This window comes from Populus trichocarpa, chromosome 11, assembly GCF_000002775.5.
Source record: "Populus trichocarpa isolate Nisqually-1 chromosome 11, P.trichocarpa_v4.1, whole genome shotgun sequence".
Taxonomy (NCBI): Eukaryota; Viridiplantae; Streptophyta; class Magnoliopsida; order Malpighiales; family Salicaceae; genus Populus; species Populus trichocarpa.
In genome coordinates, this window is record NC_037295.2 from 1,427,823 (window position 1) to 1,572,001 (window position 144,179).

The 144,179-nt window shown below is 35.1% G+C and overlaps 12 protein-coding genes across 15 annotated transcripts in view; all 12 read right to left on the minus strand.

The window, feature by feature from the left end:
- Positions 1-1,822: 1,822 nt before the first annotated feature.
- On the minus strand, positions 1,823-6,618 carry LOC7485396 (pyrophosphate--fructose 6-phosphate 1-phosphotransferase subunit beta; the record flags this gene model as incomplete). Its single annotated transcript, XM_024580995.2, has 12 exons — positions 1,823-2,326; positions 2,463-2,531; positions 2,758-2,802; positions 3,055-3,139; positions 3,287-3,398; positions 3,575-3,690; positions 3,779-3,949; positions 4,185-4,316; positions 4,714-4,802; positions 5,204-5,267; positions 6,105-6,200; positions 6,430-6,618. Coding segments are annotated over 12 exons (1,245 nt in total), but the record flags the coding sequence as incomplete, so codon positions are not given.
- Positions 1,823-47,151, minus strand: LOC127904057 (pyrophosphate--fructose 6-phosphate 1-phosphotransferase subunit beta). Its single transcript, XM_052445696.1, has 17 exons — positions 46,877-47,151; positions 46,598-46,759; positions 46,386-46,507; positions 46,021-46,074; positions 45,795-45,901; positions 45,552-45,657; positions 44,647-44,710; positions 44,157-44,245; positions 43,628-43,759; positions 43,222-43,392; positions 43,018-43,133; positions 42,730-42,841; positions 42,499-42,583; positions 42,203-42,247; positions 41,886-41,954; positions 41,661-41,749; positions 1,823-2,237 (listed from the first exon to the last, which is right to left on the minus strand). Exons 1-16 carry the CDS (start codon positions 47,070-47,072, stop codon positions 41,673-41,675), a joined length of 1,707 nt encoding a protein of 568 aa, XP_052301656.1. The 5' UTR covers positions 47,073-47,151; the 3' UTR covers positions 1,823-2,237; positions 41,661-41,672.
- Positions 10,200-17,408, minus strand: LOC18102894 (ankyrin repeat-containing protein At5g02620). Its single transcript, XM_024581721.2, has 5 exons — positions 16,877-17,408; positions 12,412-12,591; positions 12,150-12,287; positions 11,345-11,898; positions 10,200-11,050 (listed from the first exon to the last, which is right to left on the minus strand). The coding sequence occupies exons 1-5, from the start codon at positions 17,238-17,240 to the stop codon at positions 10,382-10,384; spliced, it is 1,905 nt and encodes a 634-aa protein (XP_024437489.2). The 5' UTR covers positions 17,241-17,408; the 3' UTR covers positions 10,200-10,381.
- LOC7485385 (ankyrin repeat-containing protein ITN1) lies at positions 14,475-16,879 on the minus strand. The gene is made up of 4 exons (XM_002317130.4): positions 16,697-16,879; positions 16,402-16,539; positions 15,521-16,065; positions 14,475-15,285 (listed from the first exon to the last, which is right to left on the minus strand). Exons 3-4 carry the CDS (start codon positions 15,878-15,880, stop codon positions 14,602-14,604), a joined length of 1,044 nt encoding a protein of 347 aa, XP_002317166.4. The 5' UTR covers positions 15,881-16,065; positions 16,402-16,539; positions 16,697-16,879; the 3' UTR covers positions 14,475-14,601.
- Positions 47,152-50,104: 2,953 nt separating the features above from the next.
- On the minus strand, positions 50,105-52,428 carry LOC127904058 (ankyrin repeat-containing protein ITN1-like). Its single transcript, XM_052445697.1, has 2 exons — positions 51,316-52,428; positions 50,105-50,984 (listed from the first exon to the last, which is right to left on the minus strand). The coding sequence occupies exons 1-2, from the start codon at positions 51,793-51,795 to the stop codon at positions 50,334-50,336; spliced, it is 1,131 nt and encodes a 376-aa protein (XP_052301657.1). The 5' UTR covers positions 51,796-52,428; the 3' UTR covers positions 50,105-50,333.
- A 6,628-nt stretch (positions 52,429-59,056) lies between these two features.
- LOC18102832 (ankyrin repeat-containing protein At5g02620) lies at positions 59,057-62,142 on the minus strand. Its single transcript, XM_052445695.1, has 4 exons — positions 61,363-62,142; positions 61,101-61,238; positions 60,295-60,848; positions 59,057-59,985 (listed from the first exon to the last, which is right to left on the minus strand). Exons 1-4 carry the CDS (start codon positions 61,898-61,900, stop codon positions 59,317-59,319), a joined length of 1,899 nt encoding a protein of 632 aa, XP_052301655.1. The 5' UTR covers positions 61,901-62,142; the 3' UTR covers positions 59,057-59,316.
- Positions 62,143-63,280: 1,138 nt separating this feature from the next.
- LOC127904056 (ankyrin repeat-containing protein At5g02620-like) lies at positions 63,281-66,097 on the minus strand. The gene is made up of 4 exons (XM_052445694.1): positions 65,492-66,097; positions 65,197-65,334; positions 64,317-64,861; positions 63,281-64,086 (listed from the first exon to the last, which is right to left on the minus strand). The coding sequence occupies exons 1-4, from the start codon at positions 66,033-66,035 to the stop codon at positions 63,403-63,405; spliced, it is 1,911 nt and encodes a 636-aa protein (XP_052301654.1). The 5' UTR covers positions 66,036-66,097; the 3' UTR covers positions 63,281-63,402.
- Positions 66,098-68,653: 2,556 nt separating this feature from the next.
- LOC18102831 (uncharacterized) lies at positions 68,654-73,823 on the minus strand. Its single transcript, XM_052445272.1, has 6 exons — positions 73,265-73,823; positions 71,559-72,087; positions 71,314-71,463; positions 71,000-71,185; positions 69,891-70,513; positions 68,654-69,623 (listed from the first exon to the last, which is right to left on the minus strand). Exons 1-6 carry the CDS (start codon positions 73,595-73,597, stop codon positions 68,952-68,954), a joined length of 2,493 nt encoding a protein of 830 aa, XP_052301232.1. The 5' UTR covers positions 73,598-73,823; the 3' UTR covers positions 68,654-68,951.
- Positions 73,824-101,352: 27,529 nt separating this feature from the next.
- On the minus strand, positions 101,353-102,222 carry LOC112323423 (uncharacterized). Its single transcript, XM_024581623.2, has one exon. It carries the CDS (start codon positions 102,196-102,198, stop codon positions 101,353-101,355), a length of 846 nt encoding a protein of 281 aa, XP_024437391.2. The 5' UTR covers positions 102,199-102,222.
- A 10,596-nt stretch (positions 102,223-112,818) lies between these two features.
- The window catches only part of LOC18110678 (uncharacterized), a 38,199-nt gene continuing 6,838 nt past the window's right edge, over positions 112,819-144,179 (minus strand). Inside the window, exons 8-9 of one of the 4 annotated variants that reach the window (XM_052445274.1) lie at positions 135,912-136,098; positions 112,819-113,360 (exon numbers count right to left, since the gene is read on the minus strand). In XM_052445274.1, coding sequence (XP_052301234.1) covers positions 113,096-113,360; positions 135,912-136,098 — 452 coding nt within the window. In that variant the 3' untranslated portion in view covers positions 112,819-113,095. Of the gene's footprint in view, positions 113,738-135,369; positions 136,301-144,179 lie in introns of those variants that run through there. The other 3 variants (XM_052445277.1, XM_052445275.1, XM_052445276.1) reach the window with 3 other exon arrangements.
- Positions 129,069-132,437, minus strand: LOC7485399 (uncharacterized). Its single transcript, XM_052445278.1, has 6 exons — positions 132,294-132,437; positions 131,622-132,163; positions 131,378-131,527; positions 130,981-131,154; positions 130,170-130,765; positions 129,069-129,946 (listed from the first exon to the last, which is right to left on the minus strand). The coding sequence occupies exons 2-6, from the start codon at positions 132,148-132,150 to the stop codon at positions 129,293-129,295; spliced, it is 2,103 nt and encodes a 700-aa protein (XP_052301238.1). The 5' UTR covers positions 132,151-132,163; positions 132,294-132,437; the 3' UTR covers positions 129,069-129,292.
- On the minus strand, positions 139,374-141,017 carry LOC7485405 (uncharacterized). The gene is made up of 4 exons (XM_024581619.2): positions 140,834-141,017; positions 140,075-140,660; positions 139,831-139,980; positions 139,374-139,682 (listed from the first exon to the last, which is right to left on the minus strand). Exons 2-4 carry the CDS (start codon positions 140,649-140,651, stop codon positions 139,498-139,500), a joined length of 912 nt encoding a protein of 303 aa, XP_024437387.2. The 5' UTR covers positions 140,652-140,660; positions 140,834-141,017; the 3' UTR covers positions 139,374-139,497.

Sequence of the window (144,179 nt, forward strand, 5' to 3'; positions counted from 1 at the left end):
TTTTTATCTTTTCTATATTTCTTTTTTTTATTTGAGGACATTAACAACATGCATCCTTAAAATTCACTTAATTTTTTTTATTAATCTCTAATTTTAGTGAATAAATCATTTACAAAATTACACAAATTAAAATAGTTAAAAGGACAGTAAGTCTTTTACATATACAATATCTGCTTTTCCTACAACATAATGTATCAATTTAAAAGTTCAAAAGTTTTCTCTTATGATCATATATTTCAAATTCTCATATATACTAATAGTTATAATGTAGAATAAACTTTCCTTGCAACAAACATTGACAATTAATTAGATCATGCAACATCTCAAATTTAAAAAAATATAAACCCTTTAATAAACTGTCCAAACTTGGATGGAAATAAAAAACTAATATTTTCATCCACAATGCATACAAAAAAAAATAATTTATTTTTGAAGACTTAAAATAAATCACTTAGAACTCAATAATTTTTTTTTCATTCTTTCTTCTTTGAAAATAACAAATTTATAAAATAAGTTGCACAAACAAAAAAAAAATTTGCAGTTAAGTTCTGTATATGAATGAAAAATCTTGCTTTAATGAAGTAGTGTTTGTTTTTACAGTTCAATCATGTTGTTGAAAAATTGTAATTTTTTTGACTCAGGCACTTGAATCTGACATCCATGTCAGACCCAAACCTGGGTCTAGCATCAATCATGGTTGCCAGACCGAAGCAAACAACAAACAAAAAGAAGATAATTCTGCTCTTTAGTTGTCATGTGAGAGAAAAGAAAAAAAACACAAACAATCGATTACCGACGATAATTCATCCATGATTTATCTACATGTGTTGCTCCATGTTGAAGAGAGCACGATTGCACATTTAATTATACAACGAATGATCAGATTTAGACACTGGAAAGCTTCTCACGCACCTCCTTAATGACACGGGCACCGCCCACTTATTGGGGGCGTGTGAAACAAGCGCCAACAACTTTTTAATTAAAAAATAAAAAATATAAAGTGAAAATACTACAACGCCCCCATGGTCCTTTTAATTACACAAAATATCCATGAAAAAAATATACCAAAATACCACCAAAGTCAAAGAAACGTTCATCCACGCACAAAAAAATAAAAAATTGAAAATAAAACTCCTATTACAAGACGTTGAAACTGAATTAGAAAATACCAAATTGCGCATCATGTCATACAAAAATGAAGCCATAAAAAAGAGAGTTGATTTCTATAGAAGAATAAATAAAAAGGATAAAGAAGCAGGTCAAGATCCATAAAGGTGAGACATGTGCATGAGATTTTCCAGTAACGTGTAAAAAGGAATTGAAAAGCCAAACAAACAAAGCAACAATACATGGAACTTTTAGACAAGAAATCATAAAAATAGTATATAATAATAATAATAATAATAATAATTTAAAAAAGGCAAAGAAAATTTTCTGTTTGAAAGGAAAAGTTTCAAATCCTTTTTGGGATCCTTTCTTTTTATTTGATAGATGAAAAAAAAGAGTGCTTAAAATCCCTTTTGGCTTGTATGAAAAAGATTCGCTTCCTATCTTTAAAGAACATATTTTTAAAATCATCCACAATACTTATATGAATTGACTCCAACAGTAACCCTAACCATCTAATACAAAAAGAAAAAAAGAAAAGTAAAAACCCTTTCTATGGACTCAAATTCATTACTATTGAAAAGAAAGTAACCAGCAGTTGGATACAAGTAGGACTTGATCCTTTCTATGGACTCAAATTCTATGGACTCAAATTCTATCATCTAAATAGAATTGCATTTCCCGTCAATTTCAGTTGATAAAGTACATGGAGTCGTGGATGAAGATGAACATAACATTTGCATAAAATCAATCCTGCCATGATAAATGTTCTTGGAACATATGTTCATGTCAGCTTATCTTTTGCCACAATTGCAAGGACTTGATCTTAAATGCATGTGTTTCTTCAATGACAACCATGATCGTGAAGATGGGGGCCAAAAGATTCACTACTATTTTGGCGAAGCCAAAAAATTATTCACATTTATGAAAGGAACCAGAAGGTTCAAACGTACAAGTTCAATTGATGGATGTAGAACTGAGTTTCCCAGGATTATCATCCAATAAAAACACAAAAGCCAGAACTCTCAACTCAGATAGCAGCAATGAAAACCAAAAAAAAAGAAAAAGAAAAAGAGATCTCATGCCTGTCCCAAGAACTTTGCAGCTCTCTGAAGAGCATAAATTTGCACCTATCAATACACCTAAGCATCAGCTCCCAATTCTAATAGTAAAGTGTGGCTAATGGCATCTGATCCTGGGCCCATGAATTGGATGGGACCTGAGATTGAATCAATAGAGTTAAAACACAATAGATAATCTTGGAGCGCATGCTTTACAAAGAACTTGGTGTAATAGAACTGGTATCATAAAAGCAAGCCAATTAAAGGCTACTGCTTGATAAATTTATGACTTACCAGGACTGATGTACCGATTCTTAAGTGCCCACTCATCCCTCAGGGATGCAAATTTTTTGAAAGGTGCACCTGAAATTTCATCGAGATCGTCAAATTTGCTGAACATATTTCTAGGTTATATCCAAATTAGTGATCAGTGCAAGCAACACATGCTATTAATTATTATACTCTTCAGAACAAAGCAGAAGCTCTTTATAATGAATGAAACAGAGGCCAAAGTTACTATCATTATTGAGATGGAATTACACATTAAATAAAAAAGAGCAAAAGAGGATGCTTAAGAAAGAATTTATACCTTCAAGCTCTACCATCGCCTTCTTGATCACAGGCTTGAATTTACCTGGAAAAGAATAAAATACATTTGAATTTAAAAAACCGTTTTTGTTGTGAGAGACAGAGAACTCAGGAAATGTCCCTAGACTAGTCCACAAAAAGTTCTCAGAACCTTTTGAAGCTTAAATTAGATCCATAATACATCATCCTAATGCAGCATGCTCTAACCCACAACATATTTTGTATCTTCAAACCAGGAAGTGAATGTGTCTTGTCATCAATAAGGCTGTGCAAAACATGCTAAAGAAAGAGAGAATACCATGTCTCCTTTCCACATCCATCAAAGAAGTCAATGCCGTCCCTCCAACTGTCCATTCTGCAACAGGAGCACCCAAATTCCCAACCTGGAGACATAACATTATCAAATTAAGATACTTAATCAGTAGTGCCAAAACTTTGATGTTACAAGAAGTCAAGAATAGCACAACCTTTTAGTAGTCTTATACCACTCAGAAAAAGGCAAATACAGCCAGAAGGATAGAATCACTCACTGATGATATCAACCCAGTTTTTCCAATGTGAAGGAGAGCTCCTGCACCATAGCCCAAAGCATAGCAGTATGTAGAATCAAAGTTTGTAGGCAAACCACATCTTCCTTCATACCTGGGCAGGGCAAACCATGTATCAGAAAACCTATAACAAATCACGCACTAATCTTTCCATTACACTCCAGGATAGGAACAATGTCAAATGTCTTTTCAAACAGATCATGTAATATTGGACAGAGGAAATAGTGCCTCATAATAGAGATGTGATTTTTAGTTAATAGTTATAATTACCCGAAGAAGTGGGACTGTCCTTTGAAATGGCCTTTGTATGAACCTTCTTGCTTCCTCTTCTCCAACTCAGTCTCAACCATTTGAATAAGCATTTTCTCGGTCTCAATTTTGGCAACCTGAAGGTAAAAGCAGAGTTATGAATAATGATGCCACCTTAATTACAATGGTTGAAATCAGACATAAAATGGTATACATAATAAATACCTGGACATTTCCATGTGGATCTCTTTCAAGCATCAATTGTTCTTGAATTGCTGGTGGTAAAAATTCGAAAAGCTGCAGAGATTGATTTGTGAGTTTCTTTTTCCATTGCCCACCTTCATCTACGACATCATGGGCCAAAACCTCATTCAGTTCTGCTATAAGGTGCTGAACCTGAAAAGAAACATCCAATAAACATGATAAATTGAATGGGGATAGCTGTAGAATCAAAATGAACATTGCGTTCAAATAAAGAGAAAAATTGACATTGCCACTATAGTTAGAAAAAGGTAAACATCCAATAAACATGATTAATTGAACGGGGATTGCTGTAGAATCACAATGAACATTGCGTTCAAATAAAGGAAAAAATTGACATTGCCACTAAAGTTACAGAAACGTAACTTACCTCAGGAATGAAATCAATTAAACCTTCAGGAATAAGAATCACACCATAATTATATCCAAGACCAGAACGTTTACAGATTACATTTACGATGTAATCTGTAACATTTTTCAGCGTCAGTTTCTTAGCAGCAACCTGCAACAAGATGAAAGAGGGTAAGAGAACGTATATGGGAAGCTTTTCTACAATGAACATAACTGAACAGTAGAAATTACAAAAATGATATGGCCCAAGAGCTTTCCTACACACAATGTCAACTTTCCCAGATCAGCTTGAGCATTAATTACAAAAGAGTTAAGCCAGGGAATTACTTTGGAAGAGTCAACTAACAAAAAATGGGGATCATAATTAGATGCAACAAAGGAGGAAAACAAGGTACTTCAAACTTGACAAAGTCCAAAGCAGTCACCAACAATGGAACCAAGTTTTTTTTCCACAGAGATGCACAACACATGATATACTGATAAATTACCAGTTAACAAACTCAACTGGTCAAATATTCAAAACTAAAGAAGCATATTAAAAGAAGCACCTCTTCTCCAATGATGGCGATGTTTGGATGAGTTTGCAAGGCACACTCCAATGTAATGTGAGAAGCTGCACGTCCCATAAGCCGGACAACTGCAGGAAACACAGATTATGAGCAAGCATTACTTGTATAATCAGTAATGTGTATAACATGCTTGAGCACATTTGAGCAAGTATGGAAAAAGCAAATTCCTGATAGCCTATTGCAATTAAGACAGGATCAGTTCTCAGTGGTGTAGTTGCAAAGAAAATAAAGATATCTGGATAACAATTATAATGGAACTACAGGGAAAATAGAGAAGTTAGTGGCAGTTCATGTTCTAGTGCTTGTTGAGGGAAAATGATAGCATGATTTAAATAGCCATCTGCACAATTCTATATCTGAGGACACTCATCAAATGCAATTAGCTAATATTAGTATTTATCTTCACTATGGATTCATTAAACAGATAATAGGAATTTATTTGAAAAAGAAAATCAATGTACAAACTTACAGTGATAATATTTTCCAGTTGATCGAGCATCAACCATGACATTTCCAATCATTTCTGCATATATCTGCATGAACCACATATATTATTAACATTCTATTGTGTGAAGCTGGTAACAAAAAGGATATCAAACTATTAATGGAATTAGGATTAGTTGCAACCTCATCCCATTATAACAATATTGATAACACAGGCAAGATAAGGTGACAATACATGCTATAGAATCGTAAATGTCCAAAAATTGTTAAACAGAAATGCAAATTGCATACAAGCAATAATATGGCAACCAATTCAGTAGGGTCCAGCATAATACTGTCAGTAGTATTGCCTTTCACAATTAAATGTGCGGAAAAGATGTCAATGAAATGGGGCAACTCAAGCATGGTGGGCAAGGCAGGTGTCAATGGAAAGTGCAAAGACTATCCCTGCACACACACACACAGGCACATATTTGTGTGTAAATATATATTGCACAAAAATGTGTGCATACTGTATGGTTACATACAATTTAAGACCATGAGTAGCAAAATTGAGATTCTACAAAATCCAGAATTAAAGGGTCAAGCTTTGGGAAATTTGCATTAGTGTAATGAAAGTTGTGATATATTAACATTTTTAGGAGAGTTAATTAAATGAAATATCTAAGGTTAAAAGTAACAAGTTTTCATGAAACGTTGAACTAGTGTTGCTCAATCATATTCGTAATCTGTAAGGTTTTATATACAGAGATAAGATGCCATGCTTCGAACAAGGAATTTCCATCCAACCACATACAATTTTCAAGCAAATTTTAATGAAAGACTACAATCAAGTAATTCCAACAACTAGATTCATAATGCACAACATAAGGAAAATGTGATATCTCAGCATTTTGATTCAAATAGGAAAGAATATTTATACTCACCTTGCAAGCAGTATCAAATCCAAAACTGGTAGGAACCTCCTTGCATTTCAAATCACCATCAAAAGAAGTAACAACCAAATCAGAAATCACGTTCCGCTTAAGAAACATATGCACATTCAATAACTAAAGAAAACAATGTTTAAGACAACTTTCACATAGTACACACCCTTCAAATTGCATTGATCATTTAATCTACCAAACATTACAACCTATTTAATAATTCAACATCTAAACCAACTACTCCTCTTCATATAACAATTATCCATGCACACACCCAAAGAAATTCGACCACAAAAATCAACAACCTTACTTACTAACTCAAAACAATCCCACGTTCAAATAAAAACATAAAAAACCACAACTTTACCTGGTTTCTGTAAGGATAGATATAATCAGCATTCAATTCAACATATTTGCACTTCATGATCCCAGCCGGACCTCCCCTAAATCCATACAACACACTTCCTTTCGCCCGATCCTCCAAATAATCTACACCGCCACCACAACCAACCAATCACAAACCACAAACCATACACAACAATATCAACTCATAAAAACAACAATCAGAACCATCTAGGTGGTGACTCAGTGGTAAGAGCTTGGGACCAAGAGGTTTGCTCTCTCTGTGGTCTCAGGTTCGAGTCTTGTGGTTGCTCATATGATGGTCACTGGAGGTTTACATGATCGTTAACTTCAGGGCCCGTGGGATTAGTCGAGGTACGCGCAAGCTGGCCTGGACACCCAAGTTAAACTAAAAAAAAAACAATCAGACCCATTAACATGGCTTACCGTAGATTCCAGAAATAACATTATAGCCACCAGGTGTAGTATATATATTAGATAGATGACCCTTGCTATATCGTGGATGGTCTATTTTTTTAGAAAAGCGAAAAAAAAACCTTCATGCTAAACTTAGAATTTAAAAAAATTTAGAAAATTTGGTTATTCAGTCAACCGAGTTTAATAACTTCAACTAATCTAATAATGCTTTTAAAAAAATAACAATAAATAAACTAAATTAATAAAAAATTAACATACAGGATATAAAAAAAGTGATAATAGAAAAAGATTCGAATCAACTCAGGTTAACCTATCGAATCTGTAACTCTGGACATAAAATTGAGATAATCTCAAAGAAAGAAAAGTAAAAAAAATAATAGAGACTAATTCATAACCAACCAAATGTTAGAAAACAAAATTTTAAAAAAATACTCTAAAAAAATAAAAGTTCACTAAAGCTAACTTTCTAAATTCATAACCCCGGTTATGAGACTGATAACACATTATAGAAGACAAATCTATAATTAATTTGGAATCTGATGCAATAAGGATTCAACCCATTGATCAAAACACGTTTCCTAATAATTAATTTGGGAGCTAAATTTGATAATTTAGGCTATTTGGTTTTGGACTGTATTTTTAGGTTTGGTTTATATATATATATATATATATATAAACAATAACTAGGTTTATCAACATTTAAATTAATCTAAAAACTAAAATGCATTGGTGAATATTGTGCAGCTGAAACTATTTACCCCTAATAAAAAACTGTGAATAACCCTGTTTATTTTTTTTAAAATTCATTTTGGTCCTTAAAAATTTATTTTGGGAGATTTGATCTTGATTGAAGGCCAATTAATTTAGATTTCTTAGAAAATATTGGAATTGAAAGAATAGAAACCAAAATTAAAAACACACCAAACATGAATAGTGTGCCAGAAGTTTCACGACAGATATACTTTGGTTATCTAACTTTAAAAATAACATAAATTATATGATTTCGGTGTCTCAGTTTTTTTCAAATTCAATTTTGATATAAAAAATTTATTTTTATTATTTCTTAGTTCTTGGTTGAGAAAGGAGAGAGAAAAGTCATTATATTCCAGCAATAGTGAGAGAAAAATATCATTGACACAGATTTAGACCACTAAAATAATCGATGTTTGTGTCAAATGGTTTCATTTGATGAGAGAAGTTTATATTAGGTTTTTTTACCCTTAAAGTTCATGAAAAAAAAACATCTAAGATTGGTTTGATTTTTGGTTTTGGGTTGATTTTGGTTTTTAGGATAAGTTTTTGGTTTTTTGAGGCCATAGATAAGTTTATCACGATTTCTAAGGTGTTTTGGGTTGAAAAACGAGTTTTGGGTCAAAAATATTTAAGCCTTGATTCTTTGGCCACTACAGTGTCTGGAATCTAGGAAAATTAGACGATGCATTGTTTGATTATTTTTCAAAAAAATTTGATGTTTTTTGCCTGGTTGCGCGGGCCCTGACGAAATGGGCCAGGCCCAACAATGCCTAACCTTTGTTTTTTTTTTTTCTAATTTTTTTTAAATTAATGCTTTTTTATATGTTTTTTTTTCTCTATTTTTTATTTATATTTAGATTAATACCCATTCTCTCATTCATTTTGTTTAAAGAGCCTCTTTTAAATAATAATTATTTTTTTGTTATGCATTTAAATTTTAAAGAGTTTTTCTGATTCATATATAATTTTTAATCTATTGTATAGACAACAATTATTTTTGAAGATGAAAAAATTTATTTTGAGATAATATTTATAATATGTGCAACATTGCATAGTGTTTTTGTTTTCTATTTTATTTTATTCAATCAATTTAATTTGTGTCTCTATTTCTATTATCGTTTGCATGAATAAAAAATTATTTTAATAAATAAATTTAGCATACACAACTAGATAAATGTCTTGGCTTGCGAGATTAAATATTTTGATCCATATCTGTCTCTTAATTTTTCTATTTCTATTTTTAGTTATTGTTTTTTTTTTCAATTATTAACACACATAGTTCTTGATATATTTAATTACATGTATGCATAAACTTTTTGATTTTCACTTAATTGTTTATAACTACAAAAATATGTTAAAAAAGGTTGTGTATATATTTTTTTTATTTGAAAAATAAATATCTAATCCATGACGAAGCATGAGTCAAATATCTAGTTATATGTAAAAACTTAAAAATAAGGATTTTGAACTTGATTTAAAAAAAATATCTATACGTTAAAACCTATTCATCTAAATTTGGTTAGTGGTGGGTGTTTATCGGGTTCAAGTTGTAAGACCCAAACTTTTAGCTCAAACCTAAGCCCAAGTCAGCCCAAACCCAACCTAAGTTAACCTAGGTATTTAAGGAAGAGTTGCAAGAGAATTACTTTTCTCTCTTCTAATTTTTGTAACCGCCGTGACCCTCCCCTTCTCAAACCTAAGATTTTAGTTTTTGATCTTGAGTTTTCGGTTCATGAAAGGTGGAAGTAGCAAGTAAGTGGTTCTCTTTCATATTACTTTCGATTATAGTTTGTTTATGGAATGATTAAAGAAGAGATTAGGGTGTTCTGAGACTTAGCGTAGGTAGGGTGTCCTTTCGACACCACTCCTGTGTTGCCGGTCATGGACCCGGGATTCGGGTCGTGACACAAGTCAAGTCATCATCCTTGCTAGTATATAATTTAATTTATTTAGGTGGAATGATGAATTTTAGCTTTAGTTTTTTGATATTTATTTTTCACATAACATATCAAAATAATAAAAAAACACTAAAAAAATTTAATTCATAGCTAAAATTTCAAAATTGGAGGTTCAGTCTTGCAAAGTAAGAGAATAGTGGTATGTTCATATTTATTGTAATGCTACAACCAACATTACTATCAAAATCTCAGTCAGAATAGTTAAAAAATAATTCAACATTGGAGGTTGAATTATTCAGTGCTAGGTGGTTTTTACAGATCCCACTCATGGAGTTGATGCTTGAACTATCATTACTATATATTTGAATAGAACTTGTAAACAAACTATTCACTTGGAAATGACTCTTGAAGTTTCAATGCACCAATGTTGTAGATGTTTAGGGTTCAGAATTGCTAGCCAAGTTTAGATAACTAGATTCATCATTTTGCATATTGAACTGACCAAGTTTCAAGAAAAATGTTCTGTCCCTCTTGAATAAGAGAAGAGGGGACCAGTGTCAAGAACTCTGTGGTTAGATTAACACCCATTTTACAAGAATTGCTGGCTTTCTTTGTTACTTAATGCACATATCAGAACATTGCATTATTTGGAATTCTTACAATGTACAAACCAAGAACTCATCACATCATTCTTATAGACATCATACTTATAATCATCCATGGTGGTAGTTGCTTACAGATTGGACCAAATGACCAATACTTGTGCCAACCTTTACGTACACAGCCAGGCATCAGATTTCAGAAAATGGAAAGGATTTAGTGTAGGATAATTACGTGTCGGATATGTCATGGAAAGTGGGTATCAGTGGTTTCGACTCGACAACATTTGAAAGAGATCCAAGGTATAGCTGGAATATGTTTAATGAAGGGAATTTTCAGGAGCAAGTTGTAAGTTTTTGATAGTGATGGATAAAGAGGGAAATAAGATAGTGCAAAGATGCCAACTGGGATAAAGGAGACTGCATATAGAGTAATTTTTGTCCAGCTTTCCTTGCTGTAAATCATCAGAATGATTGTTGCTCCAAACGCTACCATCATCATTGCCACAGAGAGAAACAGAAATGTGAAGCCTACCATCAACTTATTAGGAAGTGTATGCTTGAAATCTTTAAATCGAAACGGGGATGTTAGGATAGAGAGGAAAGTAACAACTGATGTCAAAGCGAACGTAAGGGAGAGTACATCAGTCACGGTGAAAACCACAAAGAATGGTTTGTTGACGAGAACAGGAACACCAGTGCTCTGATTCGGACCTCCTGGAACCGTGTAGGCTGCAGCAAAGGCAACGGTGGCAATGAGAACTGCTACCACAGAACATCCTTCTGCTGTTGTCTTTAGCCATTCTTTGGCTAAATTGCGGAGTTCAGAATTTGCAGTAATGAAATACCCTTCTGCAGTGAGCTTCATATTGTTCTGGTGATTCAGGAAATGGGATGGAGTGACTTCTTTGACGCGCTGCGTTCTCACATGGATAACAAAGAGAACATGTCTATCAAGTTTTCTAAAAAGAAAAGAATTATAGAATTAGACCATTAATTTTTTTTATTTATTTCTTCTTATAAATCATACATAAATTACTTTTTAAGATGAATTATTATGTAAACTCACCCTACCATATTGCTGTAATACGTCTACTCCAACCGCTTCAGGATTCAAGATTAGTATGACAATAAAAAAATATTGTGCTTCCCGTGAATTATGTGTATGATAGATATGCATAGCAGGAAGGTAAAAGTCTAAAAAGTGCACCTCAAACCAGAGTAATTCTTCCTGTAAGAGGAATGCAGGGCCTTCCATCTTCTCATCAGATAAAAAATCCTTTCGTTTCCTTCCGACGGTGTGTAGAATGGAATTCCCATCACCATCAATCTTCCTTGTCAGCCTCTTCATAGGCACGTCCATTCCTTTCACAAGCTCGAAAATCTTCTTTTGGCGGTATTTGATTGCTACATGCAATACATTGCGCCCTTCGTCATCAATGTGTTCGACTGCCTGGGGATATAGCTTGAGTATTTCTTCAACAATCTCCACACAGCCTGACTTTGTAGCCAAAATCAAAGGAGTTTCTCCAAGACTCTCCTCTTTGTCTAGAATTTTATTAAACAAATGTACTTCTTGCCGTTCTTGGCCTCCCTTTTCTCCGTACTTATGGATTTTAGGCTTGCTCTGGTCGATGCTAGAATACGTAAGCTCCCAGGAGGTATCTTTTCTGACTAAAAACTTGGCAAGCTCCACAGCTGATCTATGCAGTTGTTTTTGCTTTTGAACCTTTTCCCTCCATACTGAACTTCCATATGATTTTGCTTTCAAGGAAATAAGTTAGTCGCAAATGGTTAGTTGCATATAAATTCTGTGATGTAATGTAAGAATGAGTTTATTATGCAGAAACAAGGCAAGTTACATCATGGTTGTTAAAAGGATTGACAGAAAAAGGAGGGAAACTATAATAAAAATATCTAAGAATGTTACATTTTTTTTATATGAGAAGTGCCATAATCACATTGGTTTCACTGATTCAGTGAAAACTGGAAGGGTAGTGATCATACTTCCATACCTAAATTAATGAATCCTTCTTCAGGCTCTAGTTTAAAAGCTGATGGGTTGCATGATAAAAGCTGAAGACCAGTCATACCATCGGCATCTTTTTGGCCAATTAAATGCGTGTAGTCCAACGCAATTCGGTATGCCAAATCTGTGGCCCAACGTAATTTGTATGAAAGAAAACATTTCAGCATCAGAATATCAACTTCATATGTTGAAACAAAATTGACTTGCAGATGGGGGGAAGAAATGAATTTATAATTGACAATGCTTACCAAAATGCAGAGAAAGAATGGCCATGTGAAGGATAGTGGTTTTATCACTTCTCTGTACATAGAATTGCAAACCAGATTCATCATATCCAGAGACTTTAGCAGCTAGAAAGTTGAACATATCAGTTTTTCCATACCGGGCCGCACGAAAGAGAGCCGTCTCCCCATTGTGGTTGCGCATGCCTAAAAATCCAGGGGCTCTCTTCAGAAGTTTATCTGCAATAGCAACAGTGGAAGATTGCTTGTGGCAGTCTCATGGAGGATTGTGTTTCCTACACCATTTTGGCGAGTCAACTTGTCGAGATGATGGCTAGGCAACGCATCTAGTAAATTTTCTACCAGGGATGCTTCTTTGGCATATGTAGCCATGTGAAGTACTGTATCGTCGTTTACTGTTATTACGTGCAATGCATGATCCTGAATTTTTTGGCAGAGTTCTGCAACTCTCTTCTTGTTTCCTTTCATGAGAGCATAGTACAAGTTTCCGTTTGTTTTCTGTTTACGATCAATTTCATTGGTACCAGGAGACATCAAGGGTTCCATGTAGAAGGGTAATTTTTTCCTTGAAAAAAAATAAAATAAAAATCGCTATGCCAATCCTCAATAATAACCTTCTCCTTTATATCAGAATTCTACTATCATTCAACAGGATCCTGTTAATCTTGACGAGTACACTTACAAAGTATAATATTCTAGCTACCTCTCCTATTCTAAAGCTGTATCCAGAGCTTTTGACTTCATGACTGCATTTGGATTATCAATCATCTTTACTTGTGCTAATTGGCACTTTATTGAATCTTGAACTTTTCCTTGATTATTATTGCACAGTTATGATCACTAACTAGCTATATAGTTTTGCTTCATGTGCTAATTGGCACTTTATTGAAAATGAACCTTGCTTTATATATGCCTTTAGCTGGTGCTTCTCCATGTTTAGTGGAATGTGGATTGTGGAATAACCTTTTTGTTGATTCATGGAATTAAATTCCTACTTTGTCACTAATTCTGTTTCATTAGTGCAGTGTCATAAACATTCCCATGTTATGCACGCCAGGCTTACAACTCATAGTTAATTGGGAATAATATTAGCTTTGCCTATAGTAGTATATTAGCATCTAATCCGAGGGACGAAGTCGAACTTTCTTCCCTCAGTGAAATGCTATCCCCAAGGCCCACATCCTGCAGTTTGACTGAATTGAGTGTAGATTTAAAGGAAACTTATTGGAGAATTTGTTTTTTTTAATCGTTATATCAATTATTTCATTGCTATTTTGATTACTAGAATCAAATAAATATTTCATAATATGAATATTTTTGTAAATTTTGTAAGTTAATTTAAAGAATTTAAAAAGAAAAAAAATTATTTTTTAAAATAAAACATCCTTTTAATATAAGTTATATCCCCCCCCCTCTCTCTCTCTCTCTCTCTCTCTCTATATATATATATATATATATATATATATATATATATATATATATATATAAAATGATTGTTTCTTTTAGTAACTCCTCTGAATATTTAGATTAGACCCATCTTTTATGAGTGGACCAAATCTAACCCAATAATCAACATTAAGTATAATCTAATTAAACACATGTAGTCATGACACAAATTCAGTAGCAAGAGAGCCAAATGGTGCAGCAGATTGGCAACAGCTATAGCTGACTAAACATGATGATCAGGCATAAGTTGCTCACTGGAAATCAAAATTTTAGGCATAAGTCATCCTGTTTTAGTTTGCAAAAATAGAAAGAAGAACCAGATGCAGCACCAGGCCAGGATCAATTCAACTTAAAGGAGCGGCATTGATCAACAATATCACTCTGTTGGTTATTTAAATATTGGTGTTGATTTTTTTATATAATAATCGATTGATTTATTAATGAAACAACCATTCAGATAATAACAGAGAGAAACACAATGAATTTTAAGAAAACTAAAAAAAAAAAAAAGATTGGAAACAAATCCAATTACAATATATTAGTAATAAATCTAAGCTTCATTCTTTGCAAGCGTGTTGCTTCCATCTACGTTTACCTGGATCACCAACAAGGACAGTCTTCACTCATCATAAATTGGTTTAAATATGATTATTGAAATCCTTACAATTATCAACAACTCAATAACGTAGATGGAAGGTTTGGACTTGACAATATTAACAATAATACATATTATCATCCATGTATGGTATTTCATGGAATGTGGGACTCTGAGGTTTGGACTTGACAACATTTTAAACATTTGGACATCATCGTACAAGGTTTGGATAGAACAAGTTTAGTTAGAGGAAAGTTTTCGAGCAAATATTTGTAAGTTTTTGATAGTGAGGAATATAGAGGAAAATAAGATAGGGCGAAGATGCAAACTGGGATAAAAGAGACTGTGTATAGAGTAACTTTAGCCCAATTTTCCTTATTGTATATCGTCAGAAAGATTGTTGATCCAAATGCTACCATCATCATAGCCACGGAAAGGAACAGAAATGTGAAGCCTGCCATCAACTTATTGGGAAGGGTATGCTTGAAATCTTTAAATCGAAATGGCGATGAGAGGATGGAGAGAAATGTCACAACTGATGTCAAAGCAAAGGTAAGAGATAGTACGTCCGAGACAGTGAAAACCACAAAGAACGGTTTATTAACGAGGACAGGAACACCGGTGCTCTGATTTGGACCTCCTGGAACTGTGTAGGCTGCTGCAAAGGCGACTGTAGCAATCAGAACAGCCACGACCGAAGATCCTTCTGCAGTGCTCTTCATCCATTCTTTCGCTGAGCTGCGAAGTTCAGAGTTTGCAGTAATAAACAAACACTCTGCAGAGAGGTTCTGACTGTTATGGTGGCTTATGAAATGAGGTGGAGTGACTTTTTCGACTCGCTGTATTCTCGCACACAAAAAAAAACAGACATGTCAATCACTGAATTTTTCCAAAGAAAATAAGCATTAGACCATTAATATTTTTAGTTCTTTCTTCTTTTCTACAGCATGTGGAAATGCAATGCAAATTCCTCAAGTTTGTTTCAATTGCTTAAAGATTCAAGATTAGTGCAGCATTCTAAAAAATATGCCTGCGTGTGAATCATATGTTGATGCTAAAAGTCTAAAAATGCACCTCAAACCATAGCAACTCTTCTTGTAATAGGAATGCAGGGCCTTCCATCTTCTCAGATACAAAATCCTTTCTCTTTACACCAACAGTGTGCAGAATAGAATTCCCCTCGTTATCAATCTTTCTTACCAGTCTCTTCATGGGCACTTCCATTTTCGTCACAAGCTCGAAAATCTTTAACTCTCTGTATTTGATTGCCACATGCAACACATTGCGACCTTCGTCGTCAACATGTTCAACTGCTTGAGGGTAAAGCCTGAGTATTTCTTCCACTATCTCCACAATGCCTGACTTCGTAGCCAAAATCAAAGGAGTTTCACCAACATCATCCATTCTCTCAGGAATTCTAGCAGCCAAAGACATCCCTTCTTGCCCACCTATCTCTCCATATCTGTGTATTTTGGGCTTGCTCTGGTCAATGCTAGAATAAGTAACTTCCCATGAGGTATCATTTCTAGATAAAAGCTTGGCAAGCTCTACAGCTGATTTATATTTATCCTTTTGATTTTGAACCTTCTCCTGCCAAGCTGTACTGCAACAGGATTTAGCTATCCAAGGAATAAGGCAAGTCAGCAACATACATACCTAACTTAGGCTCTTGAACACGACATAAATAAAAATTATCTATAAGGATGAATTATTTTGCAGAAAGATGGAAAATACGTGACTGTAAGAAGATTAACCTATGTACAACTGTACGAGAATCTTATTATTTCAAGTACGAAAAATTCAGAGAAAAAGAAGGAAATTTGCAGCACATTATTCCTATATGAAGATAAAGGAAGGATTGTTCAAGTGTCATAATCTTGACAAGAAAGAAGTGCACTATAGTATTAGCTGTTCTGAATGTGATTAGCAAAATGGAAGTGAGCTTGTATACATACCTAATTTAATGAATCCATCTTCAGGCTCTTGTTTAAAAGCTTACTGGTTGCACGAAAGAAGTTGAAGACTTGTCATCCCATCACCGTCTTTTTCGCTGATTAAATGTCTGTAGTCCAATGCAATTTGGTATGCCAAATCTGTTTTTTTCATTAAAAATGTACCAGAGAGAAGTTTTTGTTTTAGAGCAGCAAAATAAAAACTTCAGCATGCTTCAGAATTGAGATTTTATTTAATTCCACCAAACATAACATACAGAAGTGCCCAAGAAATGAACTTGTGATTTATAATGCTTACCGAAGTGTTCAGAAAGAATTGCAATGTGGAGGATAGTGGTTTTATCACTTCTCTGAACATAAAATTGCAGACCTGCTTCGTCATATCCAGAGACTTTAGCAGCTAGAAAGTTGAACATATCAGTTTTTCCGTACCGAGCTGCACGAAACAGAGCCGTCTCCCCATTGTGGTTGCGCATACCTAACAGTCCGGGGGCTCTCTTTAGCAGTTTATCTGCAACAGCAATCGCATGGTTGCTAGTGGCAGTCTCATGGAGAATTGTGTTTCCCACTCGATTTTGTCGGGTCAACTTGTCGACATGATGATCAGGCAACTCATCTAGTAATCTTTCCACCAAGGCTGCTTCTTTAGCATACGTAGCCATGTGGAGAACAGTATCATCATTCACTGTTATTACGTGCAATGCATGATCTGAAATTCTTTGGCAGAGATCTACAACATCCTTCTTGTTGCATGTCACTAGAGCCTTGTACAGACGTCCATTGATTTTCTGTTTGGTATCAAGAACATCAGCATTGCAGGAACCCATCAGTGGCTGAAACATCCTGAATAGGGAGGTGGCTTCTCTCTTTTTCTGTCCTTATTATCCTTTGATTCTTTTGATTTTGAAGACAAAGTAATATTGTTGTTCTAGCCCTCAATAATGAATTGCTCTGCCCATTTTATGTCAAAATCCCGCTTTTTCTACACCTAATCTTGTCCATATCGGCCAATACACAAAGTACCTAGCTTTTTATTACAATAAATGTAAATGCTGGGTCATACTTTTCAAAGAGTAATTGTCTTTGTGAAACATCACTTTGATGATAAAAATCTGCTTTATCCCTTAATCGAATACTTTTCTTTTCTTTTCTTTTTATATGGAAGTCTTTGATAGAATTTTAGCACTGTCTTTGTCTATCCTTTTTTTTCATTAGTGCAATCCCATCCAAAAGCAGCACGTTTTGCACGTCATGCTTTACAGCTAATTAGGAATAATCTTTGCTTACATAGTACAAATTCTTTCTTTAATTTCATTACTGCAATGGCACGTGTTGGGGATTCTGGCTCCTCATGCGCGGACCGGTGGTGTTCTGATATTTGCCCATAGGAGGCTTAAGCACACTGGGACACAATATTTAACGTGGTTCGGCAAATCGCCTACATCCACGGGAGAAGTCAATATTATCAGAGACATATAGAGAAAGGGTTACAACACACATGGAGGAGGAGGATCACTTCACTCAAACTCTACTCTCATTGCTCTCACACTGCTGCACCCTGCCCTTGGCAGCCCCTCACTTTCTCTCTTGTTCTCTCACGTTCTCTTCTCTACACTCTCTCATTTTGCTATCTCACGTATGCCTATTTATAGGCAAGTATGGTGGCTGCATTAATGGTGCCAGCACATGGGTTGCACCATTTTGTCAATGGTTGGTGCAACTACCATTGACAATGGCAACCCTCTCTTCTTAGGGTAGGCTGCACATGTTGTTGCCCAATAAATGGTAATATCCCAACAATCACCCTCTTTGACATTTATGTGGGGCAACTGTCCGCTTGCTTCTTCAGCATAAGCTTGCAACTCGCAGCTCTTCCAAGCTTACCATTCTGAGAGCGTCTTTGACCAAGTTTATAGGTACTCGCCAAACCTTTCAATCACCAGAGTCACCAAAGCACATCTTTTCTCACATAAAAGGATCACTACAACTAGATGGTCTGCCACTTCACATCAGAAGAGTGTTAACGCTTGTCTCTGGGACACACTGCATTCCCCTTCGAGCGTATTAACCATGCTCGGTCCGGAATGATTCATCAAGCCTCACACCAAGGCTTACAACACCCCCTCAAACGGAAATTTCTATTTCCAAGTACGACATTCATTATCTTAGTATCTCAATATGATCACGAGCTCACCACTCTTCCAAGAGTCTACTCATCCAGGAGTTGCGCCTGCCCTCTGTTCCACCCTAGGAACCACGCCTTACTTCTCCGTGAGTCTCTCGCTCTTAGTCTCAAGAGTCCAGGTAGCTCTCCATCTTTAACCATGGGGGCAGCCCATTAAAGGTTGATCCATATATGTCTTGATACTCTGAGTATTACAATGCCTTCACCGAGCTCACCACCTTGACAAGAGTCAACTTGTTCCCGGAACCTGCGCATGCCCTCTGCTCCTTCATAGCAGCCGCATCTTAATGCTCCACAAGTCACCCACTTATTGTCCAAGGAAAATGTCTTCTAGCTCATTAATCTTTAGCATGGGGGCAATATCCATGAAAGTCAATCCTGCATTTGTCTCCATACTCATCATAGCCACTTCGTTGGCTATACACCTGTCCACTCATATCTAGCCATCACATTGGCTTTGGGGCGTTCTGAACTGGGCTCATATCATGACCCACACACCTTCTCCTGAGGTGTCTCCGCTCGTCGTCATGCGGCGGTCTGAAATGGGGCTCCTCTAATGGCCCTCACACCTTCTCTAAGGTGTCTTCGCCCGTTGTCATGGGCGGTCTGAACTGGGGCTCCTATCACGACCCTCACACACCTTCCATCTAAGATGTCTTCACTTTTCATAGGTGGTCACAACCTCCTTCAGTTGAGATGTTTCAAAGTGGCTCCAAAATTCTCTACCACCATGTGGACTATGGGAGATCACTGCCACTGATTACATAGAAAGAGAAAGTTGCGGTATACTCCTCGCAATCCTCCACCTTGATTTCTATGTTTAGAACTTCTGCGCCTTTCTGCTTGACAGCTCCACCTACACCAACTCTCTTTAGTGTCTTCGCCTTTCATTATAGGCGGTTGCCTTGTATCACAGGCATTTGCACCCCCTCAATTAGGTGCTTCTACAACAGCTCTCTTTCCATCCTTACATGCATTGGAAAGGTCTTCGCCTGTTGTCTTCATCAAGAGCACAAAAGACTTTCTGTTGTACAACTTCTACATAGTCTCTGCTCTGAGCTTCATTTGGGAACTCTTCTTCTCCTTGTACCTGTTGTCTCATTACAGTACCTCCTACGGGTACTCCTGCACAATCTCCGTGTGCCCTCGTGCAATTTCTGTTCTCCAGATTTTTCCTTATTCCTTGCTTATGTTTGACAGCAGCTCATCCTGTCACAACACATGTCCAAGTCAAAATAGGGTGCCAATCTTTATCCCCTTGCTGTATTTCTCTTTTATTATCAGGGTCTTCATCAATTCTCCACTCGAGAAATCACAGTCACTGAATCTAACTTCTTTGGAGAAATCACCACTCCATAAACATACGAAACCCAACTGTTCCCTTGTGCCATCATCCTGCTAGTCTTCAACCGTTTCATTACAAACTGTTATATATACAAAAATAGTACCGTATGGATAATCCTTCCACTAAGCAAGTTCCTAGGAAAGATTGGAGGGGTCACACTGGTCCCGCTTAAAATCCAATCTCCTAGACAGAACTTCTTAGGCCATATCTATCCATCGTACTGTCTTTTCGTATATACCATTTGCTAGCTTTGTTGCGGCTTTCCTTTACAAGTGATCTGGAATATACTGGTTTAATACATGATTTCTCAATATCTGGCGAGACTACCAGTGCTTAGATTCGTCAAGATTGGTCTTCGTCAATTTTCACTCCACACCTCTAATTATCCACATGATCGGGTGTCCAGAGTGTCCCAATTTTGCCTTCTTTCAAGGCAACTAAAAAATTCCCCACTTAGCAGTTCAACACATGTAATTGGGTAAACATGTGAGCCTTCTTCTTCTTCATCACAATCGACCACCATAATGACTTTCAGATGCCTCCTAATCGGGCAATCTTTCTTAATAATTCACCATCACCACTTTTAGTCTCACATCTCAACGATCGGACCGTACCATTGCATGTAGAACGATCAAATTAGCTAGAAACAAGTCTGAAATCGTCAAAATCGCATTTTAGACGGCTAAGATTTGATCAAAAACAATTCTGGCCTGATGAACGGCCCAGATTCAATCTCAGATCCGGTTGCACGTAGACTCCGCTACACAGAATCGTATCCCTCGGCTCGCGGCTCGGCTCCAACACAGCTCGGCTCAACTCGGCTAGGCTAGGCTCGCGGCTGATGACGTGACAGGTGGGTCCCACTTTGCTGACATGTCTACTGACTGGACGATGACGTGTCTGCTGACTAGACGTTGACATAGCATGCCAACTGTGCATGCTGGTGTCATGCTTACGTCATGATGACATCATCCTTATCCGGGTCTGGCACGTGGGTCGGGTCGTCTGGCATTCGGGTCGGGTCAGCCCATCCGGGTGAAGAAGACGCGTGTGATGCGTGGCGCACGTCTGTGCGCGTGGCCAGCCATCTCGCTGGCGCGTGAGGACGATTCCGACTTCTGATTTCGATGCCGTTTTCACCAGTAGCTTCGTCTCTTCCTCCTCTACACAGTGGTATGGGCAAAACATAATTTTGACCACTTTCTTTTTTGAGCAAAAATCAAACACCACTTTAAACCATGTGCTCTGATACTAATTGTTGGTGATTCCGGCTCCCCATGCGCGGACCGGTGGTGTTATGATATTTTCCCATAGAAGGCTTAAGCAAACTAGGACACAATATTTAACATGGTTCGACAAATCGCCTACATCCACGGGAGAAGTCAATATTATCAGAGACAGATAGAGAAAGGGTTACAACACACATGGAGGAGGAAGATCACTTCACTCAAACTCTACTCTCATTGCTCTCACACTGCTGCACCCTGCCCTTGGCAGCCCCTCACTTTCTCTTTTGTTCTCTCACGTTCTCTTCTCTACACTCTCTCATTTTGCTCTCTCACGTATGCCTATTTATAGACAAGTATGGTGGCTGCATTAATGGTGCCAGCACATGGGTTGCACCATTTTGTCAATGGTTGGTGCAACTACCATTGACAATGGCAACCCTCTCTTCTTAGGGTAGGCTGCACATGTTGTTGCCCAATAAATGGCAATATCCCAACAGCGCGTTCCACGCTTAGCTTTACATCTTGATTTAACTATATTCTATACTATATGCAACCCTTTTGTTCTTCAGAATAGGGTCAGCACGTATCAGGCTGCCAGTGTAATTCCAGACGCATAGCACATAGCTGTGGTATCGCGGAGATATATGCATGCTCAAACGCAGAAAAATTCAATACCATTAGTAGTAACTGTTGAGCAGAAGTAAAAAGATTATTGACTTGATAATACGTGTACGGTTTGAATTTCATTCCACCTTTGATGGATTCTTTGCTCTTTTAAACAAATTCACACAGCATGCAACTTTATGCTCTATGATGGATAATGCAGCCAAACTCAATCAGAATAAGAATTAAAGAATGAAGAAGATAGAGTTTCAGGAAAATGGTCCGCAACAAAAATCCTAACTATTCCTCATATCACTCAATAATTACAACATATCCACATTTGACTATCCAAAACCCCTTACCTCTCTACACACATATACTTCCCCCTTAGGCAATACTGATAATTAGGAATAATCTTTGCTTACATTGTACAAATTAGGAATAAGGAGTGTCTACAACATATCTTCTAAAGATAAAACTCAAAAACTAAAGCACTTACACAGCATGGTATTAATGGAAATCGAAACATGTACCAGTCAATATTGCAAAATATTGCACTTTTTTTTTATTAATCATATATAGTTATATAGTTGGCAATCCATAATGATTGGGCTAGTTATCATCTATAGTGTCAGCCAGCAACACTCACAGTGCTGGTCTTCAGGAATACTGATGTTGTATAGTTAGGACTCTATGTTGGTCTTCAGGAATACTGATGCTGTTAGGACTCTAGTGTTTGAATTTGAATTAATCTTATGTTATCATGTTGTTAGGAAAGCTTATCATGTGTTCTTGTTCATTCTTCAAGGCTATATATATATATATATATATATATCCTCGTTGAGTTAATAAGAAGACAACTTTACAAGGCATTCTATTGTTTATATGGTATCAGAGCATCTTTAATTATTATTTTTCCCATCATCTTTCTCATCATGACTGATCCCAACAACACCAGCCTGCCCAACCTGGTGACCATCAATGTCACGGCACAGGCTCCTCTCAAGCTCACCAGCTCCAATTATTGGTCCTGGAAGCTGCAATTCCAAACACTTTTTATAGGTTATGATCTCCAAGGGTTCGTTGATGGAACCAAACCTTATCCACCATAATATCTCATCACTGACAACTCAAACACTCTTAATCCTGAATACCATGCATGGATACATCAAGATCAACTAATATTAAATGCTCTCATTGGAGTTATTCACCACTCCATCATTCCATTTATTGCTGGTACGTGCTACTACATCTCAGCAAGCTTGGACAATTTTAGCATCAACATATGCCACCCTCTCCAACATATGCCACCCCCTTATGAGGCCGCATCAAACAAGTCAAGGCCAGCTTCAAAGCCCTCATAAAAGGCTCTCTTTCCATCTCTGATTTCATTCACTCTGTTAAAGCATGGGCTGATGAATAAGCAATGTTGGGTGCCCCCGTTGATGGTGAGGATGTCACATATAAAATTTTGGAAGAATTGGGCGATGAATACAAAGAACTTGTGCGTGTTGTACAAGCCAGAGACACCTCCATTGCCTTTGATGAACTTCATGAAAAACTACTCATGTTTGAAGCCTCTCTAAATACTTCACACAAAGCCTCCTTATAGTTCTCTCCTACGGCCAATGCAACAGTTAATCGTTATGGCTATCGATCTAAGACCTTTTTTGGTCGAATAAATTGGCATTTTTTATTAGGTCACCCATCGTTACCTATTCTCAATGTTATCCTTTCCAAAAATAAGCTAAACACTTGTTCAATGACAAAGCAATTTTCCTGCAATGCATGTCAATGTAACAAAAGTCACAAACTTCCATTCTCAGCTTCCACTTTAGAGTCTCATGCTCCTCTTGAAATAATTTTCTCCGATGAATGGACTGTTCCTATGTAGTCCATTGATGGCTTTAAATATTATATTGTTTTTGTGGATCATTTTACACGTTATACATGGTTCTATCCTTTGAAATACAAATCTGATGTCAAGCCTACATTCATATGTTTTAAAGCCATTGTTGAAAATTATTTCAAGCATAAAATCATTACCTTCTATTCCGATAATGGAGGTGAATTTACAGCTCTCAAAGATTTTTTTTCAAATACATGACATATCTCATTGTACTTCCCCACCACACACAGCTGAACATAATGGTATCTCTGAACGCAAACACCGACACATAGTGGAAACTGGTATTTCACTTCTCACTCATACCTCATTACCTCAAAATTTTTGGTCATTTGCGTTTTTCACTGCCATTTATTTAATTAATCGGATGCCTTCACCTTCATTAAAATATTTTTCTCCATTTGAACTTATCTTTAAAAAAATCTCCTAATTATGCTAAACTTTGCATTTTCGGGTGCTTGTGTTATCCATGGCTACGTCCATATTTGGCTCATAAACTAGATGTTCGGTCCAAACCGTGCATATTTCTTGGATACTCCAAAACTCAAAGTGCTTACAACTGTTTTGATCCCCAATCCTCCAAATTGTTTTCTTCCCGTCATGTTCAGTTTGTTGAGTTCACTTTTCCATATCCTAGTTTACTACAATCATAGTCTGTATCAGACTCTTCCTCTCTACAAATATGGACACCTTATATTCTTTCTATAGTAACACCTGCGCTTGTGCCTCCCCCGTTCATGCCACCTGTAATTCCACCTTCTGTAGCATACCCTATCAGCAGCTCCATTACAACAGCTCCATTACAACAGCCAACAACAGCTCTCCCACCATGCAACCCACACAACCTTCCTCTGTTCTGCCCACCTCACCATCCCCCATGATCATTCATCCTCCCCCTGCTGCACCTTCTCATTTCATGACCACCAGATCAAAAAATAATATTTACAAACCTATTCGCAAACTACCTTCCATACACATCTTCCCTCAACTGATATTCAGGAGCCCACATCTGTGACCAATGCTTTAAAGGAAGAAAAATGGCATCATGCCATGCAGGATGAGTTTAAAGCTCTCATCCAAAATGAAACCTGGGATTTGGTTTCTCCTCAATGTGCCTCTAACTTAGTCGGTTATAAATGGATTTTCAGGGTAAAGCACAATTCTGATGGCAGTGTTTCTCGCTATAAAGCACGCTTGGTGGCCAAAGGCTTTCACCAGCGACCGGGGCTTGACTATATCGAAACCTTTAGTTTGGTTGTCAAGCCAACCACAGTTCGTCTTGTTCTGTCAATTGCAATAAGTAATGGGTGGAGGCTGTGACAATTGGATGTCAACAATACTTTTCTTCAAAGACATCTGCAGGAAGACGTATACATGGTTCAGCCGCCTGCCTTTGTAGGCAAAGAACGACCACATTTCATCTGCAAATTACGTAAAGCCATTTATGGGCTAAAGTAAACACCACGTGCATGGTACCATGAACTCCGCTCCTTTCTGATTGATAACGGCTTCACAGATTTAGTGAATGATATGTCCTTGTTCATTCTTAAACATCATGGACATCTTCTATATTTATTGGTATATGTGGATGACATTATCATCATCGGTGATGATGAGCATGCAGTCGACCTCCTTGTTCAAAACTTAGCCAAGCGGTTCTCACTAAAGGATCTGGGGTCTCTAACTTATTTCCTTGGTGTGGAAATTCAATCCCATCTTCACGGGTTGGTGCTTTCTCAGCACAGATATATTCAGGATCTCTTGCATCGTACCAACATGAGCAACTCACGGCCTGTGGCTACTCCACTACCATCAGGTCCTCCTCCCACTCTTGCAATGGGTGAGTTACTCCTTGATCCATCTGCATATCATGCCACTGTTGGAAGTCTTCAATATATGTCACTTACTCAACCGGATTTATCTTTTGCTGTGATCAAGTTGTCACAGTTCATGCACAAACTGACTGAAGAACATTGGAAACTTGTCAAACGACTACTGCGTTATCTCTCAGGCACCAGTAACGTAGGCCTTTTTCTGTATCATCAATCACCTGCACACTTGTATGCTTTTTCAGATGCAGATTGGGGGGGGAAACAAGGATGACTTCTCCTCCATCAGTCCCTACATTCTATACCTTGGTCGGAATCCTGTCTCATGGTCATCCAAGAAACAACAAACCATTGCTCGATCATCAACGGAGGCTGAATATCGCTCTGTGGCTGACACAGCCTCAGAAATCAGTTGGGTATGTTCATTATTGAATGAACTTCAATATTCGGTTAATCAAGTTCTTGTGATTTATTGCGATAATATTGGTGCAACACAACTATGTTCAAATCTAATTTTTCATTCAAGGATGAAACATGTGTCCATTGATTTCCATTTTATTCGCGAAAGAGTTAAGTCTGGAGTTCTTCGTGTTTGTCATGTCCCCTCTGATGATCAACTCGTTGATGCATTGACAAAATCTCTTCCCCGTTATCGGTTTGAGTTACTCAAGGACAAGATTGGACTTACTCAAGGTCGTCCATCTTGAGGAGGGATGTCAGCCAGCAACGTTCACAGTGCTGGTTTTCAGGAATACTGATGTTGTATAGTTAGGACTCTATGCTGGTCTTTAGGAATACTGATGCTATTAGGACTTTAGTGTTTTGAATTTGAATTAATCTTCTGTTATCAGGTTGTTAGGAAAGCTTATCCTGTGTTCTTGTTCATTCTTTATGGTTGTATATATATCCTCATTGAGTTAATAAGAAGACAACTTTCCAAGGCATTCTAACGTTTATATATAGAGTCCACCAACCAATCATGTACAAGGTAAAAATAATAATAGTAAATTGCAAGGCATCACATTTTAATGGGCGAAAAATGGAAGCTTGTAAGGTAGCATTACATGTGGATTAATATTCTTGGAATGTTGGACTCGATGGCTTAGACCTGGCAACATTTGAAAAAGATTTAGAGATCTTCAAGGGTATGGCTAGAAAATGTTTAGCGAGAGGAATATTCTCGAGCAAGCACTTGTAATAACTTAATTTTGGATTCTCAAAATTTTCTTCAAATGTTATTTTATTTTTATTATTATTCATAAAAATCCAAAAAAAAGAAAAAACTTAAAATTCAAAAAAATATTTTTCTCAGGTAAACCACCCTTTTCCATGAAAAATGAGCCCATCGAGTCAAACCCGTCATTTTCAGTCAAAACCGAGTCAACTGGGTCAATACAGGTCAAACCATGTTGACCGGGGTGAAAATTGAGTTTCAAGTCGTTTCGGGTCAAACCCGTCATTTGTTATATATATATATAACAAATCAATAATGCATAAATACTTATTATAGTCGTTGGTGCAGTTGAGGCAGGTGAAATTTTTTTCTTCGGACAGAGCCGTGTCTTCCGGTTATAAATGCCCTATGTCCCATAGTGAATGGCTAATTGGCTATAGAAAAAGGAGAGAAAAAAGAGAGAAAGTGATGCGAATGCTATTAATGGTTTTTTAGTTTTTGACTTTTTCCTTCGCTCGAGTAAGATATTGATTTCTTTTCAAAACAATTGAAAAAATATCAAAAATATTCTCACCATTAGATTTAATAGTATTTAGTTTTGGAACCTTGATTTGATAGAATCTAATAGGACTTATCACACTATATTAAAACCCAAATCTATCTCAGCTTTTAAAATAATCTGCTCTTTGATCTTGTTGTGCCACGCAACACGATGTACCAAGCTACTGGTACATATCACCACACTACAACAAAGATCAGTCCATTAGAACCGTCCGATCAACTTTGAGATCAAGCCAACTGCAGCTGAAGGATCAGTTCATCAGTAATTAGCGGTTCCCAAGTTTTAGGTTCACTGACTTACCATGCGCGCATCCGCATCATAGTATATCTCAGAAATTCTCTCTCCTCTTGCCGGCGATTCCCTCTCTCTACACGGAACTCCCAACTTCGGCCACCGTAAGACGCTGGCACACCATAGAAAGGTTCCTCTCCTCCTCGCGAGCAAACCCCAAGCGTTCTTAGTTGCCTTTGACAGATTATCTTATCGGAAAAGGCCGCGACTTCTTTAGCCACCCGAAGTTTCAAACTGTTGATTCTCTCTCATTAGCCATCAACGACCATCAAAACCACTGTCATCAGAATACTCTCCCCCAGATCTACCAGAATCTACCCTTTTTGGCTCGGAATCTCGCTGAAGAATTTCACCCCTCCAACAGTGGTCGCGCGTGTGCCATGCGCCACCAGGGGTATTTTTGTAATTTTCTGAGAAGTTCAAGGGTATTTCAGTCTTTTACCTAACAGTGGCACTTAGGTAATTTTAGGGATTTGTAGTGGTATTTTATTTATTTTTTATACAAGTATTTGTAAAATTTTCTTTGTATTTTGTAAAATACCCGAAATAAATATATAAAAAAATAACGACGCGGGTCCAACACCCGTTTTATCTCGTCATGGTGCGCGAGTCCAAAGCTTAATTCTCAAGTATAGTTATGCTTATTTTTTAGCAATACCAACATAATCTTTCTTTTTAGGAATGTACATTGTTTGTCGACGTCTCTTTTTTACAAAAAATGACCGATGTCAAAAGTTTAAAAACAAAACATGGATTATGTCTATTGTTTCTTTTTGCAACTCAAACGTAACTCTCCTTTTTAGGGTTAATCGTCAACATTTCATATGAGTCTTCTATTTTTAGAGACTAATGTCATTTTTTAATGTATCTCCTAATTTTAGGGACCGGCATTAACCATTTTTAAAAACAAATTGCAAATAAGTTCAAAATATTATAGCATTTGAATAAAATTGTCATAACCCATTTTTGGGTCACTCCCAAATTTGTTTTCATTCTCTTCAAAAAAAAAAGAGAAGAAAACAACCCGAAACAATGTCGTTTTAGCACTGTTCTCCTTCTTCCCTGCGCATGCAGAGGCAGGGAAGAAGAAGATTTTAAATCTTTGTTTCCCAATATTCTCTTGCTCTCTCTCTCCACCCCACTTGCCCAAAAAACCTGCATGACCCATACCCACGCAACCATACCCTGCAAGCATTATGGAAGAAAAATGAGACGGAGACCCATGCCCTGCACTTGAACAGGGTATGGCGAACCTCTCCCCCGACTGCCTATAAATACAGGCAAGAAAGAACATAACAGGAGGGGGAAACCAACGACAGCTTTTGGGGGGGCAAAATTTTAGAGAAAGAGAGAAGGGCAGTGACAGAGAGGGAAGAAACGAAACCGAATAGAGAAGGAAAACAAATCGGGGGTGGGGAAGAAGATTTTGAAGACAGATAAGAGAAACAGAGAAGGCCAGAAATAGAGGACAACGCTGAGAAGAGAAGGAGAACTACCAGGCAAGCAGCTCCCCCAGTTCCCCTATCGTCACCAGCACCGTGAGCTGTCAGCAGCACAGCCACGACAGAGAGAGGAGGACGTTGTTGACAGAGGCAACACACACGGACAAGAAGAACAGCAGCAGCACCACCAACGCCATTACCAAGTCTTGGAAGTAAAAACAAAGAAGGAGAGAAAAGAGGAAGAACCACTGGCTTCTGTCCGCATAGCTGCCACCAGCGCCACCCTAGAGCCACCGCCAGCTGCCACCATCCTCCCCGTCATTTATAACAGACCTGCACCGTGAGAAACAGAAGAAGAAACACTGAAAAAATAGAAACAGAGGAGAACAGAGCAGAAGAAAAAAACGCAGAGAAGAAGAAGAAAGGCCAACCACCGTCCAAGTCGTTCTCCGGTCAGCAACCACCAGCAGCACAGCCTCGAAGCCACCGCAGGTCCGGCCCTTTTCCTTCTTCTTCTTCTTCGCTGCACCATCTCCACTGTTCTGCGTGAACAGTGGAGAGTGCTCCATTGTTCATTGGGCCAGACTTGTCTGGCCCAGCCCAAAATGAGCGGGCCGGGTCCGGCCCGCTCCAAAAAACTTTTTCAAAAAAAAATATATTTTTGAAAATCCATGATTCTTCCACGTATTTTTCTACTAAATTTTGCTTAATATTGGTTTGTATTTTTACGATGTAAAAATACACATCCGGTATTATAATACCCAGTTTTCATCAAAACATTAAAAAAACATGTTTTTGTTTTCATGCATACGGCCAAATCTCTCAAAGCTAAAAAACTCATATTCTATTTTCATACAACAAAGAAAACTTCAAAAAAAAAATTTGTTTTAGCATGCATTTTGGCTTTAATAACCAGTTTATTAAAGTCATGAGAATTTGACCAATATTTCAAAAAAATCCAAAAAAATTATTTTGTTTTCTGTTAATATCCGGGATTACGAATTTATACATAAAACGTACTCCTGATATTAAAAAGGTAGTTTTTTTTATTTGACGCTAGAACGGTTAGGTTTTACCTCATTTAGATAAGAACCTCCTTATTGAGGAGGGCTTTTCTTGAATCTTAGACAGATAGGACCAACAATTAGAAAACAAGACCAAATCTTAGATTTTGATTAGACAAATAAAACAATGCAGCTTACCTTAGGTAGGGCGTATTTGGGGTTCTAATACCTTTCCTTTACGCAACCAGTTTCCGTACCCGATCTCTGAGACCAGTTAGAGTTCCTAGTGACCAGAATACTAGGTGGCGACTCCCATTTTTTTTTTTCAATGATAAAAAGACAAGAACTCCTTGTCTCCCCATATTTGCCAGATACACACACATTGAATGTGGAGGATGATCGTCGTGACGCCGCACACGTGTGACAGAATGGCGACTCCACTGGGGACCTTGTGGACTAAGCTTTGTTTTTGTCTGATAATTATATTTTAATGTTTGGTTTGGGTGTTATTGTTAATATGCATTTCCTCAGTTTCTCATACGCTTTAATTTTGTACGTATTTGTTCATGCATTGTATAAAATTATTCCATGCATCATTTACATTTAAGGGGAATTATACTGGAAAAAAAAACTTTAGGTTAGGTGGGGGACTAACAGCTTACCTTACGACTTTTAGTCAAGGTTTAAATTTGTGTAAAACTCAACTCTTCGCTGAGAGCTTAGACTGGTAATGATTGGTGCATATGTCATCCCATTACCTACTGAGCCCCTATATTGCCTTCACGAGGGTGATCACTGGGACATCAACAGACCATTTTGAGACCAGGTAGAAAGCCACCCATCATGTAATGGCCCAAACCTATGCTTGCTGGCGAGATTTCGGGTCCAGGGTCAAGTTAGGAGCTGGGAGGTTCGGGTTCGGTTGAGTCAGGATCAGGATCAGGCGGGTGGTTGTTGTTGTTGTTGTTGGGGTGGTGGAGGAGCTAGAGAGGGAGGAGGACACCATCAATAAAGAGTTCATCAGCTGTAACAAGATGATTTTTTTTTAGTTTAACGTGGGTGTCCGGGTCAGTTTACGCGCACCTCGACTAATCCCACGGGCCCTGAAGTTAACGACTATATAAGCCTCCAGTGGCCATCATATGAGCAACCACAGGGCTCGAACCTGAGACCACAGAGGGAGCAAACATCTTAGTCCCAAACTCTTACCACTGGGCCACCACCTAGATGGTTAGCTGTAACAAGATTTGTTTGAGGGAAAGATGGGTTTTGGACCATCTAGAACTCGAATTCGGGTGGTGAGTTTGAATCACTGCTTACTCTCCTTCTTCTACTGCTGCATGGAGAGAGGATAACTTGAGGTTCTTTAATGGATATTCTTTGTGGGCTATCCATATTGTTGGATAATGAAAGGCAGAGAGGGGAGGTTTGTTTTTGAGAGGAGAGGAAGTGTGGGGGAAGTTTCTTTGTTTTTTTGGGACTGAGCTTGGTTCAGAGTTCAGTTCAGCTTGACCCTACAAGAGCTATAAACAAAGGAGAATGAGTTAATAAAAATGAAGATAGGAGGGCTTGGAGGTTGGGTCCCTTATATATGCAACCATGTAATAAGAAATTATAAAATTATAAGAAATTATATATGCAACCTTTAGTTTCTACAGGAACACTTGCATAGTATATTCTCAGTGTCATTAAACTTAGCTGGGAAGACTTAGGTAATGTTTGTTTGAGTGTTTATAAAGTATTTTTGAAAAAAATTATTTTTTATTTTTTTGCTTTAATTTAATATTTTTTGGTATCTTTATATCATTTTAATGTGTTGATGTTAAAAATAATTTTTAAAAAATAAAAAATATATATTATTTTGATATATTTCCAAGTGAAAAGTACTTTGAAAAGCAATCACTATCACATTTTTAAATATTTAAAAAATAAAAAATATATATTATTTTGATATATTTCCAAGCGAAAAACACTTTGAAAAGCAATTACTATCATATTTTCAAATATCTTCTTAGTTGACTTGGGGTTTGACCAAATTTGGATTTGGAATAACTAGATAGGAGTCGACACTGGTTAAATTTGAGAGACTCAGCAAATCAACCTACAATCCGATTCATCTGATAAAAATATAATCAAAACAAAGGTTAATTTTAAAAAAAAGTTAAAAAAATATCATTTTAAGGTTTGTAGCAGCCGAACCTCCAAGCTGGCTTTCTATGGAGATTTGTAAGGGTCCCTGTTTTGGAAGTAATTACGTGATGATGATCATCAAGTGCTCTGTAGAAAGACAATTCAGCGGACACCGTGGCAGTAATGGGAGTCAGAATGGGACCCACTTTGTTTCAGAAAAATCTTGACCATCCAATCGACTGAAGTCTAAAGGGGAAGTATAAGACCTACGGCTCGAAACACCCATGGGGTTTGAATTCAAATCCTAAAGACCTGGCAGCTGATGATTCGTGCATCCATCTTAGTTAAAGTTTTAAATTAAATTTAGTGACATTAACGTTAAAATATAATTTAACTTACAGAAAATAATATTATTTATTTTAAAAAAAATTCTTCAAATAATATATTTTTTACAAATTCGAGTTAATTTAGTTGTTTGGAGTGTGGTTGTGATTGCTTTTTAAAATGTTCTTCGTGCCAAAATGCATTAAAATGATGTTTTTAATTTTTAAAAAAATATTTTTGAAATCAGCGAATCAAAAAAATTTAAAATATTAAAAAAATTAATTTTTAATAAAAAAAATTTAATTCTTTTAAAAACACGGGTATAATCACCTTTCCAAACGCTCTTTTATATTGTCTTATTCAATAACTTGCGCAATACTTGGATAAATCTTGATACTAACCCGACTCTTTTATCATTTTAGTGCCTATTGGAAAAAAAAAATTGATACTATTAATCCCTCAATCCATATGAACTGACCGATCATAATTTAATAACATGGGAAGACTCTTAAAGTTAGAAAAACATATAATATTTCTCATAAATATATTGATAAATCATCTTAAATTTTGTTCGATCAAAGATGAATTCATTCTTAATATAAAAGTTTGAGGAATGTTGTTCTTGATAGTTAAATAAATAACACTTGGATAATGATTAAATTTTTAAAAAATTTTATTCAATGAATAGAATATCAAGATAATAGAAACTTGATTTGTAAATACTCTCTGGGTACTACAATACAACCCAAGTAGCATGCAATGCATTATTTCCCAATAAAACAAAAATATAACTCCGTTGTTTTTTGATGGATATTAAAATAATGCTGGGAAGTTTTTTTCTGTTATTTTTTAAAGTATTTTTAATTTATTCGAAAATATTTTAAAATAATATATTTTTTTAATTTTTTTAAAATTATTTTTTATATTAGTGCATTAAAATAATTTAAAAACATAAAAAATATTAATTTAAAATAAAATAAAAATAAAAAAATTAAAAATTTTTTAAAATATTTTTAATACAAAAAAAAAACGAGAACCGTACCTTATTTCTAATAATCTCGGATAGGCCTTGGCCATACAATTAAGTAGACACCACTCTCTCAACTTCACTTCTTCCCAAGAAAAAGAATCTAAAAGTCTTAGCTTCAAGATTACGCATCAATTAAATACACTATGTCAAGATGCTTGCCACCCACCAACGTACAGTAGTCCTTCATGAAGTTCTCGATTGGTTTAGATAATTGCATGAGCCATTGTCTCATATTATTCATCTTTGTTCGCATAGAAACCTCCAGCATACTACATGTGATGCATTGCGAAATGGACAAATTCTTACAATCTTGATTTCTCCCACAAGAACATCAACTATATATGCATCAAGATATATAGTTTTGAAAGTGAGTGAAGCCTTCATGTCAAATGCTCAAGTGCACATATTATAGCTGATTATATCATATGATCTCTTATCTTTACAATAATGCACATCGATCTAGCTAAGGACTAGTGAGCATGACAGCGATTCATGCATGGCAAGATGGGTTCCACAAGATATCAACTAAGGATTTGAACCATGTGATGGACATATATAAAATTAAGTCAAATGTATAAAAATATAATCCTTCACACGGTTGCCATCATGAAAATATTGCTAAAAATCGAAGAAAGAAAGAAAGAAAAGGGGTGTGTAAGGTGACAACGTGAGTGGACCCCTAGGGATGATGGGCTAAGTGCTTGGCTTGTGAGCTTGTAGGAGTGACGGTGAGCTGGTGGGACACTTGGAATCTAACAAGCAAGGACGATCAGAGAAGAGAAGAGATGTTTGCATGGTAGATACGGGCTTAATTTTTATGTGTTGTTGATGAAATTTGTTTGTAGGGAAAATGATCAGTCATGTGCATGCAAAAACAAACATTATTTCGTCAACCCTTTTGGGTCCCATTCACACTCGCACAGCATACCCCTTCACTCATTCTTCCATCTTGACAGCAACTGCCCCCTGGCTTTTTGAAGGTAGCTGTTGTTTTAGCCTGTAAACTGTAATGCCTTATTGGCCTAATCAATGATCATCTGCTCACTGGTTTCCATTCAAGTTTTAGTTATGACTACCAATCAATTAATTCCTGTTATCACCAATAGTTCTCGGTTTAAGTTTGGCAAGTTAATACACTTGAGGGTCTAGCTGCTGTGGTCAACCGTGTGACTTGTTCCGTCCCCGTCCCGGGTTCGAACCCTCTATGTGTACGCCTGTAACCCCCGCGGTGCCTTACCTGCTCCTGGGCTTGCAGGGTGTCCAGTGGGCCGTGGGGAATAGTTGTGGTGCGCGCAAGCTGGCCCGGACACCCCACGTTAATCAAAAAAAAAAAAAAAAAAGAAGTTTGGCAAGTTAATTAAAGGATGTTATTTTCGAAATCGAGTTTTCACCGAGTTTATCAGCAGCTACCGTCTGTTTTCTTGAAACACAACCTGGACGAGGTCCCAAATCAACTTGTCTAGTAGGATTAAGTTTAATAACAATGATGGTTAAATTATATTTATGTGACTGTTGGATCGGATGTGATCAAGATAAACGGTGCAGAAATCACTGTATCTGTTTCTGAACGGGCAGTGCCGGAAGCATTGAGGAAGATGCTGTGTGGAAAATGCCAAAGGGATGCGTAAGATCAAGAATGTACTTAATGTTGGAAAAACAAGAAAGGGTTATTGGAGATGACTTTCCAAGTATTGGCAGTGAGTGAGTCTGTCTTGGTCTTTGTATTATTGTATGTTTGATTATTGAGGAGGATGCAGTTAGTGCCTAATCACTGCCTCTCAAAAGTGCATTTCAAAAACCTACAAAAAGAGAGACTGCACCATGTGGGCTTGTGGCCATTTGGTACGAAATTTCTTGACACTCTGTTCAACCATCAAGAACTTGGAAAAGAAAAAAAGGATATTGTTTTTCTTTTTTATTTTAATGTCAAGTCTAATATCTGCCAGCTTTATAGCATCAATACCAGTCTCTTTTTCAGGGTGGGTTTATTTCGCATAAATATTTCTAAAACAAAATCACATATATGAAGTTTTTTTTAGAAAGTTTGGTTAGTAACAAAGTAAAAAATACAATAGATTAGGTTGGAAAAACCTTAAACTGAGTTAGGGTTTTTCAAAGTTGGCCTTGTGTGTTTTTGAGAATTTTTTTTAAAATTTTTGTTTAGTATTGTGGTGTGATCTGTGTTTTACCTCAATTATAAATTTTAAAATATTTTAATAATTAATACATATATAGTTTTGCATGGGTCCATTAAAAACTTTCTTTTAAAACTTTGATTGAGAAAAACTATAATTTTAATCAACACATGAACTTCTGCAAAACAAATTCTCTATTATAATATAAAATTCTCTATTGCTTGAGTTAGTTAATTATAAATAAATAATGTATAATAAAGATATGTTGTGATTATTATGTATAATTATATTTGATATGATCTTATGTTACTTATTGACTCGAGATATTTATACACCTCATCATATTAAATTACCTTGTAGAACATGGATTTTTTTATTTACGGTGGCCATAAAGATGATGGTAAAAGTTGTGATGAGGAGATAATGTTTATTAAAATTGTTAAATGGTATTATAAATAAATTATTATTTATAAAATTTTTATAGTTGAAAATATTTTTAATATATAAATTAAATTTAAAAACTAATGATGAAACATTTAGGTTAATAAGTTTTCTAATAGAATATTTTTTTTAAAAAAAACAAACATATGAAAAATCAGAAAAATATTTGTCTATATAATATTTTAAACAAATCAAATCTCTTATTAATTTGGTAACATGTCATCTTCATCGATGTACTCTGAAAAGCTTGCTTTGATTGTTGTCAAGTCGTAGACTTAACGTGACAAGTTGATGAAAGATACAACACATACTTATATAGACAATAGGTAGGCCAAAAAAGCTTGTAGATGTTGAAATGGCCTCCAATCCCTGCACTCCCCCGTCCATGGTAAAAAGAAGAAGAAGCAGAAAAGTCGATAAGATAGAACCTTAAAAGACTGGAATGGAAGGAAATATTTCGTATTTTATATAGCATCAGGACAAAAAAAAAAAAAAACTTTTACCTTATTTAATTAGCACATTCTCAATCCAACTATTCTTGATAACAATTTGTTCAATCGCCTACTTTGTGTTGTGTAATTCTTGTCAAGAATCCTTTTTTTATAACAAAAATGTTTTCAAACTTGTTTTAACTCATGATGTTGTTTATGGTCTCGATTGTAAGCTATACAAGTTAATTTTAATTAATTTAAAATGAAATTATATTATATATTTTTATAAAAATATAAAATGATATTATTTTAATATTTTTTAAATTAAATTGAATTTTAATTAGATTGATTGGATCACTGATCCATTAAATCAACTATATCTAAATAAATTAATTTTTGTTTAATTTAATTTAAAACTCAGTTAAAATTAGATTCTAAAAGGGTGAATCACCGATGAGTTTAATAGCAATGTTTTATTTTTATGAAAAAAAAAAGAATTGTCGTTAATAATTATTAATTAAAAATCAACAATTTACCGTGTTGTGAACAAATACCTTGATTTCACTCAAATCAAGTGAGCTGCTGTTGTGAAGTCAACTACTAAACGAAAGAAACGACCGTATTTTTTGTTTATGCCGTCTCAAAATATGACCCAACTCAGCGCAATAATGCAAGATGTACAAAAGGAAATAATAATAATAATAATAATAATTGTGGCATTGGAAAACCTCATGGCAGGCAGAGAGTCAGAGACAGCATGATCCTTGATTCTATAATGACAAAAAACACTTTGACATCTGAATAATGATGTGCTAGAAAAAAAGCATGAGAGGGTCTCTTTGCCTTGAATTATTGTATGTGGCCCTTTATAAATCCTCAAACATTTGTAATTTAACCTTAACAAGTAGATCCCATGATTCCTCCCTTCTCGCCTTATATTCAAGTTCTAAGATCAATACTAAAAAAATATGTATATGTTTTTTAATTCACTAAACAGATATAAAAGTGTGTTATTGAGTTTATTTGAAAATACAATTAGCCTCGATTGATGGACAAAATGATATAGAAATATATTTATTGATCGTTAAGAAAATATATATTTTTATTTTATAAATTTATTTATTTTTAAATAAAGTAGATGATAGCTAAGAGGTATGCTTTCTTCGTAATTACTAGTTCGACTCTCTGCTCACCAATAATGATAAACACAGAATATTTTTAAATTATGAAATTTTATTTAAATTATGAAATTTTATTTTGATTCTTCGTTCTTTATGTGAAGAAATCATTTCAAGCTATAATCTATTATCTGCAATCTTTCATGATTTAATATAGATGTGCTTCTTTTCGTTGGCCACACCATATTTATAATTGATTGTCATGGATTCAGTCATAATTTCCAGCTGGTTAAACAATGATAACAATACTTTAAATTTGTAATTACAAAAAAAGAGAGGATGGTGAATTTTATATGTTTTTTTTTTAGATTAACATGGGTGTCTGGACCAGTTTGCACGTATATTAACTAATTTCATGAGCTCTGAAGTTAACGATCATGTAAACCTCTAGTGGCTTCGAAGTTTGTGGAACTCAAACTAGTAATCTCTAGGGAATAAATTCAGAACCAAACCAGTTCAACTACACTTCCAAGGAGTTGTGAATTTCATATGTTGATTTGCTTATCATATCACTTTTGATTCTTTATATATATATATATATATATATATCTTAGATAAAATAGCAATAGGGATCTTGAAGCCCTAAAATATTAAAATCTTTATAAAACTATGCCTTTAAAATTTCTTAATTATATTTTAGCCTATCTAATTATTAGATAAAAAAATATAATTATTTTTGTTATAATAATCATTTAACTGTCATCCTTAAATTTTTGAGTTTGAACTTTATAACAAGTATTCAATATAATTTACTTTTTTAGGCCAATATCATCTATACAAAAACTAATCTGAATTAATACACAAACCCACTTAAATAATACATATACATATAATAAGAAAAACATTAGAGTCAATATTTAATGTTAAAGTGTGTTTATTATTGTGATAATTTTTGTAATTATGATTTAAAAAAAACCAAGTTTAAAAAAATTACAAATTATAATTTTTTTTAACCAACATCTAAGAATTTTTAGTGGATCAATGCAAATAAGAGATTAAACTTGTTGTTGGTAAAAAACATAACCCTAATCACAATACAAAATAGAACCTTAATGACTTTTCCAAAAAAAAACAAAAAAAGTACTAAAAAAAATTCCATCATTTAAAGAGACAATAGTGGATATGTTCTGCATTTAAATGGTTGCTACAACTGGAGAAATTATTGCTGTTACAACCATAACTTAAACGCGTTTCCCAAAAACAATTGTTTTTTTTTTCTTAATCTAATTTAATGGAGGTTGGAAGAACAATAACTCAGGCAGGTAAGAAGGTGGTGTTGGAGAAGGTAAAATCATACCACCATTAATAACCTCTGGCTCCGATGCCCGGAGCATGGAGTCACTATGACGACTGGAATTTGGGTGGACCCATGCACCAGTGTCATGGCTTTATGCCTCGAGCTCACGGTGGCCATTGACGAAGGTGAAGCTAAAACAAAAGCCATGATTATTGGACATCGGTAATGGTGATGACTATGTGGTTGGACCATGTGGCTCATAGCACTAGACCTTGGGTTTCTCTTCACCACTTTTCTCTCTCTCTCTCGATTATCACACTCTTTGACTTTGGTTTTGCTTATGGTTCTTGTCATTGTATAAAAAGGAGTTCTTTTACTCCTATTATCACTATCCCATGAACGTGTATATTCTTCCCTGAACCCATGAGCTTATGTACTTCCTTTTTATGGAGTATTTTTGTACTCTAGTCCAATAAAATAATTTAAAAATAATATAGTTTGGAAAATATTTAAAAAAGTAGCATATAAATAAAAAAAAGTTGGACGAAAGTATTATTAGTGACTTTCTCATATTATAGAACGGTCTGACATAATTTATAATAAAAAAAGACGATAAATAAGGAAGGAAAAAATAAAAAAAAAATCCAATAATAATACTAGCTTTTAAAAAAAACTTGATAAGATAAATTTAATAATATAAAAAATATTATCTACAGTAAATGAAGTAAGTCATATAAACTTTCAAAAATAATGAGATTCACTTGCTTTTAAACAATTGATGTGATCCACTCTAATTATCTTTAATGATATATTTTGGTGTTGTTAAATTTATTTTTGATAATATTACTATTATTATCATTGAAGTTTTGATGGGTTTTCAAAATCTTTCTTTTTTTCTTTCTTTTCTTTGTAAATTATGCCAAAACCTGCAATTCTTTAAATATTATTTTAAAAAATATTTTTTGTACAAGGTTATTTTTTAATATGCTTAAATAAAAAAAAAAAAAACTCTCCTTTTTGGGTGGTTATGATGTGATGCTTGTCCAGCACTATTGTTATTCTATTATTGAATGGCCTTTCACAATGATGTAAAGAAAACCGAAATTGTGACTATTCTCACATGCAAAGGAACGTTTCTTGCACCTTCCGAAGTGAATTCCCTCAATTATTGCTCGAGACAAGGCACCAGGTATATATGAGCTATGGTGCTTGACTGCTTGGCGTGTACGTACGTATTAGAACAGAGAAGAGATAGTGCTCCACTATTAAGCTAAGTCTATAAACTAAGATCATTTTCATCATATGTGTGCTATCAAGGACAGCTTTTTTTTTCCTAAAGAACTTCATATCGATGCAAGTACCTTTTCTTCTTCTTCTTCTTTTTTTTACCATACTACTGCCAGCAGCAAATCAATATTATTTTAAAAAAAAAATATTAAAAATATCTGGCAGCTGTGTCAGACCTGCGTCTGGATCTGGCATGACTCAAGTATCTAGATTTAATAACCATATCAGACTTATGTGTTTTTTTTATATAAAAAAATATAAAAATTCACTTATAATTATTCTAAAAATATATTTATTTTGTTTTTTTATTTTTGTTTTTTTAACCAAATATATTTTTATTCTAAAGACAACTTTTTTGTATTTTATAAGGCTAAAAATACTATTTGCTTGTACTTGAAAATTAAAAAAAAAACTGAATACCCTTGTGGAAAAAAGTCAAAGAACATTTATCCGCTCAAAAAAAAAAGAAAAAAAATTTAAAATAGAACTCCTATTACAAGACGTTGAAACTGAATTAGAAAATACCAAATTGCACCCTAGAAGATCATGTTATACAAAAATGAAGCCATAAAAAAGAAAGTTGATTTCTATAGAAGAATAAATAAAAAGGAAACGGCGGATAAAGAAGCAGGTCAAGATCCATAAAGGTGAGACATGTACATGAGATTTTCCAGTAACGTGTAAAGAGGATATTGAAAAGCCAAACAAACAAAGCAACAATACATGGAGCTTTTAGACAAGAAATCATAAAAATTGTATATAATAATAATAATAATAATAATTAAAAAAAGGCAAAGAAAATTTTCTGTTTGAAATCAAATCCTTTTTGGGATCCTTTCTTTTTGTTTGATAGATGAAAAAAAAAGTGCTTACAATCCCTTTTGGCTTGTATGAAAAAGATTCGCTTCCTATATTTAAAGAACATATTTTTAAAATCATCCACAATACTTATATGAATTGACTCCAACAGTAACCCTAACCATCTAATCCAAAAAGAAAAAAAGAAAAGTAAAAACCCTTTCTATGGACTCAAATTCATTACTATTGAAAAGAAAGAAACCAGCAGTTGGTTACAAGTAGGACCAATATCATCTAAATAGAATTGCATTTCCTGTCAATTTAAGTTGATAAAGTACATGGAGTCATGGATGAAGATGAACATAACATTTGCATAAAATCAATCCTGCCATGATAAATGTTCTTGGAACATATGTTCATGTCAGCTTATCTTTTGCCACAATTGCAAGGACTTGATCTTAAATGCATGTATTTCTTCAATGACAACCATGATCGTGAAGATGGGGGCCAAAAGATTCACTACTATTTTGGCGAAGCCAAAAAATTATTCACTTTTATGAAAGGAACCAGAAGGTTCAAACGCGCAAGTTCAATTGATGGATGTAGAACTGAGTTTCCCAACCAAAAAAAAAAAAAAAAAAAAAGATCTCATGCCTGTCCCAAGAACTTTGCAGCTCTCTGAAGAGCATAAATTTGCACACCTATCAATACACCTAAGCATCAGCTCCCAATTCCAATAGTAAAGTGTGGCTAATGGCATCTGATCCTGGGCCCATGAATTGGATGGGACCTGAGATTGAATCAATAGAGTTAAAACACAATAGATAATCTTGGAGTGCATGTTTTACAAAGAACTTGGTGTAATAGAACTGGTATCATGTAAGCAAGCCAATTAAAGGCTACTGCTTGATAAATTTATGACTTACCAGGACTGATGTACCGATTCTTAAGTGCCCACTCATCCCTCAGGGATGCAAATTTTTTGAAAGGTGCACCTGAAATTTCATCGAGATTGTCAAATTTGCTGAACATGTTTCTAGGTTATATCCAAATTAATGATCAGTGCAAGCAACACATGCTAGTAATTATTATACTTCTTCAGAAATTATTATTACTTCTTCAGAACAAAGCAGAAGCTATTTATAATGAATGAAACAGAGGCCACAGTTACTATCATTAGTGAGATGGAATTACACATTAAATAAAAAAGAGCAAAAGAGGATGCTTAAGAAAGAATTTAAACCTTCAAGCTCTACCATTGCCTTCTTGATCACAGGCTTGAATTTACCTGGAAAAGAATAAAATACATTTGAATTTAAAAAACCTTCTTGTTGTGAGAGACAGGGAACTCAGGAAATGTCCCTAGACTGGTCCACAAAAAGTTCTCAGAACCTTTTGAAGCTTAAATTAGATCCATAATACAACATCCTGATGCAGCATGCTCTAACCCACTACATATTTTGTATCTTCAAACCAGGAAGTGAATGTATCTTGTCATCAATAAGGCTGTGCAAAACATGCTAAAGAAAGAGAGCATACCATGTCTCCTTTCCACATCCATCAAAGAAGTCAATGCCGTCCCTCCAACTGTCCATTCTGCAACAGGAGCACCCAAATTCCCAACCTGGAGACATAACATTGTCAAATTAAGATACTAAATCAGTAGTGCCAAAACTTTGATGTTACAAGAAGTCACGAATAGCACAACCTTTTAGTAGTCTTATACCACTCAGAAAAGGCAAATACAACTAGAAGGATAGAATCACTCACTGATGATATCAACCCAGTTTTTCCACTGTGAAGGAGAGCTCCTGCACCATAGCCCAAAGCATAGCAGTATGTAGAATCAAAGTTTGTAGGCAAACCACATCTTCCTTCATACCTGAGCAGTACAAACCATGTATCAGAAAACCAACAACAAATCATGCACTAATCTTTCCATTACACTCCAGGATAGGAACAATGTCCAATGTCTTGTCAAACAGATCATGTAATATTGGACAGAGGAAATAGTGACTCATAATAGAGATGTGATTTTTAGTTAATAGTTATAATTACCCAAAGAAGTGGGACTGTCCTTTGAAATGGCCTTTGTATGAACCTTCTTGCTTCCTCTTCTCCAACTCAGTCTCAACCATTTGAATAAGCATTTTCTCGGTCTCAATTTTGGCAACCTGAAGGTAAAAGCAGAGTTATGAATAATGATGCCAGCTTAATTACAATGGTTGAAATCAGACATAAAATGGTATACATAATAAATACCTGGACATTTCCATGTGGATCTCTTTCAAGCATCAATTGTTCTTGAATTGCTGGTGGTAAAAAATCAAAAAGCTGCAGAGATTGATTTGTGAGTTTCTTTTTCCATTGCCCACCTTCATCTACGACATCATGGGCCAAAACCTCATTCAGTTCTGCTATAAGCTGCTGAACCTGAAAAGAAACATCCAATAAACATGATAAATTGAAAGGGGATAGCTGTAGAATCAAAATGAACAATGCGTTCAAATAAAGAGAAAAATTGACATTGCCACTATAGTTACAAAAAGGTAAACATCCAATAAACATGATTAATTGAATGGGGATTGCTGTAGAATCAAAATGAACATTGCGTTCAAATAAAGGAGAAAATTGACATTGCCACTAAAGTTACAAAAAGGTAACTTACCTCAGGAATGAAATCAATTAAACCTTCAGGAATAAGAATCACACCATAATTATATCCAAGATCAGAACGTTTACAGATTACATTTACTATGTAATCTGTAACATTTTTCAGCGTCAGTTTCTTAGCAGCAACCTGCAACAAGATAAAAGAGGGTAAGAGAACATTTATGGGAAGCTTTTCTGCAATGAACATAACTGAACAGTAGAAATTACAAAAATGATTTGGCTGAAGAGCTTTCCTACACACAATGTCAACTTTCCCAGATCAGCTTGAGCATTAATTACTAATGAGTTAAGCCAGGGAATTACTTTGGAAGAGTCAACTAACAAAAAATGGGGATCATAATTAGATGCAACAAAGGAGGAAAACAAGGTACTTCAAACTTGACAAAGTCCAAAGCAGTCACCAACAATGGAACCAAGTTTTTTTTCCACAGAGATGCACAAGACATGATATACTGATAAATTACCAGTTAACAAACTCAACTGGTCAAACATTCAAAACTAAAGAGGCATATTAAAAGAAGCACCTCTTCTCCAATAATGGTGATGTTCGGATGAGTTTGCAAGGCACACTCCAATGTAATGTGAGAAGCTGCACGTCCCATAAGCCGGACAACTGCAGGAAACACAGATTATGAGCAAGCATTACTTGGATAATCAGTAATGTGTATAACATGCTTGAGCACATTTGAGCAAGTATGGAAAAAGCAAATTCCTGATAGCCCATTGCAATTAAGACAGGATCAGTTCTCAGTTGTGTAGATGCAAAGAAAATAAAGATATCTGGATAACAATTATAATGTAACTACAGGGAAAATAGAGAAGTTAGTGGCAGTTCATGTTCTAGTGCTTGTTGAGGGAGAATGATAGCATGATTTAAATAGCCATCTGCACAATTCTATATCTGAGGACACTCATCAAATGCAATTAGCTAATATTAGTATTTATCTTCACTACGGATTCATTAGACAGATAATAGGAATTTATTTGAAAAAGAAAATCAAAGTACAAACTTACAGTGATAATATTTTCCAGTTGATCGAGCATCAACCATGACATTTCCAATCATTTCTGCATATATCTGCATGAACCACATATATTATTAATGTTCTATTGTGTGAAGCTGGTAACAAAAAAGATATCAAACTACTAATGGAATTAGGATTAGTTGCAACCTCATCCCATTATAACAATATTGATAACACAAGCAAGGTAAGGTGACAATACATGCTATAGAATCATAAATGTCCAAAAATTGTTAAACAGAAATGCAAATTGCATACAAGCAATAATATGGCAACCAATTCAGTAGGGTCCAGCATAATACTGTCAGCAGTATTGCCTTTCACAATTAAATGTGCGGAAAAGATGTCAATGAAATGGGACAACTCAAGCATGGTGGGCAAGGCAGGTATCAATGGAAAGTGCAAAGACTATCCCTGCACACACACACACAGGCACATATTTGTGTGTAAATATATATTGCACAAACATGTGTGCATAATGCATGCACATATACATACAATTTAAGACCATGAGTAGCAAAATTGAGATTCTACAAAATCCAGAATTAAAGGGTCAAGCTTTGGGAAATTTGCATTAGTGTAATGAAAGTTGTGATATATTAACATTTTTAGGAGAGTTAATTAAATGAAATATCTAAGGTTAAAAGTAACAAGTTTTCATGAAACGTTGAACTAGTGTTGCTCAATCATATTCGTAATCTGTAAGGTTTTATATACAGAGATAAGATGCCGTGCTTCGAACAAGGAATTTCCATCCAACCATATACAATTTTCAAGCAAATTTTAATGAAAGACTACAATCAAGTAATTCCAACAACTAAATTCATAATGCATAACATAAGGAAAATCCGATATCTTAGCATTTTGATTCAAATAGGAAAGAATATTTATACTCACCTTGCAAGCAGTGTCAAATCCAAAACTGGTAGGAACCTCCTTGCATTTCAAATCACCATCAATGGTTTTTGGGCATCCAATCACCCGAGTTTTCAAATTTTTACCCCTGATTGAACATTAAAGGATACAAAAGTGATATCAATAAGGCTAATGGTAGTTGAAAAAACAGTTTTCTTCTAATCCAGCAGCATTCCTATCCCAATTTGAGAAATAGTACAACAACAAACTTCCATCAAGGCATACCTGAAGTTTTCAGCAAGGAGGCAAGCATTTGTGTTTGAGTCATCCCCACCAATAACAACAAGCCCATCCAAGTCAAGTTTCTTAGCTGTTTCTTCGGCTTGTTTAAACTGCAATTCATTCCCATTTATCCTATCAAGTCTAACAAAAAAAAAACAAAGAGAAAAAAGACTAGGAAAATATACAAAAAAAGAGTCTCCACTACAAACAAGTTCAGAAAGAGTTGCACCTGCTCAGGTGATTCAATCTTGTCTCTTCCACTGGCAATCATATCGAAACCACCCTAACAAAAAGAAGTAACAACCAAATCAGAAATCACGTTCCGCTTAAGAAACATATGCACATTCAATAACTAAAGAAAACAATGTTTAAGATAACTTTCACATAGTACACCCTTCAAATTGCATTGATCATTTAATCTACCAAACATTACAACCTAGTTAAGAATTCAACATCTAAACCAACTACTCCTCTTCATATAACAATTATCCATGCACACACCCAAAGAAATTCGACCACAAAAATCAACAACCTTACTTACTAACTCAAAACAATCCCACATTCAAATAAAAACATAAAAAACCACAACTGTACCTGGTTTCTGTAAGGATAGATATAATCAGCATTCAATTCAACATATTTGCACTTCATGATCCCAGCCGGACCTCCCCTAAATCCATACAACACACTTCCTTTCGCCCGATCCTGCAAATAATCTTCACCGCCACCACAACCAACCAATCACAAACCACACACAACAATATCAACTCATAAAAACAACAATCAGACCCATTAACATGGCTTACCGTAGATTCCAGAAATAACATTATGGCCACCAGGTGCTTGTCCACCGGACAAAACGACACCAATCCTCAACTTCTGATCTGAGCTCAAAGTATCCACATTGTTTGGCACCAACATTGCTGATGGCTGCCCAAACATATTCGGAAACAGCTTCGCTATCTCATCTGCCAAACACACCACAACAAAACCAAACAAAATCAAAACTTTAGAGATTAATTGATTAACCAAGAGTTTAGTTACGATAATATTGATTGATCTAGGAGACTAGAGACAAAACAGACCAGGATTGCCGGCAGCGGAGCTAGGAGGACCGTCGACGATTTGGAAAGGGTTCTGGAGGACAGAAGGGAGAGGGAGAGCGTGATCAATGCGGCTAGATTGAACTTCGCTATAAACGGAAGCGACGCGTCCACTGGCTGGAGCGGAGTTGCCGGAAGAGGCGGCGACGGCGCCATTGATTACAGAAGGAGGAGCCATCTTTGGTAGTTACACCTAACTACACTCCGTTTAGGTTCCTTTTGTTTTTACGTTGTAAGAGGGAGTGAGTGAGAGTGTGTTAAAAGGACCCTATACTTGTGTTTCGGTCCCGAATCATTGGAATCTCCGTCCCCAACATAGTCCTTGGATTGTTTATATGTTGTCAATCAGCCCTTTTACTTTTTTTATGGTCGGTGTCTATAGATAATTTATAAGTAAAATAGGTTGAAGTAAAAGTGTAAAAGGCGAAATAGAAGCCTTAATTTGATAGAAATTAAAACATAGTAATTGGTTTGAACAATGTTTCCTAATTAAGGGACCATGTGGGTGGGGGGACCCGGAGAGGTAGTTGCTGCCTGGCCCACAGATCTGAGGGTATTTTGGGCAATATGAAAATATTGCAGGCTTATGTTGGTGGACACGTGGCGAGGTGCAGGGTTTGGTTGGGGGTAAATGGACGGTCTGGATTCTCTTGTTGAGTTTGTTGTGAGTACTTCACCTAACCACTGTGCTGTCGTTGGTGGGAGAAAAACCACGGGATATTCCCAAGGATTTTTATGGGATTATGCTCCAAGCGATCAAGAGCAAGCTTAGGGATTTTGGTGAACGTAACACCTCCTCTATGATTCGGAGTGTATTGTTAACATTGTTTGGAAAATGAGATTTAATCAATGTTATTATAATTAATTTAATGACTTCAATCAAACCGTTGAATTTGCCACTCGATTGTTGGGTTGTGTAGTATATATTAGATAGATGACCCTTCCTATATCGTGGATGGTCTTTTTTTTTTTTAATTAAAAAAAAACTTCATGTCAAACTTAGGATTTAAAAAAAAAATAGAGTATTCGGTTATTCAGTCAACCGAGTTTAATAACTTCAACTAATCTAATAATGTTTTTTTTTAAAATAATAACAATAAATAAACCAAATTAATAAAAAATTGACATATAAGATATAAAAAAAGTGATAATAGAAAAAGATTCGAATCAACTCAGGTCAACCTATCAAATCTATAACTCGAAACATGAGATTGAGATAATCTCAAAGAGAGGAAAGTGAAAAAAATAACAAAGACTAATTTATAACCAACCAAATGTTTGAAAACGAAATTTAAAAAAAAATACGCTAAAAAATTAGGAGTTCACTAAAACTAACTTTCTAAATTCATGACCCCAGTTATGAGACTGATAACACATTATAGAAGACAAATATAAAAAAATCATGAAGCAAAATCCTTAATAAAATAAATGCCAAGGCATGAAACCAACAAAAAATTTTTAATTAAAAACCATAATCAAATAAATGAGGACTAAATTTTTTTGTTATATTTTTTCAAAACTCGTTAATTTTATTTGTTAAATATTTATAAAAAATATAATTTTGACATTCTTGTAGAATAAAAAAATCAGTTGATTTAGGTAATCCCGGTCAACTTACTCGACTTGTACGTGATCTAGGAGCTACTTGGGGTCAACCCTTAAGTCGAGTTTAAAAAATATGATAAAAAAAAATAAGGACTCAATTTTTTAGTTAAATTCTTTTTAGTTTTTTTTAAACCCGTCTTAAAACCTATTAATTTTTTTTTTGTAAATTTTTTACCAAAATAATGTTATTTTTACATATTTGTAAAATAAAAAATTCAGTTGCCCGAGTAATCCTAACCAATCCACACGACTTGTGATCATGGATGTGCTTGGAGGTTGACTGGTCTAAGTTTAAAAACCATGATTAAAAAAATAAGTACATAATTTCTTTGTGAAAAAACCTGTTGAATATTTGTTTTAGACTAAGTTATTCTAGGTAACATTAGCCAACTCACTTGATTTATGATCTAGGACTTGCCGGTAGTTGACTCTTGGGTAGAATTTGAAAACCAGTATTGAAAAAATGAGAACAAAATTTTAGTCCTAATGGATGATTGGTTTATATTCTTAATTCTATTAGAATTCCATTCCTAAACAAAACAATCCTATCCCTATAAAGTTTCCATTAATTGTTTAATGCAAAGTTCTTATATAGCAAGGATTTTTAATTCATGCCACACATCTTAACATCTTCAAATTCACGACTGATTCCCAGCCTTTGGCACAATCCTTGAAAATGCAGCAAGCACACCAGAAGTGATTCCTACTAGGCAGGAGACACCAACCAAAAATTCTGTTGAGTTATTACATGTCAACGAACTTTGAAGATTATGATCATCGAATTATACTTGAAGTTTTCCATGATGTTAATTTGCACCAATTTGTTTTTATGCTGTAAATTCCAATGATGGACAATATTGATAAAGTTTTTAGATGTTAGCGTTGGTAGTCAGCATTCTTGGTGGATGGTTACCAGCTCGGAAGGTTCAGTCCTACCAAGTATGTTGTAATGCTACCTCAAACAGTACTATACAAACCTCAATCAGAATAGTTAAAAGGTTATTCATCATCTTGATTCACTACTTTACAACATTTAATTTCTACGTTGGAGGTTGAATTATTCAGTGCTAGGTGGTTTCTGCAGATCCCAGTCATGGAGTTAATGCTTGAACTGTCATTACTTTATAGAATATATAGAACTTGTAAACGAACTTTTCACTTGGAAATTATGACTCTTGAAGTTTCAATGCACCAAAGTTTTTGATGTTAAGGGTTTAGAATTGCTAGCCAAGTTTAGATAACTAGATTCATGATCATTTTGCATATTGAACTTACCAGGTTTCAAGCAAAATGTGCTGTCACTGATCTTGAATGGAAGAAGAGGGGACCGGTATCAAGAACTCAGTAGTTAAATAAACGCCCATGTTACAAGAATTGCTGGCTTTCTTGTCCTTTGGATTATGAAGTTTATGATGTGTGTGATGGGTAAAGTACTAGAAACAGCTAATTTGCCTTTATGATGCATTAGGGCAAATAACACAATCAACTTGTCTACTTTCCTACACTCCCCTGCCATACGTAAACCCGCACACACACTGTTCTGCTGCTAAAAATAATGCAGTCCCAAACACTTGAAAGTAAAGATTGTTAACACTCGGTGACTTATTGCACGCATCAGAATATTATATTTTTTGAATCCTTAAAATTCACAAACCAATAACTAATCACATAATTATGATCATACTTGTAATCATCCATGGGTAGCTGTTTACAGACAGAAACCAATACTTGTGCTAACACGTACGTAACCAGGCATCACATTTCAGAAAATGGAAAGGATTTAGTGTAGGATAATTGCATGTGGGCATGGAATGTGGGTATCAGTGGTTTCGACTCAACAACATTTCAAAGATTTGGAGATCTTCCAAGGTATAGCTAGAATATGTTTAATGAGGGGAATCTTCTTGAGCAAGTAATTGTAGGTTTTTGATAGTGATGAATAAAGAGGGAAATAAACGAGTGCAGAGATGCTAACTGGGATAAAGGAGACTGCATATAGAGTAATTTTTTCCCAACTTTCCTTACTGTATATCATCAGAAGGATTGTTGCTCCAAATGCTACCATCATCATAGCCACGGAAAAGAACAGAAATGTGAAGCCTATCATCAACTTATTAGGAAGTATATGCTTGAAATCTTTAAATCGAAACGGCGATGATAGGATAGAGAGGAAGGTAACGACTGCTGTCAAAGCAAAGGTAAGGGAGAGTACATCTGCCACAGTGAAAACCACAAAGAATGGTTTGTTGACGAGGACAGGAACACCAGTGCTCTGATTCGGACCTCCTGGAACCGTGTAGGCTGCAGCAAAGGCAACGGTGGCAATGAGAACTGCTACCACAGAACATCCTTCTGCTGTTGTCTTTAGCCATTCTTTGGCTAAATTGCGGAGTTCAGAGTTTGCAGTAAAGAAAAACCCTTCTGCAGTGAGCATCTTATTGTTCCGATGACCCTGGAAATGGGATGGAGTGACTTTTTCGACGCGCTGCGTTCTCACATGGATAACAAAGAGAACATATCTTTCAAAAAACTTTTAAAAGAAAAAATATATACCATTAGACCATTAATTTTTTTAGATCTTTCTTCTTATAAAACAGTCACAAATTATTTTCTTAAGATGGATTGTTATGTAAACTCATGCTACCATATCGCTATAAAGTGTGTAAATGGAATGTAATATTGCCACACGTCTAGTCAAACTGCTTCAGGATTCAAGATTAGTATGACAGTCAAAAAATATTTTGCTTGCCTGTGAATTATGTGAATGATAGGTATGCATAGCAGGAAGGTAAAAGTGAAAAGTCTAAAAAGTGCACCTCAAACCAGAGTAACTCTTCCTGTAATAGGAATGCAGGACCTTCCATCTTCTCATCAGATACAACATCCTTCGATTTCTTTCCGACGTTGTGTAGAATGGAATTCCCATCCTTATCAATCTTCCTTCCCAGCCTCTTCATAGGCACTTCCATTCGTGTCACAAGCTTAAAAATCTTCAGTTGGCGGTATTTGATTGCTACATGCAGTACATTTCTCCCATCATCATCAATGTGTTCAACTGCCTGGGGATATGCTTTGAGTATTTCCTCAACAATCTCCACACAGCCTGACTTTGTAGCCAAAATCAAAGGAGTTTCTGCACGACTCTCCATTTGGTCTGGAATTGTATTATACAAATGTACTTCTTGCCGTTCTTGCCCTCCCTTTTCTCCATACTTATGAATTTTAGGCTTCATCACGTCGATGCCAGAAGAAATTGTTGTGTGGTCCCGCACCATGTGATGGGGGGACCACCACATTAATTAAGGAGGCAGCTGGCTGCCTCTTTGGTTTAAATTAAAATGGTTCGGCTACTGTAGACGCAGTAGAGAGAAACAGAAGAGAGAAGAGAAAACCGAGAGAAAGAAAGGAAGAAGAGGCAGCAGAGCAGTCTGTCTTCTTTCTTCGATTTCCAGTTCGTTCACCGTTGGATTGGGCTGAGATTTTGACAGCAGCTTCTAGACACGTTCCTCTTCATTCTGAACGGTTGGATTGAAGATTGGTGGTGTGGAAGCTGGTCGTTTTGACAGAAAACGGGGCTGTCAGTGTTGTGAGCTTTTCTCTAACATTACTCTCTTTAATCTTGTTGTAATCCGAGAATAAGTTGTTCTTGATGATATATTTGTTGTAGCCCTTAGTTGAATCTGAGGAAGAACAATTGTGAACCCATTATTTGTGATAGTGGAAGTTTTTAGGTGGACTCCGGTCCCGTGGTTTTTCCCGCATCGGGTTTTCCACGTAAAAATCTTGGCGTTGATTTGTGTGATTGTTGCATTATATTTGTTCATTGTTTGATTCTGTTTTTACTGCACAAAGAGGGAAAAAGGATTGGGACTTGTGAATTGTGAATTGTATTCCGCTGTATTGATCCGGTTAGTTGTCCCTAGTTTTCCCAACAGAAATACACTCCCAGGAGGTATCTTTTCTGACTAAAAACTTGGCAAGCTTCACAGCTGATTTATACATTTTTTTTTGCTTTTGAACCTTTTTCCTCCATGCTGAACTTCCACAAGATTTAGCTTTCAAGGAAATGAGTTAATTGGAAATTGTTTATTGCATATAAATTCTGTCATGTGAGGACGAGTTTATTATGCAGAAACAAGGCAAGTTACATGATTGTTAAGAGGACTGACAGAAAAAGAAAGGAAGCTATAATACAAAATCCAAGAATTTATAGATGAGAAGTGCAATAATCATACTTCCATACCTAACTTAATGAATCCATCTTCAGGCTCTTGTTTAAAAACTGATGGGTTGCATGATAAAATCTGAAGACCAGTCATACCATCACCATCTCTTTGACCAATTAAATGTTCGTACTTCGATGCAATTTGGTATGCCAAATCTATAGTCCAACGTAAGTAAAACGATTCAGCATCAGAATATCAACTTCATATGTTGAAACAAAATTGACTTGCAGATGGGGGGAAGAAATGAATTTATAATTGACAATGCTTACCAAAATGCAGAGAAAGAATGGCCATGTGAAGGATAGTGGTTTTATCACTTCTCTGTACATAGAATTGCAAACCAGATTCATCATATCCAGGGACTTTAGCAGCTAGAAAGTCGAACATATCAGTTTTTCCATACCGGGCCGCACGAAAGAGAGCCGTCTCCCCATTGTGGTTGCGCATGCCTAACAATCCAGGGGCTTTCTTCAGAAGTTTACGTGCAACAGCTACAGTATGGTTGCTTGTGGCAGTCTCATGGAGGATTGTGTTTCCTACACCATTTTGGCGAGTCAACTTGTCGAGATGATGATCAGGCAACTCATCTAGTAATTGTTCTACCAAGGATGCTTCTTTGGCATATGTAGCCATGTGAAGTACTGTATCGTCGGTTACTGTTATTACGTGCAATGCATGATCCTGAAGCCTCAGGCAGAGATCTGCAACGCTCTTCGTGTTTCCTTCCATGAGAGCACAGTACAAGTCTCCGTTTATTTTCTGTTTAGGATCGATTTCAGTAGTACGGGAAGACATCAAGGGCAGCATGAAGAAGAGAGTGGTTAATGTTTTCCTTGAAACCAAAAAAAAAAAAAAAACGAAGAAAATTTGCTATTCCAATCCTCAACAACAACCTTCTCCTTTATATCAGAATTCTGCTATCTTGAAGATTACGCAGATATGCCCTATTGGAGTACCTGCAGACGAATGGAGAGCAAGGTATAATATCCTCAGTACTCATGAAAAATGTGAAAGCTATCTCCCCTTTTCCAAAACTGTAGACAGAAGCTATTGATTTCATGACTGCATCTGGATTATCCATCATCTTTACTTGTGGTAGAGTTAGAATCTTGAACTTGTCCTTAATTTATTGGAGAGTTATGATCACTAACTAGCTATATAGTTTTCCACCCATCTTACCTTTTTATTTCTTTAATTTCAAAAAATTAAATAATACTTTGTATTGATCTCTTAAAATACACTATTCTTTTCTGGTGAATTCTTGCTGATGAGCTCCCCTTTTGTGGGGATATTTTCGAATTAATCCGTTTTTAGAAGCATATATTATTAATTACTCTGTTTTTTTATAGCTCAGGAACTTAATTGATCATTATAAAAATGTATTGCATTTGTTAAACCATAATATTGAAGCTTGAAATCGAGATTCACATTCTTGCTTCTAAAATGAACAAACAAAAAAGAAGAAAGTAAATTATTCGTTGCTTTGCCTTTTCCTTTTGGAATAATCCTACTTTAAAGAAGCTAGCATAGAAAATCAATATTTGTGTTTCACGTTCATGACAAATTGTCCTTGAAATCTATTTCCAACTAGCCATGGGGACATCATTTACTTCTGCTTGGAGTATATATAGAGTGCAATGGAAGTGATCACCAACCAGCTACGGCGTCGTTTAGTTCTGTTTAAAATTTCAGTCAAGGAACTATATACTTGAACACGGCAGGCCGGGAATAGTATCGCAGGCCATGGGTTGTTCTTGAAACATCAGTCTCCTGGTAGGACAGGGGATATTCCGATGATTAATTCAGTAAATGTAAGAGAAGAAAGTAATGAACAGAAAGAAAAATATAATTATATGCATGAAAAATTTGTGTATAATTCTTGAAAACCTAAAAAAATACATAAAAGTACGTGCTGGGGGGTGTTTTGTACAGGGATTGCATGAGTTCTTCTTGATTTTTTTTAATGTTTCTACAAGAGAGAGTAGAGTTTAATTATTTTTGTTATAATCTAATTTTGATCCTTTATTTTTTTATATTTTAATTAATTAAAAAAATTAAAAAAATATATCTTTTCGGTAAATTTAATTAATTTTAATCATGTCATTATTTTTGCTTTTTTTATTTAATTTTTGTATGTTAAAAAATAATAAAAATACATAACTGAGATTGAAATTGGACCAATAATTGAGTATCATAGCAAAAATTAAGTTTGAGAATTTTTGGGCTACAATTGAGGGCTTAATTGAAGAAGAAATTGATAAAAGGGCTTAATTTGATTTAATTTGGTTAAGATTAAAAGAAAATGAAATTCAAAGATGAGTTTGAAAAGAATTGCCAATTTAGAAGATCAATATGGGTCTAATCGAAGAAGAAAATTGAAATTGAGAGTTAATTTGATTTAAAAATGAAAAATTGAAGAACCAAAACAGAAATGAAAGAGAGGGAGAAATCATAGGACATATTGTAATTTGGTTAAGGGTGAAATTGAAAGCAATTAAGAAGAAAGAGGTGAAATTGACCTGAATTAGGAAAATCCAAAGGCCAAGGACTGAAGTACAAATGACGCTAAAACGCAGGGACAAATAAGAAGTTTAATTTGATTTTAATTAGAAAAACCTAATTATAATTAAGGCTGAAAACGACGCTGTTCAGATTAAGTGAATGCGTTTTGATAGAAAGAGGGAAGAACATATGATGAATATTTGAAAGAAACGACGCCGTTTTGTTCTAAATTCTGCAGAAATTCAGGGCATTAAAAGACGTTGGAACACCTGACTCTCATGCAACATTAGAGCTTGATCTTGATCCTAATTGAATCTCTTGGTGGCACAAAAACAAAAGAAACGTGTCCTCTACAATCGTAGCACAAGAAATCAGGTTTTAATTCTGAGGATCTACTACAGATTTTGAGTCAAACATACCCTCTCAGTCATCTTTTCATCAAGAACTAGAGCCCAGCCTTTCTATTCTTATGCAAGATCCATTTTTCAAAATTTGATACTCTCTCGAGGAATCAAGCTAAGAGGAATCAATGGCCAATACCTAAGCTGATTTCCAGGGCTATCATCAAGGATTTGATACTAACAAAGGCAGTGATTTTTTTTCCCCTTTCTTAAAAGGATTAACACCCGCCTACAAAAGGAACGCAAAAAAGAAAAAAAAGGAGGATCACCAGAGGGAAAAACAGAGAGGGCAAGAAACCACAGTAGAAAAGTTGATTCGGTGGGTGCAACGGGACAGACGACATCTTCATTCCTCTAGTGGCAGATCGTTAATTCTTCTCCCTTTTGGTGTAGATTTTTGGTTCCATGAGACCACCTTGGTCTACAGCAAAACAGGTATGGTCTCTTATGATTATTCAGTTTTCACATGAAGAATATCATTACGTATTCGTCATTCCATGCCTCTTCGTGTATAAACATGTACGAGTAGAGCTCAAGACCATATATTTGTGAGATCAAGACTTTATTCTATTTTTGCTTGTGAAGTTTGGATAGAGTTGCAAGTTGTTCACCCTTGAGCATGCATGTTCATTTAGGGAATGGAATCCCAGGAAGTTAATCTTTCATGATCATTAGATAAATGAAAAGAATGTACAGAACTGAGAGGTGTAGTTTCTCTTCTTCTTCCCCTGAATGGCTTGGAAAGTGTTTGTCTTTGCTCCCGCCCTAGCCAGCACCTGTGCTCCCTTTCAGTAGGAAGCTTAACAAAGTCTTTCCTTTCTTTAAACTGCCAAGTCCCTCACGCTGATTCGTTTCTTTTTCAATAAATAATCGTGGGCCTTCTGGACTTCAATGTATGCTGGGCCTAGTTTAAATCTTAAATGTTAATGGGTAATAGGTTTGGGGAGCTAAATTTGATAATTTAGGCTATGGACTGTATTTTTAGGTTTGGTTTAAGTATATATATAAAAAAACAATAACTAGGTTTATCAACATTTAAATTAATCTAAAAACTAAAATGTGTTGGTGAATATTGTGCAGATAAAACTATTTACCCCTCACAAAACACTGTGAATAACCCTGTTTATTTTTTTAAAATTCATTTTGGTCCTTAAAAATTTATTTTGGGAGATTTGATCTTAATTGAAAGTCAATTAATTTAGATTTCTTAGAAAATATTGGAATTGAAAGAATAGAAATCAAAATTAAAAACACACCAAACATGAGTAGTGTGCCAGAAGTTTCACGAAAGATATACTTTGGTTATTTAACTTTAAAAATAACACAAATTATATGATTTCGGTGCCTCAATTTTTTTTCAAATTCAATTTTGATATAAAAAGTTTATTTTTATTATTTCTTAGTTCTTGGTTGAGAAAGGAGAGAGAGAAAGGTCATTGTATTTCAGCAATAGTAAGAGAAAAATATCGTTGATACAGATTTAGACCACTAAAATGATCGATATTTTTGTGTCAAGTGGTTTCATTTGATGAGAGAAGTTTATATTAGGTTTTTTTTACCCTTAAAGTTCATGAAAAAAAAGATCTAAGATTGGTTTGATTTTTGGTTTTGGGTTGATTTTGATTTTAGGGATAAGTTTTTGGTTTTTTGAGGTCATAAATAAGTTTATCACGATTTCTAAGGTGTTTTGGGTTGAAAAACGAGTTTTGGGTTAAAAATATTTAAGCCTTGATTCTTTGGCCACTACAATGTCTGGAATCTAGGAAAATTAGATGACGTGTTGTTTGATTATTTTTCAAAAAAATTTGATGTTGTCTGCCCGGTTGCGCGGGCTCTGACGAAATGGGCCAGACCCAACAATGCCTAACCTTTGTTTTTTTTTTTTCTATTTTTTTTAAATTAATGCTTTTTTATATGTTTTTTTTCTCTATTTTTTTTATTTATATTTAGATTAATACTCATTCTCTCATTCATTTTGTTTAAAGAGCCTCTTTTAAATAATGATTATTTTTTGGTTATGCATTTAAATTTTGAAGAGTTTTTCTGATTCATATATAATTTTTAATCTATTGTATAGACAAAATTTATTTTTGAAGATGAAAAAATTTATTTTGAGATAATATTTCTAATATGTGCAACATTGCATAGTGTTTGTTTTTTTTATTTTATTTTATTCAATCAACTTAATTTGTGTCTCTATTTCTATTATCGTTTGCATGAATAAAAAATTATTTTAATAAATAAATTTAGCATACATAACTGGATAAATGTCACAGCTTGTGAGATTAAATATTTTGATTCATATCTGTCTCTTAATTTTTCTATTTTTAATTTTAGTTATTGCTTTTTTTTTTCAATTATTAACACACATAGTTCTTGATATATTTAATTACATGTATGCATAAACTTTTTGATTTTCACTTAATTGTTTATAACTACAAAAATATGTTAAAAAAGGTTGTGTATATTTTTTTTTATTTGAAAAATAAATATCTAATCCATGATGAAGCACGAGTCAAATATCTAGTTATATGTAAAAACTTAAAAATAAGGATTTTGAACTTGATTTAAAAAAAATATCCATAGCTTAAAACCTATTCATCTAAATTTGGTTAGTGGTGGGTGTTTATCGGGTTCAAGTCAAGTCATCATCCTTGCTAGTATATAATTTAATTTATTTAGGTGGAATGATGAATTTTAACTTTAGTTTTTTGATATTTATTTTTCACATAACATATCAAAATAATAAAAAAATACTAAAAAAATTTAATTCATAGCTAAAATTTCAAAATTGGAGGTTCAGTCTTACAAAGTAAGAGAATAGTGGTAATTTCATAAATTTATTGTAATGCTACAACCAACAGTACTATCAAAATCTCAGTCAGATGTACTTGAGGTATTGGCCTAGCAGGGGAAGGGACTTGTTCCCTTTCTCTGCACCCGGGTTCGAATCTTCTTGTGTACGTCTGTCATCTCCGCGGTGCCTTACATGCTCACTGAGTTTGCAGGATGTTCAGTGGGCCGTGGGATTAGTCGTGGTACGCGCAAGCTGGTCTGAACACCCACGTAAATAAATAAATAAAAAAAAATCTCAGTCAGAATAGTTAAAAAATAATTCAACATTGGAGGTTGAATTATTCAGTGCTAGGTGGTTTTTACAGATCCCACTCATGGAGTTAATGCTTGAACTATCATTACTATATATTTGACTAGAACTTGTAAACAAACTATTCACTTGGAAATGACTCTTGAAGTTTCAATGCACCAATGTTGTAGATGTTTAGGGTTCAGAATTGCTAGCCAAGTTTAGATAACTAGATTCATCATTTTGCATATTGAACTGACCAAGTTTCAAGAAAAATGTTCTGTCCCTCCTGAATAAGAGAAGAGGGGACCAGTGTCAAGAACTCTGGTTAAATTAACACCCATTTTACAAGAATTGCTGGCTTTCTTTGTCACTTATTGCACATATCAGAACATTGCATTTAGTTGGAATTCTTACAATGTACAAACCAAGAACTCATCACATCATTCTTATAGACATCATACTTATAATCATCCATGGTGGTAGTTGCTTACAGATTGGACCAAATGACCAATACTTGTGCCAACCTTTACGTACACAGCCAGGCATCAGATTTCAGAAAATGGAAAGGATTTAGTGTAGGATAATTACGTGTCGGATATGTCATGGAAAGTGGGTATCAGTGGTTTCGACTCGACAACATTTGAAAGAGATCCAAGGTATAGCTGGAATATGTTTAATGAAGGGAATTTTCTGGAGCAAGTTGTAAGTCTTTGATAGTGATGGATAAAGAGGGAAATAAGATAGTGCAAAGATGCCAACTGGGATAAAGGAGACTGCATATAGAGTAATTTTTGTCCAGCTTTCCTTGCTGTAAATCATCAGAATGATTGTTGCTCCAAACGCTACCATCATCATTGCCACAGAGAGAAACAGAAATGTGAAGCCTACCATCAACTTATTAGGAAGTGTATGCTTGAAATCTTTAAATCGAAACGGGGATGTTAGGATAGAGAGGAAAGTAACAACTGATGTCAAAGCGAACGTAAGGGAGAGTACATCAGTCACAGTGAAAACCACAAAGAATGGTTTGTTGACGAGGACAGGAACACCAGTGCTCTGATTCGGACCTCCTGGAACTGTGTAGGCTGCAGCAAAGGCAACGGTGGCAATGAGAACTGCTACCACAGAACATCCTTCTGCAGTGGTCTTTAGCCATTCTTTGGCTAAATTACGGAGTTCAGAATTTGCAGTAATGAAATACCCTTCTGCAGTGAGCTTCATATTGTTCTGGTGATTCAGGAAATGGGATGGAGTGACTTCTTTGACGCGCTGCGTTCTCACATGGATAACAAAGAGAACATGTCTATCAACTATCAAGTTTTCTTAAAAGAAAATAATTATAGAATTAGACCATTAATTTTTTTTATTTATTTCTTCATATAAATCATACATAAATTACTTTTTAAGATGAATTATTATGTAAACTCACCCTACCATATTGCTGTAATACGTCTACTCCAACCGCTTCAGGATTCAAGATTAGGATGACAGTCAAAAAATATTTTGCTTGCCTGTGAATTATGTGAATGATAGGTATGCATAGCAGGAAGGTAAAAGTGAAAAGTCTAAAAAGTGCACCTCAAACCAGAGTAATTCTTCCTGTAAGAGGAATGCAGGGCCTTCCATCTTCTCATCAGATACAAAGTCCTTTCTTTTCCTTCCTACTGTGTGTAGAATGGAATTCCCATCACCATCAATCTTCCTTGTCAGCCTCTTCATAGGCACGTCCATTCCTTTCACAAGCTCGAAAATCTTCCTTTGGCGGTATTTGATTGCTACATGCAATACATTGCGCCCTTCGTCATCAATGTGTTCGACTGCCTGGGGATATAGCTTGAGTATTTCTTCAACAATCTCCACACAGCCTGACTTTGTAGCCAAAATCAAAGGAGTTTCTCCAAGACTCTCCTCTTTGTCTAGAATTTTATTAGACAAATGTACTTCTTGCCGTTCTTGGCCTCCCCTTTCTCCGTACTTATGGATTTTAGGCTTGCTCTGGTCGATGCTAGAATACGTAAGCTCCCAGGAGGTATCTTTTCTGACTAAAAACTTGGCAAGCTCCACAGCTGATCTATGCAGTTGTTTTTGCTTTTGAACCTTTTCTCTCCATACTGAACTTCCATATGATTTTGCTTTCAAGAAAATAAGTTAGTCGCAAATGGTTAGTTGCATATAAATTCTGTGATGTAATGTAAGAATGAGTTTTTTATGCAGAAACAAGGCAAGTTACATCATGGTTGTTAAAAGGAATGACAGAAAAAGAAGGGAAACTATAATAAAAAAATCTAAGAATGTTACATTTTTTTTTATATGAGAAGTGCCATAATCACATTGGTTTCACTGATTCAGTGAAAACTGGAAGGGTAAGGATCATACTTCCATACCTAAATTAATGAATCCTTCTTCAGGCTCTAGTTTAAAAGCTGATGGGTTGCATGATAAAAGCTGAAGACCAGTCATACCATCGGCATCTTTTTGGCCAATTAAATGCGTGTAGTCCAACGCAATTTGGTATGCCAAATCTGTAGTCCAACGTAATTTGTATGAAAGAAAACATTTCAGCATCAGAATATCAACTTCATATGTTGAAACAAAATTGACTTGCAGATGGGGGGAAGAAATGAATTTATAATTGACAATGCTTACCAAAATGCAGAGAAAGAATGGCCATGTGAAGGATAGTGGTTTTATCACTTCTCTGTACATAGAATTGCAAACCAGATTCATCATATCCAGAGACTTTAGCAGCTAGAAAGTTGAACATATCAGTTTTTCCATACCGGGCCGCACGAAAGAGAGCCGTCTCCCCATTGTGGTTGCGCATGCCTAACAATCCAGGGGCTTTCTTCAGAAGTTTATCTGCAAGAGCAACAGTATGGTTGCTTGTGGCAGTCTCATGGAGGATTGTGTTTCCTACACGATTTTGGCGAGTCAACTTGTCGAGATGATGGTCAGGCAACTCATCTAGTAATTTTTCTACCAGGGATGCTTCTTTGGCATATGTAGCCATGTGAAGTACTGTATCGTCGTTTACTGTTATTACGTGCAATGCATGATCCTGAATTTTTTGGCAGAGTTCTGCAACTCTATTCTTGTTTCCTTTCATGAGAGCATAGTACAAGTTTCCGTTTATTTTCTGTTTATGATCGATTTCAATGGTACCAGGAGACATCAAGGGTTCCATGTAGAAGGGAGAGGGTAATTTTTTGCTTGAAAAAAAAAAAAAAATCGCTATGCCAATCCTCAATAATAACCTTCTCCTTTATATCAGAATTCTACTATCATGCAACAGGATCCTGTTAATCTTGACGAGTACACTTACAAAGTATAATATTCTAGCTATCTCTCCTATTCTAAAGCTGTATCCAGAGCTTTTGACTTCATGACTGCATTTGGATTATCAATCATCTTTACTTGTGGTAGAGTTAGAATCTTGAACTTTTCCTTGATTATTATTGCACAGTTATGATCACTAACTAGCTATATAGTTTTGCTTCATGTGCTAATTGGCACTTTATTGAAAATGAACCTTGCTTTATATATGCCTTTAGCTGGTGCTTCTCCATGTTTAGTGGAATGTGGAATGTGGAATAACCTTTGCGTTGATTCATGGAATTAAATTCCTACTTTGTCACTAATTCTGTTTCATTAGTGCAGTGTCATAAACATTCCCATGTTATGCACGCCAGGCTTACAACTCATAGTTATTGGGAATAATCTTAGCTTTGCCTATAGTAGTATATTAGCATCTAATCCGAGGGACGAAGTCGAACTTTCTTCCCTCAGTGAAAAACTATCCCCAAGGCCCACATCCTGCAGTTTGATTGAATTGAGTGTAGATTTAAAGGAAACGTATTGGAGAATTCGTTTTCTTAACGTTAGATGAATTACTTCATTGCTACTTATTATTAGAATCAAATAGATATTTCATAGTATAAATATTTTTATAAATTTTATCAAGTTAATTTAGAAAATAAAAAAAAATATTATTTTTTAAAATGAAACATCCTTTTAATATAAGTTATATCCCTCTATATGGGTGAACCAAATTTAACCCAATAATCAACATTAAGTATAATCTAATTAAACACATGTAGTCATGACACAAATTCAGTAGCAAGAGAGCCAAATGGTGCAGCAGATTGGCAACAGGTATAGCTGACTAAACATGATGATCAGGCATAAGTTGCTCACTGGAAATCAAAATTTTAGGCACAAGTCATCCTGTTTTAGTTTGCAAAAATAGAAAGAAGAACCAGATGCAGCACCAGGCCAGGATCAATTCAACTTAAAGGAGCTGCATTGATCAACAATATCACTCTCTGTTGGTTATTTAATTATTGGTGTTGAATTTTTTTTTTTATAATAATCGATTGATTTATTAATGAAACAACCATTCAGATAATAACGGAGAGAAACACAATGAATTTTAAGAAAACTAAAAAAAAAAAAGATTGGAAACAAATCCAATTACAATATATTAGTAATAAATCTAAGCTTCATTCTTTGCAAGCTTCCTGCTTGTGTTGCTTCCATCTACGTTTACCTGGATCACCAACAAGGATAGTCTTCACTCATCATAAATTGGTTTAAATATGATTATTGAAATCCTTACAATTATCAACAACTCAATAACTTGCTGCACAATGTTAACATTAATACATATTATCATCCATGTAGGGTATTTCATGGAATGTGGGACTCTGAGGTTTGGACTTGACAACATTTTAAACATTTGGACATCATCATACAAGGTTTGGATAGAACAAGTTTAGTTAGAGGAAAGTTTTCGAGCAAATATTTGTAAGTTTTTGATAGTGAGGAATATAGAGGAAAATAAGATAGCGCGAAGATGCAAACTGGGATAAAAGAGACTGTGTATAGAGTAACTTTAGCCCAATTTTCCTTATTGTATATCGTCAGAAAGATTGTTGATCCAAATGCTACCATCATCATAGCCACGGAAAGGAACAGAAATGTGAAGCCTGCCATCAACTTATTGGGAAGGGTATGCTTGAAATCTTTAAATCGAAATGGCGATGAGAGGATGGAGAGAAATGTCACAACTGATGTCAAAGCAAAGGTAAGAGATAGTACGTCCGAGACAGTGAAAACCACAAAGAACGGTTTATTAACGAGGACAGGAACACCGGTGCTCTGATTTGGACCTCCTGGAACTGTGTAGGCTGCTGCAAAGGCGACTGTAGCAATCAGAACAGCCACAACCGAAGATCCTTCTGCGGTGCTCTTCATCCATTCTTTCGCTGAGCTGCGAAGTTCAGAGTTTGCAGTAATAAACAAACACTCTGCAGAGAGGTTCTGACTGTTATGGTGGCTTATGAAATGAGGTGGAGTGACTTTTTCGACTCGCTGTATTCTCGCACGCAATAAAAAACAGACATGTCAATCACTGAATTTTTCCAAAGAAAATAAGCATTAGACCATTAATATTTTCTTTCTTCTTTTCTACAGTATGTGGAAATGCAATGCAAATTCCTCAAGTTTGTTTCATTTGCTTAAAGATTCAAGATTAGTGCAGCATTCTAAAAAATATGTCCGTGTGTGAATCATATGTTGATGCTAAAAGTCTAAAAATGCACCTCAAACCATAGCAACTCTTCTTGTAATAGGAATGCAGGGCCTTCCATCTTCTCAGATACAAAATCCTTTCTCTTTATACCAACAGTGTGCAGAATAGAATTCCCCTCGTTATCAATCTTTCTTACCAGTCTCTTCATGGGCACTTCCATTTTCGTCACAAGCTCGAAAATCTTTAACTCTCTGTATTTGATTGCCACATGCAACACATTGCGACCTTCGTCGTCAACATGTTCAACTGCTTGAGGGTAAAGCCTGAGTATTTCTTCCACTATCTCCACAATGCCTGACTTGGTAGCCAAAATCAAAGGAGTTTCACCAACATCATCCATTCTCTCAGGAATTCTAGCAGCCAAAGACATCCCTTCTTGCCCACCTATCTCTCCATATCTGTGTATTTTAGGCTTGCTCTGGTCAATGCTAGAATAAGTAACTTCCCATGAGGTATCATTTCTAGACAAAAGCTTGGCAAGCTCTACAGCTGATTTATATTTATCCTTCTGATTTTGAACCTTCTCCTGCCAAGCTGTACTGCAACAGGATTTAGCTATCCAAGGAATAAAGCAAGTCAGCAACATACATACCTAACTTTAGGCTCTTGAACACAACATAAATAAAAATTATCTAAAAGGATGAATTATTTTGCAGAAAGATGGAACATACATGACTGTAAGAAGATTAACCTATGTACAACTGTACGAGAATCTTATTATTTCAAGTACGAAAATTCAGAGAAAAGAAGGAAATTTGCAGCACTTTATTCCTATATGAAAATAAAGGAAGGATTGTTCAAGTGTCATAATCTTGACAAGAAAGAAGTGCACTATAGTATTAGCTGTTCTCAAGGTGATTAGCAAAATGGAAGTGATCTTGTATACATACCTAACTTGATGAATCCATCTTCAGGCTCTTGTTTAAAAGCTGACGGGTTGCATGAAAGAAGTTGAAGACTCGTCATCCCATCACCGTCTTTTTCGCTGATTAAATGTCTGTAGTCCAATGCAATTTGGTATGCCAAATCTGTTTTTTTCATTAAAATTGTACCAGAGAGAAGTTTTTGTTTTAGAGCAGCAAAATAAAAACTTCAGCATGCCTCAGAATTGAGATTTTATTTAATTCCACCAAACATAACATACAGAAGTGCCCAAGAAATGAACTTGTGATTTATAATGCTTACCGAAGTGTTCAGAAAGAATTGCAATGTGGAGGATAGTGGTTTTATCACTTCTCTGAACATAAAATTGCAGACCTGCTTCGTCATATCCAGAGACTTTAGCAGCTAGAAAGTTGAACATATCAGTTTTTCCGTACCGAGCTGCACGAAACAGAGCCGTCTCCCCATTGTGGTTGCGCATACCTAACAGTCCGGGGGCTCTCTTTAGCAGTTTATCTGCAACAGATATCGCATGGTTGCTAGTGGCAGTCTCATGGAGAATTGTGTTTCCCACTCGATTTTGTCGGGTCAACTTGTCGACATGATGATCAGGCAACTCATCTAGTAATCTTTCCACCAAGGCTGCTTCTTTAGCATACGTAGCCATGTGGAGAACAGTATCATCATTCACTGTTATTACGTGCAATGCATGATCTGAAATTCTTTGGCAGAGATCTACAACATCCTTCTTGTTGCATGTCACTAGAGCCTTGTACAGACGTCCATTGATTTTCTGTTTGGTATCAAGAACATCAGCATTGCAGGAACCCATCAGTGGCTGAAACATCCTGAATAGGGAGGTGGCTTCTCTCTTTTTTGGCCTTATTATCCTTTGATTTTGAAGACAAAGTAATATTGTTGTTCTAGCCCTCAATAATGAATAGCTCTGCCCATTTTATGTCAAAATCTCGCTTTTTCTACACCTAATCTTGTCCATATCGGCCAATACACAAAGTACCTAGCTTTTTATTACAATAAATGTAAATGCTGGGTCGTACTTTTCAAAGAGTAATTGTCTTGGTGAAACATCACTTCGATGATAGAAACCTGCTTTATCCCTTAATCGAATACTTTTTTTTTATATGGAAGTCTTTGATAGAATTTTAGCACTATCTTTGTCCATCCTTTTTTTCATTAGTGCAATCCCATCCAAAAGCAGCACGTTTTGCACGTCATGCTTTACAGCTAATTAGGAATAATCTTTGCTTACATAGTACAAATTCTTTCTTTAATTTCATTACTGCAATGGCGCGTTCCACGCTTAGCTTTACATCTTGATTTAACTATATTCTATACTATATGCAACACTTTTGTTCTTCAGAATAGGGCCAGCACGGCAGCACGTATCAGGCTGCCAATGTAATTCCAGACGCATAGCGCACTGAGCTGTGGATTAATAGTAAATTGCAAGGCATCACATTTTAATGGGCGAAAAATGGAAGCTTGTAAGGTAGCATTACATGTGGATTAATATTCTTGGAATGTTGGACTCGAGGCTTAGACCTGGCAACATTTGAAAAAGATTTTGAGATCTTCAAGGGTATGGCTAGAAAACGTTTAGCGAGAGGAATATTCTCGAGCAAGCACTTGAAATTTTCTGTCAGTGATGAATAAAGAGTGAAATATTAAGAGAGTGCAAAGATGCCCAACTTTCCTAGTTATATATCATTATGAGTATTGTAGCTCCAAATGCTACTGATGTAATAAGAAAATAAAAAGCAAGAAAGAAAGAGATTGGACAAAATAGGGTTATCCCACTATAACTAAGTCATAGTCTTATTTATAAAAACAAAGGCTAATGAGTTATGCCTTACAAGTCTTTAAATAAACATCATGAGACCGACCTTAGTAAGAAAAGAAAATCATAATCCCTAAAAAAAAAAAAGAGAAAACCTATCAAAAAATTAAAAAAACATAAAATCTAAAAAAATCATGGAAAAATAATAGAATAGGCTCAACAACGTCTCCATGACCTAATTTTAAAGTCTTTTATAGTTCATCTAGTTATAACAAGTTAAGCTTCTTATAGAATCGACTCTCATAAATCTTCTAGAAATATTTAAACCTGATTTAATAGTTAGATAAAAAAAATTATAGTTTTTTAATGTCATTTTTTTATTTGGTGTGATCAAACCTTTTCTTAGACCTAGCTATGTCCTACTGATCCATAAATATATATATATATATGCTAGGCTATCTATATAATATGTTAGTCGTAGATCCCCATATAATTATAGCAGATCTACATTTGACTATTCAAAATCTCACTTTTTTTAGTACGTGTTGAGGATTTTAGATAAATATTGAGATCTTTTCAATAATATAAGCATTGCATATAGAAGATTCAACATGCTTGTAATAACTCAATTTTAGATTATCCAAATTTTCTTCAAATGTTATTTTATTTTTATTATTATTCATAAAAATCCAAAAAAAAGAAGAAAATTTAAAATTCACAAAAATATTTTTCTCAAGTTAACCACCCTTTTCCATGAAAAATGAGCCCATCGAGTCAAACCCGTCATTTTTAGTCAAAACGAGTCCACTAGGTCAATACGGGTCAAACCATGTTGACCGGGGTGAAAATTGAGTTTCAGGTCAAACCCGTCATTTTCGATCAAAACCGAGTCCACTGGGTCAATACGGGTCAAACCATGTTGACCGAGGTAAAAATTGAGTTTCAAGCTGTTTTAGATCAAAATTGTCATTTTCATTAAAACCGAGTACACCGGATTTATACAAGTTAAACTATGTTGACCGAGATAAAAATTGAGTTTTAAACTATTTTAGATCAAAATTATTATTTTCGATCAAAACCCCCGATTCACCTTGTTGATATCGGTCCAAATTTGTTTTGGTGTTTGAAATTAAATTTTTGATAAAACAAATTAATAATGCATAAATATTTATTATAGTCGTTGGTGCAGTTGAGGCAGGTGAAATGTTTTTTCTCCGGACAGACCCGTGTCTCCTGCTTAAAAATGACCTGTGTCCCCTAGTCAATGGCTATAGAAAAAGGTGAGGAAAAAACAAAAGAAAAAAAAGTGATGCTAATACTATTCAGGTGTTTTTAGTTTTTCTTCGCGCTAGTTTCAAAACAATTTAAAAAATATCAAAAATATTTTTATCATTAAATTTAATAGTATTTAATTCTGTATCCTTAATTTAATAAAATCTAATAAGCTTCCCACATTAAAATTCAAATTCATCTCAATCCTTAAAACAATCTTCTTAACCCGGTATACCAAGCTGCTAGTACATATATATCACCCACACTACAACAAAGATTAGTCCATTAGAACCGTCCGATCAACATTGAGATCAAGCCAACTGCAGCCTAGTAGTGCCGTGGAAGACAATAAATAGTCCCCCTCAAGCTGATTGAGAAAACGAACTTGTAGGTGATTGAGAAAATCGAAGAGAGATATCCATTAATAATAATAACCATAAACCAATTTTACTACAAGTAACCGATTGAAGCAACATTTTAGTCCTAGCTTCATACCAGAACCTATTACACACTATATATCACACATACGTACTGACTTCTAAGGCCATCATTGAGGATAGCGCAACCTCATAAATATCACGAAATTGAACAATCAAACATTCTGTAACACTCAATATATAGTGATCTATAGTAGAGGTGCAAACCAACAATAAAAAGGAAAAACCTCTGTGCCACTTTAGTCTCCAATATTAATCAATTCGAGCTTTTTTCCTTCTTCTTGGGACCGAGCTTTTCCCTCCATTGTAGGCAAGGGCCAAGAAACGATAGATGAGCTATCCAGTTTTTCTTGAGAATGTTGAATGTAGAGCCCATAAAGGAGACGTACAGACGGAATTGCAATATTCCAAATATTAAGACAGGAAGGAATGAAGCAATGGAAAGGAGTAATGTTGTCAACCTCCTCTCTGTCTGAATGAGTATCAAAATTGTTGCGCCAAAGGATAGCATGGTCGTTAACACAGAAAAGAAGAGGAAGGAGAAGCCAACAACAAGTTTTCGAGGAAGAGAGATGTGGAATTCTTGTAGCTCAAATGGAGAGGTCAGCAAAGAGAGAAACACCACAAGCGAAGTCAAGGAGCTTGCTAAGGAGACAACATCAGAGACAGTGAAAATCAGAAAATAGGGAGAGTTGATGAAGTTGGGCTTGCCTTTTTCATCAGAACCTCCGGGCACAGTATAGGCAGCAGCAAAGACAACAGTAGCAACAAGTGCAGCTACAGTTGAACAAGACTGAGCTGTTTCCTTGATCCATTTTTGTGCTTGTTTCAGTTGCATCTCGTGCGAATTTTCGAAGCACTCTCTTGCAGTCATTCCATCTTTGTTCAGAAGCGGGACATAATGAGGAGGAATTTCCTCTTTCACTCGCTGCAATAATTGGGAGATAAATATGATTGTTAGTGCTAAATAAAACTACGAATTACAGAAATGTTATTACTAGAGCGCAGATAGTTTTTTTTTTGTGAATAATATTAAAGTTTTTCCTTAAGTAGTTGGTTAGGAGAACTAGTTCAGCCTGATGTCTTAATTAAGTTCGAGTTTTATTACTCGCGTCTTGGAGAGGAATCCTTTTACCGTTTAACGGTTTCTGTAAAACTTGTATCAAGTAAAGACCAAGGGATGAAAAGGGCTCACCTCAAACCATTTCAACTCCTCCTGAAGTTGGAGTGCAGGCCCAGGCTTGGTTACTCCACTGTTTTTCTTCATATCTGCAACATGGTGCAACAATGTGTTTCCGCTTTTATCAACAACTCGACGCATTCTAGCCATTGGTATTTCCTTTTCCTTCACAATATCAAAGATCTTTTTCTGGCGATACATGACGGCCACATCCAAAATGCTCCGATTCATTTCATCGCGCTGGTCAATAGCATGAGGATGTAGTTTTATTTTCAGCTTCACAATCTCTTGTATTCCCCTTCTAGTTGCAGTAAACAATGGGATCTCCTTTTTTTTAGTTAATGATGACAATGTCGATAGTACTGATCTTTCAGTGCCATTTGCATTGCTAGTGATTTCAGAAGTTTCTGCTCTTTCAGTTTCTTTTGCATTGCTAGTGATTTCAGAAGTTTTTTCTCCTTTTTTAATTTTTTTCCCACACATTTCTTGCTCTTCTTCACCTTCTTCTTCTTTATTTTGGTCTTCCTCTGTTATGGTGACACTTTTCAATGACTCATCTTTCTCTATTAGGCTTGCGGCGAAAGTATAAGCAAATACATGCTTTCTTTTCAGGTTCCAGATTCTTTCTAGCCAACATCCTACATCATGCTCGTGCGAAAGGGAATGAAATTAAACATCGATGAGAGCTAGACATTATTATGAAATGGAAAGAAATGTTAATAATGATAGTAAAAGGTGAAAAAATAGAGACATGCTAAATTATCATATAGAAAACAAAACAACAACAAAAGAAGAAATTGGATAGTAGAAGAAAAGGATCTAAGTCGTGTCACTATAAAAGTGAGCCACATATATATTTTTTATATATATATTTCTTTTAGGAAGAGGCTCTATCTCTGATGACTCACAAGGATTATTTGCGTAAGCATCTAAATATAGGATGTGAACCAAAACCTCTTTACTGGGTCAAGCCATGAATTAAATTTCAAATTCTTATGATCTAATCTCGATATATAAAGGTAGCTCAATTCTTATGATTCCTTAATGTTGACATGAATGAAATGTGTTTCATTGCATTGGAGAACTGGATCTAATCTCGATTTATAAAGGTAGCTCAATAATACCTTCAGGGATCTTTAAATAGTTGAGGAGGCCGCCTCTTTGATTCCTCTTCGAGACACTCCCCAGATCTCCTGAGTTCCTCCCCCGACCGCTCTCAAGATCTCCCACCTCCTTCCTTGCCCGGCGGAAACTTTCTACCGTTGATTTTACCTTTGATTTTACCTCGCAGGGACGTGGAACAGGAAGGCCTGCAACATAATTTAGAGTTCAAATTATTACATATATGCGCGCGCGCGCGTGTGTATGTCCATGGTATTCAAACAGGAATATGTAGGCAATATTGTAAGGTCTCATAATGTGGTTGGAGTAGGCATACAACAGTAGATGAGTCCTTCAAATATGCCCATAGGACATCCACTCTCAAAAGCATTTGGCATTTCAGCTAGAAGTTGAAGAGTAGATATTTGATTTTTGTCCTTCATGCTGGCGAGCGATTTATCCAGATCTAGCAACAGTAAAGCTGTTTCTGCATTCATGAAATTAGGAAGACAAAAATTATTCAATATCTTATATATGTATACTTTTTAAATTTGAGAATTCTATAAAGAGAGGAATTGTTACCAAAGTTTTGCCCTATGATAGCAGCGCTAAGGATGGACAGGACATCTTTCGATCGCTTTTTGTGAATTGATAATAGGGAGCCATTATTATCCACGCATTGTTCTCGTTTGGATCCGATTAAAAACTCCACTATTGCTGTCGTAGCAAATCCAGCTGCTGTAAACAATGGGGTTTCACCGAACTGATTTGCTTTCCTAATTAGTTCTGGACAACGTTCTACCAAGAGCTTTACAGCCTCGTAATTGCCATAGATGGTTGCCTCGTGAAGAGCCGTATTTCCAAATTCGTTTCTTTTCTCGAGAAATTCTTCCTCAGTTACAGGTAATTCTCTTTCCTTCATGATTTCAAGTAAAGCTTTAAGTGGTTGCTCTTTTTTGCTGTGCACAGCTAGATGAAGTCCAGTATCCTTAGAGGGCGTAACTGGACAGCCGATTTTTTCGAAATGTTCCCGATAGAAGTCAATCATGCTTTGCCAGTATCCATTCATGGCTGCCCCATAAGGTGCTTCCAGTTCTATCTCAGGTGCTATCTACATAAAATTATGTAAGTAACTATTGTTAATGAACAATCTCAACTCAAAGCTAATTATACTGTTAAGTGAAATCCTAAGCAAATTTATATTAACCCACAATACCGATTAATATATAATGGAAAACAAATTTATCACTCAAAGAGAACTGCAAGTACATACTTTTAGTAATGGAAATGTGTTAGCAGATGATGGTAGTTTAGGAGGTAGTTTAGAGGTTTTAGTGATTAAGGATTGAAATGAAAATAATTTGATAATTAAGGTTTTTAGTTATAAAAGAAGAATTTAGTTTATAGTTTGGAAATGGTTGAAGGATGCAATGCAAAAACTTTGTTGATAAGAGATATAATAAAAGGAGAAGAATTTTAGGAAAACATGTTTTGAGCTTAACATAGTTTTTGGCTTACCTTACAAGTGATGGTTGCATGGCTATTTATAGCCCTCTTAACCAACCTCAATGGAAAAATTTGGACAAACTTTCCACCCATAGAACTTCCAAGAATCGAATTGTGGATGGGAATTCTTTCTTTCGTAGAACATTCCTAGTGTTTGTATGATTTCTCTAGAACTTTCCTACTTAACTTAGCACTAACTTGTAGTTTGTAGTATTTTCTAGAATTGACCTCTAGAATCTTTTTAAGTGCATTAATAATTTAACACTCATCCTTAATGCACTTAAATATTGATATTCTAAGTTGATCTCGTAGTGCCTCAAACTTAATTCATGGAAGCGCTTTCGTGAAGATACTAATTGTTCTCAAAGAAATCATTAACTTAATATTATATAATATTAATTGTTGTAGATCCATTAATTTCTCAGTATTATGTTTAGATTTATGAGACCTTACATTAAGCTCAGACTAAAAAGCACTTTTAATAGAGTCTTCTTCGTAATACTGAGTATTTTCTCATGTGCTTCTAAAGAACCCATTAGTTCAGCTACTGACAAAATTGTTAAATCTTTTGATTGTTCTATAGTAGTAACTATAGAGTCATTTTCTTGTAAGATTGACTAGAAAGTTTTCAACAACCCTTTGATCAATAATATTTTCTCCTACAGATCTCATTTGATTTACAACTACTTTAATTCTTCCATGATAATTTTAACAGTCTCAGAATCTTTCATTTTAATATTTTCCAACTCTCTTCGTAGTATTTGGAGTCTAGTGGTGCATACCTTAGAATCGCCGAGAAACTCGTTCTGCAATATATCCCATGCTTGCTTTGCTGTTGAAGCTTCAGTAATCCTAGGAAAAATTGTATCAGCCAGTGATTGTTGAATCAAATAAAGGGCACTAGCATCCTTCTGCTTTTTCACCTCTAACTCCTTCCGTTGTGCTTCTTCTAGAGTAGAGATATTTTCTGGCTCCTCATATCCATTCTTAACAATGTCCCAAAGATTTTGAGACCTGAAGAGTGTTTTCATTTTTTTCCCCCACAAATCATAGTTGCTACCATTAAAAATGGGAAGTGGCATAGAGATAGATTGTAATGAATTTGTGGTGGCCATATAGACTCTAATGCCCACTTACAATCAATTGGGCTCTGACCACTGTTAGAGGATGATGGTAGTTTAGGAGATTTTAGTGATTAGGGGTTGAAATGAAAGTAGTTTGATAGTTAAGATTTTTAGTTGTGATTTGGAAATGGTTGAAGGATGTGTAAAAAGCAAAAACTTTGTTGATATGAGAGATAATACAAGGAGGAGAGTTTTAGGACAAAAGTTTTAAGCTTAACATAGTTTTTAGCTTACCTTACAAGTGATGATTGCATGGCTATTTATAGCTTTCTTAACCAATCTAAATGAAACAATCTAAACGAACTTCCAGCCATAGAACTTGCTGAAATCTTAGCTAATACACTAGAAAATTCCAAAGTTCTTTGAACTGTGGACAAGCATTCTTTCATTTCTAGAATATTCCTTGTGTTTGTTTGATTTTTCTAAAACTTTCCTAACTTTAACTTAGCACTAACTTGTAGTTTGTAGTGTTTTCTTGAATTGATCTCTAAAATCTTTTTTAGGTGTATTCATAATTTAACAAAATTATTGGAATGCTGCTATAGCTAGCTCTTGGTAAAATCAACGTCGTCAACAAGAAAACTTGTTTCCAAGAGATGACTACAAAGAAACAACCTAGCTTGTAGTTTTTCTTCATTAAGCCGTTTGAGAACCCTATAAAGAACTATTCCTTGTTAAAAATAAAAGTAAACTAGAATCCGTGTTTTGCTTGTTTAGTTTATAGAGTGAAACTATTATAAGAATATATATATAATAAAGGTGAAGTCTTATTTATTTCTTTTATAAGAATAAAATAAAGATATGATTATTCTCCTATAGAATAAAACGTCAGATCATGCTTTGTAAATCAACGTCAACAAGATGTGTTTCAGATGTTGTATTATGTTCAACCTAAAAGAAAAGTCGACAAGGAAACCTTTTTGTTTTTACAATGAAAACAACTAAGAATCCCATTTATTACTGTTTGAGCAACACGTCCGTCGTTATTTCATCTAGCCTAAAGTTGAATTCAGATGAAAATCATGGAATTTATACTATATTAATTTAAAATTTTTAATTGTTTAAATTGTTAGGTGATTTTTTTTTTTTAAAAAAATTAAATCAACTTTCTAACATTCCATACTATCTTCACCCATCTTACCTTTTTGTTTATTTTTAGATAATTAAACAATACTGTAATGATCATTTAAAATACACTTTTCCTTTTCAGTTAATTCTCGCCGATGAGCTCCTTCTTTGATATTTTCTTCAACATTAATAGTTGAATTAACCCGATTTCAGAAGTATATATTATTACTTTGTTTTTTTTTTATACATTAAGAACTTGATTAATTGATCATTACAGAAATAAATATAATTAGATTAGATTTATGTCAATTTTTTTTCCTAATTAGTTCAGTGTAAAAAATGTATTCCATTTGTTAAACCATAATATTGCAGCTTGAAATCGAGATTCAGTACCTTCGTGCTTCTAAAATAAACAAAGCAAAAAAGAAGAAAGTAAATTATTCTTTGTTTTCCCTTTTCCTTTTGCAATAATCGTACTTAATTGTTCTCATACATGAGAACAATTATCACAGTACTACAACTTTAAATAAGCATAGAATATAAAATTGTGTTCCACGTTCATGACAAATTAATTGTCCTTTAATTCTATTTCCAACAAGCCAAAGGGACATCATTTCCTTCTGCTAAGACTATAGCTAGAGTGCAATGGAAATGATCACCAACCAGCTACGAGGCTAGCTAAAGGGTAACTACCCTGTCGTGAAACATGAGATCAAATTCTTTGTTCTTTTATGTTGATAGAGAGGTAATATAATATATTTCTTGGATCTCTATAAGAGTTTAAATTTTGGGGGTTAAAATAATTTTTTAACATTATATTAGAATTTTAATGAGCAAGAGATGACGATAAGGGTTACAATTATAAGTGTAATAAATAAATGATTTTTCAATCGGTTTGCAAGAAAATTGGTACAGTATTTTGGTCTTCATTTTGATAGAACAAGTGTCCATGTTATAAACAAAGAGCAATAAAGCTAGGGCTTCGTACACCCTGCGCTGCTTTGCTGACTTCCAACTGACTAACTTTCGCCCCTAAGTAGATTTCCTGTTATCCAAGCTACTGCTCAATTCGCATCCGAGAACCCTTGAATAGTAAAAACATAGTGCAAGTCTCAAAAAAACAAAAAATCGTTCTTTTCTGGTTGCAGAATCTTTCCAGCCTTGCTGGCCAGTATCCCTTGAATAGTAAAAGCAATAAGTTGCCTTTTCTTTTGTATTTTAGACTATATGTTTTTTCTTTTGCTAGCACACCATCAAATTGTTTGAGACCAATAGATCACTCTTCATGGATTAGAATCTAACGAAATAATTTAAACTAATAAGATGGTACACAAAATAATGATGAACATGTGCAAATCTTCAAATTTAAAGGGTTTTTCATGTGTTAGAAAGTTAATGTCAAATCATTCATTTAACGTAATTTAATAATTTAAGATGATTGATCTGACAAGTCATGTGGGGTAAATTGTGAGTCTACTAAACAAATGATTGGTTTAAAATGAAAAAAGAGTAATTTTTATATCAGTTTGTTCGAAAATTGCTACATTATTTTGGTCTATGTTCGATAGAATGTGGATCCATGTTATAATTAAAGAGCGATTAAAGCTACCTCCACTAGATGATAAAGATTTGTGCTTTATATACTTGTGAATTTAGCTATCCCTTGCTGTGCAGATGCGGCCTTATGTAAGTTTGCAGTCAAATATAAAGAATAAGAATTAAATTAAAAAAAAATTAAAAAAATTAAAAAAATTAAAAAAAATATTTTTAATTTAAATATTATAGATTTAACTGTTATTATTATATCATGAAATAAATAATATTGATATCAAATATTATTATGATTTTTTGAGTGTGCAATAAAATTAGATAAAATGTTATCAGGAATAAAATTGAGATTACAGTACGAGTAAATTTAATTCACCTTAAACTATTTTTTTTAACAAACAAAAAAACAATATTGTTCACGTTCACGTGAATAGTGCGATTGAAATTAATTAATTGCACTGGTTTTTCAGAAAAAAAACCCTAAACTTTTCATGTGAACAGTGCGAGTGAATTAATTCACTTGCACTGGTTTTTTGAAATTAAAAAAAAAACTGTTCACTTTAATGAACAGTACTACAGTGGAGCATGACTCCATTGTTCATTGAACAGTGGAGCCATGCTTCACTATTGATGTTTTTCCCAGACGAGATGCTGCTTCTCTGAAACCTGCGGTGCCATGTGGGTCCTACCCACTGAAAACATTTTTATTTTGGTTACCAAATGTTTATTAACATGGTTGCGGGTGAACCTCACCCGCAGCCACGTTACCAAACGAGCACGAAATAGAGATTACAACCTTTTAAATTGACTTTTAAAAATAAAAATAATCTGAATTCTAATTCAAATAAAAAATAACATGAACATCAAATATTATGCTAAAAATTTAAAATTAACTAGAAAAATATAAAAAAATTGAATAATATAGCAACTTTGAGCGTAGTTTAGAGGGCAATTCGAGCTTTGTTGGCTATAACCAGCTGACACTTTATACAAATGATCCTGGAAAGTTTTTCAAAAAAATTGAGATACATCAAACAATTGAATGAGAAGTTATGAAACTTTCCGTCAAATAGGTTGGTTTTAGTGACTTTCTCTTTTAGATTTGAGCTTGTCCATACAATTCAAATATATACATGCTGCGCTGCCCGCAATAAATCTATGTCCGATTGATCAGAATCTCTTGCATCAAGATCTGGCAATACCTAGTAGTGCCGTAGATTAGAAATCCTAGTCTGTGTTAACTACTTAGTTGACAAAATAAGTAATTATATATATACCATTGTTTTAAAACTGATTAGAAATCCGTTGCTGATTCATGCATCTCTTACAATCACTAACGGAGAATCCGTTGGTGATTATATTATTTTTTATTAAATTAATATTTATTTATTTATTAAAATGACTTTTAATTTATTTATTTAATTATTTATGGATATTTTAAAAGTTGTAGAATATATATAGCCAACATAAATTAATATTAAAAATAATTATATAATTAATAAAAAATAGAATAAAAATAATATTAATATTATAAAAATTTAGTTAAACTTGCATTAATACATTTAAGTTCAAATACAGTAAAAAAAAAACAACAAAAGATACAATCATGGTGCTGGTTGCGAAGACGAACCATGATATTGTGGATCGACACAAGATTGATCAGGATATAAAGGCCGAGGTGTAGGTCGAAAAATTGGTTGAGATGTGGGACCCATAGGTGTCATTATCTGAGGAGCCATAGGTGGTGGTATTGATGGAGTCAAAGGTGGTGGTATACCTTGATCAATATTTGATGTCCCACCATGGTATCCAAGATTGTTCACAAGATATTCTTTCATGGAATCCATCTGTCGTTTCATTTCAAGAATAAAATCATCTTTTTTCTTTATCTCCTCTTCTTTATCCTTTATCTCCTTTTGCAATACTCGATACGATGAACTGGGATATGATGACTCCACCGAGTAGGAATGTGATGAAGAGCTTGTACTAACTTTTGATTTTGGCATACGAGGTACACCATATACCCTACCCTTTGTAACTCCTCCTGAAGCCACACACCAAACTGCTCCATCAAATGAAGGATGATTTTCTCGATCAGTTCCATACTTTGAAATCATCTCCATTTTATAATTTTCCTACAAATAAAATACATGCAACAATAAATTAATTTGAATGTTAAATAATACTTAAGTTATATTAAGAAATAATCAAATAAAAATACATACAACCAATTTTTTAGACTTGTTGTCGACGAAGCTACCAGACTGTTTAGTACTTTGATGCAAAGCTGAAAAGACATCATCCCATGGAGGTTCTTTTCCACCAACTTCCTCTTGCTTTCAAGATTAATAAATATTATAAAAGACAAATATACAAATTTTAATTTATTGTCTTAAGCATAAAAAAAAAATCCTTACCATGTTAGCTCGATATGATGCAAATGACATTGTTCCTCCAGAATGAGTGCTTATTTTGCCATCTGTTTTGGTTAATCGATTCCTCCTATCAGATTCAGACCTCCTTTGAAATTCAGGGGTGGACCAAACATCTTTGATCATTTGATTCCAGTCATCATTGTTTATTCAGGCAGGACCTTTATCAAGGCAATCTATAATATTTGTAGTGTTTTCTTTTGACATGGCTTTCTTGCGAGCTCGTGTCAATTGTTGATTCAAAGCTATCCTAGCCTTATCTTCCCAAATATTATGAACAATCGACTCATCTTCCTCAGGAAAGGAATATTTTTTCTACCAAATAATATATATACCAAGTAAAAAGAGTGCACAAAATTTCAAATTATATAAATAATTAATCATATTGTGTTATCTTGTTCAGAATTTGCAAGATGATATAATAACTAAAGAAATTAAATGATATTAAAGAGTAAACAAGAAATAAGAACAAATTATAACACAAATCAGTCATAGCTATTCAGTTGATAATTTTCATAATGCTACATTAAAGTGATCAAAATTGAAAAGAATATTATGGCAATTAGTGTTGGTTCTTACCTTAAACTCTTTAAAGAGTTTATCCTTGCACATTGAATCTACTTTTTCCCAAGAGTGCCATGCTCCTTTAAAATTAGACCTCAAAATATCTCCGATTGCATGTCCACACGATGCGTTATTGAACCTGAAAATATATAATAACAAACTTATATTAAACAAATAATTACACAATAGTAAGTAATTTTTTTCATACCTGAAAATATAACCTTAATAAGTTAGTTATTAAAAGTTTGAACTTACTCTGTTGTTCCATACAAACAAAGCTCTTTTTTTCTTGTTATTGGATCTATTTGCGTGTCAAAACCCTTCCTTTTAACACTTTGATCATAATTGTATGGAGAAGATGTTGAACCGTGATATGATGGAACACCATCTTGATCCTCATCACATACACCTCTCTCATTACTACCATCTCCCTCATCTTCATCTCTAATGTTCACATCATCATCATCACCATCAACTCTCCCATGACTCCCATATAAATTATGTCCTCCATAAACAAGTTGGTTATCTCGAGAGAAACTTCCTTGAGTTTGAAGCAAATCTTGAAAACGAAAGCCCTCACAATATTGATATGCATCAACCCTCCCATAATCATGTTGAGGAGGATGTGTACTCCCCAAAGTAGGTATATAATACTCATTTGCGTTCTGATACACAGGTTGATGAAATGTGGATCCTTTGTTATTATGCCTTGATGTAGTTTGAAATGATTTGGATGAAGTGGACCTGTCACTCCTTGATGTGGACCTGTCACTTCTAGAATCTAATATGGATCCTCGTCGAGGCATGCTAAAAACCAAAAAAAATATATACATTATCATATGAATATATACAACATAACAATAATAGCCATCACTCCGAAAAATATTATACTTCAAATAAAATAATTATTGTAACAAAACCAAATATGTAAATAACATCAAGACAATTTCATTAAGCATTCCTTGCAATGACAAAAATCAGCCATGAAGTTTAAATTGTCAAAAGCCAATTAACACAAACAATAATAAAAATAAAAATCTAAATAATTAATTAAACAGAAATCAAAATTTATGAGTATGCTTACCTTAATGTTTGGTCCTACAAATCAAAACATTGAGTAGGAAGAACCCTTTCTTTCACGCTTCAGCATCTATAAGCAAGAAAACGAATCACAAAATAAAATATAACATCAGAATCATAATTTAAAGATTGATACTTGAAAGGTTAGAAATGGTTTCAAAGGTCAATGAAAATAATTTATGTAATGTGATGCATAACACACACTTGAATAAAATAATAAAAAAAACATTGAAAGCCTAAATATTGTCAAATAATATGAAATCATCCATACATATAATAAAGATAATTCATTACATATACTACGAAATATAATTAACTTGTGCTACTCATTATTATCATCACTCCTAACCATCACAACCATAACAATCATCTTCATCATCATCATCATCATCACCATCACCATCACCATCACCATCACCATCACCATCACCATCACCATCACCATCTTCTTCATCATCATCTTTATTTCCCTAATTTATGTCAAGTTGAATCAATTCATGTTGCCCGATTTCTTCATAATAAGATGATTCAACAAGTATATTTGGATCATTAAGTGTTTGAGTAGGAAGGACACGAGATGGTTGAGAAATCTCATCTGATTGATCAACATCAAATGATCTCACATTGTTGGCATCTTCAATAAATTCACCCATGTCAACATTATAATGACTTCTAGCAGTTGTCTTAATAACCGTCCACCATTCAGATGATTTATTACCAGGTGGATATGTATAGTAGACTTGTTGACATTGTTGTGCTAACACAAAATCTTCATTTCTGTGTAGTCGAGATGTATGCTTGATTTCAACCAAACCATTCGAAGGATGCACTCTAATCCCTCGTTTTGTATCATACCAATTACATTTAAACATAAATAACTTGCACTTACTCCCCAAGTATTTTAGCCGAACAACTTCTTTAAGCATTCCATAATAATCACGTTCATTATTATCATAGCAACTTCCTTTCACACAAACTCCACTATTCATTATCTTTTTAAAACGGCCATAACGTCGAGTATGAAATTTAAAACCATTCACATAATACCCATTATAACATTTCACTGAAGTTGAAGGACCCATAGCAAGTCCAAAGAGCTGATTTTCAATTCCGTTAGATTGGTATTCCACTTAGCATAATAGTTAACTCCATAAGAAATAATGATTTAAAAGAGATTAATAATATTTTTAAAGTAGCTAATTGACATAAAATATAAATTAATTTTAGTAAAATACTTACATTATTTTTTAACCAATTTGGAAAGATCGCTTCGCATAATTTTTCAATTTCACCATCACTCGCATGTGGTTGTTGTGACTTTAGCTCTTGTCGACATTGCCTAAAATTTTAAAATGTTAAAGTTAATAATAAATTATTATAAATTTAGTACAAAATAATATTTCAAACTTACTCTAAATAAGGCTTCAGTTCTTGACAATTGAATATCACATAGTTATGCGCAATTTGCATTTCAGCATGTGACAACTGCCTTTTATAAAATCTTTTGGATAATTTTTTCCCTGGATAGGAAAAAATAGAGAGACATCCATCTACACTTCTAAGGCCACCATCATCATTCCGTGGAACTCGATTCCAAATTGTTTGCACGTCATCACCAAAATAATGAGATGCAAAATTGGTAATTTCATCAATCAAGTATGCTTCACATATGGAACCCTCAACTTTAGCTTTATTGGTCACTTTCTTCTTCAAATAAAACATATACCTATATCATTTCTGTCAATTAGTTTATTTTTTAAAAATAAAAAGTGAATAAAATTAACATAGTATGAAAACATACCGTTCAAATGGATACATCCATCGATATTGAACTGGTCCACCAACTTTTACCTCGTAAGGTAGATGTATCGTCAAGTGTTCCATGGAGTCAAAGAAGGATGGAGGAGAAATCCTTTCAAGTTTGCAAATTATTTCAATTATATTTGTTGTTACTCAATTTTGGACCCCACGTGTTGGAGACGGTGTATACCTATTTTGAACAGAGTGTAGGAGTTTAGCTCATATTCGCCAGAAGATTGATAAAAGCACAGAAAGAAATATTTTGTTTTTTTGAAACCTTGTTTGAGCTGTTTTCTGCTCTTTTTATCCTTCCCCTTTACTACCAAAATCATCAGGTTCTCTTAGGTTGATCAGGAGTCTTCATAATGCTAAATTCGTTCTTTTTTTATCTGGTCTTTAAGGTTGAATAAATCCCTCATAATTTGCACTAAAAAATGGTTCTGCTGCTGTCGTAATTTTTTGTTCCAACTTAGGCTCTGATTCTGACCCAGTTTCGTACGATATCTGACCATCCTAGGTATATTCTATAACTCATTACATGTTGAAAAATTGACGTACACCTTTATTAGGTCTTAGGGATCATTGTTCTTAGAGCAGATTCTCAGTCAAATTTGGATGCTCAGTATTGTCAAATCAAGAACCTTTTTGACCAACTAGATTACTACCAGTTTCTGTTATATAAAAAGATTTTATCTCACTTCGACTCCTTCATCAAAGTTGTAGTCCTAGACGTGTAGATGAATTTGGGCTTTTGAATCACTTGATTTCGATATCAGAGGCCTAAGATGTTCCCGTTTGAATATCTAACGTGAAGGCAGAGAATTCTACCGCGAGAAGGATATTGACCCGAGTCTGCACTAAAGAAACTCTATTTTTGGCCTAGTTTTTGTGATTTTCGTTCTTAGTTCATACTCTCAGTCATATCAGGATTCTTGGCATTCGTCAGTTTTTGAGTTAGACCCGGAGATTCCTTTTGACCAACTAGATTACTGCCAGTTTCTGTTCTGTAAAAAGATTTTATCTCACTTCGACTTCTACATCAAATTTTTAGTCCTAGACGCGTAGATGAATTTGGGCTTTTGAATCACTTGATTTAGATATCAAAAGCTCAAGATATTCCCATTTGAATATCTAACGTGAGGGCAGAAAATGCTGCCGCGGGAAGGATATAGCCCAAGTTCGCGGGGCTGATTCGAAGGATTTTTTTGGACCAAGGACTGAATCGAAAATTGTTAAAATGAGGGATTGAATTGAAGAAGGATATTGAAAGCTGGAGAGGGGGCTGGATCATCATAAATGACAGGATTTTTTCCACACCGAATAAGGAAAATGAGACTTTGCAGCTGCACCCTCCATCTGATTTCTTTCCTTTTTTTCGCTGCAAATTCCTGCTGTTTTTCCTTTATCATCATGCATGAATTTTGGAGCTGCAACCACGTTTTTTCTTGCCTCATTTGAAAGGGAGCAGCTGGCCCTATGGAAGGAAAGAAAATAGCCACACCCTCCTCTAAAACTGGAAAGAAATCAGACGTAAAGCACCAGCACAAAATCAGAATATTGCAGCTTCCTTTTGCGTTTTTTTTACTGCAAATCAGTAGGGATTTACGTCCTAGAATTAATGCATTAAATCTTTCCTAAATAGAGATATTCTAGACTATATATAAACCCCTCTAATGACCTAGCAAGGGGCTGCAAGAAAAGAGCAGAAAAAGAGAGAAAAAAAAAGAGCATAAGAAAGGAGGAACGAGAAAAGAAAGAAAAAAAAAACGCAAGAGAGGCAGGCAGTAAGAGAGAGAAGGGAAAAACGCAGAGAGCAGGGGTTCATCTTTTCGACTGTGAAAGTCTTCACAGGAACAAAGTTACAGAAAAAAAAGAGAGGGAGCGGACGAAATAAAAAGAGGAGAAAAGGGGAGGGAGAGAGAGACCAAAAACAGAGAGGAGAAGCAAAAGAGGGGGCTTTCTTTCATCCGGGGGTTACTGGAAGACCTTGACTGAAACGGGGAAAGACACAAAAAAAAGAAAGAAAAGAGAGAGCAGAGGCAGAGAAAAAAAAGAGTGAGAAACGAAAGAAGAGAAACGGGAGAAACATAGAAGACCAAAACAGAGAGAGGAGAAAGGAAAGAGAAGGAGTCTTTCTGTTGGTTACCAGAAGCGAGAAGGTAGAAGCTTTGCCCATCGGCTGGTACGTCATCTTTGGCATTCAAAACAAGCAGGATTTGCAGGTATAAGTTTTAGTTTCTCCTTCCTTGCAATATTTCAAAGCTGGTGTCTGCTGATTGGTTTTTTTTATATAAAAAAAAGTTGTTTCTGCTCTTGTCTGGGACGTGCGTTTTTGTTTGTTTTGGCAACAAGTTGCAAGCTTGCTACTGTTTCGTTCATGACTGTGATTTTTAAAGGGGTGTGTATGTGAGTGCCGCGGGCCTTTCTTTTTTTTCCTTTAAATGGGTGTGTATGTGAGGAATTGTGAGCTTTAAAGCTCCTCGTCATCCCCCACCCGTCTGTTCGGTTATATTTTTCTGTTTTTTGCATGCAACGAGTGTGGCAGCTCCCATGATTAGGAAAGGAGTAAAGGGGTGTGAGTCACGGTTCCTGTCATAATTTCAGTTTCAGAACTTTTGTTAATTTTTCGTGCATACATCCTTGTTGTCTTATTTTAGAGAATGATGGGTTAGGCTCGTTCAGGCTTCAAATTCAAATTGGTGTGAACTGTTTTAGGTTTTTGTGAATTTTGGAATAGATGGGTATATTTTTTTTTTGTTAATTGTGATGTTTGTGTTTAATCTTGTTGTTCGTGTTTTGACAAAATATAAAAATGTTTTCTTGTGTGTTGCATACGGCCAATACCTTAACATGTTTTGAATGTTTTTTTTATATACAAAAAATATTGGAAGTTTCAAAAATGTTTTTTCGCATGGATTTCTTAAACACAACAAAATTATTTTCTTGCATTTCTGGATTTTACAACATGTTTGTAAAACTCCAAAGGGTATTGGCCAATATTCCAAAAAATATAAAAATCTTATTTTGGGGGGAATTCATCTATTATTCACCGCTAATGTTTGGATAAAGAAATCCTTAAAGGATGAATATCCAAAATATTATTGGGAATAATTTGTTATTATTCACTGTTAATATTTGGATAAAGAAACCCGGAGTGGTAAATATCCAAAATAATTTTCTAGGAATAATAAATCCGCACACATCCTTGAAAGAAGCCTTGATTATAATCGAGGATATTTCAATTTTTTACTCCACGGTTTACGAGCCGTGAGAATATAAAACACTAAGACAAAAAAATAGGTTTTTAAAACACCCCAGATTTCTAAATTGTTGTCCCTCCTCCTTGCGATTTACGAGTCCCAAACTCTTGAAAAAATAAGGGGAAAATGAGCTTTTAAAGCACATAGAACTTCCTTGGATTTCTATCCTAATAATTTTAGTTTGAATCAAAACCTAGAAAACTGATGGGATTAGAAAACACCAACACCATAGCAATTATAAGACAAACCAAACACCAAGCAGCTTACCTTAGGTAGGGCGTACTAGGGGTGCTAATACCTTCCCTTTATGCAACCAATCCCTTGCCTTAGAATCTCTGAAAGACCAGTTAGGTTTCCTAGTGACCATAATACTAGGTGGCGACTCCTTTACACAAAAAAAACAACCCCGAAACCAATCATCTGCATTAACTCCATGTGCTGGGCATTTAAATTTGTTGAACAAATATCTTGAAAAAATACGGACAGTTCAGTTAATGCCTCCCACAGTGGCCTAGGTAAGTAAGGTCGGAAAGCGGTTGGCAGAAGTATTTGAATGAAGACATGACAATCATGGCTCTTCATCCCCGAAACCTTACATTGTGCCTCTTTCACACATCGTGAAATGCTTGAAGCATAACCATCAGGAAATGATAATTCCTTCATCCATGACAAAACTTCTTGTTGTTGTTTCTTGTGTAGACAATAAGTGCCTTTAGGTTTGTAAACCCGACCACTCATATCTTGTTGCAAATGTAAATTTGGCTTCTGACAATACAATTGAATATCCAACCTAGCCTTTAAATTGTCCTTGCTTCTATTCGGACAATCCATTACTGTATAAAAAATATTGTCAAAGATATTTTTCTCAATATGCATGACATCAAGATTATGACGAATCAAATTTGTATGCCAATATGGAAGCTCCCAGAAAATGCTCTTTGTTGCTACCCAATTTTTGACCCATGTTTTGATATTTTTTCAGAAAAATCCAAAAATAGAGAAAAACATTGAAAATCCAAAAAAATACCTTTTTTTATATATTTGCATCATTTTAGATTTTTTAGCATCGTCTCAAAAAAATTTAAATTTTCAAAGATCATGGGAACGCGTTCGACTTTTAACGCGTTATTTTTAAAAATCACCAATTTTCCTCACGCGAGACGATGTTGATAAGAAAAATCCAAAAAAATAAGAAAAAAATCAAAATTTACAAAAAAAGAAGTTGAGGGACCAATTTTGAGGCCCACGCAACATTTTGCCTATAAATAGTAGCATTCAACACACACAAAAGGGGGGGTAATTTTGCAAAATAGAGAAAAACCACAAAAAACCCTAAACCACAAAAACCCTAAAAACAACACTTCTTTCTCCTCCCTACCTGGGCAGCCGCTCACAGCCCCTGTAAAAAATTTCATAGAGAACAGGGGCGGCTAGAAGCCTCCTTTTCCCTGCTCACAAAGGCCGGCCGCCCCCCCCGCTTCACTTTCAAACCCCATTTCCAATCATCTTCTCCAAGCCGCCGCTCCCTTGGAAAACAAAACCATCACCGAACACCCTCCTCCCTTGCTCTCTACCAAGACAAACCAGACCAGCCTCCCCTCACAAATCAGCCTCCACCGTAGCCCCATCTTCCTCTCCCAGCCGGTTCCACTCTCTCCATCGTCCGCTGACAGCCTCTCCAACCGCCGCCTCCCGTGGCCTTGGGAAAGCCAATCGGAGAGAAACCCCCACAGACCCAGCAGCGCCGTCCACACTCCCTCGGCGAGCTACCAACAGCAACGGAGAAGCAGCTCCGCAGAACCGGCCTCCACCAAGCCACACAGCAGCAGGCACCTCCACCACCGGCAACCGGAACACAGTGCCGCCTACCGACCAGCAGCCATCCTTCCTCCTACCAACGACACGAAGCGGAGAGGGAGACAAAAACTCACAGAAGAACAGATCTGCAGCGAAGCAGATCTAAAGAAGAGAGAGAGGCAGATCCGAAAACAGTGAAAGAAGATTAAAACAGCTTGTTGTTGCGTTTTGTTCCTTTTGCAGGTGACAAAGGTTGCCAACGTCGGTGCAGGAAGGGAAAGGGAGAAGAAGCTGAGAATTTCCATTCAGTTTGCGGCAGCACGTGGACCCACGCGCCGCCACCGGTGGGGGCGCGTGGGAAGACGCGCCGCCACTATTCATCCCGTTCCAGAAGGACTTCCCTGCAATTCCTGGAGTTTTTAGGGGCGTTTTTGTAATTTTTAAATTGTTTAATGTAATTTTTTGTGTTTAGTTTTGAATTTTTATAATTTGTAATGTGGATGTCAAAAAGAAAAGGAAAAGAAAAAAGAAAAAATATAGTGAAAGTGTATGTGTGTGTTTGTATGTTTTTTTTAATGGATGTTTTTATTTATGATAAAATTGCAAAGATTAAAGAAGAATTTAATATTTTGATTTGCTCACGGTCAAGAATTATTAACTTATACGTAAGTTGTATTTCTAATATCAGATGAAAAAAAAACAATTATTAAAACTTCTTTAAACATATCAAATTCACGAAGCAGCTTACCTCTGGTAGGGTGCGTTAGGGGTGCTAATACCTTCCCTAACCACAACCAGTCCCTTACCCGTGAATCTCTGACAAGACCAGTACATCCGGTTTCCTAGTAGCCTTCAATAAATTACTAGGTGGCAACTCCCAACGAACCAATCAAATCAAACGACAACGAAAAAATCGCCAGCCGACACCGCGCGGATTTTCTGACGTGCGACAGATTGGCGACTCCGCTGGGGAAGGTACTGTTTCTAACAATATTGGACTAAGCTTTGTGTATTTGATGTGTTTAAGTTTTTGTAGTTTTGTCTTGTTCTATTTTTGTTTTATCCATGCATTTTTAGAATTGTTTCATGCATCACTTGTATTTATTTTTGTAAGCACACACAAGCTTTTAGGTTAGGTGGGGAATTAGCGATCTGCCCTATGACTATTGGTCAGGGTTCAGATGCGTGAAACACCCATATCTGAGTGCCTGCTTGGTAATGGTGGGCATACCTGCCTTAACTATTCCTTGCAACGCCCCCATACTGTCTTTACGAAGAACATCACTGGGCAGATATGAGACCCGTTTGAGACCAGGTAGAAAACCTACCCATGTTCACATAGTGAATAGAACCTGTCCTTAGGTTGTATGTGCTATTTTTATTTGCATCAGGACAAACCCTTCTTGAAGCATCTTGAACTCAAGACTTGTGGGTGACACAATGGCCGTGACTTAGAAAATTTTCATTGTAGAGTTTGTGCAAGAATCATGATTCATGTTTCATTATACAAGAGTTATGACCATATGTCACCCCTCGAAGGGCGAGTTCATCATATAAATTACATATTCATACATTTGTCATGCATGCACCGGGATGAAAAGTAGGTCCCTTACGAGTCTACAACACTTGACTTTGAACAAAAAACATGGAAGATGAAGAGTGTGCTCGCCGAAAAGTCCATTTTTAAGAAGAGTTGGAGTTTCTGAAGATAAGTTTGACTCACCTCTAGCTTACTCGAGTAAATACTGAAAAATAACTCTAGGGAAGCTTCCTTCCAATTGACCTGTTATCTTTGTTCAAAACCTAACAACGACTCAGCCCGAAGAAATTGGGGGCAAACATGGTCAAGAGCCTCAACATAATCCGAAGGGGAATTGCACCACCGTTGTAGAATGGAGATTGTTCTTGTTCTGCCAAAAAAAATAACTACCTCTTTTCGATCATGCCTGCAAAACTTCCTTGATTTTTATTTTTTTTTGTTTCAACCTGTTCCAGTTTTTGTTGGTAATTTGGCTCAAAATTCCACAAGACTTTCCCTGTCCAATGAGCCTTTCTTGTTAATAAGATCATGTGTTTTCCTGTATTCATGACATACCTTCATTTTTGTTATGGTTTCATGCAAATAATACATTGAGCATAACCTTTAAACATGAAACCATTGCGCCGAAAATCTTTTGGTGTGTTTCCCTTTTCTTCCTAAATTATGCATGATCTCGAATATTCACAAGGATTTTTAGGAATTCAAAGTTAAGTACAAAACAGAAATCATATTGGTGTTTGTTGAAACAAACAAGTTCTGGAAATTCGGGTGATTCCTTAGAAAGGTAACCATACACATAGAAAACCCGAAAAAAAAAGAAAAAGAAAACACCATGAAGTGACTCCAAAGCTGAGTTTTATTTGAATGAATAATGAGAAATCACGTTGCATACCGTATGAAGGCAAGGCTTACCGATCCTAAATGCATGAGTTTGAAATGAAGAAAGGTCATCTTTGATAATCTTTTCACGAGGCTAAAATATATCATTTGCAGTCCCCTTTTGAGCCTAATGCTTTTCTTGAGATAAATAACCTTGGCTACGATCACACCCTACACTGAGGGCAAGTGCAAGAGACAAAAAAAAAAACCTCAATGATTGAAAGCGCCCAAACAACACTGGAGAGCATAAAAGAAAATTCTCAATCATCAAAAGTGCCCAAACAAAGCTGGGGGGCATGAAGAAAAATCCAAAGGATCCAAAAATTTTGAGCAAAAAACCTAATACAACGATGCTCAAAATCAAATGAAGAAACAAAAAAGAGAAAGAGTCCAAGCCCAACACTAGGGGGCACGATAGACCATTTTGGAAAGACATTCCAAAGACAAAAGGTCAGCAAACAAGCACAAGTGATCCTTAGTCTTGAAATCCCTTAAACACCTTTTGAGCTTGTAAATATCCTTTTTCTTCATAACCAATAGCCCAAGCCTACATTACGTGCCTAATCAAGCCCTTTCTGATCAAAGGCAAGCAATCTGGATCGGTAGGCAGTGCTTTCTCATGCGAACCAAATCATTATTCATGCAAATAAAATAAATGCTTTGAAAAACGGTTCTCAATAACCCTCAAATTGAAATTTAAACCTTTCATGACCAACTAGATGTCACTTCGTGTTTTTCATATTTTCGTCAAAAGCAAAATAAAAAAAAAAGTTTTCATCACATCTGAAAACCTCTCCATAGGAATCACTTGAATTTCTTCAGAATGAGTTCGCTTTGAATCGATGTCAAAATGACGCGTGAAAAGTTGAACGCGTTCGAAAGACCTTTGAAAATTTAAATTCTTTTTAGACGACGCTGAAAATGCTAAAAACGATGCAAATATATTAAAAAATGTATTTTTTTGGATTTTCAATGTTTTTTTTGCTATTTTTGGATTTTTCTGAAAATTTTCTGAAACATGGATCAAAAATTGGGTAGCAACAGATGCCCCCTCTTTACAATGCTTACGAAGCAAAACTCCTCATTGGTTTACATAGTAAGCCTTGTAAAGAAAAACTTATCTTTCTGTCTGTTTAACTTGCTCAATATCCACTCATCTAAAGACCTTGCTTTTTTTTTTAGTTCTCTCTTCCTTCTCTTTTCTTCCTCTTCTTTCTTTTTTTTTTTTTTCTTTCTCTCACTCTTTTTTTTCGTTAACTTGAGATCCCATCTGGCGATCTCCTTTTCCAAAAACAAAGAATATGTGTAGCTCGGTCAACCTGAAATCTCATATGGAGATTCCCTTTAACCAAAGCCACATGAGATCCCATCTGGTGACCTCATTCAACTGGAACTAAAAAAATATGTGGAGCTCGGTCAACCTGAAACCCCATCTGGCGATTTCCTTAAACCAAAGCCACCTGAAATCCCATCTGGCGACCTCATTCAACTGGAACTGAAAAAATATGTGTAGCTCGGTCAACTTGAAATCCCATCTGGCGATTCCCTTTAACCAAAGCTGCATGAGATCCCATCTGGCGACCTCTTTCAACTGGAACTAAAAAAATATATGTAGCTCGATCAACCTGAAATCCCATCTGGCGATTCCCTTTAACCAGAGCCACCTGAGATCCCATCTGGCGACCTCATTCAACTGGAAATAAAAAAAGTGTGTAACTCGGTCAACCTGAAATCCCATCTGGCGATTCCCTTTAACCAAAGTTACCTGAGATCCCATCTGGCGACCTCATTAAATTGGAACTAAAAAATATGTGTAGCTCGGTCAACCTGAAATCCCATCTGGCGATTCCCTTTAACCAAAGCTACATGAGATCCCATCTGGCGACCTCATTAAATCGGAACTAAAAAATATGTGTAGCTCGGTCAACCTGAAATCCCATCTGGCGATTCCCTTTAACCAAAGCTACATGAGATCCCATCTGGCGACCTTATTAAATCGGAACTAAAAAATGTGTGTAGCTCGGTCAACCTGAAATCCCATCTGGCGATTCCCTTTAACCAAAGCTACATGAGATCCCATCTGGCGACCTTATTAAATCGGAACTAAAAAATATGTGTAGCTCTGTCAACCTGAAATCCCATCTAGCGATTCCCTTTAACCAAAGCTACATGAGATCCCATCTGGCGACCTCATTAAACCAAAACCAAAAAATGTTGCGTAACTCGGTCAACCTGAAATCCCATCTGGCGATTTCCTTTAACCAAAGCTACATGAGATCCCATCTGGCGACCTCATTAAACCAAAACCAAAACATATACGTAAAAAGTGGTCTACTGTAATGGGTGACCTACTCAGGTGGAAAAAATATGAAAAGCGGTCTCGTTGTGATGGGTGACCTACCTAGATGGAAAAAATGTGAAGTGCGGTCTCATTGTAATGGGTGACCTACCCAAAGAAGGAGGAAAGAGTGGTCTTATTGTAATGGGTGACCTACCCAAGTGGAAGAATGGCCTCATTGTAATGGGTGACCTACCCAAGTAAATAAAACATGGAGAATTGGTCGCGTTGTAATGGGTGACCTACCCAGAAAAATGTTGGCGAGGGCTCAAAGGCGCACTCAAAAGGAGGTAGGGTTATAAAACGCACTACCTGATAAGTGAGGGCTCAACGGCGCACTCGAAAAGAGGTAGGGTTATAAAACGCACTACCTGAGAAGTGAGGGCTCAACGGCGCACTCGAAATGAGGTAGGGTTAGAAAACGCACTACCCGAGATGTGAAGGCTCAAAGGCGCACTCAAAAGGAAATGAGGGCTCAAAGGCGCACTCAAAATGAGGTAGGGTTAGAAAACGCATTACCCGAATGGTGGTGGCTCAAAGGCGCACTCGGAATGAGGTAGGGTTCGAAAACGCACTACCCAAGAGATGGTGGCTCAAACGTGCATCTCGAAATGAGGTGTTTAGAAAACGCACTACCTGAGAAATAATGTTGAAACACCGATCTGACAATGTTGAAAGCAATGCATTATGATTGATATGCATGTATACTTACCTGAGAAATATAGGTCCCTATTTCTTCATGGTGTCTTTCTTTTCTCAAAAGTTGGAATGTTGGCAGTGAACTTCGATGGCTTTTTCGCTATTGCTTACTCGAGTCATATCTTGTGATCTTGACCTCTAAGAAGGACTAGATGTCATTATACTTCTTTGTCCTCCGCCCTTTATCTTAAGGGTTGCCAATTTTGCCCGGTATTTTTCTTAGAAAGGGAATCATGGAGCCAGCCTTACCATGCATTTTTCGATTGCCCCCAAGCTTGATCATGCCCTCAAGTGTTCAAATTGGGTTTAGGGATGAGGCTATGTGAAGGAAGGTTTGGCCAGGAGTTGTTTTCATGCAGAAATTTTGGAATTTCAAAGCTATTCCAGACACAGAATTCATTTTGACATTGATTCAAAGCAAACTCTTTCTGAAGAAATTCAAGTGATTCCTATGGAGAGGTTTCCAGAAGTGATGAAAACTTTTTGTTTTGCTTTTGGTGAAAAATATGAGGTGACATTTGGTTGGTCAAAAAAGTTTAAGATTTAATTTGAGAGTTACCGAGAAGCGGTCTTCAAAGCATTCATTTTATTTGCATGAATAATGATTTTGTTTCGCATGAGAAAGCACTGCCTACCGATCCAGATTGCTCGCCTTTGATCAGAAAGGGCTTGATTAGGCACGTAATGTAGGCTTGGGCTATTGGTTATGAAGAAAAGGATATTTGTAGGCTCAAAAAGTGTTTAAGGGATTTCAAGACTAAGGATCACTTGTGCTTGTTTGTTGACCTTTTTTCATTTGATTGTCTTTCCAAAATTGTCTACCGTGCCCCCCAGTGTTGGGCTTAGGCTCTTTCTCTTTGTTTTTGTTTTCTTCATTTGATTTTGAGCATCATTGCATTGGTTTCTTTTTAGCTCAAAATTTTTGGATCCTTTGGATTTTTCTTCATGCCCCCATCTTTGTTTGGGTACCTTTGATGATTAAGAATTTTCTTTGATGCCTCCTAGTGTTGCTTGGGCACTTTCAATCATTAAGGTTTTTTCTATGTCATCGCACTTGCCCCCAGTGTGGGGTGCGATCCTAGCCAAGGTTATTTATCTCAAGAAAAACATTAGGCTTAAAAGGGGACTGCAAATGATATATTTTAGCCTCGTGAAAAGATTATCAAAGATGGCCTTTCTTCATTTCAAACTCATGCATTTAGGATCGGTAAACCTTGCTTTCATGCGGTATGCAACATGACTTCTCATTATTCATTCAAATAAAACTTAGCTTTTGGAGTCACTTCATAGTGTTTTTTGTTTTTTTGTTTTTTTTTTCTAGGTGTATGGTTACCTTTCCAAGGAATCACCTGAATTTCCAGAACTCGTTTGTTTCGGACAAATATCAACATGATTTCTGTTTTTGTACTAAACTTTGAATTCCCAAAAATCCTTGTGTGCGGTCATGCATAGTTTTGGAAGAAAGGGGAAACATACCTAAATATTCTTGGTGTAATGGTTTCATGCTTAAAGGTTATGTTTAACACATAATCTTATTAACAAGAAAGGCTCATTTGACAGTGAAAGTCTTATGAAATTTTGAGCCACATTACCAACAAAAACTGGAACAGGTTGAAACAACATCAAGAAGTTTTGCAGGCATGATCAAACAGAGGTAGTTTTTTTTTTTTTTTTGCAGAACAAGAATAGGCTCCATTATGCACCGGTGGTGCAATTCCCTTTCGGTCAGCCTTCCTACCAAAGCTTTTGCAGAAATACAAGATTGTGTCGAGGCTCTTGACCACGATTGCCCCCAATTTATTCGGGTTGAGTTGTTGTTAAGTTTTGAACAAAGATGATAGGTCGATTGGAAGGAAACTTCCCTAGAGTTATTTTTCAGCATTTGCTCGAGTAAGCTAGAGGCGAGTCACACTTGTCGTTAGAGACTCCAACTTTTCTTGAAAATGGACGTTACGACGAGCACAATCTTCATCTTCTATGTTTTTTGCTCAAAGTCGGGTATTGTAGACTCGTAGGGGACCTACTTTTCATTCTGGTGCATGCATGAAAAATGTATGAACATGTAATCTATATGATTAACTCGCCCTTCGAGGGGTGACATATGGTCGTAACTCTTGTATGATGAAACAAGAATCATGATTCTTGCCCAAACTCTACAATGAAAATTTTCTGAGTGATGGCCATTGGGTCACCCACAAGTCTTGAGTTCAAGATGCTTCAAGAAGGGTTTTTCCTGATGCAAATAAAAAAAAATAGCACATACAACCTAAGGACAGGTTTTATTCATTATGTGAACATAGGTAGGTTTTCTACCTGGTCTCGAAAGGGTCTCATATCTGCCTAGTGACGTTCTTCGTAAAGACAGTATGGAGGCGTTGCAAGGAATAGTTAAGACACGTATGCCCACCATTACCAAGCAGGCACTCAGATATGAGTTGGGTGTTTCACGCATCTGAACCCTGACCAATAGTCATAGGGCAGATCGCTAATTCCCCACCTAACCTAAAAGCTTGTGTGTTTACAAAAATAAATACAAGTGATGCATGAAACAATTCTAAAAATGCATGGATAAAACAAAAATAGAACAAGACAAAACTACAAAAACTTAAACACGTCAAATACACAAAGCTTAGTCCAATATTGTTAGAAACAGTACCTTCCCCAGTGGAGTCGCCATTCTGTCGCACGTCAGAAAATCCGCGCGGCGTCGGCTGGCGATCTTTTCGTTGTCGTTTGGTTTGCTTGAATTGGTTCGTTGGAGTCGCCACCTAGTAATTGATTGCGGGCTACTAGGAAACCGAATGTACTGGTCTTGTCAGAGATTCGCGGGTAAGGGACTGGTTGTGGTTAGGGAAGGTATTAGCACCCCTAACGCACCCTACCTGAGGTAAGCTGCTTCGCGAATTTGATGTGTTTAAAGAAGTTTTAATAATTATTTTTTCATCGGATATTAGAAATACAACTTACGTATAAGTTAATAATTGTTGACCGTGATCCAATCAAAATATTAAATTCTTCTTTAATCTTTGCAATTTTATCATAAAAATATATATATAAAAATAAAACAAATACAAACACACACATTCACTTTTACTATATTTGTTTCTTTTCTTTTCTTTTCTTTTTTCCTTTTTTTGCTTCCATATTTACAAAATACAAATTACAAAAACTCAAATCTAAACAAATATTACATTAAACAATTTAGAAATTACAAAATAACCCCTCAAAACTCCATAACAGTGCTGGGAAGCCCTTCTGGAACAGCATGAACAGTGGCGGCGTGTCTTCCCACGCGCCGCCGGAAAAAAAAGGCAGCGGGGGAGCTCCTCCCTTCTTCCTCGCCGACGGTGACTGCTACCTCTACCTGCAACAAGAAACGCAAAAAAGGGCCACAAACAGTTGATTTTAGATTTGTCTTTCTTTGTTTTTTTAGATCTGCATTTCTCCCTTCTCCTTCTTCGGATCTGCTTCACTGCGGGTCAGCTGTTATGGGTTTCATCTTCTTCTCCTCTGCTTCGGGTGGCAGATCGGGCGGTGCTGCAGCGTCTCAGTCGCAGTAGAAGGCTGGCCGGCGAGAGGAGATTGAGAGGGTGTCTTGGCTGGCGGCAGTGACTACTGCTGGCGGAAGAAGGCGGACCGATTTGGGTCTGTGAGCGCCACTGTGTTCGGGCTGGTCTGGGTCGCTTATGGTGGAGACCGGTGGCAGTGCTGAGGTGCAGCGGCGGATGACTTCTGTTAATGAAGAAAGAGAACAAGCCGATTTGGGGAGGAGAAGGAAATGCAAGGAGATCGTTTGGTGAAGGGGAGAAGGCTGTGTTTGGGAGAAGATGTTGGAGGTGAGGGCTATGTGTTGATGGCTGTCAAGAGGGAGACGAGGACGATGGAGATGGTGGAACTGAGGGGGAAAATGTGGGGGTCTGATATGGCCGGGGGGTCCTTGGCTCTCTGGTTTTGGGAGAGCAAAAGCCAAGGACCCCGGGGGGCGCGGCTGGTCTAGGTTCCTTTTTTCAAATGGGGGCGCCGACTTCGGGTTAAGGAGAAGAAAGGGTTATGATTTTTAGGGTTTTTTGTGGTTTAGGATTTATTTGTGATTCCCTCTATTGTGCAAAATTGCCCCCTCCTCTTTGTGTGTGTTGAAGACCAGTATTTATAGGCAAAAATGTTGCTAGGTTTTCAAACTTGGTCCCTCAACTTCCCTTTTTTTTGTAAATTTGATTTTTCTTAATTTTTTTGTATTTTTTAAAAACGAGCAATATCAATGTCGACTTAATGAGGAAAATCAATAATTTTAAAAATAACGCGTGAAAAGTTGAACGCGTTTGAAAGACCTTTGAAAATTTAAATTCTTTTTAGACAACGCTGAAAATGCTAAAAACGATGCAAATATATTAAAAAAACGTATTTTTTTTTATTTTCAATGTTTTTTTTTGCTATTTTTGGATTTTTCTGAAATTTTTTTGAAACATGGGTCAAAAATTGGGTAGCAACACATCACATCTAAAAACCTCTCCATAGGAATCACATGAATTTCTTCAGAATGAGTTCGCTTTGAATCGATGTCAAAATGATTTCTGTGTCTGGAATAGCTTTGGAATTCCAAAAATTCTGCATGAAAAAAAAAAACTCCTTGTCAAACCTTCCTTCACATAGCCTCATACCCAAACCTGAATTGAACACTTGGGGGCATGATCAAGCTGGGGAGCAATATATATATATATATATATATATATATATATATATATCTGGTAAGGCTGGCTCCATGATTCCCTTTCTAAGACTATCGGGAAAAATTGACAACTCTTGAGATCAAGGGTAGAGGACAAAGAAGTATGATGACATCAAATCTTTCCTAGAGGTCAAGATCACAAGATGTGACTCGAGTAAGCAAGAGCGAAAAAGTCATCGAAGTTTACTACCAACACTTCAACTTTTGAGAAAAGAAAGACACCATGAAGAAATGGGGACCTATATTTCTCATGTGCGTGTTCATGCATATTGATCATAATGCTTTGTTTTCAACATTGTCATATCGGTGTTTCATCATCACTTTTTGGGGTAGCGCGTTTTCTAACCCTACCTCGTTTTGAGTGCGCCTTTGAGCCCTCATTTCCTTTTGAGTGCACCTTTGAGCCTTCACATCTCGGGTAGTGCGTTTTCTAACCCTACCTCATTTCGAGTGCACCGTTGAGCCCTCAATTCTCAGGTAGTGCGTTTTATAACCCTACCTCCTTTTGAGTGCGCCTTTGAGCCCTCGCCAACATTTTTCTGGGTAGGTCACCCATTACAACGCGACCAATTCTCCATGTTTTATTTACTTGGGTAGGTCACCCATTACAATGAGGTCATTCTTCCACTTGGGTAGGTCACCCATTACAATGAGACCACTCTTTCCTTCTTCTTTGGGTAGGTCACCCATTACAATGAGACCATCATTCTTTTTCTGGGTAGGTCACCCATTACAACGCGACCAATTCTCCATGTTTTATTTACTTGGGTAGGTCACCCATTACAATGAGGTCATTCTTCCACTTGGGTAGGTCACCCATTACAATGAGACCACTCTTTCCTTCTTCTTTGGGTAGGTCACCCATTACAATGAGACCAACATTCTTTTTCTGGGTAGGTCACCCATTACAACGCGACCAATTCTCCATGTTTTTTATCTGGGTAGGTCACCCATTACAATGAGGTCATTCTTCCACTTGGGTAGGTCACCCATTACAATGAGACCGCACTTCATATTTTTTCTATCTGGGTAGGTCACCCATCACAACGAGATCGCTTTTCATATTTTTTCCACCTGGGTAGGTCACCCATTACAATAGACCACTTTTTACACATTTTTGGTTTTGGTTTAATGAGGTCGCCAGATGGGATCTCATGTAGCTTTGGTTAAAGGAAATCGCCAGATGGGATTTCAGGTTGACCGAGTTACGCATATTTTTTGGTTTTGGTTTAATGAGGTCGCCAAATAGGATCTCATGTAGCTTTGGTTAAAGGAAATCGCCAGATGGGATTTCAGGTTGATCGAGTTACGCACATTTTTTGGTTTTGGTTTAATGAGGTCGCCAGATGGGATCTCATGTAGCTTTGGTTAAAGGGAATCGCCAGATGGGATTTCAGGTTGACCGAGCTACACATATTTTTTAGTTCCAGTTTAATGAGGTCGCCAGATGGGATCTCAGGTGGCTTTGGTTAAAGGGAATCGCCAGATGGGATTTCAGGTTGACCGAGCTATACAAATTTTTTAGTTCCAGTTGAATGAGGTCGCCAGATGGGATCTCAGGTAGCTTTGGTTAAAGGGAATCGCCAGATGGGATTTCAGGTTGACCGAGCTCCACATATTTTTTTTAGTTCCAGTTGAATGAGGTCGCCAGATGGGATCTCATGTGGCTTTGGTTAAAGGGAATCTCCATATGGGATTTCAGGTTGACCGAGCTACACACATCCTTTGTTTTTGGTAAAGGAGATCGCCAGATGGGATCTCAAGTTAACGAAAAAAAAACAGAGAGAGAGAAAGAAAGAAAGAAAGAAAGAAAGAAGAGGAAGAAAAGAGAAGGAAGAGAGAACAAAAAAAAAAGAAAAAAAAGAGCAAGGTCTTTAGATGAGTGGATATTGAGCAAGTTAAACAGACAGAAAGACAAGTTTTTCTTTACAAAGCTTACTATGCAAAACATTGAGGAGTTTTGCTTCGTAAGCATTGTAAAGAGGGGGCATCTGTTGCTACCCAATTTTTGACCCATGTTTTGATATTTTTTCAGAAAAATCCAAAAATAGAGAAAAACATTGAAAATCCAAAAAAATACCTTTTTTTATATATTTGCATCATTTTAGATTTTTTAGCATCGTCTCAAAAAAATTTAAATTTTCAAAGATCATAGGAACGCGTTCGACTTTTAACGCGTTATTTTTAAAAATCATCAATTTTCCTCACGCGAGACGATGTTGATAAGAAAAATCCAAAAAAATAAGAAAAAATCAAAATTTACAAAAAAAGAAGTTGAGGGACCAATTTTGAGGCCCAAGCAACATTTTGCCTATAAATAGTAGCATTCAACACACACAAAGGGGGGGGTAATTTTGCAAAATAGAGAAAAACCACAAAAAACCCTAAACCACAAAAATCCTAAAAACAACACTTCTTTCTCCTCCCTACCCGGGCAGCCGCTCACAGCCCCCGTAAAAAATTTCAGAGAGAACAGGGGCGGCCGGAAGCCTCCTTTTCCCTGCTCACAAAGGCCGGCCGCCCCCCCCCCCCCCGCTTCACTTTCAAACCCCATTTCCAATCATCTTCTCCAAGCCGCCGCTCCCTTGGAAAACAAAACCATCACCGCCCCCCCCCCCCCCGCTTCACTTTCAAACCCCATTTCCAATCATCTTCTCCAAGCCGCCGCTCCCTTGGAAAACAAAACCATCACCGAACACCCTCCTCCCTTGCTCTCTGCCAAGACAAACCAGACCAGCCTCCCCTCACAAATCAGCCTCCACCGTAGCCCCATCTTCCTCTCCCCTCTCAGCCGGTTCCACTCTCTCCATCGTCCGCTGACAGCCTCTCCAACCGCCGCCTCCCGTGGCCTTGGGAAAGCCAATCGGAGAGAAACCCCCACAGACCCAGCAGCGCCGTCCACACTCCCTCGGCCAGCTACCAACAACAACGGAGAAGCAGCTCCGCAGAACCGGCCTCCACCAAGCCACACAGCAGCAGGCACCTCCACCACCGACAACTGGAACACGGCGCCGCCTACCGACCAGCAGCCATCCTTCCTCCTACCAATGACACGAAGCGGAGAGGGAGACAAAAACTTACAGAAGAACAGATCTGCAGCGAAGCAGATCTAAAGAAGAGAGAGAGTCAGATCCGAAAACAGTGAAAGAAGATTAAAATAGCTTGTTGTTGCGTTTTGTTCCTTTTGCAGGTGACAGAGGTTGCCAACGTCGGTGCAGGAAGGGAAAGGGAGAAGAAGCTGAGAATTTCCGTCCAGTTTGCGACGGCGCGTGGGAAGACGCGCCACCACTGTTCATCCCGTTCCAGAAGGACTTCCCTGCAATTCCTGGAGTTTTTAGGGGCTATTTTTGTAATTTTTAAATTGTTTAATGTAATTTTTTGTGTTTAGTTTTGAATTTTTATAATTTGTAATGTGGATGTCAAAAAGAAAAGGAAAAGAAAAAAGAAAAAATATAGTGAAAGTGTATGTGTGTTTGTATGTTTTTTTTTATGGATGTTTTTATTTATGATAAAATTGCAAAGATTAAAGAAGAATTTAATATTTTGATTTGCTCACGGTCAAGAATTATTAACTTATACGTAAGTTGTATTTCTAATATCCGATGAAAAAAAAACAATTATTAAAACTTCTTTAAACATATCAAATTCACGAAGCAGCTTACCTCAGGTAGGGTGCGTTAGGGGTGCTAATACCTTCCCTAACCACAACCAGTCCCTTACCCGTGAATCTCTGACAAGACCAGTACATCCGGTTTCCTAGTAGCCTTCAATAAATTACTAGGTGGCGACTCCCAACGAACCAATCAAATCAAACGACAATGAAAAAATCACCAACCGACGCCGCGCGGATTTTCTGACGTGCGACACTCTTCTTCACCCAATTGTGCTTAACACCAAAGCCAGGAATTTTATCATTATATGATGAACCTCCATTATGTCCCTCAGTATACTTGAACACTTCGTTTAACATTTCCAAACCAGATGGGCAAGGTAAAGGAGGGAGCCTTTCAATTACTCATTTCAAAAACTTATCAGATTGAAATCTATATGGGTGGTTCATGGGTAGGAATCGTCGATGACAATCAAAAAATGTAGTTTTCCCTCTATTTTTTAATCTAAAAGCCTTGCTATACTCCATACAATAAGGACAAGACAGATTTCCATGAGTACTCCACCCCGATAACATGCCATATGCTGGAAAGTCACTAATGGTCCACATTAAAGCTGCCCTTAATTGAAAATTTTCCTTTCTGTATACATCATATGTTTCAACACCAACAGACCACAAATTCTTTAACTCATCAATCAAAGGTCTTAGGAAAACATCAAGATTTTTACCCGGATTCTTTGGCCCAGGAATCATCATTGTCAAAAACATGAATGGTCTAGTCATGCACTTCCACGAAGGCAAATTATAAACAGTCACAATTACTGGCCAACAAGAGTATGTATTTGAAGACATGTCAAATGGACAAAACCCATCAGTGCACAACCCTAACCGAATATTTCTCGGATCTGATGCAAAGCTTAAGTGGACACGATTAAACTCCTTCCATGCCTCCCCATCAGATGGGTGCATCATAACCCCATTATCAGAATTATGAAAATGATGCCATGTCATATCTTTGGCATGATATGGAGACATGAACAGTCTCTGAAGCCTTGGTGTCAAGGGAAAGTATCGGAGTTGCTTCTCCGCCTTATTGGAACCTTTACTAGTTGGATTTCTATGTTTGTATCGTGAACTTCCACAAAAATCACAATTTATTTTCATTGCATCTGCCCTATAGTACAACATACAGTAATTAGGACACACATCATATTTCTCATAACCAAGTCCAAGTGGCCGCATAAATTTCATGGCATCATAAAAATTTGAAACCAAATTTTCATCATTAGGCATGCAACTTTTTGTAAAGTCAATAAAATTATTGAAGGCATTCTGAGTCAAATTTAAAGTTGACTTCATATTAAGCAATTGTACACAAGCAAATAATTTGGATTGCTTGGTACACCCATCCCACAATGGCTCCTCCGCAGCTTTCAAAAGCTTAAAAAATTTAGTTGCCTCCGGATTTGGAATTTCCCCTGCTACCACAGGACTAGACACATTATCATTGTAGAATGCATCACCAACCCCCACTGCATCTGTTGTTACTCATTTTTTGACCCCATGTTTGCTGGAAGATTGACAAAAGCAGATGAAAGAAATATTTTTTTCGAAACCCTGTTTGAGCTGTTTTTTGCTCTCTTTATCCTTCCCCTTTGCTGCCAAAATCATCAGGTTTTCTTAGATTGATCAAAAGTCTTCATAATGCCAAATTCATTCCTTTTTTATCTGGTCTTTAAAGTTGAAAAAAATCCCTCAGAATTTGCATAAAAAAAATGGTTCTGCTGTTGTCGCAATTTTTTGTTCCAACTTAGGCTCTGATTCTGACTCGGTTTCGTACGATATCTGACCATCCTAGGTATATTTTGTCACTCATGACATGTTGAAAAATTGACGTACACCTTTATTAGGTCCTAGGGATCATTGTTCTTAGGGCAGATTCTCAGTCAGATTTGGATGTTCGGCATTGTCAAATCAAAACCTTTTTGACCAACAGGATTACTACCAGATTCTGTTCTTTAAAACGATTTTATCTCCCTTCGACTCCTTCATCAAAGTTGTAGTCCTAGACGCGTAGATAAATTTGGGCTATTGAATCGCTTGATTTCGATATTAGAAGCTCAAGATATTCCCATTTGAATATCTAGTGTGAAAGCAGGGATTCCTGCCACAAGAAGGATTTTTTGCCCAAGTTCGCGGGACTGATTCGAAGGATTTTTTTGGACCAAGGACTGAATCGAAATGTGCTAAATTGAGGGATTGAATTGAAGAAGGACATTGAAAGCTGGAGAGGGGGGCTGGATCATCATAAATGACAGGATTTTTACCACACCGAATAAGGAAAATAGGACTTTGCAGTTGCACCCTCCATCTGATTTCTTTCCTTTTTTTTCTCTGCTGTTTTCCTTTCTCATCACGCCTGATTTTTGGAGCTGAAGACCACGTTTTTGTTGCCTCATTTCAAAGGGAGAAGCTGGCCCTATGGAAGGAAAGAAAAGAGCCACACCATCCTCTAACTAGGAAAGAAATCACTGCTGATCACAAAATCAGAATCAAACATTCTGGTTTCCTATTTCTGCTCACCCGAGAATACACCCTAGAGTTAATGTAATATTTGTTTCCTAAATAAAGCTGTGTATAGGTTATATAGAAGCCTCGGCTGCTGACCTAAGAGGGGGGAAAAAGGCAGAAAGAAAGAGCATAAAAAAAGAGGTGAAAACGGAGAGAAAAAGAGCATAAAAAGAGGAGAAAAACGCAAGAGAGGCAGAGTAAAAAAACAACGCAGTAAATAGAGGGAGTTCCTTTCTTGCATTCTGGTGTTATTGTGAGGAAAAAGGAGAGAAAAAAAGACAAGACGGAGAGGGAGATTTGCTGCTAAACCTTGACAGCAACGTTCGCTTGGTTTTCCATTTCATCTTCTGCAGAAAAACGTTGAGACCTGCAGGTATAAGTCTTAACTTTCTCCTCCTTTGCTGCCTTTAAATCTGTTGTGTTGACGTTTTAAAAACCTGTTTTGTCTTTGCTTTGCACATTCGTTTTCAATTTTAGACTACAATGAACGCTTGCCTTTTGTTGTTCCTGACGTTTTAAAAACCTGTTTCTTTTTTCTTCTTTTCTTTCTTTCGCTGGTTCATAAGGAACCGTGGGAGGGGGGGGCTGTTGTTTCTTCATCATCAGCTCCCTTTTCTGTTCGTTTTTTTTGCTTCTTGAGAGATTAGCCGGCCATGGTTTTGTTTTTCCTATATACATGAATAAAGCATGCTTTCCCAGTTTCTGTTTTGTTTCTCTCTGTTGGCGTTGTGAAATGAATAAGGCATTTGGTTTTTAAGGTGAGGAAATAATGGGGTTGTGAGGCACGGACATGGGGGTTTGAATTCAAAATTTCAGTTTTAAAACTGTGGCTCCCTCATGCATACGGGTTTATTCCTTTCCAGTTACAAAATTTTAAGTTGATTTGGCTTTGAAGGGTTTTTGTTACGAATTGTTTCAAGCTTCTTGTAATTCTTATAATATGTATGATAGCTTGCTACTTTCCATTTTGATGTTTACATCTAATTGTGATGTTTGTGTTTTGACAAAAATATAAAAAAATATTTTCTTGTGTGTTGCATACGGCCAATACCCTAACATGTTTTTGAACACTCTTTTTTTTTATACAAAAAATATTGGAAGTTTCGAAAATGTGTTTTCGCATGGATTTCTTAAACACAACAAAAATTATTTTCTTGCATTTCTGGATTTTACAACATGTTTGTAAAACTCCAAAGGGTATTGGCCAATATTCCAAAAAATATAAAACTCTTATTTTTGGGGAAATTCATCTATTATTCACCGCTAATGTTTGGATAAAGAAATCCTTAAAGGACGAATATCCAAAATATTATTGGGAATAATTTGTTATTATTCACTGTTAATATTTGGATAAAGAAACCCGGAGTGGTAAATATCCAAAATAATTTTATAGGAATAATAAATCCGCACACATCCTTGAAAGAAGCCTTGATTATAATCGAGGACATTTCAATTTTTTTACTCCACGGTTTACGAGCCGTGAGAGTATAAAACAGTAAGACAAAAAAAAAAGGTTTTTAAAGCACCCTAGATTTCTAAATTTGTATCCCTCCTCCTTGCGATTTACGAGTCGCAAACTCTTGAAAAACTAAGGGGAAAATGAGCTTTTAAAGCACATGGAACTTCCTTGGATTTCTATCTTAATAAATTTAGTTTGAATCAAACCTAGAAAAACTGATGGGATTAGAAAACACCAACACTATAGCAATTATAAAGCAAACCAAACACCAAGCAGCTTACCTTAGGTAGGGCGTAGTAGGGGTGCTAATACCTTCCCTTTACGCAACCAGTCCCTTACCTTAGAATCTCTGAAAGACCAGTTAGGGTTCCTAGTGACCAAATACTAGGTGGCGACTCCTTTATTTACAAAAACAGAAAACGACCCCGAAACCAATCGAGGGATCGCCGCGCTCCGCTCGCGAGGGTACGACAGCATCCATAACTAGATTCCTATATGGATTCTCTAGACAAACATCATTCACAACATGACTCATTCCAATCGATGAAGGTCCAACCAATATTGGTTCTGCGACATAAGGCTCCTCATGTACAGTCCAATTTTCATAACAAGGTAAAAAACCTTTTGTCAATAGATGTTTACAAACATCATCTTCCTTTAAAAACTTTTGATTTTTGCACCTTACACAAGGACATCTAATTTTTCCCCCATATATATTTTTATCAATTGAAAATACAAAATTGATAAATCTTCTAACACCGGTAATGTATTCAGGACGAAGGCGACCATCCATAAGACGACGATACATCCACGATCGATCATCCATGTTAATCTAATTAACATGACAACACCAATAAGCATTTTTTGAAATAAGCATACTTCTTTAACTACTAGTACTTAAACAATCTTTTAAAATAAAATATGTTCGGTTAGTATTTTATATTTTCATTTATATTTTCTAACTAGTGACAAAAGTAGACTTTTAGATCATGTTCGATTAGTCTTTTATACAAAATAAATGGATAAAGAAAAAAAATATTTAGTTGAACAAATATTAAATAAATTTATCTTTATAATAGTTTTGGAGTTCATTTTTTTTATTGGTCCTTCTAACTTTTGTTACCACCTCAAGTAGTTTTTTTATTTATTTGGATCCTTTTATTTTTATTGGATCCATCAAACTTTTTATTTTTATTCGGATATTTTTTTGCTCAACTAAGAAATGGTAAATGAAATCAGAAACATGCGAGGTAATACAAGATTAAAGAATTTTTTTATTTTTTTAAAAAGATGAAAATGCAATATAAAAAAAACATAATTTATTATGGGTTACAATAGTTACTCACATTTGTATCTTTGTCTCTTATCATATACATTGTATCTATCTTTTATGTCGTAGTGAAATAATAATTAAATAATAATTATAATACTGGTGGATGAAAATATAAATACATTTGTTTTATAAATTCTTTAGGCACAATCCAATTTAGTTGATTACAAGTTCTACACGGACGAGCAATAATTATTGTTAATATTTATGGTTAAGGTAATGGAGGTGTGAATATATTTATGTTAAACCTCTTTCTATGAAATACTTATTATTTATATTTTGTTGTGTAATCAAAGTTTACAGTTAAACATGTAAATTAACTATTAGTCTCTTGGATGAGGATTTGTTTTTGTATTATGACATATTTTTAAATAAATTTAATATAACAATGTTAAAAAAATTATAAAAATTTATTTTAATATAATTTCAATTAAAAATCACACGACATTATTTAATTTGTGTGGGTATACATGTTTTCCACGTGTAATTATAATTGCAATCACCGAATTTAAAGAATACTTACTTTTCCATAAAACTCCTAAAAGTGGTTTTGCATTTTCCAAAGTGTTGAATAACAATTTAAACATTTCTTTCAAACATCAATATCTCTCACCCATTTCTCCCATCTCTCCCTCAAAATCCAATCAACAAAATTCAATATCAAATTCAACAGATTTCAAGCTGTTTTTACTGCTGGGGTTTCTTTTTTCTTATTTTATCAATTATGTTGTGCATATAGTAAAAGGAATCAACTTTTCCATCATTGTAATGTAAGTATTTTTATTTACTACACACCTAAATGTGTAATCGTGTTTCTGAGAGTTTGATTGTACTCAATATCAGATTTAATGAAAGAAAATCATTCCATTAGTTTTCTTATACAAACTGTCAATATTGTCTCAATGAAAGGCAAAGTTCCAACTACTTGAAAAGATTACAATAGGCATGCCTAACAGAAAAATTACGCACGATATAATTCAGCAACCATGTAAAAATGGAGCAAAATAGACTTACCTAAGCCCCAAGAATCAATGGCACAAGGTGGAGGTTTTCTTATTGCAACCCAATCAGATTTAGCCAACTCTATTGGATTATATTGTGATCCAATAAGCCATTCATATTGCTGGAAAAATAAAAAACATAAACAGTATGTTACACCCATCAAGTTATAACAATTGCTAGTCTTTAAAACAAATTAGTGCTTTGCTCTCTAATCCTTTATCCTTTGTGTGATTGGAAATGGATCTATACTAATTAGTGCTTTGCTAGAACTGACTTCACAGTGTAAACATCAAGCTCCCATCTTTTATATTCATTCCAAACAAGATCATGACCTTGTGAACTGAAAACAGCAAAAGAGTCTGTCTAATATTTCCAATTTCACAATTTAAAGGGTCAAGTCCAGTGACCTCACAGCACTTGACCCTAGCCTTTTTCACAAATAACTCTAACAAGCCCATGCGATTGCTTGTAGTTTGTTAACTGATCCTATATCCACTGATAATGGCTAAGCAAGCAAAGATTTTCACCATCAGTTTGCTTCATTCACACAGAGAAACTCAGCTAACTGACTAAAAAATGAACCATTGCACAATGCTGGTGCATTTTACATGTATCATTACAGACAAACTAGCTAAAAAACATGCGATTGTTTCTGCAATTACACAAGTTGGCTCCAAACAATTTGCTACTTAGTTCATGCAACATAGTAACTATAAAAAAAGCTAAAAGAGCTGTAGAACTCTTTAATACAAAAACAAATCCTCATCCAAGAGACTAATAGTTAATTTACATGTTTAAATATAAATCCAAGTTAAACTATGAAAAGCAGAAAGCATATCCAAGTTAAAGTATGAAATTTTAATATTTTTTTGGCACTTGTCTTCTCATAACAAATATTTTTTCATTTAAGATCTAACCTGAAAAATTTCATTTAATTTAATAACAAGGAACTAACAGCTAGTGTCCTTTGATGGCTCAACAAATAAAGCAAAAGAGACTGGTGCTATTAATTGTTGCATATGCATCAATAAATCAAGAATCTTGTTTGGTCTTATTTCTTCCATCACAAGCATTCAAACTCCTACTTTTTCTTTCAGAAGTAAGAATAATATGTAACCTAGATGCTTGGCAAATTGCTTCACCTCACTTGTATAATCTGTTAGCTATATATTCTGTAACTTTTCACTTTTAATTAGTTTTAATCATTGTAATTAACCACTCTTGTAATACTCTTTTATTTTTTTTAATTATTGCTCTGATATTTACTCTTGTAATGTTCCCCCCCACAGCTTATTGTAAATATCCTTAGTATAAACTACTGACTTCCAAGACAAATATTTTTAATTTCGAGAAGGAAAATCCTGACAGATAGCTTCCTTTCTAGAATGTCCACACCAAGACTTGCCATTGTTAGCCTAGGATTTCAATATCTAAATGCAATTATATCATGTAATTAATGTGCTAAGCTGCTTGGTAGATTCATAACACTATTCTAGTACATGTATTCAGTAAGCTTATTAAATAGATAGAGGATAATCCAAAACAACAATTACTGCATAATCCAAAACAGCAGTTGTGTGGGAATATAAAAAGGATATGGTGTAAATTATAAATAAGAAGGAATCACAGAAAATAAATTCTTCAATTAATAAAATGTATTACTAGTCATTTCATCAATTCTTGAACTGTTAAAACATAAAACCAGCACAACAATCATCAGTTCATCTTGATAAGGTAAATGCGCTTACTGTTTGATCATAGGCATCTATTCCTTCACTGTCTAACAGTAAGAGATTGTACTGAGTTCTATCAAGGGTAGTTCTCTAATGTGGCAGTTCCTTTTGTACATGGCTGATGAGTGGATGCTACTTGAAATCCACTGCTCCTGCCAAGAAGCTACAATACACAAGTTCACCTCTTAGTTAATAACTAACACATGAGGTCAGTTGCAGAAATGGAATGTCATAACAAATAACTCTAAAATAAGCTTCAACAAACAAAATTCCAGTAGACATTCATTGATAAATCTACTAGTGCACATCTTAGGTAAAGGAATTGTGCATAACATCTTAAACCCATCCAGTTATAACACTTGCTAGTCTTTTAAAACAAATCCAAGTTAAACTATGAAAAACAGAAAGGATATCCAAGTTAAACTATTAATTTTTAATATTTTTTTGGCACTTGTCTTCTCATAACAATTTTTTTCTTCTAAGATCTAACCTAAAAATTTTCAATCTTAAACATGATTCATTTTGAAATTTTAAAATAACTAGCATTTAATTTATAACAAGGAACTAACTTATGGTTTTCAAAAACATAATGACTAACTTATAAAATCATAAAAAATGCATAGACTAAATTATAATTAACTCTAATTAACAATGGTAGCAGATGCAGAAAATGGTAACAGTTTGTATAAAAACTGTAAATAACATGTAGAAAAATTGCATGAACAAAGGAAGCTGGATGCATTAAATGATATTCCATGTAAATGACATGTAGTATAAGAGCACAAGACCTCAAAAGGACAAAGCATTAAGGAGACTATATTAAATAATAGTAAGAACGCAACACACCGCTTTCGTGCCAAGAAGAACCCAAAGGCTGATTAATTATTGAGGAAGATAACTTGATGCCACGCTTAAAAACCTAAGCCATCATATTGAACAAAGTCATGTCAGGACCCAGAAAAAAAAAAAAGCCAAATAACAAAGCAAGCATTAAGTACTGTAACAAAATGAGTAAATATTACAGATTTTTATCCAAAATTCAATAGCTGAAGCATACATATAGATGAGTCATATAGCCAGTTCCAAACTCCCTATTATATCTAGAATGCCTTTGAGTTGAAAAAAATAAAATAAAAAAATAGTTAAATTAAGGAAATTTTTAAAAACAGAGAAAGAATATTAAAAAAAATAAATGAAATTAAATAGTGAAATTACTATATTTCATGTACTAAAAAATCATGTCCCATTTCTTACGTTGTTTCTCTAACTTTTTTAAATTCTCAATGTGACTATCATATTAAAAGCCTGCCACCTAAACCATTTGGTGATCAATAACGTTTCCAAATCATGCATGCTGACTCAAGACAGGACAATCAAATGAAAACAGACAACATATATAGCTAATGTGGGAAATTAACTAATCACCATGCAAGGAGGAGGCAACCATGAATTCTAACCTCTTTCACTACACAATTCTACTACTTATATATATAACAAGTAAAACAGCAAGAAAAAAAAATAATGAATGAAGAAACAAAAATAAAACAACAATATTATTAACGAAACACAACATCAGCAAGTTTCCTTATATATATATAAGCATATGAATACATTCAAAACACCTAGGTGTCTGCGCACAGGAGGACAAAAAGACTTGCAGACATCAAAGAACACCCAACATCAATAATACTAATTGTTAAAAATTAAATTGGGGGTTTTGATAAATTTTCAATTAAACATGCATAATTTCCATCAATCACTCTCTTCCAGACACAAGAATTGCCAGCATTGGTCAGGTTGAATAAAAGCATTCAATTTATGAACCGTAATCCTAAAAATTAATTTGGGGGTTTTCATAAATTTTCACTTAAACGTGCATAATTAGGATATAAATCATGGTAAAAACATTTCATAAACCTTATATTATCAAATTAATAGCCTAAAACCATTATTCAAAGTATCGGGAAAAAAATTCTTACCTGTGTACTTCAGTTACAGGTGAGGGAGATGGATCAACGCGACAGAATAACACCTGAGATTGGAAAAGTTAGGTTAGAACTGTTTAGTATAACTTAAATTGCAACAAAGAAAACAAAAACCATAAATTAATTACCTGAGCTATCGAAGAAAACAGTGCAAAACCTAACCCGTTTACAGAGAAGGGGTAAAACAGGATGTTCGATGGTGATGATGATGGGTCTGGTGCGATGTTGCCATGGGTCTCTGTTTTTGTTGGTTTGCAGAGAAATATCGAAACTTTAGATGAAGGAGAAGAAGATGAAGAAAAAAAATAGGGTTGCTGAAGACGAATGCGAAGATGATGAACAGTTTCAGATAAAGGAAGATGAAATCGATAAAGAGAGGGTGATTTTTGAACAGTTAGCAATCGATGTTATTAGGGATGAAGAAGGATACTGGAAGAGTGGAAGTAAATTAATTTTCAGCGTAATTGGTTTTGTTGGATCTGTATTTTGGTGTGGGGGGAGAGAGTGAAAATAAACGGTTCAGATTTAATGTAATCAACGATTTACATAATTTTAGTTTTATATTAACATTTTAATTTTTTTTTCAATTAGCAACGGAAAATCCGTTGCTAAATTCAACGTAAATTTTGCAACGGATTATCCGTTGCAAAAGTCCGTTGCTAATATTAAAAAAATAATATATATGTAATCCATTGTAAATCCGTTACTGAATTTAACAACGGAATTATCCATTGCTAAATTCAGATGCCAATACCCCTGTTTTTAGGAGTGAAAACTTCTAAAATGCAGAAATAATAGCGGCGCGTGGGTACCGTACGCCACCACCAATTGGTCCACCAAGTCCGACTTCTCCGCAATGCCCCAAGCTTCAGTGATTTGTTGAGCTCACCATTCACTAGTCCCCCAGTAAAATGCCCACCCTTTATCAATCACGTGATTCATTGCCCTCACTGTCTCTTCAATAGGAGTGGGCGATGACAAGAGATGACATCAACATAGTCCATATCCAATCTCTTAAGAGAAACCTTAGTACCCTCAAGAATATGTTTCCTAGACAAGCCTTTATCATTAGAACCAGGACCTCCCCAAAAGATCTTACTAAACACAGATTGCTTGACCCATGATTTCTTCGGCTCTTCCATTAGCATAAGCCTCTGCGTTATCAAAGAAATTGACACCATGGTCTCTGCAACATTGCAACAGTGATCTCGCTTCTTTGACATTTAGCTGGTTCCCAAAACTTACCCAAGCTCCTTATGAGAGCTGGCTCACTTTCAGCCCTGATCTCCCTAGATTCTTGTATTGTATTTTTTATTTTTTCCTTTTGGGGTAGATTGAAGAGAGAGAGAGGCGTGGAAGAATGGAGGAAGTGAAGTGTAATAGTGGTGTGTAATGGCTGTTATGGCTGGCTGAGGTGAAGGCTTTTGGTGGTGACTTGGAGGATGGGGTTGTTGGTGATGGTGTTACTGGAGGTGTAGAAGTGGGAGGTGGGTTAATTATTTTGGTCTAAAGAGAGGGATGAAGCTTTGTATCAGTGAGAGTGGGTCTCACGGTGCTTGCGAGTTAGGGAAGATGATGGAGAGGATTGTTGGTTTGGGTTGTTACGGGTTGGTGCTAGTTTTGCTTATTGGGTCTAGTTTTATTTGTGTGTGTGTGAGTGTGTGTGTTGTGTGGGTGATTGCGAGCTGGTAGATGTTCACAGAACACGAAAAATTCTAATTCTAATTCTAATTCAAACGCACGCTAAATATTTATAATTTACTATTCCTGCACTTCCAGAACGACCACACATTAAACATTTATAATTTACATCCAATTTTATTACCATATAACTGATTGAAGCAAGCTTGAAGGCCTGTAATCATACCATTCAAATACCAACCTGTGACAAACTATATATAATACATAATGGCTTCAAGGCCGCCATTGAAAACAGCACAAACACATAAATATCACGAAACTGAATCACAACCATACATGCAATAAAACACAATATATAATGATCTATGGTAGAGGTTCAAATCATCAAGAAAATGGAATAACCTCTATGCCAGTTAACTCTCCCATATTAATCAACTCGACAGAGCTTTTTATCCCGTGGTAAGCAAGGGACAAGAAACGGTGGCAGAGCTTTCCCGGTTATCTTGAGAATGTTGTATGTAGAGCCCATAAATGAGACGTACAGACGGAATTGCATTATTGCAAATACTAAGACTGGAAGGAATGCAGCAATGGAAAGGAGTAATGTTGTCAACTTTTTCTCTGACTGAATGAGTATCAAGATTGTGGCCCCAAAAGATAGCATGGTCGTTATCACAGCAAAGAAGAGGAAGGTGAATCCAACAAGAAGTTTTCGAGGAAGAGAGATGTGAAATTCTTGTAGTTCAAATGGAGAGGTCAACAAAGACAGAAATACCACAAGCGAAGTCAAGGAGCTTGCTAAGGAAAGAACATCCGAGACAGTGAAAACCAGAAAATAGGGAGAGTTGATGAAGTTGGGCGTGCCATTCTTATCAGAACCTCCGGGCACAGTATAGGCAGCAGCAAAGACAACAGTAGCAACAAGTGCAGCTACTGTGGAACAAGACTGAGTCGTTTCCTTGATCCATTTTTGTGCATTTTTCAGTTGGTCCTGGTGACTCTCTTTGAAGAGCTCTTCTGCAGTCTTGCCTTCATCGTTCCGAAGCGTGACATAATGAGAAGGAATTACCTTTTGCACTTGCTGCAATACTCGGGAAATAAATATGATTGTTATATAAAGGGAGTTTGTAAATAAAACAACGTATTATTTAATGCGTATAATTTTTAATAATATATAAGTTGTTGGTTCGGGTGACAAGGAGAACTAGATCAGCCTGATGTCTTAATTAGGTGACATGTCTACGTTTCATTAGCATTAAAATCGATTTTTTTACAGTTTAACGGTTTTTCTATAACCTTAACTGGATTGGATAATTTGATTGAAACAAATGTTTTAATAGGTTTGGTGCTCTTATACACAAGACGGATAATCCTGTACCAAGTCCATGAATAATTTTTATCAGGAGGTCAAGACAAAGGGATGAAAAGATCTCACCTCAAACCATTGCAACTCCTCCTGAAGTTTAAGTGCAGGCCCAGGCTTGGTTCCTCCTCTGTAATGCTCCATATCTGCAACATGGTGCAACAATGTGTTGCCCTTCTTATCAAGAACTCGATGCAGTCTAGCCAATGGTACTTTCTGATGCTTCACAAGACTGAAGATATTTTTCTGGCGATGCATGACGGCCACATCCAAAATGCTCTGACCCTCCTCGTTGAGATGCTCAACAGCGTGGGGATATTGATTTATTATCCCCCTCACAATCTCTTCTATTCCATTTATAGTTGCAATAAACAACGGGATATGCTCCTTTCTAGTTAATGAGGTCGTAGCATCGGGATATTTTTTCATTATCTCCAACACAATTTCTTCTTTTCCATTTTTGGTTGCAATAATAAACAATGGGATCTTCTCCTTAAATGATGAGTTCGTCTCAGAAGTTTCTGTTGGATATTGACGTTGGATTTCTTCTGTCTTTTCCTTAGCTAGTGAATTAAGAGAACTCGATTTCTCCCTCCCTTTTTTTTTCTCACCCAATCCTTTCTCTTCTTCTTCTTTATTTTGATCTTCTTGTCCTTCCTCTTCCTCTGTTATGCTGACTCTATTCAATGACTCATCTTTCTCTATTAGTTTTTTGGCGAGTCTCAAAGCAAATACATGCTTTCTTTTCTGGTTCCAGAATTCTTCTAGCCTTGCTGGCCAACATCGCACTTCATGTTCATGCGAAAGGGAATGAAATTAAACATGGATGATAGCTAGCCATTTTTATGAAAAAGGAAGAAATGTTAACAATGATAGTAGAAGGATGAACAAAAAAATATCATGATTGTAAAAGGTGAAAAAATAGAGCCATGCTAAAGGTTAAAAAAGATAATGATGGTTTTTAACCATTATATCAGCAATTCTATTTAGTTTCATGCCTTATACTTTATGGCTAACTTTCCGTTATTAATAATACTCTCTCGTTTATAAGAAAATTATAGAAAACATAATTAAAAGAAGAAATCGTAGCTAGAAGAAATGAATCTAAATCGTTATATGATATTTACGATGAGTTTATCTAGCTAGTTCTTGAGGAAGAGGCTCTATATCTGATGACTCCCGTGAATTATTTGCATAAGCATCTAAAAACAGGATCTGAACCAAAACCTCTTGTTAAGTCAACGAAAATGTAACATCAAATCCCATTTTTTTCATGTTCAAGCGTAAGGATTATATATTCAAGTAAAAAAAAAACACATTTCAATGTAAAAATTTAAATGCACCTTTTTAAATAACAATGAGATGGTGCTCAATCGGTGTGAGAACCACCAGTCCTAAGTAAATAATATGAGTGGTGCATATAGTTGTGAAATAACCACCCACTGCAAAACTTGAGTCTTTTGAATGAAATATAGAAATAATTATCAAAATCCAATAAAGCAGGGGAGCCAGTAAGGACTAATGGTCCAGTGAAGATCACGAAATTCAAAAGTAAGTTATAATTAAAAAGCAATTTAGTTTTGAAATATACACAACCCTACAACTGTCTTTTGCTGAAATTGTTAAGTTAATTGAAAAAATGAGTGTTAGGATTCGAATTGGTAATTATTATGATATTTGTTTTTACATTCTAAAAGTGGATTTTAAAAAAATAATGTTTATTTATTTATTTTAAATTAAATATTTTTTTGATGTTTTCAAATTATTTACTAATATAAAAAAATATAAATTAAAAAAATATTATTTTAATATATTTTTTAAAAAAATAGATTACTATCATAATACAAAACGGATTCTAAATTAAGCTGTAATATTCAAATTCATAATTGTTTATTATTAAAGTTATAATATCATTTAAAAAATCATGTCAATAAAAAAACATTTAAGTTACTAAGGTGGAAATATCATTTTTATATCTCTACTCACGTCATCATATTAAAATCGGCAACGTGAGAGATTATTACTTGTCATTTTTGACGCCGCAAACTGGAAATACAACACTTGTAAAATTTGGAGGAAGGAACATAACAAGTCCATTAAAATATCTTCCTTCGAAAAAAAAAAAAAATGAGAGAGAGAGACTCAATCATATTCAAACTAACATTGGCTACTGGATTCAAATATTTGTTCAAGCCATGAAAATTTAATATCGATATACAAAGGTAGCTCCATATATATATAATACCACCTAGCCTTGAAACCAAAAGAACGGGCCTCAATTGTGTCAAATACCTTTAGGGACCTCTAAATATTTGAGTATGCCACCTCTTTGATTCCTCTCCGAGCCGCTCCCCAGATCTTCAGAATTCCTCCCTTGACCGCTCTCAGGATCTCTCGGCCTCTTTCTTTCCTTGAACCAAGTTTCCACCTGTAATTTTACCTTGTGGTGACGTTTAACAGGAAGGCCTGCAACATAATATAGAGTTCAATTTATGTGTGTGTGCTCTTACACATATATACATATACGAGTGTGTGTGTCCATGGTATACAAACAAGAAATATGTAGGCAATATTGTAAGGTCTAATAATGTGGTTAGTGAAGGCATACAGCAGTAGATGAGTCTTTCACATATGCCCATGGGAAATCCACTCTCAAAAGCGGTTGGCATTTGGGCTAGAAGTTGAAGAGCAGTTACGCCGTCTTTGTCCTTCAACTTGTGGAGCGAGTCATCCAGTTCTAGCAACAGTAAAGCTGTTTCTGCATTCATGAAATTAGGCATAGAAGAATTATACGATATCTTATATATATATGTATACTTCTAAATTCCATAATTAGACAAAGAGAGAAATTGTTACCAATGTGTTGCCCTCTGATAGCAGAGCTAATGATGGACAGGCCATCCGTTCTCTGGCGGTGAATTAACGATAGGCGGCACTTATTATCCACGCATTTTTCTGGTTTGGATGTGATTAAAAACTCCACTATTTTTGTCTCAGCAAATCCAGCAGCTGTAAACAATGGGGTTTCACCGTAGTTATTTTTTTCCTTAAGGAGGTCTGGACAACGTTCTACCAAGAGCCTTGCAGCCTCATAATTCCCGTAGATGGTTGCCTCGTGAAGAGCCGTATTTCCAAATTTGTTTTTTCTCTTGAGAAATTCAGTCTCTATCTCAGGTACAAGGGACTCTGTCTCAGACTCTGTCTCAGTTACAAGGGGTTCTGTCTCGTCAGGTACAACGAATTCTGTCTCATCAGGTACAAGGAATTCTGTCTCATCAGGTATATACTTCACGATTTCAAGTAAATCTTTAAGTGGTTGCTTTTGTTTGCTGTACACAGCTAAATGAAGTGCAGTATCCGCAGAGAGCGTAACTGGGAAGGGCACATCTAGGACACGTTCCTGATAATGGTCAAGCATGCTTTTCCAATTTCCACTCATGGCTGCTCTATAAGGTATCCCCATTATAGGAAGAGAACCCATATTTTCTCTCTACAAAAAATTACGTAAGTGACTATTGTTAATAAACAATCTCAACTCAAAGCTAAATAAGGTGAAATCCTAAAAATAAATTTATATTATATAACTCATAATACCTATCATTAATATAATGGAAAACAAAATTAGGAAGTAAGCACTCAAGGAGAACTGTAAGTATGTCATACCTTTAAGTAATGGAAATGATCGAAATGCTCCTCCACCTACTTCTTGGTAAAATCAATGTCAACAAGAAAACTTGTTTCCGGAGAGATGACTACAAAGAAACAACCTAGCTTGTAGTTTTTTGTCTGAATTAAGTCGTTTGAGAACCCTATATATACAATCCTTTAATTCCTTTTTCAGAAAAAAAAAAAAGTAAATTAGGATCTGTGTTTTGCTTGTTTGGTTTATAAAGTGAAACTATTATGAGAATATAATAAAGATATGTTGATTCTCCTTTCGGTTAATTAAAACGTATGTTCATGTAAAGCTAGCACCAGGTCCTTGTATGTATACGTTTCCTTTTATTTGTTATGAATGAATTTATCTTGACACATCCATTAAAACTTCTAATCATCTAGTCATTAAACTCCTTACTTCTAGGTAAATACAATTCTAATATTATATAAAATTTATCTCAATTTAAAATTTAAAATTTTATATCTAACTTTCTAACATTCCATACTATCAGCACCCATCTAAGCTTATTATTTATTTTAAATAATTAAATAATACTTTGTATCGATCTCTTAAAATGCACTTTTCTTTTTAGGTGAATTCTTGCTGATGAGCTCCTCCTTTGTAGGGATATTTTCTTCCATATTGATAATTTAATTAATCCGTTTCCAGAAGTATATATTAGCTTAAGAACTTGTTTAAATGATCATTATAAAAATAAATATATCAAGATTAGATTTTGGTCAATTTTTTTTTCTTAGTTACAGTATAAGTGAAAAATGTATTGCATTTGTTAAACCATAATATTAATTGCAGCTTGAAATCAAGATAAACATTCTTGCTTCTAAAATAGGCAAGCAAAAAAGAAGAAATTAATTTATTACTTGTTTAACCTTTTTTCCTTTTCGAATAATCCTATTTTAATTGTTCTTATTTGCTTCTTTTAGTTAATTTGTTATTTTTTTAATGGCATTGCCTAAATCTTATTAATATGATCTCTCAATTACTATAAAAAAAATATTCTCATATTCTTTCTCGTAAATAGTTACACTTATTACACTAAAATATGAGATGTTCTCATTTGCTTTAAAGAAGCATAGAATATAAAATTGTATAAAAAACAATTCTACAATTTTCAAGTTAAATTTATGAGATTTGAATTTCTAATTATTTAATCATTAAGTTCTCATAACATATTAAATTAAATTATTGAAATGGGTTCATTAAAAAAAACTTAAATTTCATTAGTCCATTCAACATTTTTATATTCTCTCAATTGAAATTAGTTATCTTATATTTTTTTAATTTAATTAAAAAAATATAAATTATAAGATTTGAACTCTTCACAGTTTTGGTCAATATAATTTTAATATTATATTAAATAATTATTTTAATTTAAAATTTTAATTTATTAAACAGACTTTCAAAAATAATTTTATATCAACTTTTTAATACTTCACATTATCAGTGTCTATCCTACCTTTTATTTTTTTTTTAAATAATTAAATAATAGTTTGTATTATAAAAATAAATATATTAAGATTAGATTTAGTTCAGATCTTTTTTCATATTTCATTATTATTGTTGTTACTCAATTTTGGACCCCACGTGCTGAAGACGGTGTATACCTCTTTTGAACAGAGTGTAGGAGTTTAGCTCATATTCACCAAAAAGATTGACAAAGGCACATAAAGAAATATTTTGAAACCTTGTTTGAGTTGTTTTCTGCTCTTTTTATCCTTCCCCTTTACTACCAAAATCATCAGGTTTTCTTAGGTTGATCAGGAGTCTTCATAATGCTAAATTCGTTCTTTTTTATCTGGTCTTTAAGGTTGAATAAATCCCTCAGAATTTGCACTAAAAAATTAGTTCTGCTGCTGTCGCAATTTTTTGGTTCCAACTTAGGCTCTGATTCTGACTCAGTTTCGTACGATATCTGACCATCCTAGGTATATCCTGTCACTCATTACATATTGAAAAATTGACGTACACCTTTATTAGGTCCTAGGGATCATTGTTCTTAGAGCAGATTCTCATTTAGATTTGGATGCTCAGTATTGTCAGATCAAGAACCTTTTTGACCAACTAGATTACTACCAGTTTCTGTTCTGTAAAAAGATTTTATCTCACTTCGACTCCTTCATCAAAGTTGTAGTCCTAGACGCGTAGATGAATTTGAGCTTTTGAATCACTTGATTTCAATATCAGAGGCTCAAGATGTTCCCATTTGAATATCTAACGTGAAGGTAGAGAATTCTGCCGCGAGAAAGATATTGACCCGAGTCTGCACTAAAGAAACTCTATTTTTGGCCTAGTTTTTGTGATTTTCGTTCTTAGTTCATACTCTCAGTCATATCAGGATTCTCGGCATTCGTCAGTTTTTGAGTTAGACCCGGAGATTCCTTTTGACCAACTAGATTACTGCCAGTTTCTGTTCTGTAAAAAGATTTTATCTCACTTCGACTTCTTCATTAAAGTTTTAGTCCTAGACGCGTAGATGAATTTGGGCTTTTGAATCACTTGATTTAGATATCAGAAGCTCAAGATATTCCCATTTGAATATCTAACGTGAGGGCAGAAAATTCTGCCGCGGGAAGGATATAGTCCAAGTTCGCGGGGCTGATTCGAAGGATTTTTTTTGGACCAAGGACTGAATCAAAAATTGTTAAAATGAGGGATTGAATTGAAGAAGGATATTGAAAGCTGGAGAGGGGGGTGGATCATCATAAATGACAGGATTTTTTCCACACCGAATAAGGAAAATGAGACTTTGCAGCTGCACCCTCCATCTGATTTCTTTCCTTTTTTTTCGCTGCAAATTCCTGTTGTTTTTCCTTTATCATCATGCCTGAATTTTGGAGCTTCAACCATGTTTTTTCTTGCCTCATTTGAAAGGGAGCAGCTGGCCCTATGGAAGGAAAGAAAATAGCCACACCCTCCTCTAAAACTGGAAAGAAATCAGACGTAAAGCACCAGCACAAAATCAGAATATTGCAGCTTCCTTTTGCATTTTTTTACTGCAAATCAGTAGGGATTTACGTCCTAGAATTAATGCATTAAATCTTTCCTAAATAGAGATATTCTAGACTATATATAAACCCCTCTAATGACCTAGCAAGGGGCGGCAGAAAGGGAGCAGAAAAATAGCAAAAAAAGAGGGCAGAAAATAGCAAAGAGAGAGCAGAAACAGAGGAGAAAAACAGAGAGTAAGGGACAGAAAAAAAACACAGCAAAGAGGAGAAAAAAAAAACACAAGAGAGGCAGAGTAAAAAACGCAGTAAATAGAGGGAGTTTTCTGTTTTGCATTCTGGTGTTATTGGCAGAGAAGAGAGGAGAATAGAGAAAACAAACGTTCGCTTAGTTTCATTTCATCTTATGCAGAAAATAAAACAGTGAGACCTGCAGGTAAGTCTTAACTATCTTCTCCTTTGCTGCCTTTAAATCTGTTGCACCCGTTTTTTTCCTTGCTTCAGAAAATAGCAAAGAGAGAGCAGAAACAGAGGAGAAAAACAGAGAGTAAGGGACAGAAAAAAAAACACAGCAAAGAGGAGAAAAAAAAAAAACAAGAGAGGCAGAGTAAAAAAACGCAGTAAATAGAGGGAGTTTTCTGTTTTGTATTCTGGTGTTATTGGCAGAGAAGAGAGGAGAATAGAGAAAACAAACGTTCGCTTAGTTTCATTTCATCTTTTGCAGAAAATAAAACAGTGAGACCCGCAGGTAAGTCTTAACTATCTTCTCCTTTGCTGCCTTTAAATCTGTTGCACCCGTTTTTTTCCTTGCTTTGTACATTCGGTTTATTTTTACTATACAATGAACGCTTGCTTTGTTTTGTTCCTGCCGTGGCTTTTGAGTTTAGATGAGTGACTATGTTAAGAGGGCTAGCCTTTGGCGTTCCGTTTTTTTTCTTTCTTTCACTGTTTCAGAACTGAGGAACCGGGGAAGGGGGTTGTTGTTTCGTCATCATCAGCTCCCTTTTCTGTTCGTATCCTTCCATGCTTTTAAATTGAAATAGCCGGCCAGGTTTTCTTTAGTTTTTAGTCCGTGATATAATTGTGTGATAAGAGCATGCCGTCCCAAGCTTTTCCTTTTTATGAAACCAGTATGCCAGTTTCTCCCGGATTGGTAAAATGAAAATAAGTCATGATTCATGGACATATGCAGTAGGATTTGGATTTCAAAATTTCAGTTTCAAAACTTTGGCTCCCTCATGCATATGGGCTTAGTCCTTTCCAGTGTACAGAATTTTAAGCTGATTTGGCTTTGAACGATTTTTGTTACGAATTGTTTCAAGTTTCTTGTAATATGAATGATGGCTTGCTACTTTCCATTTTGGTGTATGTCTAATTGTGATGTTTGCGTTTTGAAAAAAAATAAAAATAAAAAATATTTTCTTGTGTGTTGCATACGGCCAATACCCTAACATGTTTTGAACGCTCTTTTTTTATATACAAAAAAAAAACATTGGAAGTTTCGAAAATGTATTTTCGAATGGATTTCTTAAACACCAAAATTGTTTTTCTTGCATTTCTGGATTTTACAACATGTTTGTAAAACTCCAAAGGGTATTGGCCAATATTCCAAAAAAATATAAAAATCTTATTTTGGGGGGAATTCATCTATTATTCACCGCTAATGTTTGGATAAAGAAATCCTTAAAGGACGAATATCCAAAATATTATTGGGAGTAATAAATCCGCACACATCCTTGAAAGAAGCCTTGATTATAATCGAGGACATTTCAATTTTTTTTATTCCATGATTTACGAGCTGTGAGAGTTAAAACACTAAGACAAAAAAATAGGTTTTTAAAGCACCCTAGATTTCTAAATTTTTGTCCCTCCTCCTTGCGATTTACGAGTCGCAAACCCTTGAAAAACTAAAGGGAAAATGAGCTTTTAAAGCACATGGAACTTCCTTGGGTTTCTATCCTAATAAATTTAGTTTGAATCAAAACCTAGAAAACTGATGGGATTAGAAAACATCAACACCATAGCAATTATAAGACAAACCAAATACTAAGCAGCTTACCTTAGGTATGGCGTACTAGGGGTGCTAATACCTTCCCTTTACGCAACCAGTCCCTTGCCTTAGAATCTCTGAAAGACCAGTTAGGTTTCCTAGTGACCATAATACTAGGTGGCGACTCCTTTACACAAAAAGACCCTGAAACCAACCGATGGTCGCCGCGACGCCGCTCTCCGCTCGCGAGGGTGCGACAATTATGAAAAAATATATTGCATTTGTTAAACCATAATATTGCAGCTTGAAATCGAGATTCACATTCTTGCTTCTAAAATAGGCAAGCAAAAAAGAAGAAAGTAAATTATTACTGGTTTCCCCTTTTCCTTTTGGAATAATCCTACTTTATTACACTATTACATAACGGTGAGTAAAAACATCAAAAAACCGATTAAATCAAGAAAAAAAAATTAACCGAAAAAACCAAACAAAAAAAACTAATTAAAATTTTGAAAAAATTGGCTGGTTCGGTTCGGTTTTATAAGCAAAAAATTGAAAAAACCAAACCGAACCGAAACCGAAAAAACCAGAAAAAAAACCGAGCCAAAACCAGAAAAATTGAGCCAAACCGGTTTGAACCGGTTTTTTCCCTAAAAAACCGAACCGAACTGAAACCGGTCGGTTTGACCCTGTTTTGGTTTTTTTTAAAATTCAGTTTAATTACTTTTTTTAATAAAAATCATATCGAACTGAAAATTATCACCCTCCTAGTATTTCACTATAATATGAGATGTTCCCATTTGCTTTTTCGTATATAGTTACACTACAACTTTATAGAAGCATGGAATATAAAATTGTGTTTCACGTTCATGACAAATTAAGTGTCCTTGAAATCCATTTTTCCAACAAGCCATAGCGACATCATTTCATTCTGCTTGAAGTTTAGAGTGTCAGATAATAAATCTCATTTAACAGTTTTAACTTTTTAAGTTAAAATGATTTTTTAATATAATATTAAAATTTTAATAATTAAACGGTAATAAATTTAAATTTTATTATTTTTATTTATTTAATAAAAATTAAGCACAAAATAATATTGGCATATATAAGTTTCAAGTTCAAATAGATTTCATTTGAGAAGATGTGTTATATAATAATATAAATTATATCATAAGACTTTATCTAATAGTTTAAATTTTTAAATTAAAATAATTTTTTAACAGAGTAAAATAAAAATAATTACGGACCCGCTACTAGGCTAAAAGGGTAATCCCCCCGCCTTGAAACATGGCATCAAAAGCATTAAAGTTTCAGAGAAGAAAATACGTACTTGAACAAGGCAGGTCGGGAGTCATATTTGCAGTCTAAGATGCCGTTTGGCATTGCGGCTGCGGCTGCGGTTAATAAAAAAAGCAGGCTCGAGATGTTTGGTTACTTTCAACCACACTTTTTATTTAACATGGCCCCACCAAAAACTGAGGTTGGACCTCAGTTTTGGAAAAGCAAGTAACACCTGCTTTTCACTCCATGCCAACACTTTTCACGGACACTTTTTTTCTTGTAAAAAAACTTTCCTTGCCTGAGCTTAAGCTCTGTTCCCTTCCCCTCTGTTACTGATCTGGACGAGATTAATGAAGATTGACGAAGATTGACGCCAGAGACAGTGTTCCATCTTGTTCCCCTCTGTCCCTTCTCCTGTCAAACGAAAGATTTTAACACAACATTTTCCCAACCCGAGCTCGTCTCCTCTGTTCCCTTCCCCTATGTTCCCTTGATCTGGACGAAGATTGACGCCAGAGACAGTGTTCGTCATTGTTCCCTGCTGTCCCTTTTGTTGTGAAACGAAGATCATATCACCTTCACCGAAATCATTTGTGCCGAGCAGTCTCCATTGTTTCGGTTTGCAGGAAGTTTCGGTTTGCAGGAAGCACAACAATGCTGGGAACTTGTTTTCTGAAATCTTGATTTTTTAATGGAAATTGTCTGTTGAAGAAATTATGTAGTTGCTATTTTGGGTTTTGAGTACTGATTAGGAGATTTTGTATCCAATTTATGAATCAATTTTGTTTTTTATTTATCTCTTGTGGAGCTCTTTTTGTTGTTAATATGCCATTCAAACTTTTTGTGTTTTCCTTACACCTTGTTGATCAGTTTTCTTGGTAGTGTTGGCAGATTTCAAGATTTCGATAAACTGTCTTCTTGTGTGTAGTTTTATCTGTTGGTGATCTTGATTTCTTGAGAGAATTGTGCTTTAGGTTTCGGGGAAGCAAGATGATGAGGTTTTTTTCCGAGTATGATCGCAATTTTAATTTCATTTCAGATAATTTTTTATCTGATATTGTACCTCGCTTAGCTAATCAAGGATCACAACGGCGCCTTTATGTATGAATTTTGTACGAGATGGAATTGCAAATAATTTGATGGGATAATAAAAAATATTTTATATAAAGTATTATTTATTTCATGACGTAATAGGAGTAATTAATTCTACAATATTTAAATTTAAAACCATCAATATTAATATATATATTTTTTAAATTATTTTATAACCTCAATTTCAAAAGCATTCTTAACCAAACACATTAAACTACTTTTTCTTCAACCTCAATTTCAACCACAGTTTTAACCAAACACCTATTTTTTCAAACCAACCTCAACTAAAAATACCTTTTATAAAACAATTTTTTTCAAACCACAACCACAACAGCTACCGCAATACCAAACACACTCTAAGTGTATTTATAAACCCAGTCTTTGAACTTTCTTCTTGGAAAAGAACATGTATTATTAGTGGAGGAATTGGTGATCATCAATTCTATCCAGTGCTTTCTACAGAGGATAAATCATTGGTAGCCATGTGTCATGCAATTATGAGACAGAGAGAAAAAGTGCAAGAGATATGTCATCACACCAATTAGTGTTATTATTGAATTTATTTTTTCTAATAGGTTGCTTTCAAAATAGAGATCAACCTTTTAAATAGATAGGTTTTAAATTTACTTTTAAAAATAAAAATAATCAGAATTCTTATTCAAATTAAAAAAAATAATATAAACATACCAGATATCATGCTGAAAATTTCAAAATTAACTAAAAAAGTAATAAAATTGAATAAAATAATAACTTTAAACCTAATTTGAAGGGTAATTTAAGCTTTGGTGGTTATATCCAGCTGACACTATAAAAACAGCATACAGAATCTTCTAAAAAAATTTAAGACATATTAAATAATTAAATCAAATATTATAGATATTTTCATCAGACAAGTTATTTTGCGATCCATATAATCTAATATATTGATCAAAATCTATTGTATCAAGATCCTTGTAATACCTAATAGTGCCGTGGAATACAATAAATTGTCCCCCTCAAGTTGATTGAGAAAATCAAAGAGAGATATCCATTAATAATAATAAGCATAAACTTACACCCAATTTTACTACAAGCAACCGATTGAAGCAACATTTTAGTCCTAACTTCATTAAGTTAAATTCCAACCTATTACACATTATATATAAGACATTGATTTATGTTAAAGAATCATCCCAATCCAATAATTTAAATTATGAGGTGAAATTCTAAGATATCATTTATATTATTCTGTAACACACCTCCTCAAACGAAAGACCTTTAGACTTAAAACTTGCATAAATTCACATTATTTTGTGCTTAATTTTTATCAAATGAATGGGGATGGTAAAATTCTCGTGATCGCTTGATGATCAAGTCCCTAATAATATGTCAAATAATCATCCCAACGCAATAATTTAAACTATTAGGTGAGATCTTAAAATATAATTTATATTATTCTTTAACATAAAACTATCATTAAAGAGAGCACAACCTCATAAATATCACGAAATTTAAGATTTAGATTATTTTTTTTATTAAATAAGTATTTTTAAAATTATAGTTAATATAAAATACACCACCAAACAGATTACTCTTGAATGACACGTCATCGGGAATCACAATCTTAGCCCTTAGGAATGCCAATTTGTCCCGGCCCATCAGGGAGCCGCTCCGATCCGTCCGGAAAACAAGTTGGTGTGCCCAGACCCATACGAGCCACATCCCAGCCCAAACAAATCTTTTTAGTTTTATCAGTAGTGGGCCATTGATGGCGCCTCGGGCCACCACCTCTGCTCCCCATTCGACAAAATAAATTGCTTTTAGGTGATTTTTATAGGTCTTGCTTGTAATATAATTAATTTAATGACTTCAACCAAACCGTTGAATTTGCGATGTGATTGGTCACCATTTCTGTGGAGATGCCAATCATGTCTTCATCCTGTGGAGGATCTTTGAAATAATTAAGTACTCTGAAGAATTCTTCATCCTGGCAGATGGCTTTTTGATGATATTCCTCATGGAGTCTGAATCATATTCCCCCAAACAACTGTCAGTTTTTGTATTTTTCTTGTCACGAGAAAGGCTTTTAATCGAATAGATCCCATCATTTTTTAAATTAATTTAGTTTGATTCCTGAACTCGAATGATTTACAAGACCATCTATACTGATTTGTCTTTCAGAAACATCACTTTAATGATAAAATCCTGCTTTATTCCTTAATCGAATACTTTTCTTTTCTTTTTATATGGAAGTCTTTGATGGAATTTTAGCACTATCTTTGTCCATCCTTTTTTTCATTAGTGCAATTTCATCCAAAAGCAGCACGTTTTGCACGTCATGCTTTGCAGCAAATTAGGAATAATCTTTGCTTCACAAATTTCTTCTTTAATTTCATTACTGAAATGACGCGTTCCACGCTTAGCTTTACATCTTGATTTAACTAAATTATATACTATATGCAACCTTTTTGTTCTTCAGAATAGGGCCAGCACGTATCAGGCTTTATAGCACAGAGCTGTGGTACCACGGAGATATATGCATGCTCAAACGCAGAAAAATTCAACACCATTAGTACTAACTGTTTAGCAGAAGTAAAAAGATTATTGACTTGATAATACGTGTACGGTTTGAACTTCATTCCACATTTGATGGATTCTTTGTCCTTTTAAACAAATTCACTTGAACTTCATTCCACATTTGATGGATTCTTTGTCCTTTTAAACAAATTCACACAGCATGCAACTTTATGCTGTGTGATGGATGACACAGCTTGAATAACAAGATAATGATGCATTATAAAGCAGCCACACTTAATCAGAAGAGTTTCAGGAATATAGAGTTTAGCGAGAGGAATATTGTCGAGCAAGCACTTGTAATTTTCTGTCAGTGATGAATAAAGAGTGGAATAAGAGAGTGCAAATTAAGATGCCAATTGGGATAAAGGAGTACTATTGTTGCTCCAAATACTACTGATGTAGACAGAAACTCAAATAAGAAAATAAAAAGCAAGAAAGAAAGAGATTGGTCAAAATAGAGTTATCCCACTAGAACTCCAAGTCATAGTTTTATTCATGAAAATAAAGGCTAATGAGTTATGCCTTTCAAGTCTTTAAATAAACATGAGACCGACCTTAGTAAGAAAAGAAAATCATAATCCCTAAATAAAAAGAAAAACCTATCAAAAATTTTTATAAAACATAAAATCTAGATTTCCGTGAGTGCATTCCATATATATATATATATATATATATATATATATATATATATATATATATATATATATATATATATATATTGCAATAAATCCATGTAAGTAAGTGCAATGATTTTTTTTTGCATAAATACATGACAATCATGACTTTTTATTTTATACAATCTGTAATTTTTTAAATTTATCAATCTAGATATGTTCGAAGCATATCTATTAGAAAAACACATGCTTTTTAGTTATTGCTAGAAAAATAATTGTGTATTCTTCTTTAAAGCAAAATTGATTTTGAACTTTGTGACTCGTAATCTATCATAAACAAAGTTATATTTATTATATATTTTTTGTTGTTCTTTGTCTTTCTTTTCATATTTATTATTATGTTAAAAAGATTTTCAAACATGTTTTTTTTTTTTTATGACATCTAAATTATGCAAGAGAAAATTAGTTTCTATTTAATAAGGAAACTTTCCAAAAATAACTTATTCTTATAAACATCAAGTCAAATTCTACAGGGGTTAAAAATTAAAAAAAAAATAACTAGCTTATACTTGTACTTTTAGATTGAAAGTTGTGCTCATTCATGTACATGAACTCTCGTGTGCGCAGATCCATGCATGTAGAGTCTATAAAATCCCAGGTGAATATCTTCACATCCCAACAAGTAGGGGAGCAGGACTGATGGTTCGACTGCTGAAAGATACTTAAAAAAATCAATTTAGTACTGTCCTTTCAAAAAACAATATAAATTAAATAATATCAAGCAATCCCTTGGCCTTTTTGTACTTATTTCACTTGAATCAACTCAACAATATTTAATCATAACCATAAACTTACACCCAATTTTGTAACAAGTAACCGATTGAAGCAAGCTTGACATCATATTAGTCAAATACCACCCCATGACACACTATATATATTACATACTGGCTTCAAGGCCATCATTGAAGGGAGCAAAACCACATAAATATCACGAAACTGGATAATAACGATACATGCTATTACACTCAATATATAATGATCAATGGTAGAGATTCAAACAAACAAGAAAGAGGAAGAACATCCATGCCAGTTATATATCCCGTGTCAATCTTCTCGACGGAGCTTTTTTCCCCATGGTAGGCAAGGAACAAGAGACGATGAATGAGCTTTCCAGGCTATCTTGAGAATGTTGTATGTAGAGCCCATAAATGAGACGTACAGACGGAATTGCATTATTCCAAATACTAAGACAGGAAGGAATGAAGCAATGGAAAGGAGTAATGTTGTCAACTTCCTCTCTGATTGAATGAGTATCAAAATTGTTGCCCCAAAGGATAGCATGGTCGTTATCACAGAAAAGAAGAGGAAGGTGAAGCCAACAATAAGTTTTCGAGGAAGAGAGATGTGAAAATCTTGTAGCTCAATCGGAGAGGTCAACAAAGAGAGAAACACCACAAGCGAAGTCAAAGAGCTTGCTAAGGAGACAACATCAGAGACAGTGAAAATCAGAAAATAGGGAGAGTTGATGAAGTTGGGCTTGCCATTTTCATCGGAACCTCCGGGCACAGTATAGGCAGCAGCAAAGACAACCGTAGCAACAAGTGCAGCTACAGTTGAGCAAGACTGAGACGTTTCCTTGATCCATCTTTGTGCTTCTTTCAGTGGCTCCTTGTGCGTATTTTCGAAGCACTCTCTTGCAGTCATTCCCTCGTCGTTCAGAAGCGGGACATAATTAGAAGGAATTAGCTTTTGCACTTGCTGCAAAATTGGGAGATAAATATGATTGTTATTGCTAAATAAAACTTCGAACTACTGAAATGCTATTGCTAGTGCAGATAATTTTCAATTGTTAATAATATTTAAATTTTTCCCTAAGTAGTCTTGGATTGGATTATTTAGTTGAAACAAATGTTTTAATAGGATTGGTGCTCTTATAACTTGTATCAAGTCATGTAAAGACAAAGGGATGAAAAGGGCTCACCTCAAACCATTGCAACTCCTCCTGAAGTTGTAGTGCAGGCCCAGGCTTGGTTACTCCACTGTTTTTCCCCTTCTCTGCAACATGATGCAACAATGTGTTGCCTTTACTATCAACAACTCGACGCATTCTAGCCAACGGTATTTTCTGTTGCTTCAGAAAATCGAAGATCTTTTTCTGGCGATACATGACGGCCATATCCAAAATGCTCTGACCCTCCTTATTGTGATTCTCAATAGCATGAGGATGTTTTTTTATTATCATCTCTACAATCTTTTCTATTCCCCTTCTAGTTGCAGTAAACAATGGGCTCTCCACCTTAATAGTTAATGATGACTTTATTAAAGAAGTTTGTGCTGTTGGACATTGGACATTTTTTATTTCTTTTGCTTCGCTAGTGATTTTAGAAGTTTGCCCTTCTTCTTCTTTATTTTGGTCTCCTGTTGTGATTTGTGATGAGAGCAGAACGGTTTGTTTTCCCTCTTGTCCTTCCTCTCCCTCTGACTCAAATGACTCATCTTTCTCTATTAGGCTTTTGGCGAATCTCAAAGCAAATACATGCTTTTTTTTCTTCTTCCAGATTCCTTCTAGCCAACATCCTACATCATGCTCATGCGAAAGGGAATGAAATTAAACATGGATGAGAGCTAATAATGATAGTACAAGGATGAACAAAAAAAAAAAGGTCAATGATAGAAAAAGGTGAAAAAATAGAGATAAGCTAAATTAATTATCATATATAAAACAAAACAACACCAAAATAATTAAAAGAAGAAATGCATCTATAAAAGTGAGCCACATTTGTGTCCAATACCTTTAGGGACCTTTAAATATTTGAGTATGCCGCCTCTTTGATTCCTCTTCGAGACACTCCCCAGATCTCCTGAATTCCTCCCCAGACCGCTCTCAAGATCTCCCACCCCCTTCCCTGCACGGCTCCGACTTTTTTCCTTTGATTTTACCTCGCGGTGACGTGGAACAGGAAGGCCTGCAACATTATTTTTTTTTTATAATAATCAAAAGTTTTATTAAGAAAAAAGCTACGAAGATAATAGCCTAATTTACATTAGGTAAACGAGCAGAGGAAGGCCTGCAACATAATTTAGAGTTCAAATTATATACATATATGTGTATGTGTATGTCCATGGTATTCAAACAAGAATATATAGGCAATATTGTAAGGTCTAATAATGTGGTTGGAGTAGGCATACAATAGTAGATGAGTCGTTCAAATACGCCCATGGGAAATTCACTCTCAAAAGCAGCTGGCATTTCGGCTAGAAGTTGAAGAGTAGATATTTGATTTCTGTCCTTCAAGCTGGCGAGCGATTGATCCAGATCTAGCAACAGTAAAGCTGTTTCTGCATTCATGAAATTAGGAAGACAAAAATTATACAATATCTTATATATGCATAGTTTTAAATTTGAAAATTCAATATAGAGAGAAATTGTTACCAAAGTTTTGCCCTATGATAGCAGCGCTTAGGATGGACAGGTTATCTACCGTTCTCTGGCGGTGAATTGGTAATAGGAGGCCATCATCATCCTCGCATTGTCCTCGTTTGGATCTGATTAAAAACTTCACTATTTCTGTCTCTGCAAATCCGGCAGCTGTAAACAATGGGGTTTCACCGAACTTATTTGGAACCGAAAGCAGCTCGGGACAACGTTCTACCAAGAGTTTTACAGCCTTATTATTGCCATAGATGGTTGCTTCGTGAAGAACCGTATTGTCAAATTTGTTTGTTTTCTTGAGAAATTCTGTCTCAGGTAAAGGTAATTCGTTTTCCTTCATGATTTCAAGTAAATCTTTAAGTGGTTGCTCTTGTTTGCTGCACACAGCTATATGAAGTGCAGTCTCCTTAGAGGCCGTAAGTGGAGATAGCAAATATTCGGAATGTTTCTTATAGTAGTTAATCATGCGATCCCATTTTCCTTTCATGGCTGCTCTATAAGGTTCCTTCAGTATTGCCTCAGAACCCATAATTACTCTCTGCCTGAAATTATGCAAGTAACTATTGTTAATGACCAATCTCAACTCAAAGCTAATTAAACTGTTACGTGAAATCCTAAGATTCGGAAGAAAACACTCAAAGATAACTGTAAGCATATCATGCACTTACATACCTTTTAGTAATGGAAATGATTGGAATGCTGCTATAGCTAGCTCTTGGTAAAATCAATGTCAACAAGAAAACTTGTTTTCAGAGAAACAACTTAGCTTGCAGTTTTTCTTAATTAAGCCGTTAGAGAACCCTTTATATACAATCTTTTAAAGAACTATTCCTCGTTAAAAATAAATGTAAATTAGTATCTGTGTTTTGCTTGTTTGTGATATAGAATGGAACTATTCTAAGAATATATAATAAAGTTGAATTCTTATTTATTACTTTTATAAGAATAAAATAAAGTTGATAGAATATATAAAACGTCTTTGTAAAAGTGACATATTGGGGAGCATCAACTATTTGTCAAGTCCTTGTCCTTGTAAAAGAGACATATTGGAGAGGCTAACAACGGCAGGTCCATTCAGCCCACTTGACGGCTGCCTTAGTTAGTTTTCTCATGTATTAAGTTATGTCCACATTAATTTATATTAGTCCAAATGTACGGTCACAAAATATATTAAGATAAACTCATTGTAACATTGTTTTTACGTGTCAGTAAATGTATATTTTAGCCGGCTGGAACATTAAGGGCAATTGCCTCCAGTCATCATCTATTATATATGCTGTGTCTTCTATTATAGTATCAGAGCATCTAACTTATCTACATAATGGCCTCACTCAAGGTTGTTAAAATCATGATTTGACTCGTAAAATTATATGATTTTACGAGTTGATGTAGACTTTATGTGCTAAATCGTTCATAAAACTTGAAAATAGATAAAATCAGGTTAAAATCAGATAAAATTGTTAAAATCGGATGAAATCACATAAAATTGTTATTTCACCACCAATTTAACGATTTTACCCACATAAAGTAAAATTTCAATTGTTATTACAGGTGTAGACCGACTATTGGCATTTGATTGCAAAAAAATATTGTTATGTTTATCCATCGGTTCTGTGTCCATACAAAAATTTATTGTGCTCAATCTTGATTACTTAAAGAAGTAAAATAAGTACTTGAGTGATAGTGATTTTCTGGTAGCATTGGACATCAAGACAAATATATATATATAGTATAAGATAGTGAAAGGAGTTGTTTTCTAGCTTCATGGTAGATATAAAACTCTACCGAATTTTTTAGAATTTTTAGGTAAGAGATCAGTTGTACTGTAGGAAATATAACAATTATTATATATATTATATCTAAAATAAACTGTTTTACTATTTGTTTTTAAAATTTTAAAAGTACTACTTAATTAGATTAATTGAATATAACAATAACTATAAAACCTGGTATTTTTTGTATTTTAAAATATTTAATCAAAATAGAGGATTAAAATCAAGTTAGAACATGATACGTGCATTGATTTAATTGTATTAAATTTTTTTTTACTTAAAAATTCTGTTATTTATAATCACAGGAAGGTAGAATAAGGAGCAAAACATAATAGTTTTCATCGAGGTTTGAATTGGATATATAATTGTTTTTAAATAACTCTATTTTTTTATTTATACCTTATAAAGAGAATCATTCCAATTTACACGAAGATATATTGTGTACATGGTTCAACTATACTGATATTTATAGGTGAAAAGAAAAAATTCATTACAGTTGAAATTAATATAATTTTAAAAACTCCCAACCTTAATTCTAAGTACATACAATGAACAAATAACTATTTTATCAATAAAAATTAAATTAAAATAAAATAAATAGCATAATTTTAAAAAAATTTACGATTTTATGATTTGTTTTTATGATCCGAGTTTGTTTTATATTTTCCGTGCCGTGTTAAAATCGTGATTTTATTACCGAAAACATGGCATCCACTAGAAGTGTTTCAAAGCTGGTGCTACCGATTCCAATAATTGATATTATTTGCAGTTTACATCATCAAAACCAATTATCTTTTCCATTTTTCCTTTGTCTCTGGTCTCTGTTCCCTTTTCTTCGTTGCAGCAGCCGTGCTTTTATGGCTTCCTTTTTTTCTTCTTTCTGTTGTTGCCTTTTTTTCTACTTCTTCGGCTATCTTCTTATTAGCCAAAAGTTAATAAAATCTCGACTATTATCTAAAATCTCGACTACTTCTTCGTTTTTTTTTAGATAATAGTCGAGATTTTATTAATTTTTGGGAAGATAGCCAAAGAAGTCGGAAAAAGACAACAACAGAAAGAAGAACAAAAGAAGCCATAAAAGAACGGCTGCTGCAACGAAAAGAAAGGGAACAGAGACCAAACAAAGGAAAAAATGGTAAAAGTCAGCTGTGAGTTATTCTGTTATTCCAGAATTTGATCCCATCAGAGCTGATCCCTAGATTCATTCCGGTGTAAGAAAAAGTGTTTCTATCAATCTTCAACCATAAGGAAAGCCTGTGAAGAATCAAGTAGAAGCAACCCTGAAGATCTGGAGTGGCATCATTAAAGACTACATCATTCTGATGAAGCCACAGACTCCAAACAATACAAGTAAAGAAAAGTTGCCATGAATGTTTCCGAAATTTGCCTTGCACAATTGTAGACCATCGGTAACACATATCATCAACAGTTTTTGGGAAGCAGCCACTAATACCCCACCAAGATAGAGATTTCAACCATAACTTCCAAGCAAAAACACATTGCATGAAAAGATGGATTCAAGTTTCAATCCTTCTTTTATAGAACACACATCGAGCTTGCTGAAGTTAAAGCAAATCACGCTGAAATAGTGGTGTGTAATGGTTGTTATGGCTGGCTGAGGTGAAGGCTTTTGGTGGTGACTTGGAGGGTGGGGTTGTTGGTGATGGTGTTACTGGAGGTGTAGAAGTGGGAGGTGGGTTGATTATTTTGGTCTAAAGAGAGGGATGAAGCTTTGTATCAGTGAGAGTGGGTCTCACGATGCTTGCGAGTTAGGGAAGATGATGAAGAGGGTTGCCGTTTTGGGTTCTTACGGGTTGGTGCTGGTCTAAAGGAAAGAAGAAAAGGCAGCTGGCGGCTAGTTTTGCTTATTGGTCTAAAGGAAAGATTGTGAGCTGATGAATGTTCACAAAACACGAAAAAATTCTAATTCTAATTCATACACACATTAAATATTTATAATCCAGAACGACCACACATTAAACATTTATAATTTACATCCAATTTTATTACCATGTAACTGATTGAAGCAAGCTTGAAGGCCTGTAATCATACCATTCAAATACCAACCTGTGACAAACTATATATAATACATACTGGCTTCAAGGCCGTCATTCAAAACAGCACAACCACATAAATATCACGAAACTGAATCACAACACTACATGCAATAAAACACAATATATAATGATCTATGGTAGAGGTTCAAACCATCAAGAAAATGGAATAACCTCTATGCCAATTAAATCTCCCATATTAATCAACTCGACGGAGCTTCTTCTCCCGTGGTAGGCAAGGGGCAAGAAACGGTGGCAGAGCTTTAACGGTTATCCTGAGAATGTTGTATGTAGAGCCCATAAATGAGACGTACAGACGGAATTGCATTATTGCAAATACTAAGACTGGAAGGAATGCAGCAATGGAAAGGAGTAATGTTGTCAACTTTCTCTCTGACTGAATGAGTATCAAGATTGTGGCCCCAAAAGATAGCATGGTCGTTATCACAGCAAAGAAGAGGAAGGTGAAGCCAACAAGAAGTTTCCGAGGAAGAGAGAAGTGAAATTCTTGTAGCTCAAATGGAGAGGTCAACAAAGACAGAAATACCACAAGCGAAGTCAAGGAGCTTGCTAAGGAAAGAACATCCGAGACAGTGAAAACCAGAAAATAGGGAGAGTCGATGAAGTTGGGCGTGCCATTCTTATCAGAACCTCCGGGCACAGTATAGGCAGCAGCAAAGACAACAGTAGCAACAAGTGCAGCTACTGTGGAACAAGACTGAGTCGTTTCCTTGATCCATTTTTGTGCATTTGTCAGTTGGTCCTTGTGACTCTCTTCGAAGAGCTCCTTTGCAGTCTTGCATTCTTCGTTCCGAAGCGTGACATAATGAGAAGGAATTACCTTTTGCACTTGCTGGAGTAATCGGGAGATAAATATGATTGTTATATAAATGGAGTTTGTAAATAAAACAACGTATTATTTAATTGCGAATAATTTTTAATAATATTTAAGTAATTGGTTCGGGTGACAAGGAGAACTAGATCAGCCTGATATGTCTTGATTAGTTGACATGTCTACGTTTCGTTAGCATTAAAATCGATTTTTTTCAGTTTAACGGTTTTTCTATGACCTTAACTGGATTGGGTAATTTGATTGAAACAAATGTTTTTATAGGTTTGGTGCTCTAATACACTATACGGATAATCCTGTACCAAGTCCATGAATAATTTTTATCAGGAGGTAAAGACAAAGGGATGAAAAGGTCTCACCTCAAACCATTGCAACTCCTCCTGAAGTTTAAGTGCAGGCCCAGGCTTGGTTCCTCCTCTGTAATGCTCCATATCTGCAACATGGTGCAACAATGTGTTGCCCTTCTTATCAACAACTCGATGCAGTCTAGCCAATGGTATTTTCTGATGCTTCACAAGACTGAAGATGTTTTTCTGGCGATGCTTGACGGCCACATCCAAAATGCTCTGCCCCTCCTCATTGAGATGCTCAACAGCGTGGGGATATTGATTTATTATCTCCCACACAATCTCTTCTATTCCATTTATAGTTGCAATAAACAATGGGATATGCTCCTTCCTAGTTAATGACGAGTTCGTTTCATTGAGCAGCACAATAGCATCGGGATATTTTTTCATTATCTCCAACACAATTTCTTCTTTTCCATTTTTGGTTGCAATAAACAATGGGATCTTCTCCTTCAATGATGAGTTCGTTTCAGAAGTTTCTGTTGTATAATGACGTTGGATTTCTTCTGTTTCTTTTCCTTTGCTATTGAGTTCAGAGAACTGGTTTTCGCCCTTCGTATATTCTTTGGCACCCAGTCCTTCCTTTGTTATGCTGACTTTTTTCAATGACTCATCGTTCTCTATTAGGATTTCGGCGAGTCTCAAAGCAAATACATGCTTTTTTTTCTGGTTCCAGAATCCATCTAGCCAACATCGTACTTCATGTTCATGCGAAGGGGAATGAAATTAAAAATGGATGAGAGGTAGGCGCCATTTTTAAGAAACAGAAAGAAATGTTAACAATGATAGTAGAAGGATGAACAAAAAATATCATGATTGTAGAAAAAAAAACAACACCAACATAATTAAAATAGAAATCGTACGTAGCTAGAAGAAATGAATCTAAATCGTGCAACCATAAAAGCGAGCCTGAAAATTGTAGAAAACAAAACAACAACAACATAATTAAAGCGAGTTTGATATTTACAGAGAGTTTATCTAGTTCTTTAGGAAGAAATGACTCCCATGAATTATTTGCATAAGTATTTAAAAACAGGATGTGAACCAAAACCTCTTGTTAAGTTAATGAGGATGTAACATCGAATCCCCTTTTTTTCCAAGTTCAAGCATAAGGATTATTCAAGTAAAAAAAAAACATTTCAATGTAGAAATTAAATGCACCTTTTTAAATAACAATGAGATGGTGCTCAATCGGTGTTAGAACCACCAGTCCTAAGTAAATAATATGAGTGATGCATAAAGTTGAGAAATAACCACCCACTGCAAAACTTGAGTCTTTTGAATGAAATATAGAAATAATTATCAAAATCCAATGTAGTAGGGGAGCCAGTAAGGACTTAATGGTCCAGTGAAGATCACGAAATTCAAAGGCAAGTTACAATTACAAAGCAATTTAGTTTTGAAATATACACTGTCTTTTGCTGAAATTGTTAAGTTAATTGAAAAATTGAGTGTTAGGATTCGAATCGGTAATCATTTTTTATTAAAATGATATTTGTTTTTTTATTTTAAAAGTATTTTTTATAATTTTTTTATTTGCTTAAAATTAAATATTTTTTGATATTTTTAGATCATTTTGATGTATTAATATAAAAAAATTAAAAAAAATATTATTTCAATTGATTTTAAAAAAAATACTTTAAAAAACAACTACTATCACAATATCAAACAAAATCTAAATTTCTAATATAGGAAGCTAGAATTCAAATTCATAATTGTCTATTATTAAAGTTATAATATTATTTAAAAAAATATTTCAATAAAAAAAATTTAAGTTACTAAGTAATACTTATAAGAGAACAACAACAAAAGGTGGTTGTATCTCTACTCACGTCATAATATTAAACTCTGCAACGTGATAGATTATTACTTATCATTTTTTACGCCGCAAACTGGAAATACAACACTTTTAAAATTTGGAGGAAGGAACATAGCAAGTCAAAGTTTGTAGGATTTAGAAATTGGGAGTAACTACTCTGTTTGTTGTTGTGTGGTCCCGCACCATGTGATGGGGGGACCACCACATTAATTAAGGAGGCAGCTGGCTGCCTCTTTGGTTTAAATTAAATGAAACGGTTACTGTAGAGGCAGTAGCAAAATTTGAGAAGAGAGGAGAAGAAAACCGAGAGAAAGAAAGAAGAGGAGGCAGCAGAGCAGCCTGCGTTGTTTCTTCGATTTCCAGTTCGTTCACCGTTGGATCGGGCTGAGATTTTGACAGCAGCTTCTAGACACGTTCCTCTTCATTCTGAACGGTTGGATTGAAGATTGGTGGTGTGGAAGCTGGCCGTTTTGACAGAAAACGGGGCTGTCAGTATTGTGAGTTTTTCTCAAATAATTCTTCTTTAATCTTGTTGTAATCCGAGAATAAGTTGTTCTTGATGATATATATGTTGTAGCCCTTAGTTGAATCTGAGGAAGAACAATTGTGAACCCATTATTTGTGATAGTGGAAGTTTTTAGGTGGACTCCGGTCCCGTGGTTTTTCCCGTATCGGGTTTTCCACGTAAAAATCTTGGTGTTGATTTGTGTGATTATTTGCATTATATTTGTTCATTGTTTGATTCTGTTTTTTACTGCACAAAGAGGGAAAAAAAGATTGGGACTTGTGAATTGTGAATTGTATTCCGCTGAATTGATCCGGTTAGTTGTCCCTAGTTTTCCCAACATTTGTGTAGCTCAGGTCCATTAAATCTTCCTGAGAGAGAGAGAGAGAGAGAGACTCAATCATATTCAAACTAACATTGGCTATCGGATTCAAATATTTGTTCGAGCCATGAAATTTTAATATCGATATACAAAGGTAGCTCAATATATATATAATACCACCTAGCCTTGAAACCAAAAGAACAGGCCTCAATTGTGTCCAATACCTTTAGGGACCTTTAAATATTTGAGTATGCCGCCTCTTTGATTCCTCTCCGAGCCGCTCCCCAGATCTTCAGAGTTCCTCCCTTGACCGCTCTCAAGATCTCTTTTTCTTTCCTCGAGCCAAGTTTCTACCTGTGATTTTACCTCGTGGTGACGTTTAACAGGAAGGCCTGCAACATAATATAGAGTTCAATTTGTATGTGTGTGTGCATACACATATATACATATAAGAGTGTGTGTGTGTGTGTCCATGGTATACAGACAAGAAATATGTAGGCAATATTGTAAGGTCTAATAACGTGGTTAGTTTAGGCATACAGCAGTAGATGAGTCTTCCACATATGCCCATGGGAAATCCACTCTCAAAAGCGGTTGGCATTTGGGCTAGAAGTTGAAGAGCAGTTACGCCGTCTTTGTCCTTCAACTTGTGGAGCGAGTCATCCAGTTCTAGCAACAGTAAAGCTGTTTCTGCATTCATGAAATTAGGCATGGAAGAATTATACGATATCTTATATATGTATACTTTTAAATTCGATAATTAGACAAAGAGAGAAATTGTTACCAAAGTGTTGCCCTCTGATAGCATTGCTAAGGATGGACAGGTCATCTTTCGTTCGCTTGATGTGAATTGATAACAGGTGACCATTATCATCCACGCATTGTTGTGGTTTGGAACGGATTAAAAACTCCACTATTTCTGCCTCAGCAAATCCAGCGGCTGTAAACAATGGGGTTTCACCGTAGTTATTTGTTTCCTTAAGGAGGTCTTCACAATTACTATCTACCAAGAGTCTTACAGCCTCATAATTCCCGTAGATGGTTGCCTCGTGAAGAACCGTATTTCCAAATTTGTTTTTTCTCTTGAGAAATTCAATCTCAGGTAGAATGGACCCTGTCACAGTTACAAGGGATTCTGTCTCATTAGGTACAAGGAATTCCATATCATTCACGATTTCAAGTAAATCTTTAAGTGGTTGCTCTTGTTTGCTGTACACAGCCAAATGAAGTGCAGTATCCTCAGAGAGCGTAACTGGGAAGGGCACATGTAGGACACGTTCCCGATAATGGTGAAGCATGCTTTTCCAATTTCCACTCATGGCTGCTCTATAAGGTATCCCTATTATAGGAAGAGAACCCATATTTTCTCTCTACAAAAAATTACGTAAGTGACTACTGTTAATAAACAATCTCAACTCAAAGCTAAATAAGGTGAAATCCTAAAAATAAATTTATATTATATAACTCATAATACGGATCATTAATATAATGGAAAACAAAATTAGGAAGTGAGCACTCAAGGAGAACTGTAAGTATGTCATACCTTTTAGTAATGGAAATGATCGAAATGCTCCTCCACCTACTTCTTGGTAAAATCAATGTCAACAAGAAAACTTATTTCCGGAGAGATGACTACAAAGAAACAACCTAGCTCGCAGTTTTTCTGAATTAAGTCGTTTGAGAACCCTATATATACAATCCATTAATTCCTTTTTCAGAAGAAAAAAAAAAGTAAATTAGGATCTGTGTGTTGCTTGTTTGGTTTATATAGTGAAACTATTATGAGAATATAATAAAGATATGTTGATTCTCCTTTCGCTTAAAATAATTTTAAATTTAAATTTTATAAATAATTTTATATCTAACTTTCTAACATTCCATACTATCAGCACCCATCTAAGCTTATTATTTATTTTAAATAATTAAATAATACTTTGTATCGATCTCTTAAAATACACTTTTCTTTTTTGGTGAATTCTTGCTGATGAGCTCCTCCTTTGTAGGGATATTTTCTTCCATATTAATACTTTAATCAATCCGTTTCCAGAAGTATATATTAGCTTAAGAACTTGTTTAAATGATCATTATAATTAAAAATAAATTTATTAAGATTTGATTTTGGTCAGATTTGTTTTTCTTAGTTTCAGTATAAGTGAAAAATGTATTGCATTTGTTAAACCATAATATTAATTGCAGCTTGAAATCAAGATTAACATTCTTGCTTCTAATTATTTAATCATCAAGTTCTCATAACATATTAAATTAAATTATTGAAATGGGGTCATTAAAAAAGACTTCAATTTTTATAATGTATAGTCCATTCAATATTTTTTATATTCTCTCAATTGAAATTAGTTATCTTATATTTTTTATAATATTTTTCTTTCTTAGTTCTTTATAATTTTAGCATTTGTTAAACCATAATATTACTGGTTTTCCCTTTTCCTTTTGGAACAATCCTACTTTAATTGTTCTCATTTGCTTTTCCGTACATAGTTACAATGATTACACTACAACTTTAAAGAAGCAAAGAATATAAAATTTATTACTGGTTTCCCCTTTTGCTTTTGGAATATAGTCCTACTTTAATTGTTCTCATTTGCTTTCTCGTACATAGTTATAATTATTACACTACAACTTTAAATTAGAAGCATAGAATATAAAATGTGTTTCACGTTCATGACAAAGTGTCCTTGAAATCTATTTTTCCAACAAGCCATAGCGAGTTAGCGACATCATTTCCTTCTGCTTGGAGTATAGAGTGCAGTGGAAACGATCACCGACCCGCAACTTTACATGATCTAAGTTATATTTAAATTTTATGTTAAAATGTTTGTTATGAATTTTGTGAAATTTAATATATTTTTTAAATTATAAATTAGATAAAGCTGAACTTTGGTCGGAAAATACATGAAAATATATTGTAGTCAATTTTCAGGTCAAATAAAGTTTGGAAACATAATATTTCAGAGAGTCAAAGTTAGCAGATAAATCTTGTTAAATATATCAAACTAGACCTTCGTGTGCTATTTGTGACATATCTAGAACTATGGGTGGAATTTTGCTGCAATTAAAGTTGGGTTGAAAACTAAACATTGAAAGCTTTCCAACCATATATTATAGGCATAATAATTTATCCAGAAAAAAAAAAACGACATGTTTGAAATTAAAACTCAAATATATCAAAAATATGCAAAAATTTGAGATTCAAAAAAATTTTATTCTATTTTTTTTAATTTTAAATAATTATTTTTAATTTGAATTTTTTCTAACACATTAACTTTATTTCATTATTGAATTTATGTTAGTTAATTACTAATTTAAACTCATTAGCTTTTAACCCAAAAGGTGTCCATTAGGATTTATTGTGATGGAACAACCATGTTGTCACCAGGTTCATGTGTAGTTCCTACAATTCAGTGATTCCCCTGTATTGAAAAGTTTTGTTCTGAAATTTTTTATTTATCTATGTCTTTAATTTATTGATTCATACTAATTATCTCTCTCATTTTATTTAGATCACTCATTGATTATAATATTGTTGACTCATTTTATTTGATTTTAATGTAATTTAATTTATTGACTGGAATTGTCAATATATAATTAGTTAAAAAATATCACTTATAATTTTATGGTTTTACGATTCAAGTTTATATTATGTTTTCGTGTCGTGTCAAAAATATATTTTTGACAATCTTGATCTCAATAGTTACAAAAATTAAAAAATATATATTATATTATATATATATATATATATATATATATATATATATATATATATATTTTACAATAGTTAGAAATATTAAAAAAAAAGACTCATTTAAACAAAAACAAATTATACCATTTCTATTCTTGCCTCTATTTTTATTTTCTTCCATTCTACATATAATTTTAATTCTAAAATAATAAATTAAATTAAAATTTATAATATTAATAAATTGGATCTTAGTATTTTTTTTTAAGGGACATTTAGCTATTGTTTTATCTTATATTTGACATCATTAAATTATTTATTTGTTTTGAGAAACTCTTCCTATTAAAGAAAACCTCTGTCAAAAGATAGCATTTTTTTTATGTGTCTATATTTTTTATATTTTTCTCTTTTAAATATTTGTCGTATTTTTATTAAAAATATATAATAATATTACAATTCACATTACACATTACGTAAATAAGTATCAAACTAGATATGCAAAATATTTAAAGAGGTTGGAAAAATCATGAGTTTTAAAGGGTCAAATTGTGTGCCTTTTTTTGGAATTTGGGTTTCATTGAATCTGTAGCTTTATTGATTGAAAATTTATTATTGTCATAACCTAATTTTTATTTTTAAAATAAATAATATATATAAAAAATATATAAAAATAAAAATGAATGAAAAAAATAATTTGGGAATTGAGTTAAGATAATAAGAATGAAATTATAAATTTAGGGGTCATTTTAGTCAAAAATTAGAAGAATTAATAAGTTTATGGACTTAATTAAAATTTGATTTATTTAATTAATGCAATCAAAGGTTTAATTGAATAAATATCAAAATTTATGGCTGATTTGGGTCGAAAATGCAAGAAATTAAAGTCCAAGAACCAAAGTGCATAGGTATTGATACCATAGGAGAGTTAATTGATTTTTCCAGGGGTAATTTTGAAAGGTTTAAAAGTTGAAGACTTTTAATTAAACTTTGATTTATTTAATTAATACAATCAAGGGCTTAATTGAAAAAATACCAAAGTTTGGGGCTGATTTGGATTGAAAATGCAAGAAATTAAAGTTCAAGGACCAAAGTGCATAGGTAGTGATACCATAGGGGGTTAATTGATTTTTTCAGGGGTAATTTTGAAAGAATTAAAAGTTGAAGAGCCAATGAAGCTTAATTGATTAAATTGGAA

Excerpts from the sequence above, each read along its gene's own strand:
- LOC7485385 (XM_002317130.4), bottom strand. The coding sequence starts at position 15,880 with ATGTCTTTGGCTGCTAGAATTCCTGAGAGAATGGATGATGTTGGTGAA. Across the intron at positions 15,286-15,520 it reads AAGAGTTGCTATGGTTTGAG|CGAGTCGAAAAAGTCACTCC; the intron begins GTGCATTTTTAG and ends GCGAGAATACAG.
- LOC18102894 (XM_024581721.2), bottom strand. The coding sequence starts at position 17,240 with ATGTTTCAGCCACTGATGGGTTCCTGCAATGCTGATGTTCTTGATACC. Across the intron at positions 11,899-12,149 it reads AGAAGGATTCATTAATTTAG|CAAAATCATATGGAAGTTCA; the intron begins GTATGGAAGTAT and ends TTTCCTTGAAAG. Across the intron at positions 11,051-11,344 it reads AAGAATTACTCTGGTTTGAG|CGCGTCAAAGAAGTCACTCC; the intron begins GTGCACTTTTTA and ends GTGAGAACGCAG.
- LOC127904057 (XM_052445696.1), bottom strand. The coding sequence starts at position 47,072 with ATGGCTCCTCCTTCTGTAATCAATGGCGCCGTCGCCGCCTCTTCCGGC. Across the intron at positions 46,508-46,597 it reads TGTTATTTCTGGAATCTACG|ATTATTTGCAGGATCGGGCG; the intron begins GTAAGCCATGTT and ends GTGGCGGTGAAG. Across the intron at positions 43,393-43,627 it reads TAATTGATTTCATTCCTGAG|GTTCAGCAGCTTATAGCAGA; the intron begins GTAAGTTACCTT and ends GTTTCTTTTCAG.
- LOC127904058 (XM_052445697.1), bottom strand. The coding sequence starts at position 51,795 with ATGTGGTGGTCCCCCCATCACATGGTGCGGGACCACACAACAATTTCT. Across the intron at positions 50,985-51,315 it reads AAGAGTTACTCTGGTTTGAG|CGCGTCGAAAAAGTCACTCC; the intron begins GTGCACTTTTTA and ends GTGAGAACGCAG.
- LOC18102832 (XM_052445695.1), bottom strand. The coding sequence starts at position 61,900 with ATGGAACCCTTGATGTCTCCTGGTACCATTGAAATCGATCATAAACAG. Across the intron at positions 61,239-61,362 it reads CATTCTTTCTCTGCATTTTG|ATTTGGCATACCAAATTGCG; the intron begins GTAAGCATTGTC and ends GTTGGACTACAG. Across the intron at positions 60,849-61,100 it reads AGAAGGATTCATTAATTTAG|CAAAATCATATGGAAGTTCA; the intron begins GTATGGAAGTAT and ends TTTTCTTGAAAG.
- LOC127904056 (XM_052445694.1), bottom strand. The coding sequence starts at position 66,035 with ATGTTTCAGCCACTGATGGGTTCCTGCAATGCTGATGTTCTTGATACC. Across the intron at positions 65,335-65,491 it reads AATTCTTTCTGAACACTTCG|ATTTGGCATACCAAATTGCA; the intron begins GTAAGCATTATA and ends TGAAAAAAACAG. Across the intron at positions 64,862-65,196 it reads AGATGGATTCATCAAGTTAG|CTAAATCCTGTTGCAGTACA; the intron begins GTATGTATACAA and ends TTCCTTGGATAG.
- LOC18102831 (XM_052445272.1), bottom strand. The coding sequence starts at position 73,597 with ATGGCCACCACAAATTCATTACAATCTATCTCTATGCCACTTCCCATT. Across the intron at positions 72,088-73,264 it reads AGTTTCTCGGCGATTCTAAG|ATAGCACCTGAGATAGAACT; the intron begins GTATGCACCACT and ends AATTTTATGTAG. Across the intron at positions 70,514-70,999 it reads CTATTTAAAGATCCCTGAAG|GATGTTGGCTAGAAAGAATC; the intron begins GTATTATTGAGC and ends AGCATGATGTAG.
- LOC112323423 (XM_024581623.2), bottom strand. The coding sequence starts at position 102,198 with ATGAAATTTATGCGGCCACTTGGACTTGGTTATGAGAAATATGATGTG.
- LOC7485399 (XM_052445278.1), bottom strand. The coding sequence starts at position 132,150 with ATGGGTTCTGAGGCAATACTGAAGGAACCTTATAGAGCAGCCATGAAA. Across the intron at positions 131,155-131,377 it reads TGAACGACTCATCTACTATT|GCCTTCCTGTTCCACGTCAC; the intron begins GTATGCCTACTC and ends ATAATGTTGCAG. Across the intron at positions 130,766-130,980 it reads ATATTTAAAGGTCCCTAAAG|GATGTTGGCTAGAAGGAATC; the intron begins GTATTGGACACA and ends AGCATGATGTAG.
- LOC7485405 (XM_024581619.2), bottom strand. The coding sequence starts at position 140,651 with ATGGGTTCTCTTCCTATAATAGGGATACCTTATAGAGCAGCCATGAGT. Across the intron at positions 139,981-140,074 it reads TATCAGAGGGCAACACTTTG|AAACAGCTTTACTGTTGCTA; the intron begins GTAACAATTTCT and ends TCATGAATGCAG. Across the intron at positions 139,683-139,830 it reads TGGAAGACTCATCTACTGCT|GCCTTCCTGTTAAACGTCAC; the intron begins GTATGCCTAAAC and ends ATTATGTTGCAG.